The 139194-nt window shown below is 38.3% G+C and overlaps 15 protein-coding genes, 2 non-coding genes and 1 pseudogene across 26 annotated transcripts; 12 read left to right on the top strand and 6 right to left on the bottom strand.

Moving 5' to 3' along the window:
• The first annotated feature begins 2655 nt into the window (after nucleotides 1–2655).
• On the top strand, nucleotides 2656–5113 carry LOC137742758 (L-ascorbate oxidase homolog). The gene is made up of 3 exons (XM_068482706.1): nucleotides 2656–3013; nucleotides 3178–4287; nucleotides 4476–5113. The coding sequence occupies exons 1-3, from the start codon at nucleotides 2766–2768 to the stop codon at nucleotides 4774–4776; spliced, it is 1659 nt and encodes a 552-aa protein (XP_068338807.1). The 5' UTR covers nucleotides 2656–2765; the 3' UTR covers nucleotides 4777–5113.
• An 11930-nt stretch (nucleotides 5114–17043) lies between these two features.
• Nucleotides 17044–19079, top strand: LOC137742567 (L-ascorbate oxidase homolog). The gene is made up of 2 exons (XM_068482474.1): nucleotides 17044–18508; nucleotides 18629–19079. Exons 1-2 carry the CDS (start codon nucleotides 17151–17153, stop codon nucleotides 18927–18929), a joined length of 1659 nt encoding a protein of 552 aa, XP_068338575.1. The 5' UTR covers nucleotides 17044–17150; the 3' UTR covers nucleotides 18930–19079.
• A 17188-nt stretch (nucleotides 19080–36267) lies between these two features.
• Nucleotides 36268–43065, bottom strand: LOC137743523 (transcription factor Pur-alpha 1-like). 4 transcript variants are annotated; one of them, XM_068483433.1, is made up of 5 exons: nucleotides 42863–43065; nucleotides 42304–42723; nucleotides 37226–37366; nucleotides 36868–37110; nucleotides 36268–36733 (listed from the first exon to the last, which is right to left on the bottom strand). In XM_068483433.1, exons 2-5 carry the CDS (start codon nucleotides 42721–42723, stop codon nucleotides 36581–36583), a joined length of 957 nt encoding a protein of 318 aa, XP_068339534.1. In that variant the 5' UTR covers nucleotides 42863–43065; the 3' UTR covers nucleotides 36268–36580. The 4 variants fall into 4 exon arrangements, with proteins under 4 accessions (XP_068339534.1, XP_068339536.1, XP_068339537.1 ...); XM_068483435.1 differs by having other exon boundaries at nucleotides 42304–42351; nucleotides 42427–43063; XM_068483436.1 differs by having other exon boundaries at nucleotides 36868–37107; nucleotides 42304–42351; nucleotides 42427–43061.
• A 6916-nt stretch (nucleotides 43066–49981) lies between these two features.
• LOC137743522 (uncharacterized) lies at nucleotides 49982–53140 on the bottom strand. 2 transcript variants are annotated; one of them, XM_068483431.1, is made up of 9 exons: nucleotides 53005–53140; nucleotides 52534–52684; nucleotides 52306–52393; nucleotides 52112–52171; nucleotides 51629–51691; nucleotides 51334–51534; nucleotides 51126–51237; nucleotides 50780–50997; nucleotides 49982–50349 (listed from the first exon to the last, which is right to left on the bottom strand). In XM_068483431.1, exons 2-9 carry the CDS (start codon nucleotides 52647–52649, stop codon nucleotides 50257–50259), a joined length of 951 nt encoding a protein of 316 aa, XP_068339532.1. In that variant the 5' UTR covers nucleotides 52650–52684; nucleotides 53005–53140; the 3' UTR covers nucleotides 49982–50256. The 2 variants fall into 2 exon arrangements, with proteins under 2 accessions (XP_068339532.1, XP_068339533.1); XM_068483432.1 differs by having other exon boundaries at nucleotides 52534–52692; nucleotides 53006–53123.
• A 3669-nt stretch (nucleotides 53141–56809) lies between these two features.
• On the top strand, nucleotides 56810–58160 carry LOC137741544 (uncharacterized). Its single transcript, XM_068481239.1, has one exon. It carries the CDS (start codon nucleotides 56848–56850, stop codon nucleotides 57769–57771), a length of 924 nt encoding a protein of 307 aa, XP_068337340.1. The 5' UTR covers nucleotides 56810–56847; the 3' UTR covers nucleotides 57772–58160.
• A 3152-nt stretch (nucleotides 58161–61312) lies between these two features.
• LOC137742381 (expansin-A10-like) lies at nucleotides 61313–62497 on the top strand (annotated as a pseudogene).
• Nucleotides 62498–69208: 6711 nt separating this feature from the next.
• On the top strand, nucleotides 69209–87556 carry LOC137743925 (nuclear pore complex protein NUP214). 3 transcript variants are annotated; one of them, XM_068483856.1, is made up of 18 exons: nucleotides 69209–69580; nucleotides 69685–69893; nucleotides 70610–70778; nucleotides 71415–71561; nucleotides 71881–72005; nucleotides 72810–72922; nucleotides 73118–73257; nucleotides 73586–73748; nucleotides 73920–74928; nucleotides 75749–75901; nucleotides 76960–77017; nucleotides 77126–77259; nucleotides 77325–77449; nucleotides 78106–78433; nucleotides 84821–85019; nucleotides 85129–85860; nucleotides 85978–87075; nucleotides 87189–87556. In XM_068483856.1, the coding sequence occupies exons 1-18, from the start codon at nucleotides 69220–69222 to the stop codon at nucleotides 87299–87301; spliced, it is 5376 nt and encodes a 1791-aa protein (XP_068339957.1). In that variant the 5' UTR covers nucleotides 69209–69219; the 3' UTR covers nucleotides 87302–87556. The 3 variants fall into 3 exon arrangements, with proteins under 3 accessions (XP_068339957.1, XP_068339956.1, XP_068339955.1); XM_068483855.1 differs by having other exon boundaries at nucleotides 85132–87075; XM_068483854.1 differs by having other exon boundaries at nucleotides 85129–87075.
• LOC137743596 (uncharacterized) lies at nucleotides 79111–80700 on the top strand. The gene is made up of 2 exons (XM_068483522.1): nucleotides 79111–80307; nucleotides 80628–80700. Exons 1-2 carry the CDS (start codon nucleotides 79329–79331, stop codon nucleotides 80660–80662), a joined length of 1014 nt encoding a protein of 337 aa, XP_068339623.1. The 5' UTR covers nucleotides 79111–79328; the 3' UTR covers nucleotides 80663–80700.
• A 7-nt stretch (nucleotides 87557–87563) lies between the features above and the next one.
• LOC137743926 (RGS1-HXK1-interacting protein 1) lies at nucleotides 87564–89507 on the bottom strand. The gene is made up of 7 exons (XM_068483857.1): nucleotides 89151–89507; nucleotides 88856–88933; nucleotides 88657–88709; nucleotides 88421–88557; nucleotides 88264–88328; nucleotides 88042–88100; nucleotides 87564–87907 (listed from the first exon to the last, which is right to left on the bottom strand). The coding sequence occupies exons 1-7, from the start codon at nucleotides 89446–89448 to the stop codon at nucleotides 87818–87820; spliced, it is 780 nt and encodes a 259-aa protein (XP_068339958.1). The 5' UTR covers nucleotides 89449–89507; the 3' UTR covers nucleotides 87564–87817.
• Nucleotides 89508–97370: 7863 nt separating this feature from the next.
• On the top strand, nucleotides 97371–102313 carry LOC137742587 (uncharacterized). Its single transcript, XM_068482497.1, has 5 exons — nucleotides 97371–97823; nucleotides 97945–98138; nucleotides 98248–98557; nucleotides 100867–100956; nucleotides 101704–102313. Exons 1-5 carry the CDS (start codon nucleotides 97728–97730, stop codon nucleotides 101737–101739), a joined length of 726 nt encoding a protein of 241 aa, XP_068338598.1. The 5' UTR covers nucleotides 97371–97727; the 3' UTR covers nucleotides 101740–102313.
• Nucleotides 102314–104143: 1830 nt separating this feature from the next.
• LOC137743058 (E3 ubiquitin-protein ligase SIRP1-like) lies at nucleotides 104144–106442 on the top strand. 3 transcript variants are annotated; one of them, XM_068482976.1, is made up of 2 exons: nucleotides 104144–104307; nucleotides 104985–106442. In XM_068482976.1, exon 2 carries the CDS (start codon nucleotides 105014–105016, stop codon nucleotides 106151–106153), a length of 1140 nt encoding a protein of 379 aa, XP_068339077.1. In that variant the 5' UTR covers nucleotides 104144–104307; nucleotides 104985–105013; the 3' UTR covers nucleotides 106154–106442. The 3 variants fall into 3 exon arrangements, with proteins under 3 accessions (XP_068339077.1, XP_068339079.1, XP_068339078.1); XM_068482978.1 differs by having other exon boundaries at nucleotides 104293–104429; XM_068482977.1 differs by lacking the exon at nucleotides 104144–104307 and adding an exon at nucleotides 104471–104662.
• A 164-nt stretch (nucleotides 106443–106606) lies between these two features.
• LOC137743057 (pyruvate kinase, cytosolic isozyme) lies at nucleotides 106607–109878 on the bottom strand. Its single transcript, XM_068482975.1, has 3 exons — nucleotides 109218–109878; nucleotides 108116–108577; nucleotides 106607–107735 (listed from the first exon to the last, which is right to left on the bottom strand). The coding sequence occupies exons 1-3, from the start codon at nucleotides 109428–109430 to the stop codon at nucleotides 106923–106925; spliced, it is 1488 nt and encodes a 495-aa protein (XP_068339076.1). The 5' UTR covers nucleotides 109431–109878; the 3' UTR covers nucleotides 106607–106922.
• A 1758-nt stretch (nucleotides 109879–111636) lies between these two features.
• Nucleotides 111637–117674, bottom strand: LOC137742546 (glucosidase 2 subunit beta-like). 2 transcript variants are annotated; one of them, XM_068482447.1, is made up of 16 exons: nucleotides 117356–117672; nucleotides 117144–117260; nucleotides 116650–116745; nucleotides 116154–116393; nucleotides 115587–115819; nucleotides 115193–115285; nucleotides 114981–115061; nucleotides 114045–114336; nucleotides 113841–113945; nucleotides 113645–113746; nucleotides 113471–113528; nucleotides 113283–113351; nucleotides 112534–112621; nucleotides 112199–112260; nucleotides 112007–112058; nucleotides 111637–111931 (listed from the first exon to the last, which is right to left on the bottom strand). In XM_068482447.1, the coding sequence occupies exons 1-16, from the start codon at nucleotides 117504–117506 to the stop codon at nucleotides 111869–111871; spliced, it is 1902 nt and encodes a 633-aa protein (XP_068338548.1). In that variant the 5' UTR covers nucleotides 117507–117672; the 3' UTR covers nucleotides 111637–111868. The 2 variants fall into 2 exon arrangements, with proteins under 2 accessions (XP_068338548.1, XP_068338549.1); XM_068482448.1 differs by lacking the exon at nucleotides 115193–115285 and having other exon boundaries at nucleotides 117356–117674.
• Nucleotides 117675–118784: 1110 nt separating this feature from the next.
• Nucleotides 118785–121818, top strand: LOC137742353 (uncharacterized). Its single transcript, XM_068482203.1, has 7 exons — nucleotides 118785–119170; nucleotides 119369–119445; nucleotides 119548–119682; nucleotides 120015–120069; nucleotides 120227–120314; nucleotides 121270–121368; nucleotides 121455–121818. The coding sequence occupies exons 1-7, from the start codon at nucleotides 118866–118868 to the stop codon at nucleotides 121593–121595; spliced, it is 900 nt and encodes a 299-aa protein (XP_068338304.1). The 5' UTR covers nucleotides 118785–118865; the 3' UTR covers nucleotides 121596–121818.
• A 1128-nt stretch (nucleotides 121819–122946) lies between these two features.
• On the top strand, nucleotides 122947–123034 carry LOC137743960 (small nucleolar RNA R12). Its single transcript, XR_011069565.1, has one exon. It is a non-coding gene; the product is annotated as a small nucleolar RNA R12 (small nucleolar RNA).
• Nucleotides 123035–123138: 104 nt separating this feature from the next.
• On the top strand, nucleotides 123139–123227 carry LOC137743951 (small nucleolar RNA SNORD24). Its single transcript, XR_011069557.1, has one exon. It is a non-coding gene; the product is annotated as a small nucleolar RNA SNORD24 (small nucleolar RNA).
• A 3632-nt stretch (nucleotides 123228–126859) lies between these two features.
• Nucleotides 126860–130516, top strand: LOC137741747 (TATA-box-binding protein-like). Its single transcript, XM_068481469.1, has 10 exons — nucleotides 126860–127009; nucleotides 127638–127757; nucleotides 128230–128317; nucleotides 128658–128729; nucleotides 129097–129147; nucleotides 129387–129431; nucleotides 129531–129623; nucleotides 130014–130115; nucleotides 130217–130290; nucleotides 130399–130516. Coding segments are annotated over exons 2-10 (645 nt in total). The 5' UTR covers nucleotides 126860–127009; nucleotide 127638; the 3' UTR covers nucleotides 130400–130516.
• LOC137741746 (2-oxoisovalerate dehydrogenase subunit beta 1, mitochondrial-like) lies at nucleotides 130285–133680 on the bottom strand. Its single transcript, XM_068481468.1, has 13 exons — nucleotides 133342–133680; nucleotides 132785–132896; nucleotides 132632–132667; nucleotides 132440–132499; nucleotides 132285–132342; nucleotides 132094–132191; nucleotides 131877–131966; nucleotides 131702–131770; nucleotides 131484–131570; nucleotides 131215–131310; nucleotides 131051–131128; nucleotides 130862–130948; nucleotides 130285–130766 (listed from the first exon to the last, which is right to left on the bottom strand). The coding sequence occupies exons 1-13, from the start codon at nucleotides 133536–133538 to the stop codon at nucleotides 130731–130733; spliced, it is 1104 nt and encodes a 367-aa protein (XP_068337569.1). The 5' UTR covers nucleotides 133539–133680; the 3' UTR covers nucleotides 130285–130730.
• Between the last annotated feature and the right edge of the window lie 5514 nt (nucleotides 133681–139194).

The raw sequence follows: 139194 nt of genomic DNA, 5'->3' as shown, positions 1-139194 counted from the left end.
CTTGTTGGCACAATTTTGTATCTGGGACAATTTTTGACAATTTCTCAACATTCCCATTTGTTGAATGATTGTTGTGGTTCTTCAAATTGTAGAATGCTTGTGCTTATAATGTCTACAAAATGTGGGATAAGACAATATTATAAAATGCGGGTGTAACACAAATAAATAAATTAAAATATTGATGCGGGTAGAATACTGTAACATCCCACATCGCCCAAGAGAGTGGATCCTGTAAGCCTTATATGTATTCTCATCTCTACCTAGCACGAGGCTTTTGGAAGCTCACTAGCTTCGGGTTCCATCAGAACTCCGAAGTTAAGCAAGTTCGTGCGAGAGCATTCCCAAGATGGGTGACCCACTGGGAAGTTTTCGTGTGAGTTTCCAGAAAGAAAATCGTGAGGGTGTGGTAGGGGCCCACAGCAGACAATATCGTGCTACAGTGGAGTAGAGCCCAGGATGTGGTGGGGGTCTGGGCCTGGATGTGACAAATACATATAAATAAATAAAAATATTGTGACCTGATTCGCTAAACTTGTCCCACTACGCAAATTACTAGAAGCAATCGAGAGAGCGTTTTTTCCAACAAGTGAAAGATATGTTGAATTTTTCCAACACCCTTGAAGATCTTGACTACTTCTGGCGTCTTTTCCATGTATAACGCAAAATGCTTCCGTAATTCTACTCCACATTTCTCTCAACTCCATCTCATTGCCCATAATCGGGTCATAAGTGACTTGAAACCAGCATTCACACAACGTAACATATTTAATGAGCTTCCACGTAGCCATTTTTTTTCACACAAAAAGTATATGAAAGCTTTGGTAGAAAGTGTTGAAAATATTGAAATGTGGTGTAAGGTGGAATATGAGGGTTAGGTATTTATAGAAAAAAATATATTTTTTTTTTAAATTTTTTCTTTATTTTTTAACAATTTTTAATAATTTTTATTAAGTTTTATTTAGTTAATTAATCTGTACCGTTGGATTTGAAAAAGATTCAAATCCAATAGTCTATATGCTGACACGTGGCCAACAGTCATAATTCTGACTGTTGTGCCTTTTTTTAAAAAAATTTTGGGCAGAAACGTGGACCGTTGATCGCTGGATTAGACTGCCCGGATCACGCCATGTCACTAGCCATTGGATTTCAAATTCAAATTTATTTGATCATTGTAAATCTAACGGTAAAGAAAACTAGCTGTTGGAAATCCAACAACCAGAACGAGCCACGTGGCCTCCCTATAAGAGTCGTTAGTTTGCTTGCACATGCGGGCCCCGCCCGCATTTTCTTGTTGGGGAAGCGCGCTTGGCACAAAAAAAATTAAAAGGGCCTATGACGTCACACTGGCTTTAGCATGATGTCACATAGGCCGAGCCTTGACTCAGCACATTCTGGGTCGCCCTATGGGATGGCTTGGGCTGTCAGCAAGCCTATGGGTCTGGGCTAGAAGGGATTGGCTGGGTGCTGGGCCATTTTGGCTGCTGGGTGCCGGCCTAAATGTCCCTGGTGGACTTGCTCTAATAGTTTACCAAAAACTCAAATACTGATTTTTTTTGTTGAAATCAATTTTACGAAAAAAGTTTACCAAACACTCAATTGTGTTATTTTACAGTTATTTATTCTCACTATAAAAGGGAATTTTTTTTCTTTTCTTTTTAAAAAGAAAAGCAGAGTAATACCAACCTAACCTTGAAAGACCTGTTTGGTATTGCTTCTTTTACCATAAAACTTCTTCACTTTAAAGTTAAGCAATAAAAAGTGTTTGGTAAAACTAAAATATCCTGCCTATTTTAAAGTAATGGCCTCTAGGTAGCACCTTTTTAAAGACAACATGTAGGTGGCTTTTAAAAGTTTTCATATGACAATGAGTTGAGTTTTTAATGAACATTTTCAATTCTTGTAATACCTTCATTTTGTTTTTGAAATGACATTATTTATATTTCTACACACATTTTATTCCTTAGAGAACACCACCAAGATAGTTGCTACTACCATCACGATCATCACTATTAGTGTTGCCACCGTTGCCGTCACCACCACGATCACGACTTTCCTTCTTACCCGTGAGAGGAATCCACATTTCTTCCTCACATGAGACCATTTCACCGTACAAATATCTTAATTAATATAAATTGTTTATTTGGTTCATCGTCATCTACAAGTTATTCATTTTGAAGAACGTATAGCTTTTCATATTTTTCAAACAAATAAAAAAAGAAGACAATAAATTAGCAGTAAAGAAAACCTAAATTGTGTTAAGAGTTTTTTTAATAATATTGGGTGTCAGTACATTTGCCCTTAACTTTATAACGATGTGACAAACTTAAAATAAAAGTCAAGCAAATTCAGACAAAAACGAATCAAAGGAAATAAAATACATATTTGCTTTCCTCCAACTACCATCAACTTAGTTTTCATATTTCCCGTTGAAAAATTAATTAATTTTGTTAATGGTCTTGGGGAGAAAGGGTCGGAAGGGAAGGGAAGGGAAGGGAAGGGATGTGGAGACAAATGAGAGGAAGGGCGCATTGCAAGGAGCAAGAGAGAAGGGTAGGCTTGGAGACAATAACGGGGAGTTTGAATGGATAGGAAAATGTCAAAGGCAAGTATATAAGACGAAACAGATCTACTTGGGACAACAATAGCAAAAGAAGACAATCATCGTCTTCCAATTCACTACTAATACAAAATATATAGAAGAGAGAGACAGAGAAAGAGGCATCGATTTGTGCGTGTGGATGTGCATGTAATAAATTATAAAAAAGATGTCTGGGATGATGCTTATGCTGCTGCTATGCCTTTCAGTGGGGACAATGTCGGTAGTCCACTGTGGAGATCCTACCATTTTCTTCACATGGAATGTGACCTACGGAACCCTTTCACCCCTTGGAGTTCCCCAGCAAGTCATTCTCATAAATGGCCAATTTCCTGGACCCAACATCAACTCCACCACCAACAACAACGTTATCGTCAACGTCTTCAATAACCTTGACGAGCCATTCCTCATCACATGGTACGTACATTAACTTACTAGTTACTACTACTCGTGCAATTTCAGATTCGCAAATTTGCAATGCAATCCAGCCCTACGCCCTCACCCATTAATTACCAAGAAATTAATTAATAACCATCACATCCATCGACCCCAGTTATATATGTTTGATTGCATGCAAGCAGGGTGGGTGTCCAGCAGAGGAAGAATTCATGGCAAGATGGAGTTCTTGGAACCATGTGCCCCATCCCCCCCGGAACGAACTACACCTACAAATTCCAAGTCAAGGATCAGATTGGAAGCTTCATGTACTACCCTGTAACGGCCATGCATAGGGCAGCCGGTGCCTTTGGAGGCCTCCGCATCAACAGCCGTAATTTGATTCCCGTTCCTTACGCTGCTCCCGAGGATGATTACACTGTCATGATCGGTGACTGGTACTCCAAAAGCCATAGTCAACTCAAGAAATTCTTGGACAGCGGCCGCGCCATGGCCAGGCCTGACGGCGTCCTCATTAACGGAAAATCCGCAAAAGGAGATGGCAAGGACGAGCCACTCTTCACCATGAAGGCTGGCAAAACTTACAAGTACAGGATCTGCAACGTGGGGCTCAAGAACTCCCTCAACTTTAGGATCCAAGGCCACCAAATGAAGCTTGTTGAGACGGAGGGCTCCCACACCGTCCAAAACACCTACGATTCGCTTGATGTGCATATTGGCCAATGCTTTGCGGTGCTTGTCACAGCCGACAAGGAGCCCAAAGACTACTATATGGTGGCTTCCACCCGATTCTCCAAGAGTGTGCTCACCGGCAAAGGCATCATCCGCTACGAAAATGGTAAGGGACCCGCCTCCCCTGAAGTCCCAAAGGCTCCCGTAGGATGGGCCTGGTCTCTCAACCAGTTTCGTTCCTTCCGCTGGAACCTCACTGCCAGCGCTGCCAGGCCTAACCCTCAGGGCTCCTACCACTATGGAAAGATTAACATCACCCGCACCATCAAGCTCATCAACTCTGCTAGCAAGGCCGACGGGAAGCTTCGCTATGCCATCAACGGAATCTCCCACGTGGACCCTGAAACCCCACTCAAGTTGGCCGACTACTATGGAATCCGTGAGAAGGTCTTCAAGTTCGACACCATGAAGGTTGATCCCCAGTCGACACCTGCAGAAAAGATCACCATGGAACCCAATGTTCTTAATATAACAATCAAAGACTTCGTGGAGATCATCTTTGAGAACCCCGAGAAGAGCCTCCAGACATGGCATTTGAACGGATACGCCTTCTTCGCTGTCGCGTAAGTGCAGCTATGCATGCCTGCATTTTCTTTCTTTCTATCTCTCACATGCACGCGCTATACAAATATATATATGTGTGTGTGTGTGTGTGTGTGTGGATACTTCTCTTTTAAGTAAGAATAAATGTAGGGCATAAATATATATCATATTGTTAATGAATGCTTCTCTATCTCTAACTGATCGTCAGCGTGGAGCCCGGGAAGTGGACCCCAGAAAAGAGGAAGAACTACAACCTTCTCGACGCCGTGAGCAGGCACACCATCCAAGTGTTCCCCAAATCTTGGGCTGCCATCCTGCTGACATTCGACAACGCCGGAATGTGGAATCTTAGGTCAGAGCAGCCGGAGAGGCGCTACCTAGGACAACAGCTCTACGTGGGAGTTGAAAATATTAAACGCTCCCTCAGGAATGAGTACAATATGCCAGACAATGCCCTTGTCTGTGGCCTCGTCAAGGGCATGCCTAAGCCCCCGCCTTACAGCACGTAAGATATTTCACCGCCATGCTATGCCGCTTCACACTAGCTATATATGACATAGATACCAGCATGGATGGAGATGACAGCGGGGGATTCGAATAGTGTGCGCGTGTGAGACAGGAGAGATCATTACAATTTATGTATTTCTTCGCAGCTAATTTAAGCAAACAAAGTTAGGGAACGGTAAAGAATAAGGGCTGGAATGTATGCCATTAAATTTTCCTATCAGATAAAATAAAAGAGAAGAAATCCCATTAAATTTTTGTACGTTCATTTAATTTGGAATTTTTTTATCATCTCCCTTTTGTACAAGATTTTATCATTAATAGCCAAATTTTATGATTTATCCCATCATTTTTACATCATTTTTATATGTCAGTTTTCATAAAAACTTTTGAATGTAGCAGAAAACATATACGAATATACCGAAGTACCCTCAATGTTATAAACCAAAACCATAATGTCAATCTACCTTTTAGATGAGATATTCTCTTAATTTTGGTTAACCTTAAACCAAAAATGGAAGCCAACGAACAGGAAAACCAATTTGTTTCAGTTGAGAACTTGCGACATTTTGCAGTGAACAGCATAAGTAAACAATCATGACAATCTATTTGTCGCAAGAAGAAAGATTTGTTTTATTCTTAGATGGGATATTGACAATTTTCATTTACCTTGGATTAGTTTTTCAGTGAAGGTATATGGAATTGTTTATGTGTCCCACCATTACCATTGATATTGTTGTGTTTCAAAAAAATAAAAAAAATAAAAAAAATTGATATTGTTGGAAATTTTAATTAACCGCATAACTTTAAAGACCAACAAAAATTGTGTAATTAAATCGAAAGACATCAAGTTTCTATTGATTGTAAATTTGATGAAGTTCTGGTTTCATTCGTCTGGTTTTTTTGTTCCCCTGTTTTCGTCTTACTTTTTAGGACGACAGATCCTAATATTCCAATTTCATTATCCCCAAACAATTAGATTTATGTTATTACGAACTATAATGGTGATTTACCATTTTATAGATCTCTATTCAGAACATTAGTTTACAGATCACCAAGTTCGAGCATCAATCCACAAGATAATGTAATTAAACTTATGTTTTGAGGGTACTTGGGACTATTCAAAGTGACATTTTTTAAATGATGGGCTAAGTTTTGGCTATTAATGATAAAAACTCCTTTTTACATCTGGTTTATTTTGCCTATTTATTTATTTTCTTCTATCTATATATGCGGTCAATTTAGAGAGATCATCTTTATAAATCACATTTTGTAAATTACATAATATGATTGTTCACCGTTTGTCTTCTTTATTAAATCACAAAGTCTTACTTTATTGTCATGTCATGTGGTTTACAAAATATGATTTAAAAAATAAGGTCTACCTAGCATTTTCCGTACATATATAGAGACTAATGCTACACTTAACACAATTTTCATACTGTATTTGTATAACCTCTCTGATAGAGGTAGACACACAAACATATGTGGGTCTCATATGTATTAGAGAGGTGGTACAAATGTGGTTTGAAAAATGTGGTAAGAGTAACATTTCTTGATAAACTTATAGTCACAACGTGGTCCACCACCAACATCACTGATATTATTCCAACCTAACAACGTATTACTAGTAGTTGAGTTTTATCACAAAAGGCCGGGAGATATTAAAGGTGGAAACACTTATATATTAATTGTATATTATATTGTCAAATATGATCGATGTGGGATCCTATTCCACAACAAGCCCCCTCACAAGTGACCTCGCACAGGGTCACTCGGGAAACCAATCCTTACATCGAGAACCGGTCAAATCATTATACTTGTGCTAATGCACAATTTTTCGAGAACCCATTCGGTATTCAGTAATTCGTCACTAGAACCAACACACGACTTTTAGAAAACCTAGTTAGTTAACAATCAATCACTAGAGCCAACACAAGACTTTTCGAAGGCCAATTATCAGTCGGTATTATGAAGCAAGTTCAAACCCAGTAACTCGGGCCTAGAACGTGTCAATAGAATAACCTGTTTTGATTATGTTGCAGAACCACTCGCTAGTAGGGCATGACCAGTCACCCGACCCTACTGTTTATACTATGGATGATTGGTAGCTCAAATTTGTTGAAGTTTCAACTCCTTCCCCCCCCCCCCCCCCCCAACAAAAAAAATCATCTCTTCTAATACTTGCAAATGACCAATTTCCTAAGAATATTCATGCAAGATGTCCTACTACTTTAGCGACTCTCGCTCGCTCTTTGGCTTGTGAACTTCTTTGAAGGTCTTTTACAAACGCACGTATTTTTAACATGTTTTCCCACACCTGGTCCATGAAGAAAACATTTTTTTGTACAGGGTGAAGGTGCAGACACATCGTGATTGTTTGGGAGGGATCTTTATAGGGTTAAAGTGATTTGGTCGAGAAGAATATATGTGCACTCTCAATAAAAGTACCAATTGTTGGAACCAAATTCGTGCACCATCGTAGATGGTGGAGGCAAAAATCCAAATAACCTGTAAAAAAACAAACAACCTTGAGCAAGCCTAGGACCACAGTGTGTGCTGGCCAAATGCTTTCCAACAATCAAGTTAGTAAGCAAGTATAAGACTCTAACAATAGGCAAAAGAATCAGAGTGCGATGATTGCGTTACCAGAGACAAACCTTAGAATGGTGTATTTATACCAGTCAAGAGATAGACATTTTAAGGATAGAAAATCCTTATTCTAAGTCTAGATAATCCTAGAGGATTTATAGAAGTAGATATTGCATCCTCTTTATGAGTTTGATTACTTGCAATGCACGCTAATTCCTATATTGTAAAAACTCCAAAACTTATAGAGAATATGGCTGATTTTATACTCGATCAGTTCCCAGGTCTTACGAAACAAGCATGGTCATTCAAAGCGAAGTCTCTTGGACTTCGCCCACTACGCCGGAACAGGATAATGATGGCATCATTGCTATGTTATCCAACTCCGCTTGGAATTGTTGAGTCTATGACTAGACTTCTAAGGTAGCTGTATTCAATATGCCTTACTCCGACTCTGAAAAATCATGGTCCCACAACATTTCCTAAAGTTTTGACTTAAATTTCCACATTTTTGAACAAAATTCCATTATTTCCATCGAATGCAGCTGATACATATATTGATATATCCATCGATATTTTTATAAATTTGCATATCAATAGCCGCCAATAATAAAATTTTAAACACTAATCAAGGTATATTTAAAAAAAATGATGTATTTTCACTTAGTATTACAGGATATTTCTCTTCACTTTTAACTGAGATGTCCTAGGTTCGAATATTAAAAATGGCAGAGTTTGATACCAATATTTACCCACCTCATTTTTCATATTATAATGTATGGTTGTAAAAGAAAAAAATATGTATTCTTGATTTGAAAAATCTTTCAGGTTACATTCTAAAGACCATTTTGTTTGGCCTCTACTTACAAAGCCTATAACATTATTCAAACTAGTAAAGTAGTAATTGTTTTCACACTCGTTGCATGTACATGTAAGATAAAGGGCAGAGCTGACCCTGAGGGTGTGCAAAACGTGCCACCACACAGGGCCCCTCGATTTGGAAGGGCCCCCAAAATTTTATTACATGTACACATATGTATGTGATATATATTTAAATGTGTATGATAATATTAATTATGGTTTCAGTGCTAGTGGTATAGGACTTCTAACTTTTGGTGCCCAATCAAGCAAACTTATTTTTGGTGAGCCAACTTGCAATATTTCAATTTTATAGATAACAAAATTGAAAAATAATAAACAATAAAGAATATACAACATTAAAAGAAGGGTGAAGTGCCTATTTAGGCCATAAACTATCACCTTAGTGAAAATTAGGTCCCTGAATTATTTTTTCGGTAAAATAAGTCCCTAAATTCATAAAAATTGCTAATGTCATCCCTACTATTATATTGAAAGTTGTTTTATCCATTTTTTTTGTTAACTTAAGTCAACACACTTTAGAGTGTAATACCGTCATTTTCTCGCTTATAAGCCCTTAACATTTCATATAGGTTTCAAATTTAACGTCTAATTTACCCTCCAAAGTTAATTTCATACACTATTTATTTATGATAAAATTACCAATCTATCCTCCAATGTGTATCACATGCAAGTAATGTAACTTAAATTGATGGAAGATTGAATATAGTAACTTTGAATCTAATATTAGGGATGTAATTGGCAGATTTTTATAATTCAAAGACTGATTTTTTTGAAGAAAAAAAAATAGTCTAAGGACCTAATTTTCACTTAATTGATAATTCAGAAACTAAATTGACAATTCAACCTTAGAAGAATGAAGGGCCTCCATCTAATTTTTGCACAAAGCCCCTAAATACTCGAAGTGGGCCCTGATAAAGGAGTTCAAATTTTGTTTATAGGACAACATTCTAAAGTGCTCTAGTTCATGAATACTCGAATTCATACTTGTTTGTAATAACACAGACACTCATCCCTGATAAGCTATAGCCTATATATAACACAAACATGTAAGAATTCGTAATTTTAAGGTTCTTTTTTGTCAATTTCCAACACCACCATCTAACCCGCTCAAGTTACACTCTTACTTATTACTAATGATTAATAATAGGGTAAATTACATTTTACCCTCTTAAGTTTGAGTGTAATTGCAACTTCTTACAATATCTTTAAAACATTTCAATCTCATACACAAACTTATATTTTGTTGCAATTTCATATATTCATTAGTCAAACCGTTAATTTGATCGTTAAATCATGACGTAGCAAAAACATAACCCACATATTTTCATGATGTGGCATATAAAAAATAATTAATTATAAAAAAAACTTAAATACAAATTTAAATAAAAACAAAATAAAAGGGGCTCACCCCCTCTTCTCCCACATGGCACAGGGCTTCCATCTCCTCCAATATCCATAACCACTAGCGCACCCACCCTCCCAATCCTTAAACCCTCATTCTCTAGTTCTCCCAATTCTTCTGATTCTTCTTCTTCCCCAAATCTTCGCAAAAAATCTCTCTATTTTCGCTCTCAATCCGAAAAAAAAAAACCCAGAAATTTCATGGATTTCGAAATTTTATTTCCCAAAATTCCAAACCATCATCTTCTCCGCGTCAACCTACTTGCAAATCTGAAAAGAACCCTCCCAAGTTTCCTCCTATCTTGCTCCGCACTTACTTGAACCAGCACGATACCCACGCCGATCTGAATGTCTGCACCGAACACATAATTAAGCACAGACTCCCGATGGCCACAACTTCTTTTAGATCCGAGTTTCCAATGCCATCTCTTCCTGAATTGGGCATCACGGTGGGATATCTAATCCACACCCACCCCTTCCACCTGATGTAAACCTTCCCCTTCCCTCTGTTCCCTCCGATCTCGACGAGCTCCGCTGTTAAATGGTTAAGCAACTGATTGCGCCATAGTGACATCGCCGGAGCCAACGGTGGTGAGGCTTCTGAGGATGAGGAGGGCAGCATCCAAGGCTCTATTCGGACAGCGGGGGTGCTAAGGGGTTAGAATGGAGAAGAATGCAAATTACTTGCCGTTGAAGATTGAGGGTAACAATGGTGTGACGTCGCCAAAGCTGGTGAGAGGGGTCGAAGACGTCTGCGGACACGATCTACTCGCCGTTAAGTGAAAACCTGGTGACAATGACGGGTTAGGCGTGCTCGGCGTAAACGACGACGTCAAAAGGGGAGACATGGTGGTGTTGGAAGAACGATGACAGGACAACAGGAACAAATTTGGGTGGGGTCCACTTTATATTTGTCACGTCATTATTTAATGGTAAATTTAAACAGAGTAAGTAACAGTTCTATAAAATTGAAATGAAATAGTAGTAAATGTATGAGATTGAAATATTTTAAAGATGTTATAAGAAATTGCTTTTAAAGATGTTGTAAGAAATTGTAATTAACCTCAAAGCTAAAGAGATAAAATATAATTTACCCTTAATAATATTGTTAGGGCATTTTTGGCCATTGTTGGACTGTCGTAAAACGAAGGCCTTTTTGTTCTCAAGTAGAATCAGGCCATAGCATCCCTAGGGGAATACTTTATTGTTTTTCTTACATATATCTTGTATTTGTTCCTAGCAGGTTCAAATGAGTATTGGATCCTCTAATATTAATGGATAAAAGAAGGCGTTGGAATTACTTATTTTCCATTCGTAAAATAAGGGATCAACATCTTCTTAAGAGCAAGTCCATCGGCTCAAAGGAATAAGACCAGCACAAGTTACTTAATTTACAACAGCTCAACCAAGGGAAATAAGGCACAAATATTAAATTTAGAACGGATCAACGAAGCGGAAATGAAACAACATCGAAGCAACAAATCCCCATCACAATGGGTTAACGGCCCACCACTAGCCCTCATCATTTCATCACATCATGCCAATCAAACAAATTAAACCATATTTCAATATATATACGTCAAATCTCATTTCATAAACTTAAATCAAAGGCTAAGCATAAAAAAATAACAATTCAATAGGAAACATATTTATAACACCAAGTCATATCCACACAGGATAACAATTATGAAAACAAGGTAATCACCAATATCACATATATTAAAGTCACTCACCTGGAGCCCGCGCTAATGCACCCTAGCACGGGAGTCAAGGCATCACGTTCTATCACCGCATGTGGCCGAGTCCAATTTGGTCGGGAAGGCCCTCAAAGTGGCTCGCACTTGTCAAAACCCTAAGGTGGGTGTTCTTCAATTCGGTTTCCTTGGTGTTCCAACGCCCCAACCACCAGTTGGGTCTAGTTCCGAGGTCCAAGGGAAGTTGATTAAGGCTGATGGTGAATGGTGATACTCACCAGAATGACGAATCGCCGTCGAGAACCCCTGGGTTCTCCGGTGGAGTTCTACTCGAATTAGACCTTAAAAACCCTTGATTTTTGGTGGAGATGGAAGGAAGAAGATAGTTGAGCAAGTTACAGGTAAGGAGATAGGAAAATCAGCTGAATATGGAAGAATTGGCCTGAAATTGGCCGGTTTGAAAATGGGTTGGTGGAGCACACGAGTCACGAAATAGGGAGGGAAAAAAATGTTAGCTTCTCTCCTCCCTAATTGGTCCTTTATAACCCTCTAAAAATCTGATTAGTCCCCCTTTTTATTAAACTAACTTAACCTTTAACCCATATGCGGGAATGAAATAATTCCCACAATCTATAGTTCACAAATTCAAACGTCCGTAACTAAACCGTTATAATTTAGACTTGCAAACAGCTTTCACTTATGCGTTCGTGGGTTCAAGATCTATTCGAATATGTTACTTGTGACCTCGAAAGGTCAACGAATTTTAGATAATTACCTTCCAAACTTCAAACTTTGTAACTATTTTAATTAAGATCTAAATCCAAATAAATAAATATAAATTCTCGAAAAATAATATAAAATCTCAATAATATAAATACGTAGATTATAATAATGAAATTCTGGAATGGAATTTCACATCTGAGCTATTGGATTTCAATCTTTTTCAAATCCAATGGTCCCGATTAATTAAGTTAATAAAAATTAATAAAAAAAATTTAAAAAATTTATTAATTTTTTCTATAAATCCTTACACCACATTTCAATGTGAATGCTGGGTTCAAACAACTCATGACCCGATTACGGGTAATGAGATGGATAAGCGAGAAATGTGGAGTAAAATTACGGAAGCGTTTTGCAATGTACATGGAAAAGGCGCCAGAAGTAGTCAAGGTCTTCAAGGTCGTTGGAAAAAACTCAACGCATCATTTTCTTGTTGGGATAACGCTATCTCTCATACTTCTGGTAATCTGCATAGTGGGACAAGTTTAGTGGATCTTGTGACAATATTTTTATTTATTTATATGTATTCCACTCGCATCAATATTTTAATTTATTTTTTTGTGCTACACCCACATTTTATAATACTGTCTTATCCCACATTTATAGACACTACAAGCCCAAGCATTCTACAATGCAAAGAACCACAACAAATCATTCAGCAAATGGGAATGTTGGCAAATTGTCAAAGATTGCCCCAGATACAAAATTGTGGCAACCGGTCCAGAAGTTGTCATGCACGGCATGGGTTTACACAGTTCGCCAGAAGCAGACACGGTCGAATAAGAAAATGACACATTTGAAGAGATGGAAAGGACGCTTGAAGAAGTGCCGGAGACCCAGCCGACTCGTCAGTCTCTCAGGCCTCAAGGTAAAAAGGTATCAAAGAAAAAAGGCAGTTCTTCCAAAAATGACTACACTAAATATATGAACGAACTTGCTCGCCAAGGTGAACTGAACATGGCGCGGGAAGCGGCTAGAGATAAGGAAAAAGCTACTATTATGGCAGCAATATTAGCAGCCATTGAGAGACGTGATGCGACAACTAAGAGACAAAGAGAAATACTTAATCGAGAAAATGAGATGATTAAAGAAGCACTTAATCGAGAAAACTAGATGCTTAGAGAAGAAATGATGGCTCAAGCAGGTCATGACACTATGAACAAGCCTTTAGTAGGACAGTCTCCTAATTCAAAATATTTTTGGACATCGGAAAAAAGAGACGTGGTGCGAATGAGGCGTCCAAGAGATGCGGAAACAAGTCGATGGGGTTCTAGCTACACAGATCCTAGCAACGAAGATCCTAGCACCACATATCCTAGCTCCACATACTTTGTATAATTTTGTATTTATTTGTAGTACTTTATTTAATTTAATTTTTATTTTTAGTACTTTATGTAATTTCTTATTTATTTTTATTAATAGATTAAATTTCTTATTTATTTTTAGCACTTTATGTAATTTCGTATTTATTGGTAGTACCATATGTAATTTCTTATTTATTATTAGTACTTTGTGTAATTTCTTATTTATTATTAGTACTTTATGTAATTTCTTATTTATTTTTAAAACTTTATGTAATTTCAAATTTATTTTTTGTACTTTATTTAAACACATCAAATAAGATTATATAAACTCACCAAATAAAGTTAAAAAAAAAAACACGAAATAAAATTACATAACCTCACCAAATAAACTTAAAAAAAAAACACACACTAAATAAAATTACATAAACTTAAAAAAATACACTTTATTCTTCAACCTCAAGCTCATTTTAATTATCTTCACCTTGTTGCAATCCCCATTGATGCTCAATCAAGTCACTTTGGCGACTTATGTGCCAGTATGGCTCTTGCATTGAAATGTTCCGCTCAACGATTAATTGATTGTAACATTCATCACATTCCAACGGCTCGTGTTGCATGGGATCTTCGGCCTGGTCATAAGCATAGTAGATACGTGTTCTTGAGTTGTTCATCGTATCCAACTCGTATTCATCGACGACATCATAATCATACTCATCTTCCACAATCATGTTGTGGACAATAATACACGTCATCATAATGGATTGAAGAGCCTCGACATCAAACATTCCAGCAGTAGCCCTGACAATCGCTCAACTAGCTTGCAGGATACCAAAACAATGCTCCACATCCTTCCTACAGCCCTCTTGACACTTTGTGAAGTGTTTTTCTTTTTCACTCTATGGATGTGGCACTGTTTTGACAAACGTTGTCCACCTTGGGTAAATGTCGTTTGCAAGGTAGTATGCTCCGTCGTATTATGGCCATTAACCCAATATGTGCATCTTGGTGATTTTCCTTGCAAAAGTTCGTCGAACACTGGAGATTGGGCAAGGACATTTAGGTCATTCTGAGCTCCTACAACACCAAAAAAAGCATGCCAAATCCATGTATCAAATGAAGCCACCGCTTCCAAAATGATACTTTTGGCTCATTTTCTGTCGCCATAAGCTCTTTGTCACGCACTTGGATAGTTTTTCCAAGTCTAATGCATGCAGTCGATGTTTCCAATCATCCCAGGGAAGCCTCACATCTCACCCTTCCTTATAAGCCTTCACATGTCCCTTGGCGTAGGTTTCTGGAGGTACTCATTGGTGTAGAGGGGTTCAATTGCAAAGCAAAACCGTATCAGGGACTCCAGAACAGTTGTTTTTCCCATCCTCGCGATCTCATCCACTTGATCTGTAGATGCTCCATATGCAAGCATTCGCAAGACAGCCGTAATTTTTTGCTCAGGAATAAGACCTGGAACATGAAAGTATGGAACATGGTTGCAAATAGCACTCATGATTTTTTCGAACAAACTTCATTGCATTCTAAAACGACGTCTAAAAATATGATCAGGGAATATGCTGTTGGGAATAAAATAATCTTGCAAGAGATCTTTACCTCGCATTTCCTTTTTTCTATCGAAGTTTGCTATCTGACCCACAACTTCTATGACACGACGGGAATGTGAGGCCTTAAGTCTTCTATGTTCATCATCCTCATCCTTTTCCATTGCAAAAGCCTCATCTCCACCTTCCTCGAGATTGAACAATTCTTCTTGTTGTGCCAACACTTTTTTCTTTTGCTCATACAATCTCCTTGACAAAGACATTGTAAGAACTAAAGATTTAAAAACGATAAAGAAGGATTCAGAGCTAAAAAATAAGGATTGAGTTTGGTGTGTGAATGAAAATGGATGTAGGGATGCAAGGGATATGGACAAAAAAAAAAGGATGATGTTATGGACTATGCCACGTGGCACTACGTGATTGGTTGAAACTTTTATTGAAATCGTGGCTAAATTATTGTAAACAGATAGTGACACGTGGTGCTTCGGGATTGGTTGAAAATCTTATCGGAAATCTATCCATCAAATAGTACGTTCGGATAATGACTCATGGCGTGACAAGATTGGTTGAAAATCTTATCAAAATCTTGGCTAAATTATTGTAAATAGATAGTGACACGTGACACGTCGAGATTGGTTGAAAATCTTATCAAACATCTATCAACAAGATAGTACTTTCGGATCATGACCCGTGAAGTGACAATATTGGTTAAAAATCCTATCCGAAATTAAAACTACATTTTTTAATTTATTATTTTATAAAAAAACTAATAATATTTTAAATGGGCTGGGTGCCAACGCATTTTGTAGGGGTGTAGATCATTTGTGCCAGCGCATTTTTTAGGGGTGGAGATGCCTCTGGCCTATTACTGTTCATTGGGGTCTATCACTGTTCACTGAGTGAATTAAATGGGCTGGGTGCTGGAGCTTTTTTTTAGGGGTGGACTTGCTCTTATGTCTTATGTTTAAAAGCATAAGCTCACACCCACCGTTTTATTTTTACTTTTTTGCTTCTCTCTTAAATATCACCTTTATGTTTATTTTTATGGGGTTTTATTACTCTATTTTAAGATCACACCACATATATCTTTATTATGTACCTAAAAGGCTAAAACTCTCACCTTTTTTTAAAATGGCATTATTTAATGTTCAAATTAATTAGTTTATATAATATATAATAAATTATTTAAATCCGTTTTGTCCGTCTAGGTGTGTATATGAGCATTACTATCCTCTTCACTCTAGTATTTTTTCTAGTTGTAAGATGTTGTCTCTGTAATCCAACAATTCATTCATTTATTGATTGTAATAAGTAACATTGCAACAATAGAAAAGTGATTGGAATTCGATGTACTGGGTAGGGACTTCTCTTTCAGATACAATTAGTTGAAAAATTAGATTATGAAAACTTAACAAGTGCATTTGCATCTAAAAACGCGAGACGATTAATATTTGAGTAATATTTGTATATCTTTCTTCTTTTGATATTAATGTTTAATGATATTTGATGTAGAAATAGACATTTCATGTATTTAGTGATTTTTTTTTACACATATCAATGTACAAAGGGTCAGGAGTTAGAGAACTCTAGGGCTTCATTTTGAAGGCTCGCATAGGGCCCCCAAATTCTCAGGCCAGCCTTGATTAGAGTGTTAGTCTCTTAACTAAAAATTCGTGAATATTGATATATGAATTCGATGATGTAAAGTAATGGTCATTTCGACTAATTCCGTCATAACTTTTATAAAAAAAAGGTTTAAGGGTACAAAAATGGATAAAAATTCTAATGGAGTTAACAAAAAGACCATTATTCTATATTATAAAAAGTTCAGAACCAATACTTACAAGTATTTAATTCAAGCAATAAAACTAAAATTGAACTAGTGTTCAAGGGCTATTGCTACAATTTTTTCGGAAAAGAAAATGTAAGGGCGGGCGCAATGCAAGGGACAAGAAAGAAGGGCGAGCAGAGAGACGATTCCGGAAAGTTAAATTTTAGCGGTAGAAAAACTGTGAAACAAGTGTATAAAAAGGGCAAGGATTAGGAACGAGGAAGATCGTAGAAGAAGAAGCAACGGTCTTCTTCGAATAAAACCATAGATCGATAGGAATTTAATTAAATATTGATTGAGGAAAGGGTTGAAATTAATAGATCGATAGGAATAAGAAAGCTATAGATGGCTTCCGTGATGTATGCGCTGTTGCTGTGCCTCTCAGCCGGAGCACTTTCGGTGGTCCAGGGTGAAGACCCTTACCTGTTCTTCACATGGAATGTCACCTACGGAACCATCTCTCCCCTCGGAGTCCCCCAGCAAGCAATTCTCATCAATGGCCAGTTCCCAGGACCCAACATCAACTCCACCAGCAACAACAACATCGTCCTCAACGTCTTCAACAACCTCGATGAGCCATTCCTTTTGACATGGAATGGCGTCCAGCAGAGGAAGAATTCGTGGCAGGATGGAACCCTCGGAACCATGTGCCCCATCGCCCCTGGTACCAACTTCACCTACCGCTTCCAAGTCAAGGATCAGATCGGGAGCTACATGTACTATCCCGTCACTGCCATGCACAGGGCAGCAGGCGGCTTCGGTGGGCTCCGCATCAACAGTCGTCTGCTCATTCCCGTCCCATATGCTGATCCCGAGGATGAATACACCGTCATGATCGGCGACTGGTACACCAAAAGCCACACCGCTCTCAAGAAAATCTTGGACAGCGGCCGCTCCATGGGAAGACCCGTCGGCGTCCTAATCAACGGCAAGAACGCCAAGGGAGACGGCAAAGACGAGCCCCTGTTCACCATGAAGCCAGGGAAGACCTACAAGTACAGGGTCTGCAACGTGGGGCTCAAGAACTCCCTCAACTTCAGGATCCAAGGCCATCCCTTGAAGCTTGTCGAGATGGAGGGCTCCCACACCGTCCAGAACACCTACGAGTCCCTTGACGTGCACGTGGGGCAATGCTTCTCGTTGCTAGTCACTGCAGACAAAGAGCCCAAGGACTACTACATGGTGGCCTCCACCCGATTCACCAAGACCGTGCTCACCGGCAAAGGCATTATCCGCTACGAAAATGGTAACGGCCCTGCATCCCCCGAGCTCCCCGAGGCTCCCGTAGGATGGGCCTGGTCTCTTAACCAGTTCCGTTCCTTCCGCTGGAACCTCACTGCCAGCGCTGCCAGGCCTAACCCTCAGGGCTCCTACCACTACGGAAAGATCAACATCACCCGCACCATCAAGATCGTCAACTCCGCCTCCAGGGTGGATGGCAAGCTCCGGTATGCCGTCAACGGAGTCTCCCACGTGGAATCCGAAACCCCACTCAAGCTGGCTGAGTACTTTGGTGTGGCCGACAAGGTCTTCAAGTACGACACAATCGAGGATGAACCCCCAGCCACCGTGGAGGACAAGATCACCTTGGCACCCAACGTTGTCAACCAGACCTTCCGTGACTTTGTAGAGATCATCTTTGAGAACCACGAGAAGAGCATTCAGTCATGGCATTTGGATGGATACTCCTTCTTTGCCGTCGCGTAAGTCCATAGCTAGTGTCTCTCTTCTACGTAATATGTATATATGCATTTTTATACCTAGCTAATAGTACTTACTTACATATTCATATATTCAATCAATCCTACTCTTATTACGTGCAGCATTGAACCCGGGAGGTGGACCCCAGAAAAGAGAAAGAACTACAACCTTCTTGACGGAGTGAGCAGGCACACCATCCAAGTGTTCCCCAAATCCTGGGCTGCCGTCATGTTGACCTTCGACAACGCAGGAATGTGGAACGTGAGGTCTGAACAACCGGAGAGGCGCTACCTCGGACAACAGTTCTACGTGAGCGTCCTGTCCCCTGCACGCTCCCTCAGGGACGAGTACAACCTCCCAGAAACCGCCCAACTCTGTGGCATTGTCAAGGATTCGCCTAAGCCCCCTCCATACAGCTCTTAAACGATCACTTCGTCATCCACTAGTATATTATATATATGATTGCTAGTACTGTAACACCAAAAGGAATCGCCATCAAGCAGTGGGCTGGCTGATTGATCATGCATGTATCAACCCTTTCCAAAATGCAATAAATTTACAGTTCTAATATTACCGTATATCTATCTCTCCTGTTCCAGCCCACATTTACCATGTCGATGTTCGCTAGCTAGGCATGGATTATTAACAACATAAAGACTCAATACATACATAATATAAAAATTAAATCTGAAATATAAATATATACACACACACACACATGTGTGTTGTAGAATTAGTGGGTGAATGCCCACTCAAAGGAATAAAGACTTAGGAATATTGTTTAATACTTTCAAAAGTATCGTCCTTGTATTTGGATGGTTGTAGTTAGGGGAGTTACTCTATAAATAGAGCTCTTCGTGTGCTATCTAAATGTACACGGCAAAAAGAAAGAAAGCAAGAGAAATAATATCAGGATCTCTCACCTCCTCTACAATACTTTTGTGTTATAGTGTGATATTTTGCACATGCTTCGCTCCTATCCTTAGCAAAGGCTATCTCTCTAACTTTTGCCTATTTATAACACATTATCAGCACGACTCTCCAACCTTAACTAGTTTCCATCTCCTTTCACCGAAAAGAAAAAAAAAAAGCTTCCTCCAAGGATTTTCATGTTCTTCTTCTTCCTCTGCCTCACCTGCGTAGTGTACCTTCGCGAAGACTTGCTACCACTATGCCTGCTTCTCGTTCTAAATTTAACAATTACTTATATCTTTGATTTCTTGTTTGGTGTAGTTCCTGATTACTAACCCAATATGTATTTATGTTAATTTTACTGTAATCAAAGATGGTGTGGTACACTCGCCCATCTTGAACTACAAATTCAATTTCACTGTGATCAAAGATGGTGCGGTATAATCGCCTATCCTACTCTGCATATTTAAACTACTATGCATATTTAAATTTTCCTGCTGTTTTAAGTGGTGTGGAATAATCGCCCATTCTATGCTTGTTTCGATGAGAATGGTGCGGTACAATCACCCTTCCCATTAATTATGTAAATATCGAGCCTGAAGTTTCAAGTGCTTATCATTTTGGTCTGAAGATCAAAAATGAAAAATTTGTAAGAACCAAAAGTTCTAACACTATATTCCTCTAGGAATACATATTATTACAAGTTCTTACACATCTCATCTTTCTTTCAGAAAAGAAAATGGCAAACTTGGCAAAGCTTGATTTTGTTGCCCTGGACATTACTAGGAATAACTACCTTACCTGGGTAGTGGATACCAAGATCAATTTGGAGGCAGGGAATCTTGGAGAAACCCATTAGGGAGGAAAACAGTGCATCCTCTCAAGATTGGGCGAAGGCCATGATCTTTATCTATCGCCACCTTGATGAAGGACTAAAGAGCGAGTACTTAACGGTTGAAGATCCATTAGCTCTCTGGAAGGCATTGAGAAACAGATACAATCACCAGAAAACGATGATTCTTCCAAAGGCTCATTATGAGTAGACTCACCTAAGGATCCAAGATTTCAAGTCAGTGGTTGAGTACAATTATGCGATGTTCAGAAGTAGCTCCCAGATGAAGCTATGTGGGGGAAACCATCACTAAGAAGGATATATAGAAAAAGACTTTCAGCACCTTTCATGCCTCCAATGTTCTCCTGCAGCAGTAGTATAGAGAGCGACGCTTCACTGAATACAACCAGCTGATATCTGTGCTTCTGGCAGCCGAACAAAATAATGAGCGCCTAATAAAAAATCATCAGTCCCGACCTACTGGATTTGCATCATTCCAAGAAGTGACTGCTACTTCCCTCGAAGTGAACGCCATATCCTCTGGTGGCAATAATCATAAACGATGATGTGGCCACAAGCGAGGTCGGTGGAACGGGAAAGGCAATATTCATGGTGTCCAGTTTCACACCAGGTTCTAAGGCAAAATTCAGGCCCGAGCTTTAAAAATGTAAATCACCACAAAGGCAAAGCTCATGTGAACAATGCTCCTAGAAACTCTAAAGGAGCTTGCCATAGGTGTGGTGGCAATGGGCATTGGGCGTGTACCTGTCGTACCCCAAAATATCTGGTGGATATATATCAAGTCTCCCTCAAGGAGAAGGGTGTCGAGAATAATTTCCTGGACCAGGCTAGACTAATGGATATACTTGATCCAGTGCTCAACTTATCAGGGCAATTGAACACAACCCACCTAGATTCCTCAAAATTCATTGTGGAAAGAGGGAATGAAATGTATCGGTCCGACTGAATCATTTATGTTTGATGTACTTTTATTATTTTGAACTTGTAGTTTAAAACTCGCATTTCAATTAAATAAAAGTGGCATTTAAATTTCCTGTTAATAAGTTGTTATTAACTGTGATTCCATTTACTCAGAAAGCATGGATAAAAAATGTGGTTATTCTCAAAACATGAGAAATGGAGGAGATTTTTGTCTTGCAGATAGTGCAACTACACATACAATACTTGAAGATCGAAAGTATTTCTCAAGCTCGATACTTACAAAAGTAAGGTTAACAACAATATCAGGCCAATCAGATGTAATTGAAGGCTCAGGGAAAACCCATATTATGTTACTAAATGGAACAATATTGTCAATACAAAATGCATTGTATGCTACTCGATCTACTCGAAATTTGTTGAGTTTTAAAGACATATGTTTAAATGGATACCACATTGAAACGAAAAGTGCAGAAAATGTGGAGCATCTATGCATTAACTTCAATAATACCCAGAAGCGTATATTAGAGAAGTTGCGTGGTTTGACTAGTGGATTATATTATACATACATAAATACAGTTGAATCACATATGTCATGAACCAGAAGTTCATTGATTCAAAGATTTACATGTTTTGGCATGACCGGCTGGGTCATCCAGGATCTACCATGATGCGTAGGATCATTACCAACTTTAATTGACATCCATTATTGAGCAGACACATTGCTATCTCAAATGATAACCCTTGCAAAGCTTGTTCTCAAAGGAAGTTGGTAATTAGACCATCACAACTAAAGGTTGATGTTGAATCCCCATCATTTTGCAAAGAATTCAAGGGGATATTTATAGGCCTATTCAACCAACTTATGGACCATTTCGATATTTTATGGCTTTGGTTTATGCATCTACCCGATGGTCACATGTTTGTCTCTTGTCTACTCAAAATGTAGCTTTTGCGAGACTTCTTACTCAGATAATTAAGTTGTGACTACAGTTTCTAGATTACCCCATTAAGTCAATCCGACTTGATAACGCTGGTGAATTTACGTCCCAAACCTTTGATGATTATTGCATGACATTGGGCATTGATGTTGAACACCATATTCCTCATGTCCATACTCAAAATGGTTTAGCAAAAGTATTGATCAAACGGCTTCAGTTAATAGCTCGCACTCTGCTCATGAAAACAAAATTGCCAGTTTCTGCATAGGGACATGCCATTTTACATGCTGCATCATTGGTTCGATTGAGACCTATAGCCAACTACCAATACTCATAAATACAACTCGTGTTTGGGCATTAGCCAAATATTTCACATTTACGAGTTTTTAATTGTGTTGTTTATGTGCCTATTGCACCACCACAACGCACTAAAATAGGACCTCAGGATAGACTGAGAATTTATGTGGGTTTTGATTCACCATCTATCATTAGATATTTGGAACCCTTAACAGGTGATATGCTCGTTTTGCTGATTGTCACTTTAATGAGACAATCTTCCTGTTGTTAGGGGGAGAAAAGACTGTTCCAGAGGAACTGCAAGAGTTAGCATGGGTTGTACCCCCTTGTCTCATTTTGATCCACGTAGCACTCAATTTGAAAATGAAGTGAAAATGATCGTTCAACATCAAAGTATTGCCAATCAAATAACATATGCATTTAATGATGCTATGAAAGTCACAAACTCACATATGCCAGCTGCAAATGCACCTGCAAGAATTGATGTCCATGTTAGACAAAATAAAATGGTAGCGAATTAATCATCTGGTGCATGCCTGAAGCATGGCAGACCCCCAAGTTCAAAAGATTCAGCCCCTCGAAAAAGAAAGACAAAGGCACAACTGAATCCAAATGAAATCATTCAGGAAAAGAGAATGAATGACGAATCCACAATTCATGATTTTGTACTTCCAGAAAAAGAAAATGTCCTTGATGAGACACATGTCCCTAAAGAGACAAAAGTACATGAAAGCCAAGAAATCTCCATAAATTGTGCATGTACTAATGAATTGTGGGATCGGAATGAAATAATCATCGACGATATGTTCGCATTCGTAGTAGCCACTGAAATCATATTAAGTGATGATATTGAGCCCCGCTCTGTTGATGAATGCAAACAGAGACAAGATTGGCCTAAGTGGAAAGATGCAATCCAGGCAGAATTAAATTCCTTAGAAAGGCGAAGTGTTTTTGGAGCGGTAGTCCAAACTCCACTTGATGTAAATCTCATGGTTACAAATAGGTATTCACAAGAAAGTGCAATGAGAAAAATGAAATTGCAAGATATAAAGCATGACTCGTTGCATAATGCTTTTCACAAAGACTTGGAATTGATTATGAGGAGACATACTCTCCTGTAATGGACGCAATTACGTTCCGTTACTTAATAAGTTTAGTGGTTTCAGAAAAACTTAACATGCCACTTATGAATGTCATCACTGTGTATCTATATGGAGAATTAGATACTGACATATATATATATATATGAAGGTCCCGGAAGGACTTAAGTTACCTGAAATAGCTAACAAACTATGAGGTATGCTCTCAATCAAATTAAGGCGATCATTGTATAGGCTGAAACATTCTGGACGAATGTGGTCTAATCGTCTCACTGAGTATTTGATCAAAAAAAGATATATCAACAATGTCATTTGCTCTTGTGTGTTCATTAAGAAATTCAATTCTGGATTTGCTATTGCGGCAATATATGTCGATGATATGAACCTAGTTGGAACTTCTGAAGAGCTCAATAAAACTGCTGAATATCTAAAAAGCGAATTTGAAATGAAAGACCTTGGGAAAACAAAATATTGTCTTGGCCTGCAGATTGAGCATTGTGCTGGTGGAATTTTGGTCCACTAATCAGCTTATATTGAAAAAATCCTTAAGCGATTTGGCATGGACAAGGCTTATCCATTTAACACGCCAATGGTCGTTCGCTCTTTGGACATTAAGAAAGATTCATTCCGTCCAAAAGAAGATGATGAAATGGTCTTTAGTCCAGAAGTACCATATCTGAGTGGTGCTTTATTGTATTTAGCACAATGTACTAGACCAGATATAGCTTTTTCAGTTAACTTGCAAGCAAAGTATAGCCCTACTCCAACAATTCGTCATTGGAAATGAATCGAAGATGTTTTGCGATACTTTCATATGACAACAGACATGGGTTTCTTCTACTTAGAAAAATCCACAAATGACCAGATCCTTGCTGGATATGCAGATGCTGGTTTCCTCTTTGATCCGCATAAAGCCCGCTCACTAACTGGATATATGTTAACTAATGGAGATGCAGCAATCTCATGGCGCTTAACAAAGCAAACACTATTTGCTGCATCTTCCAATCACTTGGAAATACTTGCTTTACATGAAGCAAGTCATGAATGTTTTTGGTTAAGATCAGTGATCCATCATATCCAGAATTCATGTGGTCTAACTTCAAAGACAGACACTCCAACTATCATCCATGAAGATAATGTAAATATGTTCACCAAAGTTTTTCAATGCACATGAGCTTCAGAAGGTTAAAGTTATTAAAGTCAGACAAATTTATTCCAATGAAAATCTAGCAAATATGTTCACCAAATCTCTACCAAAGTGCACATTTCAGAAGTTAGTGCAGAGTATCGGATTACGTTGACTTACCAATCAACTAATCTGAAGAATGCCGAATGAGTAAAGACTTAGGAATAGTGTTTAATACTTTCAAAAGTATCATCATTGTATTTGGATGGTTGTAGTTACGGGAGTTACTCTATAAATAGAGCTCTCTGTGTGCTATCTAAATGTACACTGCGAAAAGAAAGAAAGCAAGAAAAATAATATCAGCATCTCTCACCTCCTCTACAATACTTTTGTGTTATAGTTATAGTGTGATATTTTGTACTTGCTTCACTCCTGTCCTTAGCAAAAGTTGTCTCTTTAACTTTTGCCTATTTATAACAATATGGATTCCAAGAATCTATATTTCAAATTAATTAACTTTTTGGTGGATACCCTTAATCAAATTTAAATCAAATTTCATATTAGCTATTAATCCAAGGAATATTCATAAGCTAGCTTGACCATATTTAAACTAAATAATATTGGATTCTAATTTCCTCAACGTTCAACTCCCAATCCTTTTGGAGATGCCCCAGCCGAGACATAAGGGCAACAATCTCATCCTGAGCACACTTGAATCTACTTCTATTCCAATTCATGAGTTTCCCTTTACATGAGGCTTGGTGCCGCAGCCATCTCTCCACCTTATCCTTCTTACTTCCTCCTCCCCTTCTACACCAACTCCGCTCAACCAACTCCCTGTAACCCTTTTCCTTATCCCAGAAAGCCTCAAAACAGAATATCTTTTTTCTTTTCTCTCGGTTAGGATCCGAGTTAACAGTAATTGGATCATAGCCCCTCACAATGCCATGGGTCACCATGGTATAGGGCCAGCGGGTCTGCCAACTTCCGTTCACAAGTCCATGATCGAGCCTCTCTTGGACAAGGCTATTGTTTCTCGTGCATCTCCACATGAATTTTGAGCCACAAAACCCAAGGTCAAGAAGTTCTATATTCGTCATAAACTCACGAAGAAACCAAGGCCCAGTGCGGAAATCATCACAACCCTTTTGCTTCTTAAATTCCCACAAAATATCATTCATATCCCCTTCACAGAACCAAGGCCCATCAATCGGATTTAATACAGATGACAACCAACTCTATAACTCTCTCTTTTTGGCTTGTACGGGGTGTCATATAGCCAGGACTCGTGGACCCATTCGCGCTCCCCTGCCTCCCATATCGCAAGATGAATTATGTTTTTTGCTGTAAAAAGAATTTGCACCTCGGTTGACTCGTACCACCATAAGCTCAACCTTCTCGTCAAACCAACTGCGGGGACGTTATACCCCCTATTATAGCCCAACCACTTCGAATATCATCCAATCTATGGCATTGCATTTGGTTTCCGATAAGAACACCACATAAGGTCTATGTTTCCTCATCAGCCCATTTAGGGCCCGAACTACCGTGTCAAACCCAAGACCACGTAGATCATGGCGATCTTGCAACTGTTTGAGGGTAGCCGCCACCACCCCGGGGTTGCTTTCCCACTCTTCTAGCCCTGAGCTCCTCCATTTCCATCCTTGCAGCCTCATCCAAGTAGTCCCAAATGTTGTCTTCCTCCATAACACGAACATCATGCAAATCATCCTTAGCTAGGATGGCTTTCTCTACTACAGACCACTGTTCTCTTAGAGGCATTCTATGAAACCTGTTTTTCTTCTTTCCCCCACGTGTCTCCAAGCCTTTCCTAGCTCGCGGCTTCTTTCCTAGTCTTTGTGTCCCATGTCATCCCCTACATCCGTAATACTCTTTTTCAGGCCCAACCCTTCGAAAAAGAAACCATCTTTCAAAGACTTCAGGCCCATTGTAGTTTGACTCCCTTGCACTGTTTCCATTTCTCCTCCAGTACCCGAAGGTAGAGGTAGTGGGATATCCATCTCGGCCTGGGTTAAGGTAATAGGGGTGGATGACCCATCCCTGTGTCCACTCCCCCATCTTGTTTCTAATATGGATCATGGGTCCTGATACTGGTCTACTTCCATCCAACTCTTTTAAAATTACCTCACCTCTCCTGGATCTATGACTGGGCCCCAGTTGTAAGAACTATATTTCCACGTGTCTTTCCCTTGCCACCCGAAATTGTTGAGCTCCCATTGGGATGATACCACCAAAAGTAACCTTTATGACTCTCTCTTGCTGTGAAGAGCCAGAACCGCCAGCAGAGGGTGTTCAGTCATTGAGATTCTTAGATTGTGTGCCCATTACCTCTATCATGCCTTATGTCAGAGATCTCCACCTTAAACGCACCACTCCCACGTGCCCCATCTTCCTCACCTTCTTGGAGTCCTCATAGCATCTGCCTATACCTTTGTTGTACCTTGTTTGCCTGTCTACGAGCACCCGATAAAGTTAGATTTCCCCGGCGAGCATCTTTAACTTCCCTTGGCTCCTAGCTGTGGTCCATTCTTTATACCTCGCAGCTCCACCCCTTGTTTGTAGGTATGAGCACTCCGTATTAACGTGCCTTATCCTTCCACACTTATAGCAAAATTCCTGTAGCCGCTCGTAACTAAAGTCAATCCATGAGCCGACATCACCTCGCCTGGGCAACCAGCATTCCGTGACCAGAGGCTTCGTCGACCTTAACCTTAACCCTAAGGAAACCCCTAGTATAATCAAGATTCTCCATCTCCATGAACATACCCATTTCCATTGACAATCTCCTAGCATTTGTCTCCGAGCACATGTTAATGGGAAGCCTTCTAATTTGCATCCAAAATGGTACCAACTCCATTTTAATTTCCTCAAATGCAAGGTTGTTAGGCCACCTCTTGATCGAGAAGTTTTTATTCATTACACCCTACGGCACCAGGTCAATGATCTGGTTAGCTACATCTTCATCCTTCACGATAATGACGAAGGTAGTATCTTTAACCCAGTTAACCTTCACTTCTCCAAACTCCCTCTAAGCACTTGTAAGGATGTTTCTAACCCCACCACTTATTGAGAGGCTAATCATTTAGGGCCGCACCAACAAGCTTCACACCGTGTTTCATACTCGAGATCTCCAATGAATCTTCCAAACGCACCATTAGCTCATCCACTCTCGACTGATCCATTTCCCAGTCCCAACATCTGAAAAATAAAGGGACCCGAATGCAGTTTGTCTAGCTCTGTGTTTTACTCTTGTACACACCCAAATGATGAGAATAACATTTGTACTCACTCAGAAAACACCTACACACACAACAAACAAGCCAAAATGCCCACTATTCTTGCCAAATAGTACCTCTGAACCCTTCTTCTTTCCTTAACATTAAATCTCTTACCTTCTGTAATAAATTTTAACCCTTTGGTTATTGTCCCTTTTCCCATCCACATCATCCAATTGATTCATTTATAGTACAAACCCTCATAACTCTCCATTAATACCCAACAGTGGGTTGTTGACAGTAATAAAGATAACTCAGCATAGGATATTTCCAAACCACAATCAGAACCAAATCGAACTAGCACATATACTTTGTTTCTAGAAAAGAGCACAGATACTTTAGCTGCCAACAAGATGAAAACAAAGACAGACCTCGGTGGGGAAACACTCACCATGGAGGAGCATGATGAATTATTCTGGCAGCAACGTTCTCGGATCAAATGGTTAAGGGAGGGGGATTCTAATTCGTGTTTTTTCCATCAAACCACTGTCCAAAGATGAAGATTCAATCGAATTGAGAAACTCCAAGATGGGCAGGGGCTTTGGAGGGAGGATACATTGGGTATTAATAGGGTGGTTCAAGACCACTTCATGTCGGGGGGGGCGAAGGGAGTGGGGTCAGGTTCTCAAGTGCATTCACCCTTCTATCTCAGAGAAGATCAACTCTCACCTCAGTCGACAGATTACTATACAGGAAGTGAATGATACTGCATATCAAATAGGTGGTTTAAGGGCACCTGACTCGGATGGATTTCAAAGGATATTTTACCATGAGTTTTGGGATATTATTGCATATGATGTGATGGGGATGGTGGAGTACTTTGCGGGTGGGAGACAGAATCCTCGGAAGTTAAACTCTACCCACATTGTGCTTATTCTAAAGATCACAAACCCGACATCGATGGGCCAATTCAGACTTATTAGCCTGTGCAACTACTCCTATAAAATTTTCTCTAAGCTATTAGCTAATAGACTAAAGCTATGGCTGCCTGCAATCATTTCCCCGGCCCAGAACCCTTTTGTGGAAGGCGCCATATCCAAGATAACATTCTAGTGGCCTATGAAGTGTTCCATTTCCTTAAGCTTCGGAAGGTAAAAACAAAATTTGAGCTTGCTATGAAAATTGACATGAACAAAGCTTATGATAGAATTGAATGGGACTTCTTGGAAGCGGTGATGGTTTGAATGAGTTTTAATAGTTGGTGGATTAATATGGTTATGGGTAGTGTTTCCATGGTGCAGTTTTCGGTCCTAATGAATGGCCAACCTGGGAAACGTTTCAAGCCCTTCCGCAGACTCCGACAGGGAGACCCTATTTCTCTTTACCTTTTCCTTGTCATCACGGATGTCTTGTTGAGATTAATTCATGATGTGGTGCATAATAGGTTCCTTGAAGGCATACGGTTGAGCATGCACGAGCCTACTGTTTCTCATCTCTTGTTTGCGGATGACACACTTATTTTCCTCCGGGCTTTTCCGATTAATTGCTAGAACATTATTCAAATTTTGAATGGCTATTGCACGGCCTCTGGTCAGGAGGTAAGCATGCAAAAAATCTTTAATTTTCTTTGGGGCAAATGCTACCGAATGGTTGCGAAATGAGTTAGCTGAGATCCTGGGCATGCCTCAGGTTATGGACCCGGGGAATTACTTAGGCCTTCCAATGATGTAAGGAAGGTTGAAAAGAGATGCTTTAACCTTAGTGAAAGATAGGGTTATGGAAAATATTCAAGGTTGGAAGCAAAGGTTCCTATCCCAAGCCCGTAGAGAGATGTTCATAAAAGCTATCATGCAGGCAATACCTACCTATCCAATGAATATTTTTTGCTTCCCCGAAAACATTTACAATGACATTGATGCAGCTATTGCCAATTTCTGGTGGGAACAAAAAGTGGGGGAGTGGAAAATTCATTAGGTGAGTAGGGAAACACTTGGGCTGCCGAAGCAAGATGAGGGCATGGTCTTCCGTAACCTGAAGAAGTTTAACCTTGCACTTCTAGCCAGGCAATGTTGGCGTCTCATTCACTCTCCAGACTCACTTTGGGACTAGGTTATCAATCAGCGGTGTTTTCCCGATTGTTATTTCTTTGAGGCTCAGAAGGGGGAAGGCTTCGTGGTGTGGGCTAGTCTTTTGGCAAGAAGGAATATCCTTACTAAGGGAGCTCATTGGCAGATTTTGAGTGGTGAACAAATGAGGATTTGGTCTGATTGATGGACCCCGTCTGTGACTGTGGGGCATCCATCGCCTGCCTCGAGGGTCACGGTGTATCCTGATTAATGTGTCTCGGGCCTTATTTTGCCAATCTTCAAGTGTTGGAATCATGAGGCTATCATCCAAAATGTGGTTGCAGAGGATCGTCAGGCTATCTTTGACACTCCCATTGGATGTGCCGAACGAGTAGACTAGCTGGTCTAACCTGTTAACAGACGGGGAAGATATACCGTGAAGTCAGGTTACCATTGAATCTATGCAGCAAACTAGATGGCCCAAAGCCATCGTTCATCTTCGTCAATGTCCATTGACTCAAAGGTATGGAAATGCATCTGGAATGTTATGGCTCATCCTATAGTTAAGAACTTCATGTGGCAAGCTCTGATGGTAGCAACAGCTGCCAATCAAAATTTATTTCGACGGCGGTGTGCGCCTTCTCCTATCTATCTCTTTTGTGGTGATCAGGAGGAATCGATTGAGCATGTTTTGATTTTTTGCCCTTGGGTGGATCAGGTGTGGTTTGGTGGAGCGTTGGGGTTTAGGGTGGAGAAAAGTGAGGTGACTACCCTACATGCTTGGCTGGATTCTGTTTGGTGTAGTTTGCCTGGAGGCGTGGTGGAGCGAATGAAAACAAAGTCGAATATTGCATTCTCGTGTTAGTCTATATAGAAAGCTAGGTGCGATAGAATCTGTAACTCGAGAATCTCATCCCCAACTCATACTGTGCAGGCCATTAAGAATGCTATCTCTGCTTTCCTGGAAGCTTATTCAAGGAAGTGGGCTCTACGGGTTTCAGAGGGGAATGATGTTCGGGTTTGGACCCCTCCCTCACTTGGGGTCATCAAGGTGAATGTGGACGCTAATTGGAAGAGGGTTGATGAGGGCTGCCATATTAGGATTGTTATGAGGGATTATGGGTCTCGCTGCTTGACGGTGAGGAGAATGAGGATCTGTGCCTCTTCTGCCCTTATGGCAGAGGCTCGGGAAATCTTGGAAGGATGCGTAATGGCTTGGCAACGGGGTTACTCTTGCATTGTGGTTAAATCAGATTCTAAGGCAATTATTACGTGGTTGAATGATTGTATCAAGGAAGGTTCATGGCATGTTTTTCGGTTTTGTGCGAGATCAATATAGAAGGGAACGCATTCTTTTCCTGGGCCTGGTCTTGGGTGCCTCGGGTAACCAATGAAGCGGAGGATTTTATTACGTCGCATGCTGGTGCGGAGATGTGCAACTTTGTCTGGGTCATAAGACCTTCATCTTCATTTGTACGTATTCTTAACAAAGATGGGTTCCCCTGCCCTCTGTTTTAGTATTTGTTTAGGTAGGATTAAGGGTGACATGGTGATGTTCTGTGTCTTGTTTTCTGTCCCTTGTTTCTACTTCTTGTTTACTGATGTTAGCCACCATGGCTTTCTGTTACCCTTTGGTTGCGGGCATGGTTAATGATATTTTCCAGTTCAACAAAAAAAAAAAATATTGGACAATAATGTTTGTGTCCACGATCCATGATAAGAATCGTAATTGTAACCAACATAAAAAAAAAATAAAAAAATAAAAAAAAATAAAACCTTTCACCTAAAATGGTCTTTGAGATTGACATAACTCTTCACATTGGTCCCTGAAATTTGAAATTGATAAAAGTGGTCTCTGAGTTTGTCATCAATCATTGTGGTCATTCCGTGAAAAATATCCCTTAAAGAAGGATAAAATGACAAAAATACCATCAATTTTTGTCAAATCATTTTGACTCATTGTATATCAAGTAAAGGGTATGTTTGTCATTGTGGTCCTAATGTAACAAACTCCGCTTGTGTAAGTTTATCTTATGTTATCGGTCTCAAACCCAGATAAAGGAGGAAGGGGAGAGTGTCAGGTAGTCGGCAGCCGGCCCTTTTATCTTACGTCGAATCCTTATGATAATGAATCATAAACGAAATTTTGCTAAAGCTAGATAGTCACCCATAAGTCGCGCGTTATGTGGCCCAAGCATAGTGATAAGTGAGCATTATCTCCATCGACGCCTAGATGCAATATTAAATGAGCAAGGGGGCCATAGAAACTTCTTTTTTAACAACTCCACTCAAAGTTGTTTGGAAGCATCTGCTACCATCAACTTTACTCAGGGTACACGAAAGAAGTACTTTGACCTTATTAGACAGGGGAGGGTGAAGAAGCTAGGACATGAGGGTAGAGGTCAAGAGAGTAGAATGCATTTAGGAACGTGGAATATAGGAACCTTAATGGGAAAATCTATGGAAGTAGTGGAAGTAATGGTAAAGAGAAGGATAAGTATTATGTGCCTCCAAGAAACTAAGTGGGTTGATCTTAAGACAAAGGATCTCGAAAACTCAGGTTTTAAAGTTTGGTATTCGGGCACAAATAGAACGAGAAATAGTGTTGGCATGATCATGAATAAGACCCTGACACAAGATGTTGTAGATGTCAAGAGGGTATGAGATAGAATTATGGCACTTAAGATTGCAATAGGACAAGAACTCATCAATGTGATTAGTGCATACGCACCTCAAGTAAGGTTGGATACAAGTTTGAAGAAGAAATTTTGGGAAGACCTTGGAGACTTGGTGCAAGGAATCGCTCAGACTGAAAAGGCATTTATAAAATAAGATTTAAATGGACGTGTAGGCAAGGAGATAGGCAACTATGGAGGTTTTCATGGTGGCCATGATTTTGGGGAGGGAAATGAGGATGTGAAGCCATCTTGAATTTTGCAATGGCATATGATCTCTTCTTAGCCAACACCTTCTTTAAGAAGAGAGAAGAACATGTAATCACCTACAAAAGTAGGTCTTCAAAAACACAAATAGATTTTCTTCTAATAATGAAATGGAATCGTATAACTTGTAAGGATTGCAAAGTTATACCGGACGATAGCTTGGCTAATCAACATCGCTTTTGTTGATGGATGTACATATCAAAAGAGAGAGAAAAAAGAACAAGATCTTAAAGTGCCCAAGGATTAGATGGTGGAATCTAAAAGGAGAAAACAAGTCATTTTCAAAGAGAAAGTAATCACCCAATATGTTTGGGATACAAAGGGGTAAGCTAGCCAAATGTGGGGTTTCATGGCTAGTTGTATCCAAAAGTAGCAAAAGGGGTTCTAGGAGAGTCCAAGGGTTTTGCTCCACACCAAAAGGAATCTTGGTGGTGGAAAGATGAGGTACAGACAAAGTTAAGGCTAAGAAGGAATGTTGTAAACCTTTATACAAGGATAAAACCGACGAACACGGTGAAAGCTATAGAATAGCAAAGAAAAAGGCAAAGAAAGTTGTGAGAGAAGCGAAGCTAACAGCTTTTTACGATATGTATAAGCAACTAGATACCAAATAAGGAGAATTGAATATCTATAAACTAGGTAGAGCAAGGAAAAAGAAGACAATAGACCTGAACCAAGTAAGGTGCATCAAGGATGAGAATGGAAAGGTTCTTGTTATAGAAAACGCAGTCAAATACAGATGGAGAGGTTATTTTCATAATCTTTTCAATGAAATACATGAAAGGAGTACTTCTTTGGGGGAGTTGAGTAACTCAGAAGAGTGTAGAAACTATTCCTTCTACCGCCGAATTAGGAAAGAAGAAGTGGTTGTAACTTTGGAAAAGATGCAACATAGAAAAGCAATGGGCCCAGATGATATATTGATCGAAGTGTGGAAAGTCTTGGGAGAGTCGGGTATAGCATGGCTCACAAACCTTTTCAATAAGATTTTGAAAACTAAGAAGATGCCAAATGAGTGGTGAAAGAGCACTTTGGTGCCTATCTACAAAAATAAGGGCGACGTACAAAATTGCATGAACTATAGGGGTATTAAGTTAATGAGTCATACAATGAAGCTCTGGGAGAAAGTAATTGAGCATAGATTGAGGCAAGAGACACAGGTCTCAGACAACCAATTTGGGTTCATGCCAGGGCACTCAACCATAGAGGCAATCTATCTCTTACCAAGATCGATGGAAAGATATAGAGATATGAAAAAAGATTTGCACATGGTCTTTATAGATTTGGAAAAAGCGTATAATAGGGTCCCAAGAGACATTGGTTGGAGGATTTTAGAGAAGAAATAAGTATAAGTAGCATCTATCCAAGCTATAAAAGATATGTATGATGGAGTAAGGACTGCCGAAAAATTCATGAAGAACAAACCAAAAGCTTCCCCATAACTATAGGGTTACATTAAGGCTCATCTTTAAGTCCTTACCTTTTTGCATTGGTAATGGATGAGTTAACGGGACATATTCAAGATGATATTCCTTGGTGTATGCTTTTTGCAGATGATATAGTGTTGATAGATGAAACTCAAGAAGGAGTAAACGTGAAGCTTAACCTTTAGAGAGAAGTGTTAAAATCTAAAGATCTTCACTTAAGTCGGTCAAAGACAGAGAGTATGGAGTGCAAGTTCAGTGCGAACGGAATCTCAAATGAGTTAGGGGTGAGAATTGGAGATCAAGAAGTACCAAAGAGCGACCGTTTTCGCTACTTAGGATATATCTTGCAAAAGAACAGAAAGTTGGATGGAGACCTTAACTATTGAATACAAGATGAATGGATGAAGTGGAAGAGTGCATTGAGTGTGTTGTGCGGTCGTCATATGCCACTAAAGCTCAAAGGAAATTTTTATAGGACAGTAATAAGGCCAGCAATGCTTTATAGCACGAAATGTTGGGCGATGAAGCATCAACACGTACATAAAATGAGGGCAACAAAAATGAGAATGCTTCGTTGGATGTGTGGGCACACGAGAAATGATAAGATTAGGAATGATGATACCCGAGGTAAAGTAGAAGTAGCTGAAATTGAAGGAAATATGAGAGAAAATCGATTATGGTGGTTTGGACATGTGAAACGAATGCCCATTAACGCTCCAGTTAGAAGATGCGATTACTAGACAGATGTTCAAGGCCAAAGGGGTAGAGGAAGACCTAAAAAGACTTTGGAAGAGACTATAAGAAAAGACTTTGAGTACTTGGATCTAACAAAAAACATGGCACAGACAAAACGGAGCGCAATGGCGTTCTAAGATTCATACAGCCGATCACACTTAATGGGAAAAGGCTTTCTTGTTATTGTTGTTAGTCATAATTTAACAAAAATTTTCAAAATGACCAAAATGATTGATAGTGGACTCATGAACCACTTTTATTGATTTTAAATCTCAGGACCAAAATGAAGAGTTATGCCAACCTCATATAGACCATTTTAGCTAAAACGCCCAAAAAAAAAACAGGGAATTGCTATGGAAAAATACACTCGTGAAAAGTGTAGAATGAGATTTATTTAGTGCTAATAACAGTTTCACACAAAAAAATAAAAATAAATAAATAAAAAAGGTCTAAATCGTCGAAAGCCGTCGCAATTTCCAATACATAAGCATCTCCAACACCATAATCGTTAACAGTGGGTTTATAGTTGGGGTGGGGTTCACGAGCTAATAGGATCGAGGTGTCGGGTCGATACTTCCTACGTATTGCGATCTATTTTACAGCGATGGGTAGGTATTTGCCGAGGGTATTTTAAATAAATTGGCGAGTCGTTTTTAAGGATATTTTACATGAATTCAAATTTTACAATGATTGGTAGGTAGATACTTAATAAGGCCATTTCTGTAAAGATGTTAAATGGAGGGCCTACGGGGTTTATTCACTAACTAGTAACTACGATGTCTTAGGCTAGCTCTGTTTCATTTCAAGCAGTTCCATGAAATAATAGGTCAATCTGTAAGGCAAAAGTGCATGCATGATGCCTCGCATAAAATTTACTTGGGAAATGAAGAATAACTAAATAAATATAAGCAGCACTAGCGGTGTAGATATAATGTGCAGCACAAGCGGTGTAGATATAATGTGCAGCACTAGCAGTGTAGATAAAAAATTTGCGCAAGCTAAATCATCTCTACAATCTGCCAGCAGAGTGACGACTAGTATAGCCCTCCTCAAAACCAAGTTTTTACCATCGTCGTAATTTTTAACATTCAAAGGAAGCATCACCAACCACAAGGTTACTACTAAAACAAGCGAAAACCTGCACCACAAGCTATAGTACTCAAAACAAATAAAGTAGATGCATTTGTGCTACTGAACAAAATAAAGCAGAGCTGGAATGGTCATTACTATTAATCTGGAAGGTTGACACACTATCAAACTCAAGTTACAAGTATCTTGTCTGTTTTTTGTGTTATTGATTGTTTAAATTAAGCTTGGCAATCATCTCCGAATTGTATGTTCAGCAAACAGAAAAACGGATATTATTTCAGACTTGAATGAGTGAACAGAAGAAGAGAAGAAAATAACAGAAACACAACTGTAAGGAGAATCCCACCCCTAATCAAACACCTACTTGTACCTCTAAAGCAATCTTGATATACTGGAATTATTGGTTTAATCACCAAACCCGAGGGGAGGGATTCATCTCTGGGGGGAATCCACTGTCCGAACATTTGCACCTGTCATTCCTTCAATTCGGTCTTTGGTTATCTCCACAAAGTGACCTACTATTTCATAGAACTGCTTGAGCCCTGACAGCGGAAGAATTATGGAGGACCGATCAGAACCTGCAACCTGTAAATTTAACATAATTCTAAAGATATTATGACTTCATTTACTGTCAGAAACCTAAAATTAAAAAGGTAAAACGAACAAGCAAATCCTTCTAGGGTCTCAAAGAAAACATTCTTTCACTTCCTGAAGCATACCTCGGATATTCTTAGGAAGTGACCCCTGTTATTATTCCCAAGATCAAAGAAGAATCTCTTTTGATCAGCTCTGATCACTTTAGATATCCCCATGTTACCAATTTCATCTTGTGCCGGCAACTCAGCGGATCTGTCATTCAGTTCAGAAGTTGGAGCAGTTTGACTACTGTGGCCAGATATGAAACCAGCGCCTACGTCATCTGAAAGCCCAACAAGACGCTCTGAAGGTTCAGAACTTTGCTGCTTTGACATGGAAACAACCAGGTGGAAATTCACAAGACTTGTGAGTCACTCCCAAAAGAGAAACTTAGATTACCTAGAAAGCAGGAAGGAGTTCATGTATGAAAAACAAGGACACCTGATTTGGCAGTATAAAAAGCCTTGATGCTTCATTGATCTCCGCCAAAATGTTTCTAAATGCTGCCCACCCTTCATCTCGGGTGCTTCCTGCAGGAACAATGATAGTACTGCGATTTCTACTCACAGAAGCTTCAGAAACCTGCACCAAACACGTCATCAGAGCAGTAAAAGGTGAACAAGAATGTGGAGTCTAGCCCTGGAATTGCCATCTCCTCAAAATGGTTACAACTCACACAAAGACAACAACAAAACTAACGCTAGCCCTGGAATTGTCTTCTATTTCAAATGGTTACAACTAGTGAAAAGACAATAATAAAAAAAAATAACACAAGATAGCTTCAAAGGTCGTTGCTTGACAAATAAAAGTTACCGTAGGCCATAAAAGACCCACATCTTCAGGGGCTGTCATCAATGGTAAGGTCTGACACCCTAATGTCAACCATATTAAAGATTCCTATAACTAAAAAGTCAGGGCAGGGGAAAGAAACCAGAGCTCCATGTCCAAACTATGGAGTTAAACCTAGAACCATCATTGTTTAATGATGGCGGTCAATTGATGTCTAAGAATAGGGGCTAGTGAGCACCTAAACATTTCAGCGTAATCCAGTAGCCCCAAAGTTAAGAAGTTAAATCAAGGTTGTAACATTTTAGGGGTTCAGGTGAGTGCACATTCTTTGTTAATATTTCAATCCAACATTGGAAAGCATGATAAGGTGGTAAATTCATGTAATGTAAGTGGAAATATGTGAGATATTAAATTATCAAAGAATAGAAAGTTGGGGGTGGAATAAGAGTAGATGTTGAAATGTGTTGCAACGGAAGGAGCATCAAACTCAGAACTCTTGTACAGAGAAATCTCTCGTCAGTACACACATTTAAGTCTGACTTGGTAAACTACCACATCATCGCGTTTTGAAAGGGGACTAAAGAGAGGTCTGAGTTAAGTAAGAGTTCTACCTGTACCAAAGGAAATCTATGCTTGTGGTTGTTCTTTTTCTTTTCTCCCAGACACAAAGTGGTCTTTAACAATTAATTTTTCAGAAACACAAGAAACAAAGAAGACAAACACTCGAAGGTCAGTACACAAGGTTCGTAACTTTGGAGAATGTGAAATGGTTTGTCTGAAAGGGCCATAATGTTTTGTTAAAAGTTCTTTACAAGAGTTTAACCTTTGACCGCTGATTGTGAAAATTTAAATTTTACTCAGTATGGAGCATGCCAGTAACTGGTTTCTCACTTGACATTTGATTGTAGTATGCCTCTCCAACTCAGGAACCACTTTGCTTCCATATCCGAAAGGTTAAATAGAAAATTCATTAAATTATTTAGGATACCACATCTTAAAGCATCTGGTTATAAATTTGAACAACAGTTTAAAGTATTGATACGATGAATACAAGAATAAGCACTAGATTCAGATGGTGTTCAAGAGGGGCAAAACAAACAACTCAAAATGAATAACTTAACCTAATTAGGATAAGTAGAAATAAAATTTAAATGCAACTGGGATCTAAGAAGGTCTTCAAACATAGATAAGTTCCTGTGGCAATTTGCAAATCAGGATAGACAAGAATACACGTGTTGCATTCATCGTTCATTGATACCCAAAATGAAAATGAAGAAGTACCATGCTATATAATACATGAATGCATGCTTGAGCACATAATGAAACTTATATATACAGTTATTTTCTAATACCTTAGAAAAGAGAATATTTTTAACCAAAAATCATATATGGACGACTGAGATTCCCTATGGTTGAGATCTCATCCATCCGCATCTAATATAACAGTTGAGTAACGTCTTTGTTATATTAGATATCTCTCTATGTGAAGGTGTGTACATACACAACAATGTTTTAAGCATTTGACGCCAAGTGCCATAATAGGATGTTAGCATTATACTATGCTCTAAGTTGTTGGGGAAAATAAAAATAAAAATCCAACAATTAGAATGTCTACGAGTTGGAGATCTTAAGCAAATGGTATGTTTCCTATTGATGTCAGATTTTCATCCACCGACTTAAGCATAGAATCTTTCCCCTTAAATTACTTGACATCAATTAATATGAGAAACAAATACCATTTAGTAAGTAATGTAGGGCTCCATGTTATATCGAGCCTACATAAATATTCAAATCATTCACAAGCTGCTCGCCCAACAGTGGACATGAGCTACTGAAGAGTAGAAGGGAGAGATTGCTATACTAATAGTTCTTCGACTGTTCAACAGTTGTGTCAGGCACAAGTAACTTTTACCTTGGTCGTAATAAGATTTGAGCAGTGACACAAAAATCTGGAAGTTGGTTTAAGATATTGATGGCATTTAAAATTTATAGAGTACCAATATGGAAATAAGGGGGTCATTTGATTTCTTCCTAAGGAGTACGGTGTTGATGAATTACACATAAAACCATATCAATATGATAAAATTTCCGAGATAAAGGTGAATTTTCTAGCAAATCCCCAATAAGTTGAACGTACGTAGGATGTATATATCTGAAACAAAGCTAGTTTACTGAGTTTAGCTTCATCTCCACTGGACATGAACTCACAAGTCACGACCATCAATCACAGGAAAAGCAATTAGTTGGGTTCCCAAAACTTCCCTGTCTTCTTAGCAAATGCAAACACAGAGGGGGTAAAATGACGATGGACAATGGTTTTTCACAACGCTAGCCCTAACCATGTCTTTGGGCAGATTGGAAAACCAAATATCCTACCTGCTTTAGACAAAAAACCTAAATGGCTTATGTTATGAGAAAATGAAAAGTGGAGAAAGTGAAAAGAAAAGCTAGAAGAATTACGAATTATTCATTCCCATGATCTAGGAATTTCAAGTTTTGGTTTCTCAAGTTCTATATTAAACATATAAATGGTCTGAAATTGTAATGATTTGGGATAAATGCGGATTAATGTTTATTTTTAGAAACATCTAAGTATTTTCCTTTTGGACATAAAATTGAGATTTCCTAAAGCTCCCTTCAGAATTTCCATGAATTTAATAAAATAGCCATTTTTAGGCAACTTTTACTTGTATTTCTACCGATCTTTCCATCTATATCCAAATTTTCAACCTTACCCTTGATACACTATTATGCTATCATATGTCATGAAAAGTAAGGGCGTGTCATCTGCCATTGGTCAAAGGCAGGTGAATAAAAACCCCCAAGACTAAAGATATTCCTCAATAGAAATAAAGAAAGGATAGTTTTATAAAAAATAATGAGATACAAACAAAGTACGTATAAGTACAAAGGTGACTCGAAAATCAATTAAAGACACTCGGGAAACATGGACAACACACATAAAATGTCTGCATTTGACATCACTACCTCCGATGGTTAGTCAACTACACTTCACATGAAACGGATCCCAAAGTGTTAACCAATCTCCATCTCTACCGTTATCTCAAATATCCTTTTAATTCTTCTTACCTCACAAAACCATCAGAGTTATTTGAAGGACCCATACATTCACCAACTACATCATCCTCCATCCAAACCTTGACTTAACAAGTGACCATTACCCCAAGTGTGTTGGAATCTTTAAGAGAAAATGCTCAAAAAGAAGTAGATGAACTACTTCAATATGAAATTTCGGGGATACACTTTCAAAACTTAGGAATTAGAAACATTTAGTGAGAGAAAATTTCAAGAGCAACATTAAACTAGAAAAATCATCCTCATTATCCATGAGAGAGGAGGAAAAAATACTTATGAATTTGGTGGTGGTGGAGAAAATGCTCAAAAAGAAGTACATGCCAAAACTACTTCAATATGAAATTTCAGGGATACACTTTCGAAACTTAGGATCTAGAAACATTTAGTGAGAGAAAAATTCAAGAGAACCGTTAAACTAGAAAAATCATCCTCATCATCCATGAGAGAGGAGGAAAAAATATTTATGAATTTGTTGGTGGTGGTGGTGGTGGTGGTGACTTCAATATGAAATATCAGGGATACACTTTCGAAACTTAAGAATTCGAAACATTTCGTGAGAGAAATTTTTGAAAGCAACATTAAACTAGAAAAATCATCCTCATTATCCATGAGAGAGGAGGAAAAAGTATAGCTTGAGTATTTACAACAAGCTATACATCTCTTTTGTCCCCCAACTAAAGAAGCCAACTTCTGAGGCATTTAGGGGACTCTTCATAGAATCAGGCTCTTGAGCTTGCATACAATGTGAAGAAAAACAGAATTCTAAAGCAATTCACTATGAAATCATATCCATTGACTAATCATCAGCATAGGTTTGTGTGCTTCTTCAGTTTAGATATCCTATCCCTATCAATTTCAATAGTTTTCTATGAACTCATCTCTTTTGTCCTCCAACTAAAGAAACCAGCTGTTGAGGCACTTTAGGGAACTCCTTATATTATCAGGCTCTTGGTCTTGCATAGAGTTTGAAGAAGGGGTGGTGCTATCAACACACCGAACACACCGATGATCGAATGAATTGAAGAAGACCAAAAGAACATAAATTAACAAGGAGTGTGTGGGATGTAAAAATGGGTGTGCGGATAGCACAACCCTTGAAGAAAAAGGGTTCTAAAACAATTCATTGTGAAATTAAAATAGTCCTTGACTATTCATCTGCATAGCTTTGTGTGCTTAATTTATCGACAGTTTCCCCAAAACAAGGATTAAGGATCTACATATCTATACCACGTAATCCAGAACATATGTAAACACCCATAAACATATGCATACAGATGGAAACGCAATTGTTTGCATACAAATCTTTAATTAGGAAAAAAAAATCCTGAATTCAGGGCCAGGTCAAGGTGATGAGGCAACCGCAGATGCAAGGCTAAATTGATGTGTGCCCAGTGCTTAGTCAAATATCATTATGCACAGGCCGGCAGATGCAAGTAAGTAAAACACCAAAAATTGATCCTAAGTAAGTAGAGTCTGTGAGTATTCAAGGATGTGGTTGGAAATTAGCAAGAAAATTTGATGGGATGGGATGCCTGTAAGATTTTGAAACAGACGATAGAATATATTTAAAATTAAAAAAATTTAAAAATTTAAAAAAAAAAAAAAAAGAGAAAGGGATAAGGGGATAAAGGGACCTTCAAGAAGCGGCCCCTGCGATTTTCGCCAATGTCAAAGTAGAAGACCTGAGGAGGAGAAATTAAGGTCAGCCAGAAAAAGAAAATAAAGAAGAAGAAAGCATGAGGAGGGAGGGAACTTGCCTTGGTGTCGAGCTGCAATTCCTTGCTGAAGACTTCCTGGTCATCGGAATTGACATAGTAATTGAAGAGGTCGAGAAACCAAGAGATGCCGGAGAAGGGAACGATGATGGTGGACCTGGTGGCCGACGTCTTCTCGGAAATTTTAAGATAGCGGCCGCGAGGGTTCTCTTTGAGATCGAAGTAGAAAAGCTTGTGCTCAACCTGCAGCGTCTTACACAGGAGCTCGACATCGTTACCACCACCTCCACCGCCTACTGCCGCTGCACAGCCTCCTACGCCCCCCGAATTCCCTTCCATCTCCAAATCCTTCTGTTTATGTTATTTCGTAATTTTAACCTAATCCAAATAAATAAGCACCAAATTTGCCACTCCACCACTAGTACTAGCTAGTTGTTTCGTTGAGAGTCAGTCGTGAGAGTTGAGAGTTGAGACATACCACCGACGCAAGCTATGGAGCTCTGGTTGGTTGGTAAATTGCTACTTGGTAGATGTCAGCCCCTAGATCTCACTTCTCAACTTGGAATTGCTCCTCGATTGCTAGTTATGCAAACTAGGGTTTTGGGCCCATGTGAGGGCGAAATTGAACCACTCATACTCTCAGCCTCCAGTTTCCACCCTCCACTTCCCATCCCCCTACATGCAAGTTTCTATTATATCATTTTCTTTTGTTTTAATTATTCATTTTATTTTGATTCATCAACTGTACCAAATTTGCATTTTCGTTCCTCGACGCCAAATTTGCCTATTTTCACACAAAATTTCCATTTGTTTTCCGCACAACTACTTTTTCTCGTTTTCATGAAGAAGGAATATGTAAAAATTAACAAATATGCATTTGTTTTCCGCACAACTACTAAACATTTAAATTAACAGTTAATGAGTGTTTAAAATGTGAGTCAAGTCTAAAAGCCACATGGCGTAACATGTAAAAATTGAAATTTCGTGGCACATTTTGCAAATGAACCACAAACCTTGTGATGTAAAGTACAGTTAACCCTATTTAGTTTAAAGTTTTATTAATTTTAATCAATTAATGCATATTTAATATTTTATTTTAATTGAAGACTAACGGAAGCGACCAAAATTGTTAACTTTTGACATCATAGTGATCATACTGACTAAATTGAACACAATGACTAAAAGAGATTTTGACCCAAAGTTCAGTAACCAAAAAAGTTTGTAACCCTTTATTGGGAGACTTTTAGGTTGAGGTGGACTTGGGCTTTAAGAACGTCATCTTGTCTCCTTTGGTGTGGATTCGTACCAAGTTCCAAGATATCTCAAAAGAGTTAGTTTGTCTTAGGAAATATCCCAGTAACATCAACGGCTCGAAGATAGCATAATTAATCAAAATAATGACTTCCTCAAGTGAAGCGTGGTGTGGAAGCTAGAAGATTATCGGTTTAACATAAGAGAGAAGGGATTTGCATGGTTGCATGGCATTCTTGACTGGATGATTAGGGTTTTCCTAGGGTGATAGTAAGGCTTCTAATGGTTGAGATGTTTAATGGAAGGTTGTGGGAGTTACTAAGGTTGCATGGATGATGATTGAGGCTTGGAGTATGCTTCTAGGCTAAGTGAAACTCTCTGGGTTTACTTCCTGGTGGTTCTCTCTTCCTGCATTTCTACTCTATCTCTTCCTGTTATCTCAATCCCCTACTCAAATGGTTTCTCCCTCCTTATGTAAGTGAAAGGTTCTTCTCTAGGCTTTTAAGGAATCTCATTTTGTGGCTTGGCCTTCCCCTTCCTCAATCCCTAGCCCTCCTACTATTTCCCTTTTGGTGTAAGGTAGTTGCACTATTGAAACATGCAATCTGCTTCTTCCCGAAGTGCATCTTTCCCAGGTCGGCCTTCCGCAGTCGCTACTTCTGGTAGCGCGCCTTATAGCTTTCACATGTTGGTTGTTTGTGCAAGCTGGGAATGGAAAGTTAGCATTAAATGCCTGACTTGCTGAGCTTAGCATGCATTTAATGCAGGAATCTAGGTTAGTCCTAACGAAGAGGGTTGGCTTGCTAAGGAAAAGGGTAAACTAGGTTAGTTCTCTCTCAATGTTGCCTGCATGAAATGCAAAGAGTATTAAGCTTGGATCTTTAGGCTCCCAAGCAACCCAGAGTCTTCCATAACCCCGATTCCACTTAGGCCCAATAACCTTCCGTAACCATCCACACCATAATCCACTTGACAAGCCCTTAATATGTGACTTGGGTGTAACATGAATACTGACCAGCATGAGGAAGCTTGGTGTGATTTATGTGAATATCCAGCTTAATTAACGTGGCATGGCATATTTGTAAATATATTCCTCATCAATCCTGCGCCTTGGCATATGTTTGGGCTTGAATGTAGGCTTTACATGACAACTGGGTCTTGAGACTTGATTGGATTGGTGTGTAACATTTTTGGGCCCCAACACCCTTAAAACCTTGATTGATAATGTAACTAGGTTAAAACAAGCGGAATAGTGAAAGTGTTTTTCTTTTATAATTGATAAATAAGAGAATGAAGGTTTTCCCTTTTCTTTTTTTTTTCTTTCTTTTTTTTTATTGTTGAGAAAACATAAAATTTTATTAAATAGGAAGCAGCCCAACAGATATTGGGGACAGCCACAATGCCCAATCAGCAATAAGACAAAAAAAAAAAGGAAAATCATAACCTAATCCTTATCAAACAAAATGCTACCACTGCTGCAACCTTTTCGTCAGAAGCTACAAGAGCAACCGCCCTCAGAAAAACCAACTCCTCGTTGAATTCAACGAAGGTATCGCAATGCAAAACCTTTAAACTTGCAACAATGAAGTATTCTCAACCAAATTTTGCCACCAAAATTGCCGCACCAAAGAAGATTCACCAGATCTGAATCACCATCACATGCCCCTGCAAGTAGAACCAAGAACCAAAACAAAAAGGAAGGAGATGGGGCTAAGGGGGCATTTAGAACATTGTCGGTTTGGGCAAAGCCGCAACATGCTTGCCCCGATTTTTTGGCATGTCGGTCGGGTGCGGAGCAGTAAAAGGATATAGATCTGAGAGCCAAAACAAGTGAAATGCAAGTGGCTTTAAGCAAAGAATGAGGAAGGGATGGAATGTGAGGAGGAGCAAATGAACAAAGTGGAAGAGAATGAGTGTTGGGAGTTGAAGGAGGATAGTTGTAGGATGGGGTTGTCAAAGGCAAAACAAATACCTAGAAACGACAAAAGACGCCGAGAATAAAAGTCGTCACCTCACAATTCGACATCTATAGGCAGTGAAAGAGCAAGTGGAAAAGCAAGAGAGTTGCTGCCAATCCCTACCAAAGGAAGAAGTAAGCCAGAAGAGCAGGGGAGTTTTGGTTTTCTCATTGATAATCAAAGAATGGAGGTAATTTCATTACACGGTGTAACGTGCAACAATTAGCTAAAAAGAATTATAACATTCATTTCTATTTTGCACACACATTTTCTCCTTCTGGATGTCCTTATTCTTTCTGTCTCTCAACTCTCGTTTGATTTATTCAATCCAATAATAAAAAATGAAGAACAAATCAAATAATCAGAAATGATGAAGGGTGGACATGAAGAGAAAATTTGCATGTGAAAATTACCTCCCTCGATATTTCAGATGCACAACCTCATTATAATGAGGTCTGTTAAAAAGTGGGAATGATTGAGATGGGAGAAATATTAAAGCGCAAGCCGTTTGAGTTGGGACAAGAAATGAATAATTGGCCCTTGTTGCAAAACGAATAAATTAGGGTAAATATCAGTTTACTATCCTCAAATTTCGTGGTTTTCAACATTTAGTACATGAAATTTTTTTCGTCCCAAAGTTATACCTAAAGTGTTAATTTTGGGACAGTTTCATATATCCGTTAGTCTGACTGTTAAATCTCCCGTTAGTTGATGACATGGCGCATATGTGGACAATGACTGGACATCACGTGTCATTAAGGGAATTAAAAATTCAAAAAAAAAAATTATTTAAAGGGAGAACAAACAAAAAAAAAAAAAAAAAAAAAAACCCAAATCCCCATCCGTGCTCACTCACCCATCTTCCACCTCTCTTCTTTCTTCCCTCTGTAACACCCTATTTGGCTCCCCCTTTTCTCTCCCCCATTTTTATCCCCCCTTCTCCACAACCACCTCCTCCTCCACCATTCCTCTCCTAACCCCACCCTCCTCTTCCTCCTCCTTATCTTGCATCCCAACCCAAACTCAGACCGAAACCCCCACCATCTTCCTCCTTATCCTGCACCCTAGCAACAGCACCACCACCAGCCACCGCTCGATACTTTATTCCTCAGTCCATGGCCCAACAACACCCATCACACTCTCACTCACTCCGAGCTCTGCACATCATCGGTTCCACCTACTTTTCTCAACAAACTCGTCGGATGACTCGACTTCGCAGTCGTCCTAATCTACTCACCAGCTGATTCACCCAGTTCATCCAGCTCTAAGACATTACCCGTATTGGCATCTCTGGTTTTGTGTTCCTCGGGTTTCGGATCTATCATCTTCCATTCGTCAAACGATCGACCGTCACGCGACTGCACAATTGTAGGTGCAGACGACGAGTATTTGGGGGGAGGTAGAAGATGGGTATTTGTTAACCACGCGCTCCGACTGCACGAGGATCGACTGCATTCTCCGAGCCAATGGTGGTGGTGTTGTTGCTGGGGTGCAGAATAAGGAAGAGGAGGAAGAAGAGGGTAGGGGTTAAGATGGATGTACAGAGGTTACGATCGATTTTTCAAGATTTGTCGTCAAATTTGCATGGAGAGTGAGTGATGAATAGTGGGGGGAAGGGGGGAATATGGGGGTTGAGGGAATGTGGTGGTTGCATAATGAGAAATGGGGTCGTCGAAGAGGATAAGGGTTGAGTGTGAAGTCAAAGAGGGAGGGGGAAGGATGGATGTGCAAAGGTTGGGTAAGTGCAGAGGAGAAGGGAGAAAGAAGGGAAGGGGGTCGAGGTGGGGAAGACGATAGGGTTTTGGGTTTTTTTTTTTTTTTTTTTTTTAATTATTATTTTTATTTAATTAATTATTTAATATTTTTAATGATGCGTGATGATAGGAGCATATTTATGCGCCTTAGTTTGCTTGTTTTCTTGCATTTATGTTGCTAGTACTTAGTAATTTTAGTACCTTAAGCTATTTTCGTGTGTTTGTAGGTCCAAAGGGCTAAAGGAGCAAAAAGATGCATTTTGGAGACTTTTGGAGCACTTTTGGGCTAAGGATGGATAGCTTATGGTTGGAGCCAAAGTGTTGGACGAAATTGAAGACCTAATTGAAGACCAAAGTGTTGGAACCTTGTTCCCTTTAGTTCTAGGACATTTAAACCTTTCCTATATCCTTAGCCGTGCATTCCATCAATTCCAGCACCTCCATTTCCACCATTGCCGTGCATAACATTCTAGCATTCCACTCCTTCATTTCAGCCACACTCCCACATGCATTCATCATCATTCACCCTAGCTTTAATTCACATGCTTTCCCAACAAATAAAACAGTCATTCCACATGCATTTGCAACCCACATGCACCCTTTAATCATTTAACCTAGCTGTCATTGCATATGCATTCCTTTAATCCACATGCATCTCCATAAATCATTCAACACATGCACCCATAATCATTCTTCCATCCTTGCCGTGCACATGCATTTCCTTCATCATTTCCAACCCACATGCACCCAGAAATCATCCTTGCCGTGCACATTCACTCACCACAAACAAGCCACATGCACTCTCACTCTTTAATCCATTTCAAAGCACATGCACATTCACCCTAATCACTCACATACACAACCTGCCATCATTCCAGAAAATCACCATCATTGCCGTGCATCCCATTCAACTTTGCACATGCATTCATCATCATAACCTAGCTGTCATTCCACTTTAATCCACATGCATTCCCTTCATAAATCAGCCACATGCACTCATAAGCATTCAACCAACTTTGCACATGCATTCATCATCATAACCTAGCTGTCATATTCCCTCTTTTTCACCTATAAATAAGCATCCATTGCAGCCACAAAACATACACTCTTCCATTTCAGAAAACCATCCCTTGGTGCCGTGCCTTAAGGCACCATTCCATCAATTCCCTACTAATCCAAACACCACCAGAAATCCATCCCTTGGCCGTGGCTTCCCATCCCTCCAAAACACTATCCTACCACCCCACTCCATTCTACATCATCCATAATCCCCAAAACTCACCTTAGACTTTGTGCTACAACAAAGAGGAAGAGAAGCGGGCCTAAACGTTCATACAATTCAAGTTTGAGTTGTTGGAATGTTTAGGTGTTTCTTTTCCTTTGAATTCAATGTTTAATTTCAATTCTCTTTGTTTTGTACGTATGAGGAACTAAACCCCCCTTGGCTAGGGGGGGGATTCGAAATATATGTTTATGCTTGCATTTTGATTTGATTACTTCTAATTGCGTTTCATAAGTTGTGAATTCAATTTGTTTAACTATTTGATTGATAACTTATTTATGTATGTTTATTGAGAGTGCACACTTAATTTTCATGCATGAGTATGACGCTAGAATATAAGTGAGTTTCACCTAATAGTTACGAACTTATATTCACAAGTAGTGGAGGTTGCTTATAAACAATCGCGTTAAACAAATTCTTGGCATAAGTTTCATGCATATTCCATAGTTATGAATGCCTAGTCGATGTTTATAATTTCCGTTGAACTTAATGATCTTTGTTGAATGTCTCTATCATGCGTATTCCATAGTTAGGGACTTTGATTAGGAATAATTTGGTTGTAATGCGTATTCCATTCAATCCAATGAATCTAGGGAAATCTGAAAGTTAATTTAAGCAGATCTAATTAACTTGTAGCATTGAGAATTCATGGTTTATTGACATACAATTGGAAATCATTTTATTTTGCAAGTGTAACATGTGTGGAGATGAACCCCTTGGCTAGCATCCATTCATTCCATTTCATCAATTTCATATTTACATTCTGTTTTAATTGCAATCTGTCCATTTAATTTAGTTTCGTCAAAACCTTAATCCCCCTTTACTTTAATGTCAAATTAATTAGAAATCAATTTAGTTTGTGTTCATAAGTGTTTTGATTCAATTTGTTACACGAATTCGTCCAAATTCACCAAAGTGCTCAAAACTGCCCAGAAAGTGTTTTTAAGGCAGTTTTGAGTGTTTTAGGTGATGTTTGAGTCTTTTAGTTTGTTTAAGTGTTTTAAAGTTTAGTTTTGCATTCTTTGAGTCTAGTATAGTGTTTTATATTGTGTTTTTACGTTTTTGAGTCAATTTCCAAGAGATTTTGCAATCCCTCCTAATCCCCGGTTAAGAATGATCCCTACTTATACTTATACTACAATTGTCAAAAAAGAGAGTTTAATTTGTGTGCGTATAACATTCGCATCACGTGACGTCCAATCATTGTCCACATGAGCGCCACATCATCAGTTAACGGAATACTTAACAGCTAAACTAACGGATGTATAAGACTGTCCCAAAATCAACACTTTAGGTATAACTCTGGGACGAAAAATACTTCATATACTAAATGTTGAAAACCACGAAACTTGAGGGTAGTAAACTGATAAGATTTTCTGTACTGTAATCAGTTACACAGCCAGACAATCGATAGAAAAAAAAAAGAAGCAAAATTATCATGAGGATACACATTCTAAAATAACCCTAAATCATTATTGCCAACATAACAGAACGCTCTTGAGAAAGTGAACAAATATTACAAAGGTAACATCCCACTGCAACTACATATAACAAGCAACAACTTTTGAGTTACCTAAGATCCAATTGCTAGCACCATAACAGATGACTGTTATCTCGCATGTACAAGTCAAGACTCTTGGGGCGTCTCAAATCTCGTTGGAGTGTCAATCCCCATCATACAGCAAATGCCCGATATTAAGATTATAAGCAAAACGATTCCCTGAATCATCACAATAAAAGACATCATCAGTATCGTGGATACTTGCATCTTAAGGAACTAGAAAAATATATAGGCCACACGTACTTGTCATTATAATAAATCCACACAATTACCATGTCTGAATAGGGATGTATGAGTATATTTGCATCTATGGGCCAAAGAGAAAAAGGAAACGGAAAACTTTGTGGAAGGAGCATTGGACATCCTGACGACAAGTAATAGTTACAAGAGTGTCCATATATGAATGGAGTGGGCAATTATACTTTTTAGCAGTAAAAAAGATGTAGAGGTGGGTATTAACTTAAGTTATTTTGTCTGAGAACTATCTGGGTACGATTTGGACCATAGGGAGATATCAAAATGTAGTGGCTACAAACTCTTATAGAAACCATAGTGTAGCAAAACAAAAGATGTGGACAAGGATACTTACAACTAGAAGTCCCTCTAGAAGAGATGATTTTAATAGACAAACTTCATCACAGGCCGTAGAATTGGCTGATGCATTTCCTGAACCACTTTCGGCCAGAAACCTTTCTAATTCTCGATGAGAAGGATATTGGATCGACTTACTGGGATCTGAAACATATAGAACTCCATACTTTGCCCCAGATTGATCCAAGGAATTAACAAGCTCAGAAAAAACTTTACCTGCAAAAATCGAATTGAAATATTTGAATGACCATCCATGTCCTAGAGCAGTGTGACTGAGTACACAACCAAAAAACTTATATGATTCATATATATCACAATATACTAACAGTTTTAACTTAACAGACCTTCAGAATGTGGTTGGTCAAGTTCTTTGGAAGATTCAGATCCTTTATGGCAGAACACAACCAAATCTACTTCCCCATTGGATCTCTTCTCCATCCTTGAAACAAGGTAATCCTGCCATATTTTTATTGGGGAAAGAAAGACATCAGATCTTTTTCATAGACCAAACATGTTTCTAAAGTAATATACACGATCGTCAAGTTAATTTACATGGAATGATTGCACATTTGTGAGCTTTTGAACATTTTCACCCTCAATAGAGCATGACCCCAATAAAGCAACATTACTGAGTCCTAAATCCTGTCCACAAGTCTCTGAAATCTCTGACACCAAAGAATTTTCCATAGAATCATCCTCCGGTGCAGCAACATAAGGGAAGGCCATGGAGAAATTGGATCCTGAGAAAGAGGTCTATTGAAGACCATGGAATGGCAGCTATTAAACCAAAATTTTCATCATTTATATCAACCAAAAGACCACAAGCAATTGGGCAAACTCTACCTACTTTCAGCAAGTCCACAAGAGCTGGATCTGCATGTCTGTTTGCAGGAATATCTGAAGATTGTAACTAAGAAAAGAAAGAAAGCTCAAGAAATAACAACGACAAAGGCTTTTCTCTGTATTGCAATGTCAATAATAAAGCTCATCAAAAGTGAAAGCTCTCTTTGGTTCTTAGAGAGTGATTCTTATACTCATTCAAAATCTTGGAAATTTAAATCCAAATTACATCCACGTTACTTCCCCGGCATTGTTATTTATGCAAAGCAAGCAACTGTTTTGATTCTAGAAAAACAGTTTACAATTTAATCCCCTAAAAGATAAAAACGTAAAGTAGCTAGACACCTAAGCAAATAAGAACAAATTGCCTCAGCACTGTATAACATCCTCGGCCACCACAAAGGTTCAAAGATGAAGTAGCTTTCATCTGAACTGGGAACATGTATATGGAAGTTACCCGATGAAAGGAAGACAACATCGAAATTCTTACCTCCTGACCCACAAAGACAAGAGCCAGCTCCAGAGGCTGATGAACGTTGTTTGCAGAGCACTATGGATTTGAAAACAAATACATAAATATAACTTGGAAAACACATCAATAGCACGAAAACCTAAAGGATAAAAAGAAAGAAAACCAAAGAGCACAATAAAAGAAGCGCAATAAACTATCGGAAAAGAAAATACCAGTACGTTGGACCAGCCACCTTCGGTAAGAAGAGACTTTGCTAAATCCTTGGGGGATATTGTCTGATAATTTACGGCTGCCTTGACTCTGTTTTCAGAGAGCATGTAATCAGTAAAAAATGATAAGAGTATCTGATGGTAAGTAATGACTAATGAGACTAAGAAACTTGAGTGGATTGGTAAAATAAGGTGTTAGGTGAAGGAAGGAAGGACGGAAGGAAGGAGTACATATGGTAATGAGGGGACCAGAGGAAAGCTGGCACTGTGGAAGCTGAAGTGGAAGGTGCTCCTGCAAGCGCAAGCAAACCCACCAAAACTAGCATCAGAGGCTGAGCTGCCTTCATCTTCTTTGCTTCGTTGCTTCTTTGGTTCTTTGCTTCTACACACAGCCAACCCACACAACACACAACAAACACATATGGATCAGATTCAGCAGCAAACCAAAACCACAGATCAAATTTTTGGGTTTTCCTTATTGAATTCGAATCTAAACAATCTAACTTTAAACAGATACATCATATATCACACATAGATAGACTAATTGAAACTGAGATCGATCGGTCGATTTAAAGAACAAAGTGCTGAAATAATCTAATCCAGTATGGGCGATGGTCGCGAAATGCAAATCCAAACGGAGAATACCCGAAAAAAGAAAGATTGGGAGATAGATCGATCGATATCGATCGATCGGGGACGAACCTGAGGGATGAAGGATGACGGATGAGGCTGAGGGATTTTGGTGGATTTGTCGGAAATTATAGAAATCAAAAGTGGAGAATCGATTAAGTTATGGCCGCCCTCTCTTCTCTTTGGGTACGGGTTGGGGAAGCACTTTGGATGTCAAACCAGGCCCTCGTATCCAGCCCACCTTTTATTCTCATCCAGCCTGCTCTTTTGTTTTTGGGTCAAATCCCGCCTGTTTTGAAACCGCCGGGCCCATCAAACTGTTATTTTTCCCTTTTAAATTTGGAATATAAATCATCTCCAATCGAGAGATTTTGTAATGTACCTGGAGTGGTGAGATACTTGTGTTAAAAAATTAACAACTTTAAAAATAAATTTTTTTATTACTTGTATAATGATACATGGTGTATCACCCATGTCCCGAGCACAATGAACAATTTCTCCATCGAGGCTTGCTCTGCTGCGCTTTTTTTTAAATAAATAAATAACAGTTGATATTTAACAAGAGCTTATTTAATTAAGAACAATATTTTGTTATTTAAGGATGAGTATGAACTTCCACTCGAAATTTTTTGTGTTCGAATCACGGAGATTTGTAATTATGATCATAACTGTTCAAATTATGAATCACTATATAAATATTATCTCTGCAAAAAATTTTAAAAAAAATAAAAAAGAATTAAAACTTTGTTGTAATCAATCTATTGTATCACATAACTAAATGTTTCGTAATGTTTTTACCAATTTCGTTCATTTGTTTTTATACAATTTGACGATTAAACGATCTTAGTTTTAGTTGATTTTTGCATAGGCGATATTTATAAACTAATTTATAATATGAGCGATTCTGATTATAAATACAAAGTATTATTCTTTAGTTAAATCTCATGACAATGTTGAATAGGAACTCTTACTCATCCTTTGAGTAGCCAAGTATTATTCCTTAGGAACTTAAAGAACAATACTTAGTTACTCAAAGATGAGTAGGAACTCCTACTCAAAATTTCTCAAAATTGTTCGTTGTCAATTTATAGAACTTCATGTTTATAATCAGAATCGTTCATATTATAAATTACCACATAAAGATCACATTTGCAAAAAATCAATTAATACTAAGGTCGTTTAGTCATTAAACTATTTAAAAACAAATGAACGGTATTGGTAAAAGTATTATGAACCGTCTATGTATTTGTTACAATAAATTGACTAAACGACCTTAGTTTTAATTTATTTTTTGCAGAGATAATCTTTACAATGTAATTCATAGTATGAACGGTTCTGCTCATAAGCATAAAATTCCGCGATTAAAACATTAAGACTTTTGAGTAAGAGTTCCTACATCTTTGAGTAGCCAAGTATTGTTTTTAGTTAAATCTCAACTATTCAATCCTGAATAAGAAAGTGTGAGAGAATTTACATAGCCTCGTCAACATTTTGTTTTTAGAGAATTTCCCGGTTGATTAAAAAATGGCATCCAATTTAATTTGCATAACCAATCATTCCAATCCAATTTTGACGATTTCAATAACTTTAAAATAATTGACTTGACCGCTAAATTCAAAATCCAACACCTCTAGTCTTTGAAAGATTTTACTGGACTTCCCGACCTAGATTCCCTAGGTTGGGTCTTGAGCACCAAGTTCCTTAGTCCGAGTCTCAACGTTTCATATCCGAGTCCTGGGTGCTAGATTCTCAAGTCATTAACAAGGCCCTTGGGTCCTCGATTTTGAGGCGCCAAGTCTTCTAGACCATATTCGGAGCGTCAGGTTCCTCAAGTCGATCTTGGGTGTTAGGGTCCTCATGTTAGGTAAGGGCTCATGGTCGTCGAGTTTGATCCAGGGATGCAAGTCTTCGACCATAGTCATGGACTCATGGGCATTATGTTTCGGCTCTAGGGATTTGCAAGTGGTAGACCTTTCTCACCAACCCACTAGTTCGAACTCTCCCCGCTCTCCTTTGTAGTTGAATATTGTAAATTATCCCTTGTGGTAAAAAAAAAATCAAAGTGAAAATAAAAGATGATTGGGATTTGAGTTAAGTGAGACAATAGAAATATGAGTTACGATAATTACGAATTAACTTGTCATTTAGGTAAGCAGAACATATACCTCTCACGTACAAGTGAATATAAATATCACTATATCATCAACATAGTACTAGTGTCAATTTTTTTTTTCACTAATTAACTTGCAAACAAAACTATAGAGTTGAATTCTTTAAATGAGTTTCATATGTGGGGCTGTGTTATTAAAAAAGAAAGCGAATATGCGTGTGAGTGTTGGGTGGGGGTTGTATGGATTTTGTGTATCTTGAAAATAAGACGTTGTGCACAAGATTTCCACCAGAAATTGAATGTAAAGGGGTCAAGCTTTGCTTTTATTTATCTCTTCACCTCCAGCAGGCATCTGATGAACGAAGCTCTTTGTCCTTGATGGATATGAATGGACGGATGGACGGATGGACGGAAGGACTCATCATCCTTTTTAATTAATTATTACCCCTGTTTAACAGGTTAGCTTGAGAGTGAGTGAATGATCGACCATCATATCCCTCAACCAATTCTGGTGAAAACCATCTTTAATATTATATTATTATCTATTCTATTCTATTAAGACCAACTCCAATGGTGGGCTAAAAGCCAAATTACCCCCCAAAATTTCCCTCCAAACGCACTCCAACCAAGGGAAAATTTTGAGCTAAATGCTAAATGCTAAACCAATGCCAAATTCCCCCCGAAATTTAGCCCTGAAATCGAGGTGGACTCTACCTAATATTTATCGGAATTTAAATTTTTTTAGATTAAAATGTTCATAAAATTAATTTATGATAGTCTACATATTTTTTTTAAAATTTAATTTAACAAAAAAAATAGCCTAAATTCATTCTTTAATAATCTCGGGCTAAAATTTTAGGGTAGAATGGTTGGAGTAGAAAAGCTGTTTTTGGGCTAAAAATTTAACTTTTACCCCAACCATTGGAGATGGTCTAAGAGAATAGCCCTTGTCAACTTTTTTTCCTTGTTTTTATCAATTTTGCTCTCACTTTTGAATACACAATATTGACATGAAGAGGGTAAAATAGTAATCTTGTACCTTTTGACTTACCCTTTTTTTTACAAAATGGCAATCATATTCTTATTTTTCCTATTTTACCCTCACTTTTGATACACAATATTTATATAAGGAGGATAAAAAACAGTAATTATGTAATATTAAGATAAAATATGCACTTATTAAGAGAAATTGTTCACACATACAAAATGTATGTTCTCTGCTAGTTATTATTATTATTATTATTATCATCAAAATGAATTTAAGAGAGAGTAAGTACGGTATGTATATTGCTCGATTGGCTAGTCGCTGGTGAATTGATTGATATTTGACGTAAATTTAGTAAAGTAAAAGCTTAATTTGCAGAGACCATGACCAGGAGGAGATGAGAGGGGACAAAACTTGTGAAGCCCCCCGCCCCCGCCCCCCACTCCTCTTCTTTTGTCATGTGAATGCTATTAAGGCTATCTCTATCTATCTATATATCTTAGCTCTAGCTGTAGCTAAACTTAAAATATCATCATCCACACCGCCCACCCCACAACATTCCCGTTCTGGTTCACGTTCTGTACTAGTATGTTTTTGTCTCCATCCAGCTCCTGATGATTTTTTCAGAACCGGATCGGATCCCCTGCACTAGCTCCATGGATCAACCTTGAATACTATCCACTACTTAATATATTAAGGAGCTAGCTTGCTTCAGGGTTTAGGGTTTCGGGTTGAAGCTCTCGATCTGATTCTGATATCAACCTTGCGCTCAATGAGAGACCTGTCCTTGTTTCTAATCAAGAACTCTCTTGGAGTCAAGATGAAGAAAGGGTTGAGAAACTTTTGCAACGATGATGGCTCAACCTCTACCCTCAACCAACATCACAAGACCACCTGCACCGATGCTGCTGCTGCTGCTACCTCCTCTAATCCTGCACCACTTCCGGTTGTTCGCTCTCCTACTACTGATGATAATTACTATTTGCAGGAAAATAATACCAGCAGTATTAATGATTCAGATCATGATCTTCATCAGCCGCCGACGTTGGAGGAGATGATACTGAGGTTAGATTTAGAAGAGGAGATTGCGAGATCATCAAAGTATTCAAAACCTACAGATTATAACAAGTACAAGTACTACAAGGGAAGAATGTCTTGCGTTAACAATTCTGATATTTTACGGTCCGCAAGGAATGCATTAAATCAGTACCCTCGCTTCTCGCTCGATGGCAAGGATGCCATGTATCGCTCCTCGTTCAGAAACAGCTTGGATCATGATTTTGAGCATGATCTTACAAATGCTTTTACAAGGACGGAACTGCAGTACTGTAGGCTGCCAGCAACTGTAGCAGGGGAGAGGGTGAAATGGTGCAAACCAGGAGTAGTAGCCAAGTTGATGGGGCTAGAGGCCATGCCAGAGCCTGTGATGAGTAGTACTGGTAGTAAATTAGACATTGCTAGCAGTAGGATCATCGATGTCATGAACATGAAGAAACGGAATCTCATGATCAGGAGGAGAGCTCATGATCATCAGAGACATGAACTGGGGAGAAGACTTGTTAGTAGTTATATGGATGTCAATGGCAACGGTAAGCAATGTGATCATAGAATTTTCAATAAGAAAGCTGCAGCAGCTGGCAAGAGGACTGCTGCTGCTTTCTCCTCATGCACCACTTCCAAAACTACGAGTGCAGGTTACAATAATAATTACGGTGTCATGAAGGCAGGTGTTGCCAACAGCTAGCTAGCAGAAGAGAGGCTGGTTTTTCCCGTCTAGTCCACCAAACTGCGTGCGTATGTCTTTTGTAATTCATTAGCTTCTCACTGCAGATCAGCTTCGGATTTCCATTCCATGCATCTGTCCAGTGATTAAGCTAGGTAGCGCTCCTTATTAACAATGACAGCCGCTTTTTTTTTAATATATAGGTCATATGTACTTGGCAGAGCAAGTCTCCCTGGTTTGTATAATGTTGCAACATTATTGTCACATTGCATGGCCCCTCAACCATGATCGTGAAGACTAATACTCTCATCTGTATATTTCTGTTTTGTACACCATAAACCAAAGTCCTTTTGTCATCTTAAAAGGCAAATATGTGAACACGCATGCTTAAGTAGACGTTCATCCGTGTGGTGTGGGTGTGTAAAGCTAGTTTTGTTTGGCAAATTTACCGACAACTGTAATTCCAATGATGATAGTGTGCTACAGGATCATCTTTTCATCATCCAAGTGCATGCCAACCCAAAAGTTATAATAAGCTTTAGAGATTAAGGTCGCTAAACATTAGTTAGAGTACCAATCATGTTCACTAGTGCTGTAGGCTCTTTTAAGCTGTAAAGTTTGGATATTAATTTGTATGCTATAATGTTACATTTAGCAGGGAATGGTACACTATGAGCTTATGACTTCACAGATTCACTTATAATTTAGATGAAATATCAGTAAAAAGAAAAAGAAAAATAATGGAGGCTAAGCTAATAATATTATTTACAGAAATAGTTTATTGTCATGAGCAAGTTGGGCAGGTGATTCTTATTGTTGCCAACTTGTGAACTAATTAATATATTATTACATTATATTCTTGATAGAGCAATTCCACTCCTAAAGATTTTGCGTCAGCACTCAGCGCATTTATCCACTCAGTGAACAGTGATAGACCACAATGAACAGTAATAGGCCAAGAGCATCTCCACCTCTAAAACTAAATAACCTAGTCAATTTTATTAAAATATGATTAATTTTTATTATAAAATAATAATTTGATTTATTAAAATATTATCAATTTTGTTAAACCCCATTTAATCCACCACTCCCACTCCCCCTCAAAACCTCACCATGTCGCACTGTTCCCCTGGAACCTTCCTCTGCATCTCTCTCTCTCTCTCTCTCTCTCTCTCTCTTTCTCTCTCCCCATTCAGATTTAAGGAACTCTTCTGGTCTTCCCCACAGAAAAATGAAACACCGCAGCTGTAGTAAGGTTCCTCGGCCCACCTTTTCCATCCTTAGCTGGTTTTTCCTAGAAAATCAACCAAACAGCCAACAAATCTCACAAAAACCAGTTCTTCCTCAAGGGTTCTATTGGAAGGTGGCCTTTTTCTATCCAAATTTTCAGAAAAATAATTTCTTGAGCTCGGTATTGCAAATTGTGATATGGGTTTTTCTTGGTTTGCCGGATTGCTTTCTGGGTTTGTTTATCGTTGTTCTGTTATGCTGCAGCTCGGAATCGAAGGTTGTCACGGTCGATGCCCCAGCTGACGTTAGATGGCCCAGCATTTGGGTTTGTCGATTTTGAGCTGGTCTCTTGCCTGGCTTGGGCTGAGTGCCAGCCTATTTGCTGAGTTGAAGGGAAAAGCCTGGGTACCGGATCATTTTTTTGGCTGGTTACCGACCTATCAGTTCCCTGGTGGAACTGCTCTTAGTAACACCGAGAGCCTAGAAGCGGACAAGGGCAAGCATATTGCTTTCAAGTTTCAAGAAAAAGAAATTATATTACTTGCCTGCCGGGCACCACGGCCAGAAGGAGGAGAAGAGACCAGTTTTAGGAATCAAAATAAATAATTTATATACAGATAATGAGGGAAAGATCGACTTCCCCTTTTACCATGCAACCTTTTAACTTGTCGAATAAATAAAGTCCTACTTTAACTATAAACTGTCATGCAGCGAATATAAAGCATATACATGGTTAGGTGCGAGTGTATGGCAGACTTTATTTGAGAATGTTTATGTAAGAATGACTTATCTCACTTAGTATTACGATTTAATGATATTCTTTTTTATTTGTAAATAAGAAGTTTTAGATTCGATTTTCGTTAAAGGTGAAGAACCACATTATTATGACAAGTCCATTGTAAGACTTAGCCCGCTCCCTCATCTCCTTAGTATAGATACTATCATTTGTCAAAAAAAAAAAAAAAAAAAAAATAGAAGCACTTACGTTTGTAAGTATTTATACTAGATGCGCTTTCATCTCAAGCTACCAAATAATATTTAAAACATTTTAATCATCTAGAAGCGTTTATGGTCATTTTAAAAGCATTTCCGATAAGCGAAATGCTGAGGAAACTCTCTCAAAGTGGGACTCTCTATGGACTTTCCGCCACTTCATTATTTTGAAGTGAGTAATACTAAAAATATGGGAGCATTTTTGCTCATCACTATAAACTATAATGTATGCTCATCATACACTTAATCATCCGTCACGTGATTTCACTTAGCTATCATTAAAAATTTTCAAAATTGAAAAAGTAACATTTAATATGAAAGTTAACTATAATAAGATGAAAGGACACGTAACAAGTGATTAGGTGTATAAAGAACATACATCATAATTATGATGGTGAGCAAAAATACTCTCTTAAAATATTCATCAATTACCACCACTGCTCTACTTGAGCTTTAGGGGTGTTCAGTTCACCACTCTCTTGCAAACATACGAAAAGAACTAAAGAAGGTCAAAAGGCCACTTGACTGCACTAACAGCCAGGCAAGGCATAAAATTGCCATTATAGTTATTTTTTACACTAGAAGAGAGCGAGAGTTCAGCAAAACTACACAGTGAACATCCTAATTTAATTATCAACCTATATAGTGTTAGTGGAAATGTGGAATAAATTAAGCATTATTCTATTAGTTTGAGACTTCCAGTGAGTTGTCGGCATCTTAGTTTTCTATATTCTACAACTTGGCCATTTACGTAAGTCCTTAATCTTCTCCCATCGGCCATCTCTGTATCCAGATCTATAGGTATCGTTTGGTATGCAGACGGGACGGGACGGAACGAAATGAGACGGGATGGGACGGGACAGGACGGAACGGAACGGAGCGGGAGCAAAGATGCCCTTGGATGGAAACAAGGAGGAAGAAGAAGGAGACGGAGAGGTTATAATTTTGTGTTCCACGGATGTGGAACGAGTCGTTCCAGGGGGTGAGGTGGAACGAAAATTCACCCAAAACTCGTCCCGTGGAACAGCTCGTTCCACCCGTTTTAGGCGCACCAAACGTGGGACGGAATGCCTTGTCCTACTCTGTTTCGTCCCATCCCACGTACCAAACGGTACCCATATGAACAATACATACATACATACATACATATATATATATATATGTTCCATCTTTCTCCGTCAAACTTCACCATCAGTTACGAAGGCTCCCAGTAAGCTTCTTAACTTAGTTTACTTCCCAATATCCATTTGTTTATCAAGATTTAAATTAATCCCTATCTCGTGTATTTCTCATCAAACCATGTTATTAATTTTCTTTTTTTCTCGCTTTCTGGCAGGATATGGAATTTCGATGTCAGTATATCATCGTAGCCCTACTTACGGTATCGATTTTGAAGACTGTCAAGGGTTTTGGAAATGGGTGGACAAATGCACATGCTGCCCTTTTACGGAGGCAGTGATGCCTCTGGGACAATGGGTACGTACCCACAATAACCTTTCTAATCTTTACTGTTCCCATCAAAATAGAAACTAATTAAACATGCATGGATATATATATTTTCTGCTGTAACTTGTAGAGGGTAGATATTTAGAATTATATACACGTGTGCTATCAATAAAATGAATGCACGTACGGTGGTTGTTCGGAAAAGTGAAATAATGTGAATTAATTGGGGGGGTGGTGGTGGGTGGTGGTGCAGCTGGTGCTTGTGGTTATGGGAATCTATATAGCCGGGGATATGAGACAAACACAGCTGCATTAAGCACTGCTTTGTTCAATAATGGATTGAGCTGTGGAGCCTGCTATGAGATTCACTGTGTGAATGACAAAATGTGGTGCTTACCCGGAGCCATTACAGTAACCGCAACCAACTTCTGCCCGCCAAACTTGGGTATTTCTAATGACGCCGGAGGCTGGTGCAATCCTCCACTGCGACACTTTGATCTTTCACAGCCCGTTTTCCAACACATTGCTCCCTACAAAGCCGGAGTTGTCCCTGGTCACTACAGAAGGTAACCAATTATATCCTCAATTGGCATATATTTAATACTAACTTTAACTAACTAATAGCACATGACATGATTGATCCTGTGGTCTAGCATCACTCAGTCTTTACTGTGTTAGACGAAGTCTTGAGTTCAAATTTTATGGCCACTGGACAACAGTTGATAAATGAAAATACTAATGTTAACTAACAAACCAATTAATATTGCAATGCAGGGTTGCTTGCAAGAAGAAGGGTGGAATCAGATTCACAATAAATGGGCACCCCTACTTCAATCTGGTGCTTATAACCAATGTTGGTGGAGCTGGTGATGTGGTGGGTGTGTCTATTAAGGGTTCGAAAACCAGTTGGCAGGCTATGTCCCGGAACTGGGGTCAGAATTGGCAAAGCAACTCCTACCTTAACAGTCAATCCCTTTCTTTCAAGGTCACAACTAGTGATGGCCGCACACTCATCTCCAACAATGTAACTCCTCCCAACTGGTCTTTCGGCCAAACCTACACTGGATCCCAGTTCTAATTAACTTACCAAGTATCAGTACTAATTAATTATAGTCTATAGAGAAAACATATGAATCATACATGAAGAATGTGAGACCCTTTTTTAAAATGGCCTCGCAACTCGCAGGCAGCGATTTGAGTCCAATACATTTTGTGTTGGGCTGGCTTTTCAGTGGCACTGTGAATATTTCACAAAGGGCCACTAGCTTAGCTTGCGTGTGTATTTTTGGTTTTCGTTTTGATGTATTGGCTGAGGTGAAGGGGATTTGTTTGTTTGTCACCCGCCAAGGCAAAGAATGCAAGTCAATTCTGCATTGTATCAGTTGTTAGCTGAGTTTATGTTCTTGGAATACATTTGCGAAATAAGTAGTTCCTTTCTAGTTCCATTTGTGTCACCATCAATGGTATGAAACTATACTAATAGGTGGTTTACTGACGTGTTGAAGAATAATTTGTAATGATTTCGTTCTCTTTGCAAAAACTCTTTCACCTGTAATGCAACATAATTAAAATCAAGGGTTAATCTTAGTTTACTACCTTGAAGTTTTGTGGTTTTCAACATTTAGTATATGAAGTTTTTTTCATCTCAGAGGCATACCTCAAGTCTTAATTGTGGGACAATCTCATACTTCCATTAGTCTTTGTGTCAAGAGCTCTGTTAAAACGTGACATGGCACTTTACTGAATGATGACTGTGCAAAAATGTTGCACTGTGGGCCCCACATAGACATATAAACCCAATTAAAAATTCAAAAATATTTTTTTTGCCTATCCCTTTCTCCAGCAAGGAGACTGAAAAAAAAATATTATTATAACCTCCATTCTTTATTGCCTACACCTTCTCCAACCACCCCCCATCTCCCCCTAACAACCCACTGCCAAAGCTTCCCAAGCCGCCATTTTTCACTCACCCACCACACCGAGAACTCACATGCTTCACTTTCCTCACTGCCTCCCTCTCATCCTTCACCTATCTCGCTGTCATAATTATCTCCTTCACCAACCCTCTCGCTGCCATAGCCGTTGATTACGGCGATCCAAATCCGTACACCTTCTGGAAGATTCCACGGTGTGTTGAACATGGGCATGATGGTGATCGACGGCTTGGATCTGGCTGCGACGGTGAATGAGTTGTCTACGATCGAGTACCCTGACCGGATTGGGACGAAACGACGGCTTCAGATCCTGGCTTTGTCCGTACGATTTTAGAAACAAATTCTTCGAACCAGGAGGAGTCCATGACCTTGGCGACGTCTTCAGATCTTGGTGGTAGACGCCATTGTTGTGGCAGAAATCGATAGTAGAGAAAGCTTCTGGAAATAGCTCACCGCCGCAGACCAGATCCATTGCAACATAGATCTTGGACTTGCTCGCCATGACCTTTTGGAGCTGGACGATGTTGGGTGCTTCACCATCCTCATCATAGAGGACGATGTTGGGGTTCATTTTTAGGTTTTAGGTTTTCAATTTTAATGTTTTTTTTTTAATGTTTTAATATTGTTATTTTTTAATTTTAATTTTTAAAAAATTTTGACACGTGTCATTCAATCATTATCCACGTATGCGTCACATCACCAGATAACGACTTAACGGATGTATGAGACTATCCCAAAATTAAGACTTGAGGAATGACTCTAGCATGAAAAAAACTTCATATACCAAATGTTGAAAACTACAAAACTTCAAGATAGTAAACTGAGACTAACTCTAAAATCAATCATCCAGTCACCCGGGAGAGTAGAGGAGTTCACTCCAAAAATTGGTTCATGGGTTTTTCATCAAATAGATTATAGGCACAATTTTCTTTACCAACATATCAACAACCACAAACGTTAGACATGATATGTTGAGTCTTTCTTGGAGGCGACAGATGGTTGTCCAAGCAGCACGGGCGAAAATCCACCAGAAGAAGATATGATGGGATTTGAACGATTTGTTTGCACCCAGAACCAGAAGAAGAAGGTGAATTTTATCTCTTAAAACCCGAATAGGTTGTGGTTGTTAAATCGGTATGCAGTTTTGGATGCCAAGATATGAATGATTAAAATCCAACCACTGATCACTCTCGTGTTCCTGAAGAGATTTTCTAGAGAACGGTACCCATATGTTATCATACAAGTTGAGGAAAATTTATTTTTTCAAGTGTTTATCTATTTGTATAATGACAAATGATGAATATGCTCGTGTTCCAGGCACATTGAAATATCTCTCATGGTCCTGGGATCACGCCTTCAATCGGTTTAGAAAGGCTCCAATTCTATCTCTGTCTATCTCCAACAAATCAAGGAAATTGCAGATTCATCACATGCTGTGGGTGCTTTTGTCTCCGATTGTGATCTCATTCCTGCCACTTTACATGGTTTACCTGATGAGTTTGAGTCCTTCATTGATTCTATCATGCTTCGCTTGTCTTCTATGTCTCTTGATGAACTCCACAGTCTTTTACTTACCAATGAACTTTCTATGACTCGAAGGAAGACAGTTGCCTCTGCAATGAAACCATTTTAGGCTTTCTCAATGCAATCTCAGCCTCATCTACTTCCTACTTCCCTCTATCTTTGCTGCTCAGTCTTCACCTCTTCAATTTGCCTCTCGATACAACTCCAATCGTGGTAAGCCTCCTCGGGGTCAATTTGTTTCTAATCGGGCCAATCGCAATCATCGTGGTAATTTCACTCCTCATCGTGGTAATCGGATCTATTAAGGCTTGCGAACTCACCAAGGTTCTTTTACCTTCAAAGTACCCTGTCAAATTTTTTATTTTACCAGTCATGAGCCTATAGACTGTTTCGATCGTATGAATCCCGAGATCTGTGGTCGTATTCCTCCAGCTAAACTTGCTGCCATGTGTGTGCATCATTCTGCTAAATCCTCTCAGCCTTGGTTAATTGATTCTGGCACTACATCCCACATCACCAATGATGTTGCTAATATTTCTTCTCCCACTCCCTACACTGGAGAGGACAAAGTGTATATTGGAAATGGTAAAGGTTTATCCATTCATAATGTTGGTTCTTCTACTATGCACACTCCTCATCATTCTTTTAAACTGTAGAATGTTCTTCATGTTCATTCCATGGCACATAATCTTTTATCTGCTTATCAATTTCTTAAGGATAATGATTGTTCATTGACTCTTGACCCTTATGGATCCACTGTCAAGAATCGTATTTCGGGGAGGATGCTTTTGCGGGGACCGGTTAGAGATGGTTTCTATCCATTGCAAAGTTCCAATAACTCTTATCCTGCTTTACATTCTGCTTTCTTCAATGTTAAAGCTCCTATCAAAGTGTGGCATCGGCGCTTAGGTCATCCTTCTTCTTTAATATTTCGCAGGGTTATGTCTACTAATAAGCTTCCAGTGCATGGCAAATCTACGGTTGACTTCTTCTGTTTAGACTGTGCTTTAGCTAAAAACCACAAGCTTTCTTTTGGAGTGGCTTCTTCAACTACAACTCGCAGTCTTCAACTGTTGCACTGTGACGTGTAGGGACCTGCTTCTGTTCAATCTAGTAGTGGTTTCCAATATTACTTACTTCTTGTTGATGATTTTAATAAATATAGCTGGTTTTTCCCTTTGAAGGCCAAATCTGATGTATTTTCTACATTTGTTGTCTTCAAAAACTATGTAGAAAATTTACTTGGAAATAAAATACAAGTACTGCGTTTAGATTCAGGGGGCGAGTTCACTGGTCATTCTTTTGCATCATTTCTTCGTATACATGGTATACTTCATCAATTTAGCTGTCCACATACTCCTAAACAAAATGGTTGTGCTGAGAGAACGCACATACATCTTGTTGAAACAGCTTAAACTTTACTTGTTACCTCTCATGTACCTCATGTGTTTTGGGTTGAAGCATTCTCTACTGCCATATACCTTATCAATCGTCTGCTAATCTCTGGTATTACACTGTCTCATTGGGAAATTCTCTTCCATCAGCATCCGGATTATTCCAAGCTCAAAGTATTTTGATGTCAATGCTTCCCATGGCTCAAACCTTATGTTCATAGTAAACTGGATGCTAAGAGCAAAAATTGTGTGTTTTTGGGCTATAGTCTTTAACACAAAGGCTATCGATGTTTTGATCCTATTGACAACCGAGTCTACATCTCCAGACATGTGATTTTTAATGAAGACACATATTCTTTTCAGTCCCTGCCACTTCATCAATCTCAATTTGACAGTGTTTCTCCAGTTTCCTCATCTTCAATGGATCTTTACTTTACCAAGTATACTCAACCTTTTATCCCTGATGTTGCATCTTTATCTTCCCCTAGGCTGAGTTCATCTCCACCTACAGGTGCTTCTCATCTTGACAACTCTATTGTGTCCCCATCTGTGCCAAGTCATCTTCCCATTTTTGTTAATGTTCATCCTATGGTTACCAGATCTAAGGTAGGAATTTACAAACCTAAGGCTTATGTAGCAACTAAACATCCATTCCCAGTTCCTCTTGATTTTGTTCCAAGCACCTATTTACAAGCCTCTAAGTATGCTCACTGGAGAGCTGCTATGCAAGATGAATATAATGCATTACTTTCTACAGGAACTTGGTCTTTAGTTCCTTCTCATTCTACTCAAAACGTAGTAGGCTGCAAGTGGGTGTTCCGTATCAAGACAAAAGCTGATGGTACTGTCGATCAATACAAAGCCCGGCTAGTAGCCAAGGGCTTCCATCAGCAAGAAGGAATTGATTTTCAAGAAACTTTTAGTCCGGTTGCTAAACTGGTTACTATTCGAATTCTGCTTACCCTTGCTGTTCAACACAATTGGTTTTTAAACCAATTAGATATTAGCAACGCCTTTCTTCATAGTGATTTAAAAGAGGATGTTTACATGCAGCAACCCCCTGGTTTCATTGATCATTTCTTTCCCAGTCATGTTTGCAAGCTCAGAAAATCCTTGTATGGATTAAAACAAATGCCTCGCGCTTGGTTTGATAAACTGTTTCAAGCATTGCATGCTCTTGGTTTCACCCAATCATCCTCTGATGCCTCTTTATTTGTACTGAATGGTTCTCAGTTGGTTATAGTTCTCGTGTATGTGGATGACATTCTCGTCACTGGGCCTAATTCTACTCTCTGTCATCAGTTTATTCAACAGCTTAGTGATAGATTTCCAGTGAAGGATCTTGGTCTTTTACACTACTTCTTAGGGTTGGAAGTTCAGAGGTCTACCAAAAGGATATTTCTTCATCAAACAAAATATTTGCTTGATCTTCTCCAGAGGACAAATATGGAGGGTGCAAAGCCTTGCTGCACACCTCTTAGCTCCCAAAAACTGGATCACAGTGGGTCTCTTCTCTCCAATCCGACTGAATATAGGTCTCTTGTTAAAAGACTTCAAACCTCACTTGGACTCGACTAGACCTTACTTTTGCTGTTAATCAATTATGTTAACTCATGCATGTTCCGCAAGACTAACATTTTCAAGCTGCTAAGAGAGTTCTTCGTTATCTCAAGGGTTTTGTTTCACAAGGTCTATGGTTTACCAAAAGTTCTGTTGATCTCTCAGCCTACTCCGATGCTGATTGGGCTGGCTGCACGTTTGATAGGCGATCCACTAGTGGCTATTATGTATTTCTTGGTTCAAATCTCATTAGCTGGAGTGCTAAGAAACAAAGCACAGTTGCAGAGTATAGGTCTCTGGCTCACACAATTGCAGAACTTACTTGGGTCTGCAAAATTCTTCGTGATCTTCACTGTTCTCTTCCTAAACTGCCTACACCATGGTGTGATAACATTTCCGCCATCTCATTAGCTTCCAATCCTGTCTTTCATGCTCGTACTAAGCATGTCGAAATTGACTACCACTACATTCGAGAACTGGTTTTAGCTCATCTGCTTAAAATGCAGTTTGTTTGCAGTGCAAATCAATTGGCTGATCTACACACCAAGTCCTTGTCTAAAACCAGGTTTCGCTACTTGTGTTCCAAGCTTCCTCTTGGCATCAATTTTGATTCCACATCTCGCTTGAAGGGGTGTATTAGGAAAGATGATACGTCATCCATTTCTGTTAATGAAAAATAGTTTGGAAAAACTAAATGTGGTTAGTTTTATTATTAGTTGTGGTTAGTTAGAATGGTAAAAGTTTAGTTAAGGAAGTTAAGAGTATAAATGTAACGAGCCCAGGGCTATAAATATACACATCCATGTAATTGTTTATTTACTGAATGAAATACAATCTTGTAGAAGAAACTTTGCTTTTCTTTAAGAAGTGGGTCGGGGAAGACATGGGTTTTAGGTTTTTTTTTAATTTTTTGTTTTTTTTAATTAATTATTTTAGGGTAAATTGTTATATTTTTAAATGCATAGAAATTTTTTTTTACCACGAGGCACAAAATTGACAGCCACGTCAACACAAATGTGGATTTCATATTTAACATGTCATAATTAACAAATTTTCTAATATATGTATAAAATTAAAATAAAATAATAAGTAAATATAGAAAATTAAAATGTTTTAAAGATATTGTATAAGGTTGTAATCGATCCCAAATTTTAAGAGAGTAAAATGTAATTTATCTAAAAGAAAAAGTGAAAAAAAGAAGAGGAAAAGAAAAAGCGGAAGATCAGCATCTTCCACGCACGCACACCATACATGATCAAGGGTAAAATAGTCGCTTCACTGTCCACTAACCTAAAAACCATTAATAAAATGAGGGACAAAACCGGCGACGCACTGTATTAATGATAGTGATCCACGGGCTTTTTTTTAGAAGGGTATAATTTCTTCAAATGAACAGTAGTCATCCACCAGCTTTTAGAAGAGTATCATTTCTGCAGACTCATTTCATTTGCGTTAGGGCAAAAGGTGAGGCGGTCAGTGTTCCCGCCCAAACTCATCATGCTCTAAGTGTTGCTGTTAGGGTTCCATCCAGAAGAAGAAGAGAAAGAATGTCAGATAGTGGGAAAGTGACTCGAGTGGAAGAAGAAGTTGAAGGAGAGCATGTGGAGTCGGCCGACTACATTTTCAAAAGGATCGGCGACCCCCTCCCAATCACGCCTCATGATTCCAGTTTCGATCCCCGAGGCAGCCCTTCCCGGCCTCTCGCCGTCTCCGAGAAACACGGCCTCGTCTTCGTCGCCCATTCCTCTGGTTAGCTTCTCGATTCGATTCCTAACTCCGAATTGATTGATTGCTTTCTGATTTCGACCAAACAAACATATAAATCAACTGTAATTGTTGTTGTTACTTGTCAGGGTTTTGCGTTGCGAGGACCAAAGATGTTATGGCTTCGGCCGCTGAGATGGAGGAAAAGGGAAGCTATTCTTCTGTACAGGAGCTGAGTATTGTGGATGTTCCTCTTCCCAACCTACACATTCTCGCACTCTCTACCGACAGTTCTACTCTCGCAGCTACTGTAGATGCAGACATTCACTTCTTCTCCGTCGAATCACTTCTCCATAAGGTGCTTTTGCTCGCTTTCACTTCATCTCCATTATGTTTGTTATTGCTCTATTTCTGTGGATTTTCGATGCTAACTTGGTCTCTGCAATTCTGTTGTTCTTGTGTCTATTAATTAGTATCACATCAAAGAGCATCGCCTCCTTCACTCGAGTTCGAATTCCGTCTTAGATTAGAAGAATTAGAATATGGAATTGTTCGGAAAAAGTAAAGTATTACATCAATTTTTTTATTCATTTTGGGTAAACCAGCATCACTTCAATTTTCCGTGTGTCATGTTCATTCTTTTTCCAACTTCAGCCTCTCACTTTTGAACCATGTGCATTTTATTTTCACGGCTCTGATCGTACTTGTTATATATTTACACTAACATACTAACTTTTCCCACCTGTAATCGTATTTCGTTGTCTGTGTGGTTTAAGCGTGCACACTTTCAAACTGTTTAGTTCTTAAGGATCACTAGCCATTTCAGCAACTTCCATCAGAGGCCATTTGAATTGAACCTAATCTTTTCTAGTGTAATCCTTGATAATTTTATCTTCTGTTTTTATCTTCTAACCCTTGGGCCTTGGCTGGGGTGTTATTTCTTATATGTTTTGAATAGGATTGGGGTAGGTCCTGGGATTTTCCTTATGACTTGAACATTTCTGGAACATCTGCTTTTACCACAAATACAGTTTTTGTTTATTCCGTGTTTGGTTTCTTCCCATTTTTATGCAGGGTCTCAAACCATCATTGTCTTGTTCGCTCAATGAATCCAAATCTATCAAGGATATGCAGTGGACAAGGAAACCTGAAAACCTTTATGTGGTCCTTTCGGATCTTGGGAAGTTATCTCATGGATCGGTTGGTGGCCTTATGGAAGATGTAATGGACAATGTTGATGCTGGTATTTCTTTTTTCACTTCTCTGATGCAATCTGTGAGGCACATCTTGTTGATTACATGAGTGTCCATATGCATGTCATGAACTGATGAACATGATCATCCTGCATACTTGCCGTGGAGTTCATTATATATTTACTGCATTGTCTTAATATGGTGCATGACAAATTTGTATTTACGGTTTACACACATGCACACACAACCGCGCACATATTGTGAGTTCATATGTGTGCATGACTGTATGTGCATGTGCATAAACAGTTCTTTTTCCTACTCCAGTAAACTTCACTTATCACAAATATTTATAACTTTTAGCCATTATGACTGAAACAGAAAAATTGTGATTGTGATGTATAGAAATGATATAAGGTAGCTGTGCAGGCTCAAGGTTTCAAGTATACGCTAGTGTCATTTAGTATCTAGAGAACCTGTTTATGTATTATAAATAATTATTTGAGCAAATCCTTTTATTTCTTATCATCCATGTGTTGCCCTTGTTTGAGGAATAGTTTCAGTTTAATCATGTTTTGTTTATGGGTATCTGCAACAATATGTGAAATGCATTCCAGAGCTACGCAATAATTTCCTACCCTTTTACATAGGTGCAACTAATGCTTGTTTTGACGTGTGTTTTGTCATAGTTGGATGGAGTTCTAAAGGAAACTTAATTGCCGTGGCAAGAAAGGATAATATCAGCATTCTATCATCTAACTTTGAGGAGAGGTCATCTATGTTAATTTATTTCAAGCCCTGGGATGAAGATTCTGATGAAAACTGCATTGTAAAAGGTATGTTGCTTTTCACTGTTACATTTCAGTATTATTTTTTATTTTGTTCAGCATTATTTCACTGTTCTTAAATTATTATTTTTAAACAAGAATTGTCTTCGCTGATATATCAGCTAGATTGTATATATTACCATTGCACAAGTACGTTTAATAGATAATATTCTATGAAGTCTTCCACCTGCATGCTATTAATTTTCTGTAATGTTTTATATCTGGACCTGATTTTGATTTCTCTTTTCTTGAAGAAAGGCTATTATATTACATTTAAAAGATTGATCGTTATAAACCTCTTAAACTAAAGTGTTTCCTTGATCATCAGTGGATTCTATCAGGTGGGTACGCCATGATAGCATCATTCTAGGATGCTTTCAACTGACTGCTCATGGCAATGAAAAAGGTTACCTTGTTCAAGTAATAAAAGTCAAGGATGGCAAATTTACTGATGTAAGTAATTTGTTTATGTATTTTATCTTCAACAATTTTTAATCTATTCTTGTATAATACTTGTATGGAATATATCCCCTCACTTTTGAGGATTGGCTTGGCTGGCCCTGTGGGTAACTAAAGTTGTCCGATCGGACCTGTTGGGGAAACCTTGACAACCCACCTGTTATACATAGTTGTGCAATAGATTACCGCTAAAGGCCACTATTAAACTAAATGAAATTGAGTAATTGATAATGTAAGTTAATTTTAAAATATTAAAACTCATAAATATATATATATATATATATTTTTTTTTAAACCTATGCCGAATAGGCTTTAAATATATGGTTGAAGTTGTTTAAGGAGATTGGTACAAGCTGGTTTTACCGAGGGATTGTTATTCTTTTATGATAGAAAAGCATAAATTACTAGGAAAGGGGAAGAAGGCGAAGGTCTTATGAAGTGGTATACAGTCAGTAGAAGGGAAGATCTATGGGATAAAGTTCGGTTATGGTCATCTCTATGGGCATCGGTTATTTCATAATTTAGAGGTTTTTCCTTTTCAGAAATGTGGCGTAATTGGAATGCTGATATTAGTTAGTTTTGTGACGTTTTTGTAGTTTCTAAGTGGCAGGGTGATGTTGCTATTTACCCTGTTTTTGTGTGTGCTTTGCGGACGTCTTGCCCACTCTTGTATTTTATTGTTTCTTTACAATAAAAATTTGTTTCTTCTTAAAAACCAATTTGGTTCATGCCTAGAGGCATGCCTTGGCCTCTTTTTTGAAAAGTAAATGTACACTTAACTTTTTGAGTTCTTTGTAGGATTCTTGCAAGCCAGTTGTGATATCTTTCTATGATTTGTTTTCAAATGTCATTGACGACATTCTGCCCTCTGCAAGTGGACCATACTTGTTATTGAGCTATCTGGAGCAATGGTATGCATTTTAATTTATATCACCCATTTTGAGAATTGATTTTATAGAATTTAGGCTGCTGCTCTCAACTTTCTTGCTAAGTGCATGTGGTTCTATAACTTTGTATGATTGTCTTTTGCATCTTTTCTATTATCTACTAAACTTTTATATTTCCTATAATGGCAATAACTAACTTATTCTTTTGGTAATTTTCAGTGAACTTGCAATTGTCACTAACAGGAAGAATGTGGACGAGCATATTGTGTATCTCAGTTGGTCGCTAGGAGAGGAGAAGAATGAAGTTGTAGTTGTTGATATTTTCCAAGATAGTTTGCTACCAAGGATTGAGCTTCAAGGTGTTTAATTTTGCTATCTAGACTTAACTTCTAATGGTTCAGCTGATTGTATCTTTTTCTTAATGTTTAGTATAACAGTGTCATTGCCCAGTTCATTGTGCTTTCTCAGCATATTGTTGTGGTTTCTTATAGACCTGTCTCATCCTTATTGATTCTCACTTACAATGTAACGTTTTAATGGCTGAAATTTGTATGGATTTTCAAACCTATAAGTGGTTTGCCATGTATGGATAAATAGTTCATTCATTTACCTTGTCTCACATGTTATCTTTTGTTGGTTGTAAGTTTGATTGAATTAATCTGTGCTTGCTTGTGTCCCTTGTTTCAGATAATGGTGATGATAATTTGATTCTGGGGCTCTCAGTAGATAAAGTTTCAATAAGTAAAAAGATTAGTGTACGGTTTGGAGAGGAACACAAAGAACTCTCACCATTTTGTGTTCTGATATGTCTTACGCTAGAGGGAAAACTGATTATGTTTCATGTTGCCAGGTACTTTCCTGCTCTCCTAATTTTCCAACCATTTTATAAGTGTTGAATGGTTTTTTGTTTGTGTGGTATAGCTATTTAAATTTTATCTTTAGTCGTGCTGCAGTGTAAGGATTATTTTCATGAAACGTATCTTATAGCTATCTATCTTAACAACTGATGAATTTTCTGTAGTGTCAGCGGCATTACAGCCTCACCTCCGGTTGTTTCCTCCCTTTCTGATGGTGAGGAGGATTCCACTGCATTGGTACCTGTAGAAAGTGGATCAACTAAACCTTCTTTCCAGCTGGGGAAGGAACAATTTGAAAAGGCTTCTATGGATGTTCCATTGGTTATTGAGGACAGAAAAGAACTTGACAGAAAATTAGGTCTTGATGTCCATGTCAAAGATGACTTGAAATCTCTTAACGCGAATGAGACAGTGATGCCTGGACTTCTTACTCAAATACTCAATAAAGAAATTACTAGTTACAAGGAAGTGGAGCCCCTGAAAAACACTCAATCATTTAAAGCTGAAGGGAAACAAGAAGTTATTGTCCCAAAGCGACATGAAGATGTAGATGGAAACCAAATACAGCTTCCTGGACTGGGAAACAGAAATACTGAGCAAGCATCTACCAACGCTTCTCTTCAAGAAGGGCCTAATTATGTGTTCAGTGACTTTAGCAAGACAGAGGCTCAAAATATTGAAGGACGAGGAACTGGGAGCGTATCTTTTGGTGGTAACGTTGCTGCTGATGCTGCTATAAAATCAAATTCAAATGATAAACGTAATAATTTTGGGATGGGGACAGAATCTCCCGGAAAAATGGAGTCAGCGGGTTTCCAAAGTGTTTCATCTCAGTCACGGTTTGGTGGAACAATCGTATCTTCAAAGGACACTGACGTGAAATCACCACTCATAACTTCAACTTCTATTCAAGGCAGCAGGTCTGGAAATGCTAGCCAAACAAAATCTATTAATATCAAGGATGTATCTGTTAAACCTACTTCAGTCAACTCTTCTGATAGGCTTGGGGAGATTGGCAAATGGAGACCATCAGCGGCAACTGGAAATATTGTGTCAGTGCCTTCCATTTCAAGCTCCCAAACCTTATCGCATGGAAGTTTTTCCTTTGCGAATTCTCCCAACCAGTCAAGGATGCCAAACTCCGAACCGAATTTATCAAAACAATTTGGCAATGTAATGTACCTGTCTGTGGATTTCCTTTTGGAATGCATTACTGCACACCTCTTTATTCCACGTTAGGATAGAATGTTTATGGTGAACTCCAAGTTGTCTTATCCATTATTGTTTAAATGCTAACATATTTCAACTTCAAATTAAACCATTGCCTGCTCACACCATTCGCAGTTTTTACCCTATTGTTTGTAATGTACCTGTTTTTTTGTTTACTTTTGATGATAGGGAAATCACTTTTGTTTTGGACAGGATTAGGTTTCTTGTTTTCTTTTGGATGTCTATGTATGAGCAGTTTAAAAATGTCCCTTTAGTGTTATTCATTGGTACTCTAGTTGTTCTTGTGTTTGTAGAAGGCTTTCCCTAGGTAGACTGTTTGTTCTTCTGCTTTTTTGTCATTATTTTTATTATGTTGTTTCCTGTGTAAAAAAAAGCTTTGGTTAGAAGATGTGATTATGAGACAAAGGCTCAGGGCCAAAAGGGGTAGAGGAAGACCGAGGAAGACTTGGAAAGAGACTCTAAGAAAAGACTTGGACTACTTGAATCTAACGGAAAACATGGCTCAAAACCGAGTAGTGGTGTTCTAGGATTCATATAGCCAACCCCACTTAGTGGGATAAGGCTTTGTTATTGTTGTTGTTGTCGTTGTCCTGTGTGAAAAATTATAGTCTGTCTATTTTTCTGTATGCTTTCTTTTGGTTATTATTGATTTTATACATGCGCACAGATTCATTTTGCTTCCCTATACGCTACTGGAGGAATGTTCTTGAGACTGAACTTGTTAATTTTCAGAGTTCTTAGTCTTTTTTTCTTTTTCGTCCAGATCAAAGAGATGACCAAGGAGTTGGATATGCTTCTGCAATCTATAGAGGGAGCAGGCGGTTTCAGGGATGCCTGCACCGTTAATCAGAAGGGGTCAGTTGAAGAATTGGAGAGAGACATAGAGACTCTGTCTGACAAGTGCCGACTTTGGAAGGTGATATTTCCTACTGCCACTCGGGCCAAGTTTAGGGGCTAACAAATCTAATAATTTTGTTGATGCCCAAAATGGGGTCCATATTGGACCAACTTAGATCCGACCGTAAAAGCACACAAACACAAGAACACATAAGATATATCGTGGTTCACCTGAGGTGGGGCTACGTTCACATTGGTGTAGATCCGTTTCCACTATGTAAATGTGAGTTATATTGTACAAGAGGCTTGTTGCCTTTGAAATAGTAAAGTGGCTAAGAATGAGCTCTCTCTAAAATGCGGGTGAGGGATCCCTTTTATAGTACTAGGGTTCCATTTCCTTTTCATAGCTCGTGTGCTAAACAAGAGGCCCAAATAGTGAGGCCAAACCATAGTACAACAAATTTAATTGGATGACCAAACTGAACCTAATAATCTAACTGATGCTGCACTTTACTCTTCTGTTTTGTGAAACAAAAGCTTCTTCCTGTCTTGTGCACCTAATAATCTAACTGATGCTGCACTTTACCCTTCTGTTTTGTGAGACAAAAGCTTCGTCCTGTCTTGTGCAAATTATGAGAAGTTAGCAATGCTGATTTCTTCTGTAGGATCTAAAATCTGCCAATTGCTTTTTTTCAGAAAGAGTGCACTTCTGTAACAGGTTGTTTCAAGTGTATTCAATCATCGTCCAGAAAAAGCAAATAAACCTTGCCTGTCATTATAGTTTCCTGTCCATATTTCTTATACCTAGTATGCCACCTATGCAAAAAGGGAAAAACAGTAAGAAGTTATGGGGGTTTATGATGGTATTGTTGACATAAGTGTTCGAGCTCTCAGGTGGAACTTGCGGGGACGCATGCTTAGACTTTTAATCAGTCTCAAAATATGCTATTTACTGTGCATTGAAAAAGTTTTCAGCACTTGGTAGTTAGAGAAAATCCCACAATCTGAGTTCTTAAATGATTGTGTGTTATTTTAATAGGATTGTGGATGTTTGTTATTTGGTGGTACTACTTGATTTTCTATTTGATTATTGTGTGTTATTAATGTTTGGAACTCAGTTGCCTTTGTACTCTACAGAGCATTATGGATGAACGACTTCGAGAAATACAACATCTGCTTGACACAACTGTACAAGGTACTTGTACTAAAAATTATTCATTTTGGTTGGAGAATTTTTCAGATTTACACATGGAGGAGAGTATATCATTCTTTTATTGAACTGATGATTGTCCAATCGGTTCAGTATTGGCAAGGAAAATATACATGGAGGGAATTGTGAAGCAAGCGTCTGATAGACGATACTGGGACTTCTGGAATTGCCAGAAATTGAGTTCAGAACTTGAGCTTAAGCGGCGACATATTTTAAAAATGAACCAGGTAGTTCAATGTTTGATTTGTTACCTTGACATAAGATAGTTCTTACATACTTTTTTCTCTTTCAGGATTTGACTGACCAATTAATTCAGTTAGAAAGGCATTTTAATGGCCTTGAACTCAATAAATTTGGTGAAAATGCTGTAGCTCGTGTCAGTGGAAGAGCCTTGCATAGTCGATTTGGGCCCCCAAGGTACATTGAACGTACTTTCTTAGCATATGTAAAAATAAGAGATTAAAGTCATTCCACAATTTCCTTAATTCTTTTTATTGAATGTAAATTAGATGAATAGATAAAATCGAAGGCACAATATGATATACAAGGTGAAAACGTCAAAAGGAAAACCTAAAGTCTAAGAAAGCTGGAAGGATGTCAATTGAATAAATGAATAAGCAAGTGTTTATCTCATTTATAGCTTTATAAGTACCATCAATGCTCTGGGTACAAACAAGCTGTGTCAAAGCTTTGTACTGTGCAGGCTCAGCCTGCTTGGTTTATAACCAACATTCATTCAAAATTCTTGCATATCTCAAACTTGAAAGCTCAGCTCCTTTACTTTCAACTATTTAGAAGTATATTCAGGATTATATTCTTATGACTTTAAAAACATAGATATCTTGTTCACAAAAGCATCTAAACCTACTAGCTTGTTTCCATCCCTAATCTTATGTAATATCTTCATGCCAATTCAGGGCTTTCCTTACAATATTCCAATACATTGTATGCTTCCATTATTGGAAGCTGAGATGCTAAAAGCCGATGCTAAAAGCCTGAGTAATGTTGTTGTTTTAGTTCTTTGAAAGCTGGACATTCAGATTTCCTAACTGTCCTGAGGTATTTCCGTGCAGACACATTCAGTCCTTGCATAGTTTACATAGCACAATGACGTCACAATTAGCTGCTGCTGATCAACTTTCTGAGTGCCTTTCAAAACAAATGGCAGCACTGAAGATAGAGTCACCTTCTGTAAAGAAGCAGAATGTAAAAAAAGAGTTGTTTGAAACAATAGGGATTCCTTATGATGCCTCTTTCAGTTCCCCTTCCCGTACTCCAAATGAAAAACTATCATTTTCTTTTGGTTCTGCTGCTTCTAAAGATCAGCCCAGGAGAAATGTTAATGCCATAAAAAATTATGAACCAGAAACTGCAAGGAGGAGGAGAGACTCACTGGATAGGGTAATGGCCTCTGAACTCCTATGTGTTATATTTTCTTCTTGCAACTTGGTAATTGGTATCCATTGTGACCAACGCTCAACTGCAGGAGGACAACTCATTTTTGTGTGCTTAGTTTAATGTTTGTCAAATTTATGCCAATCTTCCAAGGACCTGGCTCGTTCAGTTATTTGGCACATGAAGGTTTTTTATATTAACAAATATATATATATGTTAACTGAAGCAGCCAGCCATTGTAGACTTGTAGCAGCCAGCCATTGTAGACTTGTTAAACTAAATCAGCCATTGTTGACTAAAGAATTAGGAAATCAGACATGTTTTCCATTGTAATTAATAAAGTAGTTGTAAGCTGTAAAGTTAGGTATAGGCAGTAGTTTCACAGCAGTGTTTTTATGACTTCTTGTACTGGTTTCATACCTGATCATCATTGCTTGTATTCCTATATAAATCCTCCGATTGGGAGATGAATAGATCAAGAAATTAACTCTATTTTGGCATGGTATCAGAGCCATTCTGATCCAAAAGGAGTTTCTATTCTAATTAACCTACTGGCACTACTGCCATCTACCCCATAAGACCTGCAGAATAGCAGGTCTTCTACTTTCATACAAATCCAATCTCTCTTTGGCCATATCTGCCAACATCACTACCCATATTGAGCTTGTTAACCATATACATTCCGCTGCATCTCTACCCATCTTCTGTCCATTTGCAATATCTCCACGAACCCATACCCTATAAACCCAAAATTTTAAATACTACCCCATACCCTATAAACCATACCCGTTGGAATCACCCAACAAACCCGTGCCATTGCCTCTTCCTCCTTGCATTTTGTTCCTGCATCCCTCTCAGTGAGACTCTATTGTTTCAATAAAGAGAATTTGTTGCAGTAGTAATGGGTGACTCCAAGACCACTGTTTCAGCTGCTGTTACACAAAATGATATGTCTCTGCATATCACCCCAGACAAGTTGGATGGGTCCAACTATTCCTCGTGGTCCCAAAGTGTCCGCATCTACATCACTGGCAGAGGCAAATGGTCTTATGTCAGTGGAAAAAATAAGGCACCAGCAGAAGCCGATGCATTGTATGCTATATGGGAGGAAGAGAATGCCATGGTTCAATCTTGGCTTCTCAACTCCATGACTAGAGATTTGCGGGCCATTTTTCTCCGACTCTCTACTGCAAAAGATGTTTGGGATGCTGTTACCCAAACTTACTCAATTGAAAAAGATGCATCAAAATTATATGAACTTCGCCGTCAAGCACTGGCGACTCGCCAGAATGGTGAGCCTTTATCTGCATATTATGGTAAACTCCAGCAAACATGGCAAGAAATAGATTTCTTACGTCCTGGAAAATTGAAATGTGCTGATGATGTTGCTGCTCGAGAGACAGAAATTTCAGAAGAAAGATTGTATGATTTTCTGGCTGGCCTTGATCCTCATTTAGATCATGTTCGCAGTCAAGTTTTGACTCAAACACCTTTGCCATCTGTTCGTGCTACTTATGCTCTTGTGAATGCTGAAGCAAGTAGGCAAACCATTATGTTGGTTGGCCCACAAGTGGAAGGATCAGCCATGGTAGCTGCTCCGTCTCGATTTCCCCGTGGAGTCTCGAATTCTCGATCAGGGGGATCTAAAGTTACTGATACAAGGAAGTGTACTTATTGTGACAAGGATAAGCATACTAGAGACACTTGTTTTAAGTTGCATGGATATCCTGATTGGTGGGTTCAAAAGAAGGAGAATCAAAAGAAAAGCATTGTTGGATCACAAGCACACCTGTCTACACCAACGCCTTCCGTGCCTCGAGTAGATCAATCTGCTCACTCAGTTTCTCCTACTACTGCTTCCACTTCCTTAGTCGACGCAGGTAACTTTGGTTTTGCCTTGAACACCACATTTGGTGCTCCAAATAAACCTTGGATCATTGATTCGGGGGCTTCTGACCATATGACCAATAACTCTTCATGGTTTGCTTCTCACACTACTCCACCTTTAAATACCGTTAAAGTTGCTAATGGTATTTCCACTCCAGTGCTTGGAGCAGGCTCCATCTCATTAACACCATGCCTATCTCTCTCATCTGTTTTACATGTTCCTAATCTTTCTCACAATTTGCTTTCCATTGGTAAACTTACAAATCAACTAAACTGTCTTGCCATCTTTTCTCCTACTCATTGTTGGTTTCAGGATATTCGAACGAAAGCGTTGATTGGTCATGGTAGAGAGAGGGGAGGTCTATACTACTTGGACTTACCACCAGATTGTGAGAAGACAAGTTACAGTTGTCAAGTGGAAGCTAAACAAGTTGAAGCTTCTAAAACAATTTGGTTATGGCACAAAAGATTGGGACATCCTTCCTTTCAGTACCTGCAATATCTATTCCCTTCTTTATTTTCTAAAGTCAAGGTTTCTAATTTCCATTGTGAAACTTGCATCTTTTCTAAAAATCATCGTGTCTCATTTCCTTTAAGCTCCAATAAAAGTGATGTTCCTTTCTCTCTTATTCATTCTGATGTTTGGGGACCATTTCATATTCCTACTCATACTGGTGCTAAATACTTTGTCTCTTTCATTGATGACTGCACTCGAGTTTCTTGGGTATACTTACTAAAAAGTAAGAGTGAGGTTATGTCTGTTTTTCCAATATTTCATCAAATGATTCAAACCCAATTTAATGCTAAAATTCAAGTTGTTCGATCTGACAATGGGAAAGAGTATTTGAATTATGGACTTGGAACATTTTTTCAACAAGAAGGTATCATTCATCAAACATCTTGTCCACATACTCCTCAACAGAACGGTATAGCAGAACGTAAAAATCGTCACCTCTTGGATGTGGCTCGATCTTTATGTTTTGCTATGCATGTTCCTAAACGTTTTTGGGGTGATGCCATTCACACAGCTATTTTTCTTATCAATCGCATGCCATCACGTGTTCTCCAATTTCAAACACCTATCCAAACCCTTTCCCAGTATCATTCTCTTCCTTCACTCCTTCATATTCCTCCAAAAGTGTTTGGTTGTGTCTGCTATGTTCATGTCCACATGCAAAATCGTGATAAGTTGGATCCTCGAGCCATCAAATGTATGTTTATTGGCTATTCTGCTACTCAGAAAGGGTATCGATGTTACTATCCTCCCAATGGGAAAATTTTTGTCTCTATGGATGTTACCTTTCAGGAACAAGAGGCTTATTTTTCAGAGGGAGATTCGGTGATGGGGAGTAAGGAGGAAGAGCAGTGGCCACTTGACATTGGTGGTATGCATTCTTCGGATGAACACTTGTCTGATGCCGGTGATGGTCCAAACTTGCCTAATGATGAGGCAAAGAGTGAAAAAATATTGAAGGTATATGAGAGGACAAGAAAAAGGGGAGATAAAGGAAAAGAAAAAGAAAAAGGTGCTGATGAGATAGACCACCCACATATAGATCCCCTCATTGACCAACTCTCTGACCAATCAGCTGCTACTCATACGAATTATCTTGAGGTAACCACTCATTCTCCTTCTCTCCAGCCTACTATATTTGATGAGTCCAATCATGAGATTTCATTAAGTGCTGATCCAAATGAACCACATCATGAGTCTGTTTCTCGTTATCCTATTCGAGAAAATCGAGGGATACCCCCTGTTCGTTATGGTTATTCTTCTACAAAGGGTATTCAATATCCCATATCTAATTTTGTTTCATCTCATCGCTTGTCAGACTCTTATATAGCTTTTGCAAACCAATTGTCATCAGTCTCAATTCCTAATAAGTTACAGGATGCTCTTAAAAATCCAAAATGGAAAAAAGCTATGATTGAAGAGATGGAAGCTCTTCGAAAAAACTCCACTTGGGAACTGGTTAAACTTCCTGAAGGCAAGAAACCTGTTGGGTGTAGATGGGTGTTCACAGTAAAGCATAAAGCTGATGGTTCAGTGGAGAGGTACAAGGCCAGATTGGTAGCCAAAGGTTATACTCAAACCTATGGCATTGATTATCAAGAGACATTTGCGCCGGTAGCAAAGATCAACACTATTAGGGTTCTTATGTCATTGGCAGCAAATCTGGGGTGGCCTCTACGACAGTTTGATGTGAAAAATGCATTTCTACATGGAGACTTGGATGAAGAGGTATACATGGATCTTCCTCCTGGATTCACTACCACTTGTGATATTGGCAAAGTATGCAGGTTGAGAAAGTCCTTGTATGGATTGAAGCAATCACCAAGGGCATGGTTTGGCAGGTTCGCTCAATCCATGAGAAATTATGGGTTCAAGCAAACTCAGGCTGACCATACCTTATTTCTTAAGCATGATAAAGGTAAACTTACAGCCTTAATTGTTTATGTGGATGATATGGTGGTTACAGGTAATGACGTCGAGGGAATTCAAAAACTTCAAATGTATCTAGCCAAGGAATTTGAAATGAAGGACTTGGGTACTTTGAAATATTTCTTGGGTATTGAAGTTGCAAGATCAAAGCATGGCATTTTTCTTTCTCAAAAGAAATATGTTATAGACTTATTAACTGAGACTGGGATGTTAGCTTGTAAACCTGCAGACACACCAATTGAGCAAAACCATAGATTAGGAGACTATCCTGATCAAGTTTCGGCTAACAAGGAAAGATACCAAAGATTAGTTGGGAGGTTGATTTATTTGTCTCATACACGACCTGACATAGCCTATGCTGTAAGTGTGGTGAGTCAATTTATGCATAGGCCAAGTGAAGCCCACATGGATGCTGTACAACGCATTCTCAGGTATTTGAAGTCTGCTCCTGGAAAAGGCTTGATGTTTTCCAATCATGGACATCAAGAAGTTGAAGGATACACTGATGCAGATTGGGCTGGGTCAGTAACTGATCGCAGATCGACTTCTGGATACTTTACATTTGTTGGAGGAAATCTAGTTACTTGGCGCAGTAAGAAGCAACATGTAGTGGCTAGATCCAGTGCTGAAGCTGAATTTAGAGGTATGGCACATGGCGTGCAAGAATTGTTATGGCTCAAGATTTTGTTGAGAGAATTGGGTTTCAATTCTACAAAGCCATCAAATCTTTATTGTGATAACAAAGCCGCCATTAGCATTGCTCATAATCCAGTTCAACATGATCGTACTAAACATGTTGAAGTGGATAGGCACTTTATTAAGGAAAGGTTGGTTGATGGTACCATTAACTTGCCTTATGTGAAGAGTGATGATCAGCTAGCAGATATTTTAACAAAGGCAGTGTCAAGTAGGATTTTCCATCTTTCACTCAGCAAGTTGGGCATTCGAGATATTTATGCACCAACTTGAGGGGGAGTGTTAACTGAAGCAGCCAGCCATTGTAGACTTGTAGCAGCCAGCCATTGTAGACTTGTTAAACTAAATCAGCCATTGTTGACTAAAGAATTAGGAAATCAGACATGTTTTCCATTGTAATTAATAAAGTAGTTGTAAGCTGTAAAGTTAGGTATAGGCAGTAGTTTCACAGCAGTGTTTTTATGACTTCTTGTACTGGTTTCATACCTGATCATCATTGCTTGTCTTCCTATATAAATCCTCCGATTGGGAGATGAATAGATCAAGAAATTAACTCTATTTTGGCAATATATATATATATATATATCATTGTTATGCAAGAGTTTTTCTGCTCTCTCTCTTCTCCTTGTGGTGTATTATAGTCTGTCTTATCTGCCAGCTTGTAAATTATATGTTCATATAATGGATGAAAGTTCGATCTCTATGAGTAAGTGTGCAGTCCAATCTAATAGGTGACAGTCTCAGATTTAAGTTAAATGTTCATTTCCATGTACTTGAAAATAAATCCCTCAGGTTTGTTCTTACTTCACTCATCAATTCAAATTTGTGGTTTATGGTGGCTTAGGGTTTCCTTGTTTATGAATTATGATGAGATTTTTCTTGTTTATAATAAGAACTGTTGCAGTCATTTCTTCCACATTTTTCTTCACCTTCTTGAATTATGTAATTTATGAATTATGATGAGATTTTTCTTGTTTATAATAAGAACTGTTGCAGTCATTTCTTCCACATTTTTCTTCACCTTCTTGAATTATTTAATTTTACTCAAAGCACCTTCATTATATTATATTTTTTCTCCTTCACAATTTTTAACTACTGGTATCTGTTGGTATTTTGAAAGTTTCAGTAAACTCCTCTTCTCCCTTTACACACACACACACACACACACATATGGATATTAGTTCCTCTTGATTGGGAGACTTTTGACTTGATTATTTTTGTTTGATGCTGTACAAGTCATTTGATGCACTTTTTGTCCATTGTTCTTGGAACATTTCTTTCTTTTACAATAAGTTTTTGTTTCTTGTCAAGAAATACAAAAATTGCAAGACTCACGTGTGCATTTTATTTTTGTTGTCCTGATCAAGAGCTGGGAAAGTTATGAGCCTACAAAAGCAACTGTGAAAAGGTTTCTTTTGAAAGAGAGTGGCAAGGAAAGCGTTAATAGATCATCATTTCCCATTGATAAGCAACAGTTAAGTCCTCCCCCGCTGGAGGGATCAGCAGTTACTCGCCCAAGGGACCACACAAGCCCTACATCCTTCTTGCATCCATCCGTAAACAAATGTGAGCCATGAAAAAACGCAAACCAGAAAGTTTTCTGATTTTTTTTTCTTATCTTTGTTCATGGTGAGAAACACCCGCTGATTGTTGTTGCATGTAAATGTATTTTCAGCAGGTATTCAGGGTGCACAACCGAAACAGGCTTTTGAGAGCTCAGCAACGCCATTTGTTTGGGCTGACCTTCCAGGACCATTCCAACGTACTGGGCTGAAGTCTCTTATGCAAGAACACAAAATGTCACCAACATCCCAATTATTCCCTGCAGCCGGGCAAAATTTTACAAGGGAAACTAGCATGACAGCAGAAAGATGTGGCGATGGCATGGCATATATTGGGAAGTATGATTCAGTTCCTATGAAGGAAAAGCCTGTCTTACCATCAGACACCACTCAGAAACCATCATCTTCTAAGGTATCTACACAAACACTGTCTTTGCAGAAGAAACAGAATGATATGCTAAATTCATATGCTAAAGATACTGCACTTCCACCAAAAGAAAGTGTGAAGGATGGGCCTTTGACCACAAGAATGGCATCTACTGAAGCTGGGAAAAAACACGACTTTCCATTTTCTCCCTTATTTTCTGTTCCTATGATTGCTAGCGAGCCTGGAAAGTTTGCCCAGACCGATGCTGCAACAAATAAAAGCCAGACTGATAAAATGCCACCACCTACCACATTCTCAATGTCAGTTTCTGCACCTTCATCTCCAATAATTAGTTCATCATCAGCTCCTCTATCTTCGTCATCAATTCCGCAATCAGTTGCACCAACCTTTTCCTCAACGATGCCCTTAAACAAATCTTTGGCTAGTTCTATCACTGCTGCAGATGAAAGCAAACCTGGTAAACCTGCATCAACATCCTCATCATCTTTTTTCTCCCCATTTGTTTCTTCTTCTAGTTCTCTCTCTTTTAATGTTTCAAATTCACTGGTGTCTACATCTACCCTTTCACCTTTAGTGAGTTCAACATCAGAATCTCCAAAGACAGAGATCCAACCACCTTCAAAACCAGACATGAATGCTAATACTACATCACCACGCGTGGAATTTGGGCCTTCCACAGTTGAAGGTAATTTGGAGCTTAAACCTTCAGTGTCATCTCCACCCTCAATTGAGACTTCAACAGGACTTTCATCTGGAGATGAGCCGAGTCTTATCAAGGCTAGTCCTGCAGCAGTAGTGGCATCTGGGAGCCAGACTGGGATGAACGAAACTGCAGGCCCTAAACAGAATGTAACAGTCAATGCTCAACAAGATCAGCCATCTGCTGGGCATTCTCCATTTCCAAATCTACCTACAACGTTAGGGAGTGTTACTGGTGGGATCGATGGCTTGGATGTACAAAATGCTGAGGAGGATGACATGGATGAGGAGACTCTGGACACAAGTAGAGTAAGTGAACTTAGTTTGGGAAGCCTTGGTGGGTTTGGGCTTGGCTCTGCTCCTAAATCCAATCCATTTGGTGGATCATTTGGCAATGCACAAACTGCACAAACAAATGCGACTTCTCCTTTCTCCAGGCCTGTTCCTAGTGGAGAGTTATTTCAGCCTGCCTCCTTTAACTTCCAATCTATAGAGCCTTCCCAATCATCTCTGCCAGCAAATTCAGGTGCATTTGCTGGTGGCTTTGGCACCAGTACTACTGCCCAAGCTCCCATTCCGAGTGGGTTTGGCCAGCCAGCACAGGTTGGGCCAGGGCAGCAAGCATTAGGGTCAGTTCTTGGTGCTTTTGGACAGTCGAGACAGCTTGGTACTAGTCTACCAGGTACTGGTTTTGGATCACCCAGTGGTTTTGGTGGTGGCATTGCTGGCATTACTCCCACCGGTAACTTCACAAGTGCTGCTACTGGAGGATTTGCTGGTGCTGCTTCTGGTGGTGGTGGATTTGCTAGTTTGGCTTCAGGTGGCGGTGGTTCTGCTGCTGCGGCTTCAGGTGGTAGTGGTTTTGCTGCTGCAGCTTCAGGCGGTAGTGGATTTTCGGGTGCAGTTTCAGGCGGTGTGGGATTTGCTGGTGCAGCTTTTGGTGGAGGGGGCTTTGGTGGTACAGCTTCAGGCGGTCTGTTTTACTTGTCAATTTTTTTTTTCAATTTTTTCAGATGTTATATTCTTTTTATTTTTTATTTTTTAATAAAGATATTTAGCTAACATGTATTTTGGAAATATGTTCAGGTGGTGGATTTGGGGCATTTGGTGGCCAACAAGGATCTGGCAGTTTCTCTGCTTTTGGTGGTGTAGGAGGAACGGGAAAGCCACCGGAGTTGTTCACACAGATGAGGAAGTAACCATTGTCTCTTTCCAGATTTTGAGCAATCCATCATAATGCAATGGCCAATTGAACATACTGAAATCACTTGAAAGCTTTTTTAGTTTGTATACTACAAAAGAAGCTAGGTTACACATTCTTCTCCTTCCTCTCGTGTAGGTTTTTGTACTTTCTCATCACCATAGTTCTTTGTAATTGAAAAGAACATCAGAGATATCACAGGTAATTCGGTTATTCACAAATGTTGATGCAAGCGAAGGGAAAATTGATAGCCCCTCCTAGAGTTACAACCTTTTTATTATTTGATGCAAGCGAAGGGAAAGTTGATAGCCCCTGCTGGAATTACAACCTTTTTATTACAAAACAGAATTACACGGGTGCACTCTTAAAAACAGCATTACCGGGCGAGATTACAAAATATTAGTACTGGTTGTATGCCAACAGAGTCGCCGAAACAAAAATGGGGCGTATATTGCACCCTCTATTTCAGATATCAAAGTTCCCAGATAAATAGCCTTTCAGTCTCTTGTGGTGGTCACACTGGGAGTCCTAATTCTGAAATCTTCATTATGTGTTTGTCCAGCACAGACCTCTGACGTTTCAAGATCGATGTCATTGATGCAACCTAATAAACATGAAACAAAAAGACAGAAGGGCAATCTTACGTAAACATACAAATAAATGCGCAAAGAGAAAGAGAAAGAAAAAAAAAAAAAAAAAAAAAAAGCTACTGAAGGAGATATTTTGTTTTGAACTTGCCTCTGCTCTAAGCTTCAAAGCCTCCCTATTAGGAATTTCCCGCAGCCCATCCATTAAATCTACACAAAAACGTAATAAAAATGAGGGCATGATTCTAGTGTAATGACATCCAAGGCTCAAGGGAAACATAAGAACCCGCAAAACCAGTTTAAATTTTAAAGTCTTTCATTTAACCACATAGCTATAACAAAATGAAATAGGGAAGAATTCATGACCACAAACCTGAAGCTTGAGATTCAACCTTATGAACAGATTTAGATAGGTGTTGGATTTGTCTTCCGACATCCCTGCATGAATTACTTGGATTAATCAAGACACCGACAGACAGCCAACGAAAACATCTATAAGAGAAGCAAAGACTAGTTGAATGAGAGAGTACATGAGATCATTATGGCCATATGTCATATCCTTTTCAGCAAGTAGTGCCCTTTCAAGAAGTTTCTTGCTCTCCTTCTTCATCAAATCAACTGAAAGGTTCAACTCCTTTACACTCTTTTCAGCGCTAAGAAATTGTGCCTGCACATATATTAGTTGTAATTAATATCGGAAGATACGGAAACTAGAGGTAAAGGTTTGGAGATTCTGAGTTTGAAAGGGTATATAGTATATACAGACCTCCTCGCTCTGAAGTCGACGAAATGTCTGGCGAAACAGGAACCTTCTTGGACCTGCACAGTTGTCTTGTTAGTTATTCGGAATGCAAGTAGAAAAATACATCGACTGCAAAGTGGAAATCCCACGTTGAATACCAAATTGTAGGGTTTATCGGACAAAAACCATGACATGTCACTATCTCAGCAAAGTAAAGGAGGACCTGGCAAAACAAGGAAGGCGGCAGTGAGACCAATTCCAAGCGTTGGTGCTGGGTTTTCTATTGCACTCGTCAACCCTTCTGCAATGATTCAATTACAAAATACAAAATATACACACTCACATCAATACATCAATATATGAAATGATTGATGATCAATTTTGGGTACCTATTTACAATTCAATTCAAATAAATTCATGATTCCTGAACAATTCATGAGCATTTAGGCTCTGATGTAAGAATAATCTGATAAATTAGATAAGAAACGAAAGAGTGAATGTATGAATTTTGAGCATACCTTTGATCTTGGTGAAGAAAGCATGCTCGTAGATCCTGTAATTGTCGACGGCTTTGCCGATATACTGGGGCAAGTGATGTTGGATATACCGAGCTGAGCAGACGGCGGAGTCCGTGGATTCCATCACCGTACGCTGCAGATCCTCCGCCATCGTTGCTGCCAATGCCATGTTGGCATTGGAATTGGACGATGCTGATGCTCCCGCCCCCTGTTGGCTATCTTTCTGGTCATTATCAACATTCGTATTCACCTGCTCCCCTTGCTCCGACGGTGACGGCGTCGGCATCGTCTCTGCCATTTCCTTCTTTCTTTTCTAAATGCTTTTCTCAACTTGTGCAAATTTGCTGCGCTTTGCGCCTTTGTCGAATAAGAGGCATTTCGGCTTTTGCTTTGGGCTTTCATTCTCACTCCTCCCGTCATCCACGACGACGCATATGGGCCAAAGCCCAACTTACCAATCAACCTATTTTCACCGGATTCAAGATATTAATGCACCGTTCAAATCAATATAACAACATTCTTTTGACAACCAAAAAGAAAAACTTATTCGAGGAGAAAATGAGAGATATTTTGTTCCACCACATAGAATTATTTTATTTTTTCATTTAAAAGAATTTACATGATACATCAGAACAATCATTTTTAAGATTTAACGATTCCTAAGAGTGAATTTATCCTTTATGGGATTTAATGATTCGAAAGAGAGAATTCATCATTTTACGGTCATTTGATTTGGTATTGGTAGTAGTAATAAAAAAAAAATAACGAATAGAAAGAAATGAACAGTTTGAATTTGTATCAATGACCATTTTTCGTTAGAAGAGAAGGTTCCATGAGAACAGTTATTTATTTCTATTTTCAAGGTACTTCATTTCATTTTTTTTAAGAAAAAAAAAAAGAAGAAAAAAAGTGTGGGGAGAAATGACAATAAAAAATTTCAAAGAGTTAGATTTCATAAATACTAATATTTTTATTCTTTCAAAACTTTGGTTTATGCTTGTTTTGATAAAAGGACAAAACAAAGGTTTATTTGGTTTGGATTTTTAGTCATTATATCTATTCATTGAATAAGTGATGATCCAATGGTTCTTAATTAGGGAATTTTGGGACTTAGACTTAGTTTGAGAGGGTTTTATTGAATGATCGTGATTTTAGTATGGATCTGAGCTTTTAATCAATTCATAGGGTCTTTGGGACTATGACTCCTAATATTTAATATCTTCTAATACTTTATATTGGAATTGAATAAACAAAACACTACAAAGAAAATAAATGGGCCAAACAATTATTTCAGGAAAAAAGATTTTTTAGATCTCTTCCCTTTTTTTCTTTTTCAATTCCCTAGTATCATATCGTAATCTTTTTTACTACAGATCAAATATACCTTTATTTATCCCTTATTTATATTCCCTAAGTGGATTACCTTGAATCACGCATACATTACGTCAGGCTAAGACTATGTAACTAGTCAATGATGACCTTCCATGGATTCGCCTATATAAGCCGCATCTAAGGTTGCAAAAATAGGAGCTTGAATTCTGCTTGTAAATAATCCAAGGAGCATGACAGGTACATGAACTACTTAAGGTACTAAAGAAACAAGAACAACAACTACTAATCCATTAGCTAAAATATTTCCGAAAAGTCAAAAACTAAGCGATAAGGGTTTCGTGGAATCTTCTAAGATGTTAATTGTCACATCCCGGCCTGGGACGGACCACTTCCCGGGCCCGCTCCACTACCGTAGCATAATATTGTCCGCTTTGGGCTTACCATTCTCTCATGGTTTTGTTTTTGGGAACTCACGAGCAACTTCCTAGTGGATCACCCATCATGAGATTGCTCTAGCCCCCTTCTCGCTTAACTTCGGAGTTCCTACGGAACCCGAAGCCAGTGAGCTCCCAAAAGGCCTCGTGCTAAGTAGAGATGTGAATATACATATAAGGATCACTCCCCTGGGCGATGTGGGATGTCACAGTCCACCCCCTTAGGGGCCCGACGTCCTCGTCGGCACATTTCTGGCCAGGGATTGGCTCTGATACCAAATTGTCACATCCCGACCTGGGACGGACCACTTCTTGGGCCCGCCCCCACGATATTGTCCGCTTTGAGCTTACCATTCCCTCACGGTTTTGTTTTTGGGAACTCATGAGCAACTTCCCAGTGGGTCACCCATCATGGGATTGCTCTAGCCCCCTTCTCGCTTAACTTCGGAGTTCCTACGGAACCCGAAGCCAGTGAGCTCCCAAAAGGCCTCGTGCTAAGTAGAGATGTGAATATACATATAAGGATCACTCCCCTGAGCGATGTGGGATGTCACAATCCACCCCCCTTAGGGGCCCGACGTCCTCGTCGGCACATTTCCGGCCAGGGATTGGCTCTGATACCAAATTGTCACATCCCGGCCTGGGACGGACCACTTCCCGGGCCCGCTCCACCACCGTAGCACGATATTGTCCGCTTTGGGCTTACCATTCCCTCACGGTTTTGTTTTTGGGAACTCACGAGCAACTTCCCAGTGGGTCACCCATCATGGGATTGTTTTAGCCCCCTTCTCGCTTAACTTCAGAGTTCCTACGGAACCCGAAGCCAGTGAGCTCCCAAAAGACCTCGTGCTAAGTAGAGATGTGAATATACATATAAGGATCACTCCCCTGGGCAATGTGGGATGTCACATTAATGGGTAAAATGATTGGAGTTGGTTGAATGTATTTACCCAAAGTTCATTGATATCTTTATAAAACAATCGACTTCGATTCTTGAATAATCCACGTCACTTCTACTTTTATTGTAACAAAAGATTCCTTCTTTTTTTTTTATGTGGAAAAGGCATGTATCAATAATTATGATTTTACGTATGGTCCAACGAATTGTTTATCAATGAATGAAGAATATGAACTTTCTACTTATGATCGTTGCGAATTGAATTATAATCAAATTACTTTGGGTCGTTTACCAATGTCAATAATTGACAATTATATAATCCGAACAATTTTGTATACACCTCAAATAAAACAATAAATCTCTTGATTAACGAATAATTTAGAATTACTTTACTAATAACTTCTTCCCCAAAAAATAAAAACTTTACTAGTAACTAATACTAATTAAGGTTCAATTTTGATCTAATAGGGGTTTATCGGGATCAATGTTGCAAGCTTCCAGAATAAAATGGGATCTTCAAAAGGTTGATCATTATGAATGTTACAAAGAATCTGGTTGGGAAGTATAGTGGCAAAAAAAAAAGAGATTCAATAGATGTCTTTCACATCCAACCGAAAAACCTATTATAACTTTTTAATGGCAGTTCCAAAAAAGTGCACCTCAATTAAAAAAAAAAACAAAAAAAAAACGTATTTGTAAAAATATTTGGAAAAGGAAGGGATATTGGGAAGCATTGAAAGATTTTCGTTAGCGAAATCTCTTTCTATGGGAGTTCTAAAAGTTTTTTTGGTGTAACAAATAAATAATCTGAATCGTTCTGATAACTAACAAAGTAATATAATTGTGTTTATAATTCATCTATAAGATTTATAAGTTATAAAAATGATAAATAATATTTATCAATTATAATTAATATTAACATCATAATATTAAAATTAATATAACATCATTATAGCAAAAGAATAAATATTAATATATAATTTAAAAAAAAAAATATATGTATATATATAAGATAAATTACAATATAAACAATATACATTAAAAATAAATAAAAATGAATTAGTCTCATAATGTTTTAATTTAAACAAATAATAAATTGAATTTGAAGCCAAAATTTTTTTTTGTTTCTGATATAGATAAGAATTTTATTGTCTACTAAATTGAATCTTTTGGGTCTTGCAATATCAATAGTTTGATTGTTTCGCTCCTATATCTTCCAAAAGGAAAAAAGATTTATGAGAGTTGTTTCCTGGATCCGAAAGTGAGCAATAACTAAAAAGTGTATCATGCCTGAATCTAACTGGGGTTTGCAATGGTGGAGGAACTGGATCGGAAAAAGAGGGATTCTAGAGTAATGATGAATCGAAGAACACCATGCATTAATGGGTGGTGGGGGCCCACATTGACTACTGTAAGATCCCACATCACCTAGGGGAGTGATCCTTATATGTATATTCCTATCTCTACCTAACACGAGGCCTTTTGGGAGCTCATTGGCTTCGGGTTCCGTTAGAACTCCGAAGTTAAGCGAGTAGTGTGCGAGAGCACTCCCATGATAGGTAACCCACTAGAAAGTTTTCGTGTGAGTTCCCAGAAACAAAACCGTGGAGTTGGGCTCGGGAAGTGATCCCGCCCGAGCCGGGATGTGATAACTATCGTAAGGTCTTTCTTGTAGGTGGTATATTCATAGGTTTTTACTCGATTCATCTTTCATGAATTCCTTAAAACGAAAAAGATTCATTAAAATTCAAGATCTAATATATCAAATAATTCAAAATGCCTTTATAAAATTAATGAGTTTTCGACTCCTGAATATCCAACCTATGAATTAATGTTTTAAAACAGATACTATTTTTCTTTGAATACCAATCAGTATAACTATCATTCTTCTGACACAACAATGCAATTTCACAATCAATATCAAAATGAAGCGTTAGATAATTTCTTTCTTCTTTTATTGTTGCTTGTCGATGTAGAATTTTGTACCATTTAACATAAAATTCCTCAAAATCTTGTAGTATAAGGATTTTCTTCTGTAGAAGCTGAAGATCCAAGTAAAATGTGAATTTGATAGGTTGATTTCCAATAATTTATGAAGGAGATTCTCATATTCTTACAATTCAATTAGACATTACATCTAAAAACATACGTTTTGTGGTTGTATAAGATGTATTTTGTTGGAATCTTTTTTTGTTAGGAATTGGTTGGCCACCTAATAACAAGTAATGACAGTAGATATTATTCAATGAAAGAAAGAGGAACAACGAATAAATAAAAAACAATACAATAAATATTTGTGATGCACACATTATTGTTTAGTCCCCCAAGGGGGTCCTTCGTGACCTAATTACAAAGATTGGTCTTTGTAATATGGAAAGATAAAATGTAAAATCCAGTTTCAATTGATCTTATCGTGCGATACTTTTTTCTTTTCAATTGCAAGATTATGTGAATGAACTACTATTGAGTTCGCTTTAAAGTAAAAAAAAAAAATGCAGAGAAGTGTCGTCCTAAATCTTTTGGGTTGCTTTTTCCAATAAACATTGGTTACATTTCCTTATGTTATTTGTACCAGTAACCGGTTTATGGATGAGTGCTCTTGGAGTGGTAGGTCTGGCCTTGAACCTATGTGTCTATGATTTTGTTTCTTAGGAAATCCATACAATAGAAGATCCTGAATTTGAGACTTTCTACACCAAAAATATTCTCTTAAATGAAGGTATACATGCTTGGATGGTGGCTCAAGATCAGCCTCATGAAAACCTTATATTCCTTGATGAGGTTTTACCCTGTGGAAACGCTTTTTAATGGAACTTTAGTTTTAGCCAGTCATGACCAATAAACCACCGGTTTCCGTACCAACTCAAGATATGATTATTGGGCTCCATGTATTAACGAGGGGAAATAGTCGAGGTATTTGTGTAAATAGGTATAATCTATGTAATCGCAAATATTATCAAAATAAAAGAATTGATGATAATAACTATAAGTATACCAAATAAACTTTTTTTTTTTTTTTTTTTTGTAATTCTTATGATGCAATTGGAGCTTATCAACAGAAAATAATCAATTTAAATAGCCCATTGTGGCTTTGGTGGCGACTAGTTAAACGCGTTATTACTGCAAGAGAAACTCCCATCGAAGTTCACTATGAATCTTTGGGTACCTATCATGAGATTTATGGGCACTATCTAATAGTAAGAAGTATAAAAAAAAAGAAATTGTATATATGTACGAACCACAGTTGGTCATATTTCTCTTTATCGAGAAATCGAAGAAGCTATCTATGGGTTTTGCCGAGCTTACTCATATGTTACCTAATCATATGATATCTAAACTAAGTAATGCTATGACACTCGTGTCATTTTGGGTTTCTCCAGTTCATCTAGGACCATAGCTCCTGAATTTCTATGTGAATCAAGATCGGGAAAAGGAAGTTCTCCAATCATTGACTCAAATCCATTGTCAAACCCCACTCAGCTGAATAGGGAGGTACTTATGGTAGAACGGGTCAATTTGGTCTTTCACAATAAAGTGATAGATGAAACTGCTATTAAACGACTTATTGGTAGATTAATAGACCACTTTGGAATGACATGTACATCACACATCCTAGATCAAGTAAAAACTATGGGGTTCCGACAAGCCACTGCTACATCCATGTCATTAGGAATTGATGATCTTTTAACAATACCTTCTAAGGAGTGGCTAGTCCAAGATGCTGAACAACAAAGTTATATTTTGGAAAAACGCCATTATTATGGAAATGTACACACGGTAGAAAAATTACACCAATCTATTGAGATATGGTATGCTACAGGTGAATAGAGCCATATGGCATGTATCCACACATTGGAAAAGAATTAATAGAAAAAAAAATCGAAATTGATCGATATATTTCTTGAAACAAACAAAAAGGAAACGAAAGATGAAACATAAACCCTGGATCAACTAAGCCCTCTTGGGAACTTGTTTAAGAATAAGAAAGAGGAATCTCATGTAAATACCACGGAATAAGGTTTGTCCTATTCATGGGGAATTCGTAAAAATTTAATTCCAAAAATAGAAAGTTCGAAAGAATTGAGATTTTTTGGAGATTTGATACAGTTACTAATTCATGATCTAGCATGTACAGAATGAAAACTTCATTCTCGATTCTACGAGATTTTTTATGAAAGCCTTTCATTTGCTTCTTTTTTATGGAAGTTTTATTCCTTCCTTTCAAGGAAAGGGTTGTAATGGATTGAGTAGATTTCTTAATTTTGTTTTATTCATTATTTAGGTCGATAAACTAAATCAAACAGTTATGTGAGTGAAAGAAAACAACTTATATATAAATTCGTAGTAAAAAGACTGATTCTCATTTTCTATGTATAAGAGTTAGAGAGTTAAGCGGAAATAAACACAAATAGAAGACATTGGTTCCCCCAAGATTGGTTGATTAGTCATCCTGATTTGAAACGGGTTTAAAAGATCAACCGTGTTGAGTTTCACTATCATTTTTATGTATTAGCATAACAGGGGATTGAGCAAAAACGAGTGGATGGTCAGAAACACAACATATGTAAAGGATTAGTAATGGAGAAAAATGACATTTTTACATAATATACAAACAAAGAATACTAATTGGGGCTTTAGGTTGGTAGAAATGATCGGGCAATACTCTTAATGACACGACTCCAATCCAGAATATACTTATATCCACCGATTTAATAAATAATTATTTGAAACGAATTAATCATTTACTTTATTTTGAAAACCCTTTTTCTCAAAAATAGAAAGAAGAATAGGAAATGAAGAAAAGGATATACTTTTGTTAAGGAAGATATCTCGGGATAATTCGTCAATATTGTAAATTGATTCTTAGTTATTTGATTTCCTATTTAGTTCATAATTAGCGTTGTTCGTAAGCAATAGAATAGGGATCCTGATGTATAGCCTTTGTATAAAGCTGTAACTCTAGCTTGATGAATATACAAGAAAACATTTCACAATCCTACCTTTCGTATGAACTTTATTTATTCTTTGTTACTTTTATTTTTTCCCATATACATATTAATAGATATATAATTTGTGTCATAATTAATTAATTAATATAGAATTTTTTTTCGTCCACGAAATCAATGGATTATTGATATTTTTACAAGAAGTATTTTATTGAACTGTTAAGTTATTACTGAACAAAAAGAATTGAAATTATTATTGATTCTTCAAATCTAAATCAGGATGTAGCAGCCTTTTATTGGTAGTAGAAGGGAGGAGAAAAAGAGATAAGGGAGGACAAAGGAGAGTGTGGAAGTCAGGGTGATCGGCTGATATCGATTCATATTTGTTTTAATTTATTTTTATTTTTATTTTTTCACATTACTTAGGAGCAAAATGGATAGTTTAGGAGGAAAAAAATTTAAGTCGGGTGTATACATCACTCTAAATAAAGTTTCCCTAACCTAATGGTCAAATGACAACAAAAAAAAAAATTGGTAAAATTAGGTACCTGCCTACTTGTAGAGGAGAGTGAAAGGGGTAAAAAGGCCAATTAGCTAAGTGGGAAAAAAAGAAAGCAGAAAGAAGTGAAAGGGGGAAGAAAGAAAGAAACAGAAACGAAACTGAGTTGAGAGAGAAAATTAGCAGAAGTTAGTGACGAGGAGGAGGAAGACGAAAACGAAGAGATGAGTTGGCCTCAAACTGCCTGGCAAATGAGAAATTAGACCGACCCTTAAAGGCCCCTACATCAATTCACGTAATGCTCATTTGTTTACGACAGGCTTTGTGAATCATAACCAGAAGAAGAGTGAAAGAAAGAAAGAAAGAAAGAAGGAAGAAGAAGATTAGCGAGAGAGAGAGAGAGAGAGAGAGAGAGAGAGAGAGGCGGAGGGTGGAACCGGGGCAGAGGATAGGAGGTAGGAGGTGTTTATGATGCTTTGCGATTCATTGCGTGATCGAATACAGCCATGGCTTCGTGATTACGACAGGCTTCAGTCATTGGCCGTCATTCTCCTCTACATTCAGGTTCTTCCTTTCCTTTCACTTCGTCTTCGTTTCAATTACAAAACCAAATCAATACGAATGAATGATTGATTCATATAACAATATTAAAGATCCATCCTTTGATGCATGCATGTATGTATAGATTGGGTGCGCATTGGTGGGTTCGCTGGGTGCACTGTACAATGGGGTTTTGCTGATAAATCTGGCCATTGCATTGTTCGCCCTTGTCGCAATCGAGAGCAGCAGTCAGAGCCTCGGCCGCACATACGCCGTCCTTCTCGTCTGCGCCATCTTCCTCGATGTTTTCTGGTTCATTCTCTTCACCCACGAAATCTGGTAATTCACTCTTCCCCCAACATTTTCCCTTTTGCATTTTGATGTATGTATATGTACACATGTATGCTTGATTCTGGTGCTTTTGTGTTTGTAACTATGTGTTGTGCAGGAACCTTTCTCGCCGGAGTGGGAGTAATACAACTTTGTACATCTTCTCCGTAAAGCTCACTCTGGCCATGCAAATTATCGGCTTTTCCATCAGGTTATCCTCCTCCTTGTTATGGATTCAGATCTACAGGTTGGGCCTTTCCTATGTAGACACTAGTGCAACTCCTAGAGAAGCCGATTTTGATTTAAGAAATAGTTTCTTGAGTCCTAGTACTCCCGTTGTACCGCGACAAACTTCAGATTCTAGTGATGCTATAGGAGGCGCTATCTATGATCCTGCGTATTACTCCTCACTCTTTGAAGATGGTCAGGTCAGTCCTCTCTCTCTCTCTCTCTCTCTCTCTCTCTCTCATTACATGCCTACTCAAATTTTCATTTCTCATTGTTCTTCTCTTGCATCTACAATTGGAATATGTCATCACCTCACTTTATTAGCATCTGTAGTTTAACAAACTTACTATGGAGCATCTTCATCTTATTTTGTATTTCTATTTACAAACTGTATAGTTTCACCCACTATATCTGTTTAAAATCTCGTATAATCCATGCTTCCTTAAAGGTGGCTCATTCAAAGAAACGCGTGTTGTTACCTCATCCAGTGTATATGTTCATCTAAAACCTCATTTTAGTTTACTTTGGAATTGGTGGAAACTTTGTTTAGCAGCGAGTATCATTGCAAACCTAACCGAAGTTTTCCACCACCGATCTTCATGGATGTTAACCTCAGCAGATAGGAAAAGTGAGGATTCCGTAATTTTTTGTTTTCATATAAGAACCAAGAAGTTGGAGTATACAATTGTAGGACAAAATATAGTGAGGCTAGTGACGTACAAGATTCTATGAATATCTACCTACAAGACAACAGTAAAGTTCTTTTTGAAGATTAACGAGTCTCACTCTTCCAAGGAAACTATAACAATCAAGTCTAGTATAGCTTCAAAATGGTGTGATGGAGAAGGTAGCTGGAGCACTAAGATTTCAATGGTTGCAATGTATCATGTACGTACCTTGGTCTGTGAAATATAGATGGCCATCAAAGTCCACTTGGAGGCAAGAATATTCATAAGGGGACATGAAGATTGCATACCATGAACAGTGCTATCCTTGACATTCATGATTTATAAATTTTGCTTCCCACTTGGTTAAGGAACGAAATTCTAATTGGGCTTCCTTGAAAAGAGATGTAATGTGTCTGTTCTGGACGTATGTTCACTGTGGGAAAGTTTTCTGCTCTGTTAACATTTGCATTCTGGCAGAGGGCTGAAAGGTTTGACATCAATTGCTGTAAGTGGGTCTGGATTCTAGACAACCATGCATGTTGGTCTTCGATTTTCCAGGGGAATTAATGCCACTGGTGGCCCAAAACATTTTCTTTAAATAAGTAAAGGTCCTGTGCATCAAAGGAATCATGCCGGATTTTGGATGATGGGCTAGGCAAGAGTTAAGAGTTGATGATCTCACCGTGCTACCCCATAAACCCTTGCTAAAATTGGCTTCGATAATTGAGTCACTGTGGTGACCACAAGAAGGGTCTTTTGTGACTGTTTGTGTGGCAATTGAAGAAGAGGGGTTCTATGCAATTTGTTCTCTCCTCCACTTTGATCTGAGTTCATCATGGCGGTGTGCAATCACAAAAATGTAGACTTGCTCATATAATAGTGAAAGATTCAAGAAATCAAAGACAAACTCTGCAAATACTTTTGTGTCTATCCATCCAATGAATGAACATGTTCTTAACACAAGTTTTGTTGTAGTCTAATGTTTGTTGACTTGGCTTTGTGCATCATGATTTAAGCATAGGACATATTGATTAGAAATACACTGATGCATTTGACGATGTAAGAAGGCTTTTATTCAGATCCTTGTTTGGGATGTGAGAATGTTTTCCTCCACTTCTGATTTTTATTTGTTTATTTGTTTTGTTGGGGTTGGGGCATCATTACTGTCACTTCTTCTTCCAGCTAGATTCTCGTTTACGTATAGTTATAACAAAATAAACAATAATGGTCATAATAATCTAAAAGGAAGGAGGTTGTCAAAAACCACCTAACACGAGATTGTGCAAATATGTACATGGAAGAAGACAAGAAAGAAAACCCGTATGTAAAGTTAGAGGAACAACATTTATGGTGTGTACCAAGAACTCTGTGGCAGTAAAGCCTTTAGGTAGATTCAGAAATCATAATATGGAAAGGTAATTGGGAAAGGAGTAAAGGATTTAATTTTTCTATTAACGTCATTGAGGGTTAACTCAAAGGAATGAGTATGTTAAGGTGTCTTCGGCTTAGGTGTCTATGAAGTCGCATGATAATAAAAAGAAAAAAGAATGCTAATGTTTTCATATTGCATCTTGTTATGGTTCTGTGCGTGATGGTTTTTACAGTAATCAACCTGGGGAAAGAATGAAAGGAATATATGGTGTACTTTTGCAACACCTAGTTTGGAGAATTACATTTTGCTATGATGTGAACTACTGAGATTTATGTTGGTGTTTGAAATTTGGAACTGCTGATATGTTCTGTTTCCTTAGATATTCATAATACTGTTCTTTTCTGTTAGAAGGTAGCAACGAATGTTCGTCATCCGTTACTAAATTGAAACCTCTGTTATTTGTCTCTAGGGAAAATATTGCAGTGGCAACGGATCCACTTCTGCTGTCGAAGCTTCTAAGACAAAACCATCCGTAGTCCGATCGTTTCAGTTCGTAGATGTAAGTATCCATGAATATGTTTCTGACCAGTTATATGAAATTTGGTAACATGTCTGGTGACGCGGGTGTGATCCCCACTATTATACCATTTGGTTAGTTTATTTGATATAGAAGATCTCATGGTTTCTTTCTCACCCTTCTGTTATCTCCCAGCAACACCAACTGGCCAAATATTCAATCCACATGTTTATCTACGTTGAGTACTTGGTTGGGTGGCGTTTTGAGGTTGTTTTCTTGGTTTTGACAGACAGATTTCTCAATTGGAAATTTGGATAATTCATTTGTGCACCTTCCTACACAAGATTTGATTGTATGATGGTTTGTGGTTGTAATATAACATTACCCATACTCGTATCATGTGCAAGCACCATAAATCTTGTGTAAAATGATTTTAGTCACCCAGCTGACAAGGCCTTTTTATTACCTCATTAGTAGTTATGCTCCTCTGCTGCTTTCTTATTCCTTTTCAACAAGACATTCCAAAATTTTCGTGGCTCATGCATTCTTTCGGCCACCACATTTTGCTACATATGCCATTTAACTATTAGTCATGTACAGGGCAGATTGTCATCAGGTAGCTCTGTGCATAGTAGAAGAATATATTAGACTGTCCATATCGGGGCTGTGACTGTTACCCGCTTTTGGTTAATAGGATTTTGTTTTAATTATAAAAATCTGTTATGGTTATTATTTCATCCAGATGAAATGTCATCTTTGCTTCTTCTAACTCGATTTGAAACCGCGCAGGAGGAGAAGGCAGCAAGCCAGCCTAGTTCAGTTTAATTTTGAGTGTGCCATCTCTGTCTTCTTTACGGATCAACTCCCCTAGCTAGTTGTCTAGAGGACCTTTCAAATGATGTAGTCGCTGCGGCGAGATTGTGTTCGGGAGTGGGCCTTGTACAGTCGGATCACATATAATTGCATTTTCATTTTGCCCGGATGAGGATGGGAAGCTGTTGATCAGATGAACGTGTTAAAAGGAGAAGCACGTGGTCCATGTGGTTTGGTTTGGTATGCCAAAAGCTTTGGATCAAGATCCAAGTCCAGTGGTACATGCGTATGAACATTGTCGGATATGGAGTCGTGTTAGCGTGTTGGCTTGACCACGCAGCAATCGGACATGTGGGTGTTAGTTGAGTTGACAATAGGAACCATGAGAAGGCAATTGCCTATTGTTCCCCTAATAGCATTTGTTCCCCCTATCAATGGAGCTTTGTTTTTCTGTTGGATTTTACACCCCCTTACAATGTCATTCGCTACATAATTGCAAGAGGTTTTTTTTGTCCCCAAGTACGTACGCATGTAGAAAATTTATGACACAAAAATTTTGGATAGTTCGCGGATGGAAGGGAGTAGTGTCTTGGGGACTTGGACTTGTTTGTTCTTGCTAAGGAAAAAGGGGTTTCGAAATTCCATCGCCCCTTCCTTTTTTTTTTTTTTTTTTTTGTTGGTATAATATAATTGATGCTTTTCGAATCATGGACATGGGAGGAATATATTGACGTTTTAAATAGTGGGTTGAAAAAGCGAGTGAGCATTCTCCTTCATTTACATTGTTTTGTTAGCGTGGGACAAATTGAAAGCCGGCATACCAGCCAGCATTATAGATTCCTTTTTTTTAATGGCTAACTTTGGATTTATAAGAGGCACAGTCTTAGCTAACTAATTTCGTTACGTGTTCAGATTTGTTGCTACGTGTTAGCTTCCTTCGCTCAGAGCTCAGCACCATGCTAAAAGATTCACTCACGAATATGTGCTTTTGCTTCTTGAGACAAAAGATTCGCCAACGATGTGTGCTTTTGCTTCCTCAGACTTGAGACTTGAGACTTGAGACTTGAGACTTGAGAGATAGTGGAAAGTAACGAAGTAGGAATGAGACGTCAAAAGGGGCAGCGGGCAGGGGAGGGGGCCATGAGGCAGAAGCTTTAATTGTTTATGAGAAGACGTGTCGGCCATTTGAATGGATTGTCATTAGTCAACGTTCCCATAATAATCTATTCTATTCAATTCAATTATAAGGAATTAATTATATGACCAAATTGGATCAATGAATTAAAAGTATGTACACTTTTGATATAATGGAGAGTATGGGTTAATTTCATTTGAGATGCACGGTGGTCATATATAGAATCGGATCTGCTCCAGACGTTAGTGTGTGGAGTTTAAGGATCAATTAATCTATATTGTACAAATTGAATTCAACGGTCTTCATTAACTTATTTTTCTGGTATACCACACACGCTCTGATTTTTTTTTACACATCAATTAACGGTTTAGATGGATTGATTCTTAGGTTCCGGACACTAAGCTCCAATTCCGTCATATATTACAAAACATAATTTTATATTATAATATAATCGTATGCTTACAAGGTGTACTGTTTAGACAAAAATACTGATGAAAATTGGTTAAAATAATTGACGCTTCACATTAAATCTAATTAGGATACCAAATTTATCATATTCTTAATTTAAAAATCAAAGCTCCCGTGTGATTACAATTTAATGGCTATTTCTGTTTGCTGCCAATTTCAATCTAAATGCAAATGCGTAATTAGCTCATTATATTTTTGTTTTGTGTCAAAAACTATATTTGCTGCATATATTCATATACAATAATCAACTTCTTTTTCCACCAAAAAGAAAAGCACTGTTATTTAATTTTGGTAGACTAAAATTGGATATGAAGGGTTCTTAATATAGGAAAAGAAAAATAAAATAAGAAGCGAAAAGAAATCAAACGATTGGCTTCGGATTGGAATGGGATTTTTGGGACTGGGAGTCTTCAAAAACAATGAATGACAGACTGCCACCAACAACACAACACGTTTAAGGAATATTTTATTTTTTCCGACAGATAAAATGAAAAAATAAAAATGTATTTTATTTTTTATTTTAAATCACAAAAAGAATTATTATTAACACTTAAAAAATCTTATTTGACATTTTAGAATTTTCATAATTAGAAAAAAAAATACATTTATGAGAATTGTAAAATAAAAATTTTGAAGTGCTAATAACAATTTCCATCACAAATATCCAATTCCAATTCATGGGAACAAACAAAAACAAAGAAAAAAAAAGAAAATAAACGAACGGTGGACCAGTAATTTATATTGCAATTTTTTTAAAATAAAGCAGTAGAATAAAAATAATGGAAGGAAATTAGCAAGTTGGAAACTTGGAAAGGGAATGGGATAGAGAAAGTGGGGAGGGGGAGAGAGAGAGAAGGAGAGGGACAGAGAGAGGGGAAGGGTTGGTGGAATCTTCTTCTTTCCCTCAGTTTTCTCTCTTTTGCAGCTCCAAAACGAAGGAGGAAGGAGACGTAAAATTCTGTTTGCTGAGCATTTGGGTACAATTCTTCGATTTCTATCTTTCTTTCTGAATTATCATTCATATATTTATTTCTTTTAAAAAAAAAATTTAATTTGACCTCCCGCTGCTGCTGCGGTAACAGATAGGAGGAGGAGGAGGGTAAGTAATTAGCAAATTAATTACTTTCAGTTTGCGTGTCGAATATCATCTTCTTCTTCTTCTCCTTGAATTTTGATTATTATTATTAATTATTGTTGGTAAATACTAGATATATAGCTGGGTCTTGAAATATTTATAAACGGACACACACGATTTGATTTCTCAAGCTCTGCGCTTTTGCTCTTGCTCTTGTTCCTCGCTCGTCTTCTCCCCTCCAATTTTGTTTACTTTTGGTAAGAATGAAGGTTCAATTCTCCTCAGTCTCCGTCTCCGTCTGCGTACCTTTTTTTTTTTTTTTTTTTTTTTTTCCTGTTTTTATTTTTACCCCACCTTTCCAGAAGATTTCTTTTGTGTGGTTCATCGGAGATGCTCTGCATATTTTCTGCTTCGTGGACCTGTCAAATTCTGAATTTTATTGTATAATTATTCCTGAAAATTAAATTGTGTGTGTGTGTTGGGGGGTTGAAGGGCAATATTGTTATGATGGCTTAGATCTGAAGTCAGGCTAAAATCTTGATCTTTTTGGTAATTGATTTTGATATGGTATTGTGACAGTGACTGAAGAAATAAACAAAGAAGGAGAGATGGAGGACGCAATTGCAGCAAGGTATTGGTGCCACATGTGTTCTCAAATGGTGAATCCCATCATGGAAATAGAAATGAAATGCCCCTTTTGCCAAAGCGGATTTATTGAGGAAATGAATGGCACTACGAGGGATAATCAAGAGGCTGACTCTGATTTTGGATCCGATCGAGCACTCTCCCTCTGGGCTCCGATCTTGCTTGGCATGATGAACAATCCCCGTCGTCGTAGAAGATTAAGACGACTAGACTTTGATGAAGATGATGATGATGACAATGACAATGATGAAGGTGAGACTCGCCAGGGCAGAGACACTGAATTGGACAGAGAACTTGAATCAATCATCCGAAGGAGGAGGAGAAGCTCAGCTTCTTTTCTACAGCTGCTTCAAGGCATTCGAGCTGGCTTGGCATCTGAATCTGAGAATTCTGAGGGTGATAGGGATAGGGATAGAGGGAGAGAAAGAGAACGGGAGAGGGAGCGTGTAATTCTTATCAATCCTTTCAATCAAACCATCATTGTTCAGGGATCTTACGATTCGAATCAGGGTCAAATCAACAATCACACCCCTATCAGTTCATTAGGCGATTATTTCATTGGGCCTGGTTTGGATTTGTTGCTGCAACATTTGGCAGAGAATGATCCTAATAGGTATGGGACTCCGCCAGCACAAAAGGAGGCAGTGGAAGCGCTGCCCGCTGTGACAATCAAGGAGAATATGCAGTGTTCAGTGTGCTTGGATGATTTTGAGGTTGGTGTAGAAGCCAAAGAGATGCCATGTAAGCATAAGTTTCATAGCGGGTGTATTCTGCCATGGTTGGACCTTCATAGTTCCTGTCCGGTTTGCAGGTTCCAGTTGCCTACTGATGAATCAAAGCGTGATTCAGATATTTCCAGGACCAGCAGTAACTCGAGGGAGAGTGAAGAGATTGGCGATGTTGGTGGTGGTGGTGGTGGGGAAGAGGGAGATGGGGATGGGGATGGGAGAAATGGAAACGGGAGAAGGTTTTCAATTCCGTGGCCTTTCAGTAGTCTGTTTTCTCACTCAGGATCTCAGTCGGGTGGCAGTGGGGGAAATTCATCGTCAGCAGCAGCGAATGCAACTGGAAGTGGAAGTGCTTCTCAAACAGAAGAGAATTGAGTATATTTTTCAATTATTTCAGTTGGTGTATGATGTTCTTGTCCGTTACGTGGCTTCAATCGTTTTCTACGCTGCTGGTGTACATAGTATCTTACTTGAATGTGAATCATGGAATGTTCGAATTGTGTTTTTTGTTTTGTTAGAAGGATGGTCATTTGTAGATGTTTTGGCCTCCTACCCAGTACGACAAGAACTACTCATGTTGCTATATATACATGATATGTGAGTGAATTGCTTTCTCAACTTATGTTGCTATATTTACGTGATATGCGAGCGAATTGCTTTCTCATTTTTTTGCTGTTGCACTTAGTGTCATTGTCTCGTATAGATGCCATGAAACCTTGAATTGGTATTGAATCGTACGCAGGCAGAACTCAGAAGCCAAGCCATTGAGAACCGAACTGAATTTGTATCATATGCGTAGTTCAAACTCTGCATCTTGTCGTACCAGTATTAAGTACAAGTGGTGGAATAAATAACATCAATATATGACATACATAACATGCATAACTCAATAATAAGGAACCATGTTCAGCAAAAGATCCTATTAGTAAACGTATTGCATAAAGTCCCATATCGCAACATCGGCAAATTGTGTAGCTATCAAAGCCTGCTCATCACATACACTGATGACGGCGGTAGATGTAGATGTTTTTTGCATCCAAAAACACATATTAAACGAGGCAAGTCAAAATCATAAGCATTGTCATTGGCTAATTTTGAGAACGCCAAAAAGGAAAGGATGACATAACAAATCATCGGATGAACATCACTTCACGGTCAAGATCTTGATCACTGATGCAGTTCCATCACGGTGCAGAGCCACAACAGCATCTCCGTTCTTGCAGAGCCCCTTTGTCTTGGCATGTTGAAGGGCAAAGTCCAGTGCCGCTTCGGTTGTCTCTGCATGAGAGGCCCTAGAAGATCCCGCGCTTAGAACTGGAACCAACCCACGGAAAATCAGACTATGCCTTGCTGGAGCTTCATCACTGCATGACCAGTCAAATGAATCTGTCTTGATCTCGGGGACAACAACAGACAGTATAGGCATGCCAGGTCTGTACTTGGCCACCAGCTTTGCGGTACTTCCTCCTCTGGTTAGGACCAATATAAGAGCTGCTTTGGATGAGTTGGCTGTTTTAACGGCCGAAGAAGCCAGACTCTCTAGCGGGCTCATAGGCACGGGGGAGTGTTCCATAATCCTTTTGAAGACATCTCCATAATGAAGGGTGCTTTCTGCTTCTACGCAGATTTTTGCCATGGTCCGCACTGCAAGTTCAGGGTATGCCCCTGCAGCAGTCTCGCCACTTAGCATCACACAATCTGTGCCATCTAGAACGGCATTGGCAACATCAGTAGCTTCAGCCCTAGTTGGACGGGGAGATTTGATCATTGACTCCAACATCTGTGTTGCCGTGACCACAGGTTTTCCTTGGATGTTGCACTTGTAGATCATCACTTTCTGTGCAAGGAAGATCTTTTCAATTGGAATTTCCATTCCAAGATCACCTCGTGCCACCATGAATGCATCTGATTGTGCAAGGATGTCATCAAAGTTTGCCACCCCTTCCTGATTCTCAACCTACCAATCAAATTTTCAAGTAAGAACCAAAGGAAGGAAACAAAAGGTGAAATTCAACTGTTAATAGTATCTATATAAGAGGGTAGATACATTGCTAACAGTTGCATAGTTTTATGAAACCCTAAAAAAACCATCCACATAATGCCACTGCCAGTAAACCTTTTTTATAGACATGATTTTAAGCTAAAAATAAATCGGTTCATAATACTTTGCATACCAAATGGCACCAAGAAGAAGTAGTCCCAGTTGCAAAATTGCAATCACTGATTAATCCAGGCAAGACAAACTTGTACTAGGTTCTCTCTATAGTCAAAAGCAGTAAAAAGAAGCAGAAAATCCAAAATGGCTCAGTTTATCTTGTCTTTAATAAGGGAGCTTACCTTTGACATGAGAAGGATATTCTTAGAATGCTTTCCAAGGAGCTTCCTGACCTCCACAAGATCAGAACCTTTCCGGACAAAAGACAGTGCAATCATGTCAATCTTATTTGGAACACCCCACTTGAGAATATCTTCTTTGTCTTTCTCTGTTAAGGTTGGGAGATCCACAACGACCCCAGGAAGATTAACGTTCTTCCTCTCACCAAGAACTGCAGAGTTCTCACAGCGGCATTGAACCAAACCCTTTTGCTTGTCACAAGACAAAACCATAAAGGAGATGGTGCCATCAGCACATAGAATCATGCTCCCTGGCTTGACATCCTTAGCCAGCTTTTTGTAACTCATACAAATCATATTTGCATCACCCTTGAGGGTATAGTCAGTGGAGATGGTGATCTCTTGGCCCTGTTTGAGCTGGACAGGTTTCTCATCTTTGAGAAACCCCGTTCGAATCTCTGGACCCTGTGGTGGTGAATTTGAGAAACAAACAAACAATCAATCAGGAATTAGTCAAAGCTTCCATAATCTAATCCATTTGTGTAAAAGTGGGCACTAGTATGTGCTATTAGCAATTTAGCATTAGTGAATCTAGAGTGGACAGTGATCTATTTATCATTCTACTATTCTAGTCATCGTTTGCTGGCTAGGATTGTACTGGATTATATAACTCTGCTAGATTCAAAGCAGGTTGAAGGAGCAAATGGAGGCCAATCCAATCAAATCCAATCCAATCCAATCCAATCCAATCCAATCCAATCCCATCCTAGGCAGAAAAGTTTCCAAAAATGTGCGTCCCAAGGCCTAACCTACAAACTAAGGGAGGGAAGAAATTCATTGCACACCCATTAACAGAGAGAGGGAAGGAAGGGGGAATGTGTAAGTGTCTGCAAATTTTCTAAAAATGAAAAAAAATCAAACACAAATTATTAAAACTGTGAACCCTAAACACAAAGAGAGCAAACAAAACAGAGATACAAACAGAAAAGTAGCAAATAAGCAGCAGCAATGCATGTTGTATTGTATGCTTGAGAATCCGAGAAATTCGGATCAGATGGGATCGGAAGGATGAAAGGAGGGATGAAAGGAGAGAAGAAAGGCAGACCTTGGTGTCGAGCATGACGGCGCAGAGGATGCCGGTGGATTCCATGGCGGCCCTGAGATTGTTGAGGGTCTCCTGATGGTACTCGTGGGACCCATGGGAGAAGTTGAAGCGGGCGACGTTCATGCCGGCCCTCAGCAGCTTCTCCACCATCGGAACCGACCGCGATGCGGGTCCAAGGGTGCACACGATTTTGGTCTTGGGCCTCTGATCCATTTTTTCCCTGAATTTCTTCTGCTTCTCTCTCTGTTGGTATTTTGGAGGAGGAGTTGAAAGAGAGTTGGTTGTATTGTGGGAAAATATGCCAACGGCGATGTACTTGTCAATGACTCCGGATCGACTCCGACTCTCTATCTCTCTTGAATAAAATGATGTATTATATAAAATATAATAATAGGAAAAAATAAAGTGGCCCTTTGATTTGCGAATACCGAATACCGATTACCGATGGTGGGAATGGAAGGGAGCAAGTAGACCGAGAAACAAGCGTGAAGCGTGAAGCGTGAAGCGTGTTCGCCGATGCCTCTCGGTGTTTTTCCTTTTCTTTCTTCTCTCTTTTTAATTATTATTATTTACTTTTTATAAGAATTTAATAATGAGAACGGTAAACAAGCATAAGGAAGCATATTCTTCCTGCTGCTTGGGCAACAAGCTGGCCTATTCTATCAGCCCAAGGAAAGGCCAATTAAAATTTAAATATACGAACCAACAAATAAAGTCATTTATTTGGGGCCTTGGCCTTGAGATATGAGAATCTTATGCTATTTTAATTCGGTTTCTGATACTTATACAGGTCAATTTACACTAATAATTCTTGTAGTTTATTCGAGTTTGAGCTCTTGTTTGTCTACTTTTTCTTTTCACGCTTTATAATTTTGATTTGTTTTCACTTTTAGTCAAATTCGTCAGCTAAGTTTGTATTCTCTTTTTTTTTTTTTCATGTATTTTTGTCACATCTTTTCATTTGTAAACCCCTAATTGAAAGAAAATTTTGCCTAAATTGAAAAAAAATGTGCTAATAATAAAATGAAACCATAAATACGAGTATAGATAAATACAAATAAAAAAAACTAGAACGACGAAAGTGAAAATCCAAGTAACCTAAATAAGTTATTCTATTGTTTGTCCACCAATCTGGAATGTTGAACATCATGATTTAGGCTTCTTGTTGTATTGTTTCTAATATTTCTAATCTATAGGAGCAAAAATGCACCAATTAAAACTTTTTATGCGTATTATTTTAGTTTATAATTATAGGTATCCCAGCCCAGCTCAGCCTTTCTATGAGGACCGACGAAGAAAGGGAATGCTTCTATTTCTAATTTTCAATTACTACGAACGTCGCACTCATGCCAAGTCAACAATGGCGTCAATACAATCGAATACCAATGGGCATCAATATTACCCAATCTCTGCTCTCAGTGACATTTGTCTGTTCCTTTCTTTTGCAGACACAAACAAAAACTCCATTTGTTTTCTAGTCATGTATTAGAATAGTTAGGAAATTGGAAGTTAGGTAGGCAGGCAGGCAGGCAGATCTTGGCATTGTTCGTAGTTGAGAGTATGTAAAACTACCGTCTCTTCAAAGCTGACCCACTTGTGCTCGGTTTGGCACACCCTTGTATTCGTTAAAACTTTTCACAGAAAGAGAAACTTACACACACCTGTAATACAGACACAATAACATCTCTAGTCATCCTTGTGTGTTGAGTGTATGTATTAGCTGTTAGTTTCTGACCGTAGCACTTATCATGTGACTGACATGTTTATATGGAAGGAGGTCAAAGCTTTTCTGCGTGCGTTGAAGAGCAGAGTGCATTGCAGAAATACAAGTGGAAATGTGTTAGGAGGCTTACATCTCGTCTCCCGCCTCGTGCGGTGCTTATTTCAGCACACCTCCATTTGGTTCGATTGTGACTCCTAACCGCTGAGTCACGAGTCGCAAATAAGCCCTATTAATTATCAAGCTTTCAAGATCTGGTTTTGTCTCCGAAACCAAACCCAGCAAAGTCCTCCATTCTAATTCCTATGGGCACAATTGGGCAATTGGGCAATTGGGCAGGCAGCTATGCGCCGTGCCGTGGTATGTAATGTATGGGGTCCTAATTTTCGACACCAATTGCCTTTCTCAATTCTCAACGTCCCTCTAGTCCTAACCACCAGCACAGCACATAGACATAAATTCTCGGGTTGTTTGGTGACCAAAAGAACTAGACGCTTACCTTCAAAAATAGCCATGTTAGGTTATTGAGACACCGCCCCCTTTTTTTATTGTCATGTCAACATTATGATCCACTTTTATCTGGCTTCATACTCAGTTGTAAATAAAATCACAGGGACTCGTCAAAATACAGAAATTTAGATCATACAACTACAATTATATATATATATATATATATATATATGTTATATAATCATATGATTTTGGAATTACTACTACTCTTAAGCTCATTTCAAAATTGTATCAGAGGATCAATCATTTCATATCACTTCGTGCTACTAAGTCAGACTTTCCTGTTAAGGGCTCCTCATCAAAGCATCCATCCACAACCCCTATAAATAAATTTCAGGGGACACTACTGGAAATTTGCTTGAAATCCTTCAAATCACTTTGCGTAAAAGGCCACGTTGCAGGGTAAATCCGTCACGACCATTTAAAGTTCATCGTGGCCTTGTGGTTCTTCTTTGTTCAATACGACTAATTTGTGTTGCAGTTCCTGTCACATTTTAATCCCATTAGACATTTCAATGCTAGAGAGCAACAGTAAACAACACTCTTAACGGAACAATACCTTAAGTTTTTCCTCTAAGCAAAGCGCTGGTGTAGAAAACAACGCTACGTACCTGTCGCAGGAAGCTGAAAAGTTAGACCCAGGTAATACCACTACATATCCACAATGAGAAATGAGAAACTGTGTGTGTGTGTGTGAGAGAGAGAGAGAGAGAGAGAGAGAGAGAGAGAGAGAGAGCTGAGTGTGACTTACTCGCAACGACTTGGTTCATCAACATCAGCAACCTCATTTTTCAATCCACATCTAAGTCTGACCTGAAGATAAAATAAGACGTGTAAGACTGCAATCAGGATAAAAATTAAACCAATAGTTATGTGACGTTTGTCTAATTTTCAGTCAAAATATTAATGGGCAGTAATACTGGTTGTTTATGGTGTCTATTAAAATCATAACCCACCATTGTCTTACAAATTAGAATTTACCATTCAATAATCTCATTTCTAGTTCTTCATGGAGACTATAAATGTGTGTTTCATAAATGACAAAATCACAGCATAATATATATATAGAAACGTGATGATAACTACCTTCAAACTTCTATCAGGCCCATTCCAGCACTTATCACCATTTGCAAAGACCATGACTTTGTACGAGTCCTCAAATTTGTCCCAGCTCCTATTTTTCCAAAGATTATATATAAAAAAAAAAAAAGTAAGAAAATTGAAATGCAAGAAACATATGCTCTCTCAGTCTCTCTCCCTCTCTCACACACACACACAGAGGTACCTGTGATGGTGACATCATCAGTGTCAGATGCTTGAGTATTTCCTAAGAGAATGCCAACTTAATCTATAATGTTTGCGCCATTATCTACATCAAGCTGCTGCTCCACACCGGGACGCAGCAAGACATGTTCAATTAGTTGGACTTAAAATCCAATGATCTAACCTTTTCCAAAATGACTTGCCAATTGAAGGCAAGGCCGACAATCTAGAAACTAATTGCAAAGTGGACAATGGACAGCTAAGATGTGGTGCTTGACCTATGGCAAGGATCTCTTAGGAGTTAGGTGGAAGAAGAATAAAAGGTGCTCCACACCCAGAAAAAAGAAACATCTAACCCCCAAATGTTTCATCATTCCATGATTAGTGATAACATGAACGCAAAGCCGTATTCCAATTTCAAACCAAAATCAACCCCTTGACAACTTGAGCAAACCCCTAACCCTAAAAGCTAAGAAAATGGTAGATGCATAACTTGATCTTTGTTTCCGTCCACCAAAACAACACCTCCTTTTCTTGTATGACATACATAGGAAGAAAAAGTGGACACCTACCCTAAACGGGTTGTAGAGTGGCCCTCCACCTGGGAAGCTTGTTTATATGGGCATACTTTGTAAACATACCTGAACAGAGAATTTTGCGTGCCCACAGGTCAGATACATCAAACATGAAATTTCCTCCAAAATCAAAACTACAACACCAAGACATTTGAATGCTAAAAAAGTAAGGCAAAGTTCGTAACTTATTCTGCTTGCTTTCAAAACAACGATCATAGAATGAGTAGAACTCCTTATCTGGTCCTGTAATATCAAATAAGAGCTCAGTTTAAGAATGCCTAGCAGATAACCAACTATGCCATAAAAAAATTAAAAAAAAAAAAAAACGTACATAGAGATGCAGCTCAATAGATACTAACCAAAATCATGTTTTAGCTTTTTTGTCAAGCTTGATATTCTTGAACTTATCTTAGACAACTTGGCACTGGATTCGTCATACTCCTTGCGTATACTAGCAGCCTCTGAAAAACAGATAAGTACAAAGATCTGAAACATTCATATGTTCTTATTTCTGTAATCAAGCACTTAATAACATCCAATTTTTTTACTGACTACCTGATTGGTTCACTGGAGTTTGGAATAAATTAACAGCCTGTAGAAGGTTCCGCACAGTTTTTTGTATCTTCTCCAACCAAGATGGAGTACTTGAAGTTGTTACATCTGAAAACAGTTATGTAATACATATAAGGAGCATAATAATCCAATGAAACAGCTTGGGTTGTAAAGTGATGAACACAAGTCCACCGAGCTGCTGCATACCTGAAAAGTCTGAATCAGTGTCTGACTCGTATTTGTAAGAAGAATCAGAATCGCCGTGATCCTCCTCTCCAAAATCATTATCTGCTGCCTCCTCCACATCTTCGTCGTCATATTTTTGGTTGTCATCATCAGTTTCTGAAGCATAGCCATCATACTCCTCATGAGTGTCCTCTTTTACAGCATCAACTTCTTCTCCTTCCTTTGTGGTATCTTCACCAGTCCAACGAGAAGCAACACGGCGGCCTAACTCTTCCCTGGACAATGACTCGGTCTTTTCAGATTCATCCTCGCCCTGCAGAATGATAATCAAGCAAATGAAAAAACCTATTGGCTCCTAATAAAAGATACCAGCGGGAATTATAAGAAACACTTGGAAGTTTTTGGCTAGTCATGATTTAGTTTCACAAGTGAAGAACCCAAAATACAATATCAGATAAACTTTAACGCTTCTCACGTTTAGATACTACTACAAGCAAAACATAAGATAAAATCCTTGAAGTCCCTTTAAAATATGTATTGTTTTGATGAATATCAACAACTTCAATCTTGTAATGCAAGTATTTCTGCTTGACTTCATTTTTCTTATATATAAAAGTGTTAACGGAATAGAAGAAGGCCATTTGGTGGCACATGCAAGAAAGAAGTTTCTAATTATTTAGTATTGATACAACACACTTTACACCTTGGAAGTTTGGAACTGCCAAAATGTGTGCCATACCATCACCAGTCTAAACCTTGATGGACTACCTACATGTCTTCATGATAGACCTTTTCCCTTTAAAGAACTTAATAGACGAAGGGGTGTTCATAATTTCGCATAGATCAGGTCACCACACTATGTGAACTCAATAGGTGAAAAGAACTAGTGAAGGATACCTTTCAGCAGACAAATCAATTAATAAGGCAATCAAAGAGTGTGCAGCTATAAGCTATTACCTCATCAGGAGGCACCTTGCTTCCAGAATCAAATTCATTTTCAGATATAGCAACAGGCTCTTCTTTCTGCTTTTCTTCATGCTACATTGAGACAAAAGCAACTTTTATGTCCCAACAAGATATCGTAATCTAACATGTAATGCAAGAACTGAAAGCTTCAACTGAATAGATTTGTCTTTGTCGAAGAATATTATTTCAAAGTCTTGGTTTACCTGTTCTACACTCTCAACCAATGATCCTTTATGTTCAGGAGTATAACTATGATCATCTTTAGCAGCTAAGTCATCATGGTTCTCTGCTGTATCCTATGACAATGCTGTCAATGTGAGAACTAGAAGAAAATAAACCATTTCAACTACCAGTGAGCTGTGGTTATGGTCAAAGACTAATTTCAAGTAACAGAACTTATACTTATTCATAATTTTTGTACATGTACATGCATGATTTCAGTTAAATGAATTCAATTGGCAGAAATCCATTTTTAATGCAGATGAAGAATATGTATCTTAGTTTAAGAAACCTATAACCTACATATTTATTTGCAAATTTCTCCAAATAGCACTATAAGAAGAGAACAAAACAGCCCGTGTAAGCAATTAAACTAACCTGAGATAAGTGAGAACCCTCCAAAATCCCAATTTTCTCTTCATACGTACTTTCTGTACGTCTGACTTCACCATCAGAGTTTTCCAAATCCTCACTACTGTCCTGCTTAGCTTCCTCTTCAATTTTTCTTTTCCCTTGGTTAGCTTTCTCTTCGGCTTCTTTTCTCTCCTGCTCTTCTTTTTCTTTCTGTAACCGTTCCTTCTCTTCTGTCTTCTCTATTTGTTCTTTTTGTTCTACACAACAGGTGAGGAGAAAACAAAAACTGTTATGACATTTAACCATTGTATTACCAGATAATAGGAGAGATTTTAAGTTATTTACATTGATCAACCTCAGCATCGACACAACAGTCAACGACTCAACATGCCTAGAAATTTAGAAAATGCATAGAGAGGAGAGAAGGGAGAAAAAAAAAATCTTACATCCATTATTCAAAAGCGAAAAGCCTTTTCTTTTTAAGAATTTGCCAAAATTATTAAATTCCCACAACAGAAAATATATTGTCTTAGAAGAAGAAGAAATAAGAATAACTTTGTAAGAATAAGACATGACAAAACAGAAGTATACCTTTTAGATGGTCAACAAGCTTTTTCAGAATTTTCTCCTCACTTTGCAACTTTGATAGTTCTGCTTCATCTTTGGCCATAGCTATTTTGGCTTGTTCAACTTCCTGCTTTCGTATAGCGACCCCCTCTTGGTAAGTAGAAATCTTCTTTTTGAGCTTATCTCTAGCCACTTTCCCAGCCTCCCAACATGTATTTGGGCACTTTACTTGACCATCATATTCATCACTCCCATCACAGCAGTCTGCAGATTGCAGACAGGGAACAATGCATAACAGATTAAATAAATCAGCCGGGTAAAATAATTGTATGATTTTTATGTTAAGGAATGGAGAACTGGTTTTCTTAAGAGGCAACATATCAATATAATGAGGCTTTTTTCTAAACCTCTCTTTCCCCTTGCCGACTCGCCTTGCAAAAATGAAACGCAAAAATGCTGTCTGTGATGGTGCTCTTAACAAATAACTTGTGCGGCTATTTGTATTGGCACAAACACTTACCGCAAATTCCATCATTCACTCTAGACGAAAATATCAGGAAAGGAGCGTGTCCCACATTCCGACAATAAAATTTTCCAGCTGGGCATGCAGATGTACCTGCAACCCACCAAATCCAAGTTCAACCATGAGCGAAACAGTATATCAAGTCAAGAAACACGTAAAACCACACCGAATTCTAGCAAGAAGTTAATAGAAAGTTGATCGCTCTGAAACAATATATACATTGAGAGAGAGTCCCATTTGGCTAAAACATTGTATTAAAGTAAGGAACAACCAAATCTACAAGTAAAAATGCGAACAAAAGACCATTTGTTATTAGAATTTGCAATAGCTAGGTAATGGCAACTGATAGAAATTATAGCAATATCAAATGGAAACCTGTACAAATTACAGCAATGGAAAATGGTGGCAAGCAGCTCAAAAATTCAAAAAAAAAAAAAATTATATTCAGAAAAAATTTAAGAGAAAGGGAAAGAGGAAGGAATGAGTAGTACCAGGCTCGTCGGTGCCGTCAGGGCAATCGCAGAAGTCGTCGTTGAGCTGAGCCCTGCTGAATTTCTTGGATCCATCTTTGCATTTGATCACTTCCGAAGATTTGTAGTATTTCTCATCTGGGAATTCCAAACCCAAACTCGGATTTTAAAATTTGTTGTTTATACATAAAATGAAATAATAATAATAATAAATTGAGAAGGAGTTGGATGACCTTGGGGGGAGATTCCGAGAAATTGATTCGTGGTGGGAGAAGAAGATGCTGATCCAACAATTGATATTGATATTGATTCGAGGGAGAGTGAGAGGACACACAGAACGCACAGCGCCGCCGCAATGAAGCTCCGCTTCACCTTCATCTTCATCTTCTTCCTCAGTCCTCGGTCCTCAGAAGGAAAAGACGATCAGAGAGAAGAACGAGAGAGAGAGTGGTCTTTTCGCTCTCGATTGTCGATTCGATTCAACCAAACCACCACCAAGTTAACGGGAGTTCTTAAGTTTTACCAAGAGTTAAAAACTCTTCATATCGTATGTTAGGGGCAGTCAGGGTACTTTAGGCTATGTTTTCTAGTAAAAGAATTCAAGCCCCAATGAATGCTGATCAAGCTATCAAGAAATAAACTTAATGAGAATAAAATATTATGCAAAAGAAATTTTGTTAAGAATGAATTTTACATTAATAGACTGAAGTACGGCCTTAAAACATATAAACAAATTGAAAGTGTGTCAGCAGAAAACTTTTATTTTTCTTTGTCAATGAAAGAAAATTTTCATTTGAAAGTTCTTTTTGAGTAATGTTTGTTACAATGCATTTGTAAAATTCTTCTTTTTTTTTAATGAACAAAGCATTTGTATTATTCTTAATAGCAGCTTTGTAGGCTGTAGTCTTTGAGTAAGTTTACAGGTAGATTTATGATTTAGCCACCAAATCCTAATGGTCCTTAGACTTGGTTAAATCAAGTATCATTAGCAAACAACAAAATCGCACCTAAACTCATATGCAGTTTTAGCTCCTATTACAGCGTTGGATTACAATTTACAATGCTACATAGGTACTGATTTTATGCAAGATTTAACCATTATAAAGATTCATTAGACTTTTTTCTAAACCACTTAGTGGTATGTATTGTGAAAGAGTGTGCGGCAGCAAAAAGAAAGGGAGAAAGTTGAGTAATTTATGTGATAATTTTTTCATTATTTGTGTCTTTTTTTTTTTTTTTTAAAGGACAACTTATGGTAAGTCTTGGTTATCCACTCCTTTTGGGGGCTGAGAAGATTTACATATGCATTTTAGCCTCTCCATGGCAAAGTCTGGCTTCCATACCAGTAGCGGGGTTTGAAGGAGACCTTGCAGCCCGCCTTTTACCACTGGACCACCAACTCGTGGTTCATTATTTGTGTCTTTACTTAACAGTATTGCAAGTACTACAAAAACTAAAAGAGTAAGATCTTTTAAATGAATCTGGATCCTCGCCGGATGCTCTTTCTTTGCTACCAAGAAAATATCTCATCTCATGTTACCCTTTTTTTTTTACCTTTTTTTTTTTTTGGGTAAACTCATGTTTCCTCTTTTTGTTGGTAAAAAGTTTTTAACTTCAAAGAGTCAAAAGACTAAAACCCCTCCTCGCAAAATGGCTGAGGCCCCAGGGAAGATACTTTGGTATACGCTGTAAAGGGAGAGGCAGTCACGTTATCTAAAATCTCCCACAGCCTGAGCCTCAACAATGGAGGGAAGCTTGCTTCTCAGTCTCGGCTGCTCCTCTTGTTCTCCCCATTTAAAACCTCATTTCTCTTTCTCCTCCTCTTCTTCCTTGCTCTTCGGAAAATCCCACCTTCTGGGTTTAATCCCCAGACCCTTACTCGCCCACAGCACCCTATCACTCCCCTCCCCTCGAACCGCCCTCCGTACTTCGTCCTTCCCTCTCGACCAAGCTCTCGAAAAGCCCAGCAATGGCTCAGCAGATACGTTGCCCAAGATTGATAAGAGTGGCAGATTTTGCAGCCCCAGAGCCGCCAGAGAGCTCGCTCTGTATGTCTCTCTGTCTTATCCTATCTTTTTAATTACTTATTTATCTTCCTCAGTTACTGCAAACTAAACTAAACCCATGTTTGTTTATTGGAGAAATAGTGAAGGTAAACGAATGATATTCAAACAAAAAGTAGTAATTTTGGGAATTGTTTCATTTCCAGCCTTAACCAAGTTTGTTTTGGCGGGATTTAAACGCAGGTCGATTGTTTATGCTTCTTGTTTAGAGGGTTCTGACCCAATACGTTTATTTGAAAAGCGAATAAATGTCCGTCGAGGTAACTACCCCCTTGTTATAGTCTTAACGTTTGTATATGAAGCATTGAAACGTTCAATATGCTTGTGTTCTGAATTACTCATCACACCTTTTCTATTCCCAGAACCCGGGTATGAATTTGACAGGGCATCATTACTTGAATATAATCCCATGAGCTTCGGAGGACCCCCTGTCACAGTTGAAACCGTTGAGGAAGCAGATGAGCTCCTGCGCAAAGATGAAAAGGAATCTGCAATAGGTATACATGTGACAATGTACTAATGTGGTTTATATGCAATCATGTTAGTTGTTTGGCTCACACAGTTTGTCCTAGAACTTGTGATGACTGATTCTATAACTTAACGGGGTCTTTCTCCCACTTGTTGGGTCTCATGAGCTCCAACTCCCCCTCTAATCAAAATTATTGTGCAACTTCAATGCTATAATGACCTTTTCTGTAATTTACATGTCCTGTTATTCATAACTTCATCAAAATTTAGTTGATAGTGCCTTTACATTTTGCTCAGTTTTCCACTTTATATGCAACCCCTATTTCCAGAGTAATAGTCTGTGTAATTTTTCTCTTCTCAGAAGCAGAAGTTCTTGCAGCTCCTCCAAAATTGGTATACAGCAAACTGATTTTACGGTAAACCATCTACTCTATTGATCAAAATTTTACTTTGTAACTATTTGATGTAGCAAGTGAAGCATATCATTTTTCTGTTTTTCTTCCAACATTGTTTATTGAGGGTGACGGGAAGTTGTGGAGAGACCAACTAATTTTGTCTTTCTTTTTGTTACAGATTTACAAGGAAACTTTTGGTTGCAGTCATGGATAAATGGGGCAGTCATGTGCTCGTTATTGACAACGTTGCCCCTCCAAATTGGAAGGTTGGGTACACCAATAAGCTTAATACATTTTGTTTGCACATTATCTTTGTTGAGTTTTGTAGCTCCTGAAGTGTATTACTGGTTCGTGCTTCTTGTAATACACTGGGGAGAGAGGGGGGGGAGGGGCTTAGGTTGTGCGTTACTTTTTTGTGCATTGACTATCCAGGTTTTATATGCTTTTACTTTTCTGGGTCTTTGTTCTTTCTTTTGGCCTGCTTACATGTGGTCGTTTCCATAATTGATGTGTACACTAATTCTTAATCGGCTCAAGGTATAAACGCAATATAGGCATTGGTGAATAGTTGGTTTCCCCGTCTTTTGGAAAGGACAATTAGTATCTTTATGCAGCCAAAATGAAGCAGGAGTTTTGTTCTTTGAAATGAAAAGAAACAAGGAGGTTGATGCACTATGATTGTCCAACCAAGTTATACTATTCAACAGTCTTTCACATGATGGCTTTTGGTCATGGTGCTACTGGTTGTGGGGTGTGTCTGATGTTTGCTCATCGGCTGTTTACCTCAATTCCCCATTTAGGATTTACTTATTGTCTATTCTGCTTTCCAACGTCAGGCAAAAATATGGAGGATGATACCAGGCAGATGTCCATTAAAGGCTTTAGTTACCTAGAGCCGCATCTTATTTTCACGTAGGTATAAATGAACTTATATCTAGTTCCAGATAAGGTGGGAATATAACACATGCTTTTTGGAGATCGGGGGTTTCTTAATTCAGTCTATGTATGTTTTCATAGCACATGTTTTGTACTTGGGTAGCATTACACCATTAGAAAAAATATCTGTTTCATAAATTGCTCGTCTTCTAAACGAGGCACCAAATCCAGTTCATTGTTTTATATTTGGGTGAAAAAGGGTATTATTACAGAGGTATTGATATTTTACTCCCATTTTTCTACTAAGTACAAATGTTTTACACCATGTTCATCCGTAATCTTCAGGATGAGCCAGCAGGCAGAATATTGGAGCTTTGCATCCTCCACTTGGCAATGTCAGAAATAACAGTGCTCGAAACAAGACACCCGATTGTCATTAACGAGGTATGATGTTGTTTACTTTCATAACTTGTAAGTATATTTGTTTTGCCATAGTTGCTTGGTTTGATTGAATATGGCATTTTGTGAAGGCCGTAGATCTTGCTAAACGGTTCTGTGATGGATCAGCACCCCGTATTATCAATGGTTGTCTTAGAACATTTGTCAAACAAATTGAAGAAGCTGGTGGTTTAACTCGGGCTTTGGGGTATAAACAGAATGTGGTCACTTGATGAATGAACTTGTCTTGTTTGCACGTTTTCGGACAGTTGTTGGTAGGCTGAAGAAGAGTGTCAGTTTAGGAGTAATGCATTAGTTTGTAGGTGGTGGAAACATTGTAGGGGAACGGAGGCCATCGAGAGAGGCGGGCAAACCAATGTTTTATAAATGATGTACCTGAAAATGTAAGAATTATTCATATCAAGTATATGATAAATGCTGTAATATTTGTATTCAGATATTATGTATAGGTTTTTTTTAGCCAAAATAGTCTCTGAGATTGGCATAACTCCTCACTTTGGTTTTTGAAATTTGAAATTTGAAATTAATAGAAGTAGTTTCTGAATTTGTCTATCATCAATCATTTTGGTCTTTCCTTGAAAAATTATCTTAAATAAGAACCAAAAATGACAAAAATATCCTCAATTTAATAAATAAACTCAAGAATCGCTTCTATCGATTTTTAATATGAGGACCAAAGTAAAGAGTTATATCACTCTCAATAACTATTTTGGCTAAAAATCCTTATGTATACGATAATGTCAGTAGTAGACTACTTAAAGTTAAAACGTTTTGTCAAGACACCCTGAGCACCCTTCTGCGCTCCGACGGCGATGAGACCCCCTTTTGCGCTCCCATCTAATTTCAAAGATTGGGAAGAATTGCATAATTGAAGAGCTTCATAATTTCAAAATCCCAAACAGTAATTCAGAAATTAAAGTCAATAAGCCCCAATACTAACACAAAGTATTTAAGAACAAAGGAGTTATATGAACTTGATTTTTTTTTTCTTTTTTTTTTGAACAATATGAACTTGAAAGTTAAAAGAAACTAACAAGTATAACGATGTGCGGAAAATAAGATCTAGCTAAATCTCAATTGCTCACTCATAAAAAAATGTTGGAGTACAGAGAATCTGCTTATACAAGCACGGCATCTGGAGGCCCAATACTTGCATTTAAGGGCCGAATTAATGTGGGCTGGGATGAGTTGTCCATTGGGTTTTCGCGAGAAATTAGAGACAAGTGGGATGAATAGAGAGGACCGCCGCCTCCCCTATCTCGTTTTGTAGTCGTCTAGGGTTTTAGTTGTACCAGCCCTATAAAAGGAGAAGGAAAGCTCCATTCACTTCCAAATAACAGACCCGACTGGTTGCTCTTGCTGGAGGCTGTACCCGCCTTATGCCTCCTACTCCTCTGATTTTCCATGTTTCTTTCCCTTATGCCTCCCGCTCCTCCGATTTTCCTTGTTTCTTTATTATTTCTCTTTCGGGCTTTTATTTTTCTTTAATTTCAAAATTATATATTTTTTTGTTTCTGCAAATAAATTGTTTGTTTTTGGAGGGAGTATTGATGGATTGAAGGATGTAGAATGATGAAAAAAATTGGACGGATTCCCAATGATAACATTCATTCGTGTCTGTATGATATTAAACCAGCTACTTCTGACTACATCATTCAATCAATTCCCTCCATTTCCTCTTTTTGTGTTTTTAAAGATTTGATCTGAGTGTTACTGTTGTTTTTGTAGAATTATTAGGAAGAAATCGTAGGGGAAGGCCGGTGATGTAGATAGGTATTTGCTACTCTTGATGGGAAGGGATCCTTCCCATCTGATGAATCTTATCCACCAAGATCTCTGAGGCCTTTCTTCTCTCTCTGTCTGTCATTGATTTCATGTTGAATCAGTTGAAACAAACAATTCTAAAGGTGTCGGAGCAAAGTTGATTATCCTGGATTGGATTTTGTTTCCGGAATGATTATTAGTTATAGTTGTGAATGTGTGATACAGACAGAGGGTCAAAGTAAATTTGGAACAGAGAGTAGGACGACGAGAATAATTTTGACAAACGCTTCTCCCATTAGTTACAAAATCCTAAATAAACTACTCAAAATAGATGGAACTTAAATTTGAATCCAATCAAGAAAAGTAAAAATGTCGAGTTAGAATGTGGAAGTTCGTGCCAACCAGTAAAAATGTTGTTGAATCTAGTTTAAGTTTTGAGTTCAACAATCTCGCATACCTTCTCTAATCCAATACTGTCAATTTGGATTTAAGAGAGTTTTAATGAATTTTTTTTAGTGATAGATTTCAAAGGAAATAGACTTTATATTTCTTGATGGATTTTAGGAGATTTATATGGATTTTCATTATGATTTTTGTGGATTTGTATGGATTTATTCCGTGGATTTCTTAGGAATTTGAAAAAATTAAAAATCACACGCAGAGCCGACGGATCATTTTTAATGAAATCATGTGGCTGTGACGCAAACAACTCCAATGCTCCAATGTGTGTTCAGTTATGGGTCTCCTCCGTCTAACCTTCATTCAGTCTAGTAGACCGACCACAAGCCGTAAGCTGTAAGCATATTCACCATGGTACTTCCATTCCCTTTCAATCCCATGCTCACCAGTTTCCTAAACTTCAATGCACACTCTAGCTTCCTGCCCTCCCAACACCCACCAAGCATAACATTAGAAACCACATTTCATTAATTTCCGGCAAGCTCCACTTCCCCACAACGACAATACATATGAATCAACAAGTTCTGCACATGCAGCACAGAGTTCACCCCAAAACTAGAATGTATAGCTATTGGGAACAAAGCTCGGAACAACGCCTAACTCACTGAGCTTGTGCAAGTTATATGGGTTTGGGGTAATGGAGATTGGATAATTTTTGGCGATTTGAGGCGATTTTCCATTGAAAATTGGTTTCTTGCGAGGAGAACATGGGAGAAAAAAACTGATTGCAGCAATATGTTAAAAAATATTGAACCATCGGATCTCAGGTAGGGCAAAAAATGGAGGAAGATTGTTCCTCTTCTGAGGAAAGAGAGAACTTGCCAGAACCCAATAGTTGTTTAAGAGTAGAATTTGAAAAAAAAGATCCATGATAGATGAGAATGAAGACGATGAATTCGAAGTCGAAGAGGACGATGGGATGTTTTCCGAAGGGGAAGGTATAGATGAAGATGAAGGGGTTGGGAGGTTCATTTTTGTTTGAGGGCGTGAAAAGAAATCAGATGGGGGATGGTAGGATTCCTGATAGCATTTGGTATGTATACCCTCCACTTTCAAATTCATCAAAATCCCTCTCTCATTCAAATCCTATCAAATCTTTTGGATTCTTACTGACTTTGGATTTAGATGTATTGTTTAAAATCCTCTTAAATCCTATTTTGACTATACCATGATTTCTAAATCGTTTAAAATCCTCTTTTAAAATTGTAATGGACTACACCCTAATTTTAAAATCTATTAAAATCCTATCAAATCCTATTTTGACTACATCCCTAAAACTCAAATTTTGTAATATTCGTCTGAGGGTATAACCAGCCCATCGAAATTTGCCTTTACATCGAGATTTTAGTCCAATCCCACCAAAAGAAATGTTATTTAATGAATAAAAATAAAATTTGAGTTTTTAGTATAATAATCTTCAATGCACATCCTAGACATAACAATTAATCTTAAAGTTGTGAGTTAAACTATTTCCAATCCACAAACCTCAAAATTGAATTCAATCTTTTCTTTTCCAAAACAAATACTCAAATTTTAAAACTCAAAATGTTTAAAACTCATCTGACCTTTTCAGCAAAAGTGAGATCGAGATATTTTAGACTTTTTTTAATTGATTTGTATATGTATACTGTCACCACTAATTCGTGTAGATTGTATAGATTGGCCTAGTAAATCTCTGTATAAATAAACAGTAAGACTAGGTAAATTAATTTTGTAAACAAAATGATGTGTCACTTATAAAAATAATCTCCTTAGTCAATATTTAAGTAAAGATAAGGGTAATGCTAGAGCGATCAAAATTTTAAACCAAATTTGCAAACCAAATGATGTGTCACCAAAGCCACTTAGTACTACGGTCTAGTGGTATTCATTAGTACTACGGTTTGGTGGTATTCCTCTTCACTTGTAAGTGAGAGGTCATAAGTTCGATTCTCACCAAATGCGAAGTTGAACCATATTATTGCTAACACATTGTAAGACAAAACTCACCTCCTCTCCCTTAGCATAGATAATATATTTGTTAAAAAAAAATGATGTGTCACTAATAAAAAATAAGCACGTTAATTGACACTTAATTAGTAATCCAATCATCAACAACCACATCATTTGGTTTACACAATGTTGGTTAAAATTTTGGTCTTCCTAACATTATCCCTTAATTAATAATCAAATTATCAATTTCTTTGTCATTTAGTTTATAAAATTTAGTCTATACATTAGTCTCCCTAGCATTACCCATAAATAAATGATAGTTTTATTGGAACCCCACATATTATTGAATCCACCACACATACTAAAATATTGTACATTTATTTTTTAAATTAAAAATGACCTTAGTGTCATTTAGTACTAGAGTCTAGTGATATTCTTCTTCACTAGTAAGTAAGAGGTCTTAGGTTCAATTCTCGTCAAAGACAAATTTGAACCAAATTATTGATAACCAATTGTGAGGCTAAGCCCATCGTCTTCCCCTTAATGTAAATAATATCATTTGTTCAAAAAATGATCTTAGTACCCTCACACCCCACACACACAAACACTCCACACCAAACAACTTCATTCTGGTGGTGGTATTATTTTGCGTGATATGGAATCCAATGGATTATCGTGTGCTTCATATCATATTTGATAGCTTTATGGTTTATGCTCACCTGGTGTTTCTGATACTCATTCATACACCATCTTACTTTAATTCTGGCAATGCCTGAAGATACATGGAAGCTGCTAGAATAACAATGACATTCAAAGAGTGTTACTAGACTAGACATGCTTTTAGAAGCCGAAAAAGAGTTCAAAACTAGGTGGGGCTGATGATAATGGGGAAGCTGCTCGAGCTTTAAACACGCGTTCTAGGTATAACACTAACTGGGTTTTGACATTTTCTTAGTGGATGAAAATTTAGATTGTATTTCCAGCATCTTGAAATTCTGAGTTTGGTAGTATGGAGTCATCGTTGTTGTGGAATCCGAAGCAGAAACCGAAGCGTAATATGGCAGTGAATTTGCACGCATCGGTCGGTCGGTCAGTCAGCCAAAGGAAACAAAAACAGAAAAGGAACGTGGCAGATTTCTATAAGAGAAAGGACCATGTCACGGATGCAATGCCAGATTAGATTCCAATAATGGCCCTCGTAACTGGTTGAAAAAAGCGGGTAGGCAAGAGGGCATTACGGGGAACTACATTATACAGTATTAGGGTAAGATGCATTCCAGACCCACACCAACACAAGACGCTGTCCTCCTCTCTTTTTTTAAGCTTCGGAATACAAAATTCTTGTATAAAAGGGAACCCCCATTCAAAGTGTTACCGCTCCTCCTCCTCTTCCTAAGTTCTAACCCAACTCCTCCTCCTCGATTTCTCGATTTATCGATTGATCTCGCGGTCGGATCTCTGCAACCAAAAGGTCCGATTTTTTTATTCAAACTTCAAACTTTGGACAAAACTATCCTCCTGATATGATTTCTTTTTCCCCGTACTTAAATCTTGAAGATGATCCGTCCTTTTCATGTTCCTAAACGATAATTAAGAAGAATATTTGCCCCAACTTTAAAAAATTAAAACAAAATAAAAGATACTTAAGAATCATACCCGAAATCCCAGAAACAACTCATCTGATTTTCTCAGGGATGGTGAAAGATTTGTTTACCCATTAACAAAGAACACAAAATCCTATCTTTTTATTTATTTATTATATATATTTATGTTGTGTGTGTGGGTATTTTTGTTTGATCTTCCCCTTTTGTCTCCATGAAAAGGAAAAAGAGAAGATTAACCTTTTTTGTTAATAAGAAAATTGATGTTTGGGTATTATTGGGATGAGAAAATTGATTTTCCCTTGGTTTGTTTTGATCGGGGTCTCATATGGGATCCATATGAGTATTATCAGAGTATGTATGTATGTATGTATGTATGCATGTATGTGTGATGGATGGATGGATGGCTGGATGGTTGGATATATGTATCAAACTGGCTTGGTTGGCTTGTATAATTTAGTTTGTATGATTGTGTGATGGATGGTGTATAATATGTAGAATGGAGGCACAAGGTCTCAATCAGTACCAAGTCGATAAAACAAAGGGAATGGCAGAAGAAGGAAGCCATCCAGTAGTAGATCTGAGCAAGCACCCTTCTGGGATTGTCCCTACTCTCCAGTGAGTTGTTTCTTTCCACCTCATCAAACTCTCATAATTCAATTTACACAAGCCATTTGCTTTCACTTGCAATCAGTTATTGTAACTTGTCATGTAGTCAAGCCACCAGTTTGTGCTGCGTCCTCATCCAGTAATATGTTGAATTATTATGTTGGCTGTTGTTGGTCGTTTCTCTGTTTAACTCATCTTTCTCCATCTCCACACTTGCTTGTACCTTTGTTTCATGTTAGCATGTTTTATGTGATCACCTGTGCTGTCCATGTGGATATTCATCCGTGGAACCATTGAATTCAAGTTACATGATTGGGCTTGCTGTATGCCAATTATTAATGATAGATTTGTTGATACTGATGCAAATATTTATTAATCTAGACATGGCAAAAATTTATCTGTAGTTATATATTTTCTGAAACTCTGAGCGCTTTTCTTGATTTACTTCATGCGCTTAACAAGGTTTTGTCTGTGCTCTCAGGAATATTGTCTCCACAGTCAATCTGGATTGCAAATTGGATCTTAAAGCCATTGCATTGAAAGCTCGTAATTCTGAATACAACCCAAAGGCATGTGATGTTTCGAGCATAGCTTCCCCCGCTCTCTTCTCCTCTATTTTTTTTTACCTTTCTTTTGTTCAAGAGCTATAATATTTTTTATACAATGGATCCCTTTTGTGGAAGCCTTTGTTTAACAAGTACATTAACGTTTGGGTAGTTTGTTGTTCCCTAGGTCTGTGTAGAAACAGATTTTACTGTTTAGATGGAGCGCAATTCGGTTCCAATTTTATATATTTAGATGCTAGAGTTGCTACGATATCTATTTATATATGTATACAAAATCGGTTTTCCTTGTTCAAACTTCAAAGTCATCTTTATATTGCACACTAATTCTGTTGTACCCTTGCAGCGTTTTGCAGCTGTGATCATGAGAATAAGAGAGCCGAAGACCACTGCCTTGATATTTGCATCCGGTAAAATGGTAAGTCTCAATTTCCAAGGATCTTGTTCCCTCCCTTTTTCTGTTTTTCATTGACTTCTATAGATTTCTGCATCTTATGCTTTGATTTCTAATCATTTCAAATGATTAATAGATGAGGGTTTGTTTTATTTATGGTCTCCCTCTCCCTCTCCCTCTCTACCCTTTTGTAATAGGTAAAAATTCTGTAATGATTTCAAATATACCAAAAACCTCTCGTCTGTTTCTTATATCCTTAGCTGTGGCAGCATTGGTAGTTGATAAATTTTATGCCTCTTTGCGATTTTATGCATCTCTCTTCCCTTTTCAAATCATGCTAATTAGTCCTTCACACTCATGTTAATGCTGGCGCATTATTGTTGTGGTATAGGTTTGTACGGGAGCTAAGAGTGAAGAACAATCGAGATTGGCAGCACGAAAGGTATTCTTATTCCTTTCCACAGTTACCAAGTACATTTATATATGGGGGTAGTTTTGGATGTCCCATTGTCCATATTCTGGCTTCTGTTTGAAGTTTTATCCAAAAAAGGAAGAAGCCATTTTGGTGTTTTTGTTTAAACCATGCAGCTCTAACACATGCAAATAGCCCTTCGGTAGATTTTAAATATGGTGTAACATGTCGTATTTACACAATCTTACATGACCCTCTTTGTTCTTCAGTATGCTCGAGTCATCCAGAAACTCGGTTTTCCAGCTAAGTTCAAAGTACTCTCTCTCTCTTTCTCGTCTCTCAAACACGCACATGCTTTATGCTTTGCACTATCACTTATTAAGTTTTTAATCTGGCTTCAATTTGTGGTGCAGGATTTCAAAATCCAAAATATAGTTGGTTCTTGTGATGTAAAATTCCCCGTAAGACTTGAAGCCTTGGTAGTATCCCATTGTGCTTTCTCCAGCGTGAGTTTTCTGGCTTCACCTTTGCGTCTGTTTTAGCAATCATATTAAAACTGAATATCTTTGAACAAGGTTTCTTATTGTTGAGGGTCCAAAGTTTCAGGAAAGGGTTTGTGCTGGAAACCGGATAAAAACTAAATTTACTGGACGTAACGTTAATAGTTTACTTCAGCCTGTACACCTCTCGCATTTGGTAACTAATGACATGCATCTTAAGTTTGTCAAACACAGTTTCTACTTTCTACTTTTCATCATTCTACCTATTGTTGTTTGAGCATGAGGAAGCTGGTAGATTAATCTAGTAGGAAATTTCTTCTGGAAACAAATTTTTGTGCTGCTAATCCGGAAAAATTCCAGTTAATCATCTGAAAGCGTTTCTGTTGTGGTGGCCAGTATGAACCAGAAATTTTTCCAGGCTTGATATATCGAATGAAACAACCGAAGATTGTGCTTCTCATCTTTGTGTCTGGAAAAATTGTCCTGACAGGAGCGAAGGTGATAGTTTCACAATGCTTGTTTTGATGTATGAGTTTTCGGTTTTATACTTTATTATGTTTGTACATTATCTGGAGACCATTGTCATTTCGATGATTCAGGCAAGAACCGAGACGTATGAAGCCTTTGAGAACATTTACCCAGTTCTTACAGGATTCAGGAAAAATCAACATTGGTATGAAGTTTAATTATTTAATTATGTTAAAATTCCAATCAAATTTCCGGTACAAACACCAATTATGCTTTTATAACTAATGTCGTTTCATCTTCAAATTGACGGCAGACTGTTTCTGGGTAAGCACAAATCATATTCTTGGGGCTGAATGCTGCGGAAATTGGGCAACTTGCCTGGGTTGAATTGTTGATAAGAAGATTGTGCATTGTTGGAGTAGCCAATGAATATAAATTTTGACTCTTGGTTCTGTCTTTTGTTTAGTTGAGTGATGTGATGTTACCTTTAACAAAATGCAAGTAAACAAGTAGTTTTTGACACAAATCTCTCTCTCTCTCTGTGCTGGTTTCTTTTACACACTGATACTGGTTTAGATTGAGGAAGAACTGAAACGTTTATTTCCTCCATCATGTGCAAGACTAGATGATAATGGGCTCATTACACTAGAAATTTACGGTTGATTTGATTGCATCCAATATCTGCATCCAAGGAAGAAAAAGAGGGAGAAGTTTACATAAGCACAGAGCCAGTATCAAAAGCAAAAGCCATTTTGGAAACATCTCGAATGACTAACCTTGTTTTTGGTGGGCATATAAAAGGGCTCGAAGATGAGAGGGAAGGGGGTATCCAAACCGCATACTCTTGCAACAGGTGCTTCTAACTACACAACAGTTCAAAGATAAAGTTATCAGCTCCCTCCACAACCTTAGCAAAAGTTAACCACCGAAACATCTAAACAGAAAACATAAAGGCGCGAGAGTACCCTTAGGAAGCAGCGTTCAATAATTGAAGCGGATATTTCAGCACCAAATCCTCCAGTAACTGGCGCTTCATGACTTATCTACAAAAAAGGGCATTCGATTCGTCACCAAGAGTGCACCAACCGATTTTCATCAAGTGTCCCCTGTAAACAGATACCATACTTACAAGAAGCCTTCCTGTCTTTCTGACAGAGGCCTCCACTGTATCCTTGTCCCACGGTAAAAGAGTTCGCAGGTCTATCAGTTCGCAAGAAATTCCATCCTGAAAATTCTCACTAGTCATTTAGCATTCATTTTGACTATAAGGATGAGATAATTGTAACCTTGACAATTACATGAACCTTCGCCGCATAAAATAGACAACACCAAATCAAATGTAGTGATTATACAGAGCAGAAAGGGAATAATATTTTCTAGCAGTCGGAAAAAACATACTTTTTCGGCTTCTTTACAGGCCTGTTCCATTACAGATAATTGAGCTCCCCAACCAACAAGCGTTATATCAGTGCCCTCTCGAATTACCTGCGTATCGCAGTTCCAATTTTCAAGTATGAAGTTCCATCAATTATATCAAAAACATGACCGCAAGTCTCATTCTTTTTTTCAAACATTAGAAACTTGGACTACAATGCAACTAGGCGGGTAGTGTGTACCTCTGCCTCTGATAAAGGCAACATGTAATCATGCTCAGGAACCTCTTCTACTGATAATCTGTATAACCACTGAAGCCCAGGTTGTTTTTGTAAAATTTCATATCAAAATTTTTTGTCAAAATAATTTTATTTGCTAATGGAAAATTAATTTATTCTGTAACCAAAACTAACCTACCTTTGGTTCAAAAAACACAACAGGATTTGGATCACGTATGCACGACAGCAATAAGCCTTTTGCTTGGAGTGGACTTCGAGGGATGACCACCTATACGAATTTTTAGTACTCTTTAGATATCAAGTTTGTAGTACTCGTTCAAAGAAAGGATCGCAAAAATGCAGCAAGGGTTTGTGGGGGCAAAAATCACAAAGTGATTGAATGGAAGAAAACATACTTTGAGACCAGGGGCATGACAGAAGAAAGCTTCAGGAGATTGTGAGTGATAATGTCCACCGTGGCCGACAGCTCCATAGGGGGCTCTTATTGTTAAACCTAGTGAGTAATAAAAAAAACCTCATAATGCGCAAATAACATGTGGGAAGAAAAAAGTACGGTTCCCAAACGATCAAGAAAAGGAAGTTTCACCTCCACAATTAAATTGATTTCCACTTCGGTATCTGAACTTTGCAGCTTCGTTGACAATCTACAAAGTGAGATTCACGCAATTAATTATCATTTTTCATTTGTGAGGCTATGAGGCTATGACTGAACTCATCACTGAAGGGAATTGGGATGCATGCCTGATCAAAAGCTGGAAAAATATAATCTGCGAATTGGATTTCTGCTACAGCTCGATTACCCTATCAAGTCAGATGAAAACAAGGGTAGTGAGGCTCGTGCCTATAAGATAAGATAAAGAACTGAAGGTAAAATTTGAATGGAGGTACGTATGATTGTAAAGGTCACGTGTAAGACTAAACCTTCAAACTTACCATAGCTGCTAGACCAATGCCAAATCCTACAATGCCCTGGGTGTAAAGACAAAAAGGGAGGTTATCAAGTTGACAGAAGACATATTTAACATAGTGGAAGGGAGGGATACATGGTAAATTGGTACAACGGAAGACATAAAGCCCGCCGGGTACCTGTTCACAAAGAGGGGTATTAAAAACCCTTTGATTACCGAAGCGATCAGCTAAGCCTGTTGTGCAGCGGAAGACCCCACCAAAGCTCACATCTTCTCCAAATACATAAGAACTGAGAGTGAAACGAAAAAATGAGTTAAGTGATTAACCCATATGCTAGGCTAGGCGGCGCATAAGAACAATGAGGTAACTGATCAATCCAAAATCACACTGGTGGGTGCATCGAAATCTGGCATGAACATCTGTAAAATTCAAGCTGTAAATTTTACCGAATTTGATATTTTTCAGCAAAGTCAGTCGAAGTTGCAAAACTCGTGGATGATGATATATATAATTGTTTACAGTGGAGTCGATAGACCGAAAGCAAGATTACCATCTGATCTAAGAGATAAGATCACATCACAATCACCTACGATTCAATTAACGAGAATAGTTGAATGAATGCAGAGCAAACCCAATTCAGAAAACGATTAAAAACACCGCAGATCGAATTCAGTCCAAATTATGAAGCAAGCAAGCAGATACAACAGGTAGAATTGAAGAAAGAAAGTGCTGACCGAGGATCAGTTTCCAAGGCGATGTGGAGCGCTTGGTTGATGGCAGAGTAGAGGTTCAATGATTTGCTACCCGTGCCACGAACAATCGTTCCATCACCGGCGGCGGTGGAGGAGGAAGAGGAAGTGGAGGTTGCAAATGGCCTTCTCCTGACAACTCCAAGCCCTTTAACCAATCCTCCAAATCTGCTCAGCCCCATTTAATCACTGAAAACAGAGAGCAAGCGAGCTCAATCTCTTCGAATGGAAGACTCAGACGAAAAACTAAAACTTGATGATGATCTTATCTCATTCTCTTCACTATCACTAATCACGCTATTGCATTTTTTGGTAGCTAAGATTTCATTTGGTATTATTATTTTATTTATTTTTACTGATAAATTGGAGTGAATCCATCCACAGTACACGTGTTCAGTCAGTCTTTCATAGTACAGTCTGAACTTTCAAGTCAACCTCTTCTATACCAACTTAAATTTTGAAGGTAAAATGTCTTTTATGCCGTATTTCATAACCACCATAAAAGTGATCTTCCTAGCATTTTTCTTGCTATGTTATGTGACAAAACATAACTATAAGTGTGCTGCAATTTTTAATTTTGTAGTTTTAATGATTTATTTTTATATATTTGCTCAATCATGAATTTCAAAAATTAGAAAGGAAATGATAGATGCTATCATGAGGATGACGGTTACTGCAGTGGTGAAAAGCATTCATATCTAATATACATTCTGGTGCGGGTTCAATCCTCACCAATCGATTTCCCTCCTCTCTAAAAATTAACTAATTATTTAACACACTAGCACTACTCAAAAGAAAGGAAATGATTGATACAAAAACCAATATTAGAGGTGCATGTAAGAACGTGAAATCATTAGGCAAGAGATGCCAATGTGATCATCCAAGTGAAACAGTACATTCCAGACATGCTAGAAGTTAAGTGGTCAATTCTGAATTAATCTCTCAAACTTTTAAGAATGTAAGTTACAAACTTAACCATCGAATGTGTTGGATTTATTTAATGCAATTATTAATTAAAAGTCATCCACCCAAATGTGGAGATGGATTATGCTAATATCTCTTGGTAATACCTTTTATTGTTATTAATAGATATTCTCTTATGGAATATGCTTGGCATAGTAGGCTAGGGTTCGCCTCCTAGTTTTCACTCTAACCCTAGCTAAATAGTGGTCTTAGGGAGAGGGTTTAAGCAGTCTGTACAGCAGCCATTCCATACCCTCATAGCCAAAATTCCTAGAGAAATTTCTCCCACACACCCTTCACACAAATCTCTCCCCTATAGTTTGGTTCTACAAAACTAGGTTTGATCCTTGCGTTAGAGCACATGGTACGTAGGCAATCTAGCCGGGCTAACAAAGAAGTCTAGTAAGAACGAGATGGTGGTCAGAAATTCGTCAATTCCGCTAGGTATAACCTAAACGAATTCTATATATTATTGCACATATTTCCAACAGAATGAATTTTGAGGTTTTTAGCCCAGGAGTCTGAACTTACGTTTATATATTTTGATCTCTTTACTTTGCCGTGCTTTCTCCTATATCTATAAACAACTGCCAGATGACAGCACCTATGGTGTTAAAAGACTATTGGCTACAATTGGATCAGAGAAGGCGCGGTGGTTGGCAAACCAATTACAAGATGGAAATAGGAAAGATCCAAATCCCGCTCGATTAGCCTTCAATTACAAGTGAAGATTACATACGCTATAAGAATACTAAAGCGACAAGGACTAGTAACACACTCCTAACCCTAGGAGGGATTGGATCCCAAAAGAGGATTATGTATACCACCATATGGAACCCGGCCTATGTCTATCGAAGTACTACTCCTCCACACTCATATGAACTTATTATGGAAAGACATAGATATCTCATGACAAAGCGTTCATGGTCTGATCTTCGCATTGAACTCTTAAGCCTAGTGGCTCAACGTCTCTCCTTTTTTGACCTGGTTCGCTTCGGTGTGGTATGTAAGAGTTGGCGGCAAGCTGTTCTAGATGGGGTTCTCAGTCGACCTGTAAATGATATGCCATGGTGCATGAACTATGCTTGGTTTGAGCATGAAAGAAAAATCATAAGCATACTGGAGCTCTCTGATTTAATGGCAAAACAAACCTACTCCGTCGGACAAATCATAAGAGAAGAAGCGAGAGAATTGTTCGTTGGTGCGAAAGTTTGTGCTTCGAAAAAGGGTTGGTTGCTTCTCTCTAAGAAATGTACAGGGCATTCATGTATCTTCTTTTTCTATAGTCCTTTCTGTAATAAGATTATAGAACTGCCACCATTGGAGTCGAAATGTGGGATCTATGAACATGCTGCCACATTCACGAAGGTTCCAACTTCTCCTGACGGTTGTCATGTTTATGTCGTATTCGGATGCGATGACAGCATAAGATCATGCAACCTCAGGAATCGAACATGGAGTACTATCTCCTTACCTAATAATCTCTGTCACAGACGAATATATGATCTGGTATATTTTGATGGAATCTTACTTTGTAATTTTCGATCAAGTTATTTGGGTGCGTTCACTACCGAGCTTCAAGTCTGGGAGACGATGGACTTGTTCCCCTTCCTAAAGACGCCGTCGCTGCAAAGACAAGAGTGGGACTCACCCTCTAAATCTTACTTGGTTGAAGAGTCCGACGGGAAACTCTACTGGTTAGTATGTGTATATTGGTGGCATGCTCTTCAATTTGATCGGTCAAACAATAAGTGGGCTAGGGTCAGCTATGGAGAAGTGTTTAAAAAACGAACGGTGTTTTACGGGTGCCCATTGTCAATTTCAACAGGTCCCCTTGTGGGGGAAGCAAGTGATGAATTTGCAGGCAAGACTTTCTATAAAACGGAGATTGACATCCTAGGTGAGAGATGTATAAAGTTCCAAAACAAATCCCAAGCGAAATGGGATTTTGAACTCTTGTGGAAGGAAAAGGAAAATTTGCTAAGGGCGGCTATGATTCAACTTCCGGATTCCATTGATTACAACAAATGAAGGTTCAACAAATTATTATTTTTTTGGTGGTATAGCAATATTCTAAATTACTTTCATCGAAATGAAGATTCAAACTTTTATGCAAAAGAATATGTATAAAACGAATATCTCACATTTTCTTTATAATGCAAGCAATATGTGACTATAAATGTAATATATCCGTTTCATGCTAACATAAACTTTTTCTCGACTAAGTTAATAAACTTCCTAGTGTGTATTGTGTTTGATTATGTGTGTGACTTCAAAGTTCAATGGACAAAGGGAGAGAATATCTGAGACACAAGTTAGCATAGAAACTAGAAAGGAAAAGGGGTGCTTGGGAATGTTTAGAGGTATGGGATATGAGAACAAAGGAGGGGGACAAAAGTGAGGGTCTTCACTCTTCTGTCGTGATTTGAAGTCTAAAGTGAAAAAGCAATCTGAGTATGTCTGACCATGTCCACACTTATTGTTCGGGATTTGAAATTTTTCTTGAACTTCTTCTTTTCCGTACGTTCGATTTTTCTGTGTTTTGTGCACGTAAATTTTCCCAACATATTATCTTGTATTTGGGCAGTTTACATTCTTGCCAACTCCACGCGTGAGGTGTGCATTAGTCAATACAACATGCATCTGTCACAGTTTGGACACAAGCTTAGGTCAATAAGGCCTCGTTTGGCACACCGTATAAAGCACCGGATAGTACTAATTATATGAGTACGGTGTTTGGTGTCCGTTCGTATTAAATAGTCATCGGATTAAATAATCCGACCCACCTATATTATCCGGTGAATACCCGCTTCCTTATACTCTCCAAAACCACGGGACAATTTAGTCGGGGCTCTCTCCCTCCCTCTGTTCTTCTTCTTCGTTTCCCCTCTCTCTCTTCTTCTTCCCAGCCGCTCTCTCTGCTTACAAAAACCAACCACACTCCCTCTATTTTCCCAATCAAAACTCTCCAAAATTCCAAGTAGCTTCCAAGAAACCAAAGAATGTCACAAATCCTAAAACCCAATTCCTCCGCCAGCCACCATGAACCATCACCACCAGCAAGTTCCATCCAACCACCCAGAACAAGACTTTTCTTTCCCTGCATCTTCTTCTGGCTACCGCAAGATCTCCCTCCTTCTTCTCTGCCGCTGCATCTTTCTCCGCCGTTGCATCTCTCTCTACTTCCTCCACCGCAGACTCTTCGGTTCTCTTCCTGCATCTTCTTATGTCTACTATAGGAGTTCCCTCCCTCTTTTCCGCCGCTGCATCTCTCTCTGTTTCCTCCACCGCAGACTCTTCGACGCTCCGTCTCGGATCTCAACAAACAAAGAAACAAAGATTTGTCATTTTTTTTTCTTCCCCTTTCTTATCCGTTTAATACCAAACACAGTATAAATAATACAGTTATTAGTCCGATACTGCACCAAACGCCCGATTAATTTAGTCAGTACTATCCGGTGGCTATTTATCTTATCCGACAGAAATAGTCAGTACAGTCCGAGCTGCCAAACGAGGCAAGTTGGTTGTCACGTAAACCTAATCCTTCCAAGCATATCCACAAATTTCAACAAACTGTCTTTGACCCATTTGTTTCTTGCATGTTATGTTTGGTAGGAGTAGGATAGAGAGAGATTGAGAAAAGATAAATCCCACAACAAAAAAAATTGATATAATATATTACTACTTGTAAATTATTAGTTATGAACTGTCGGCCGACTCTGAAATCTTAACACAGTATCGGTGAGATTACTTGCATGTCTTAAGTGACAGGCCCAATATGGTCCATTACCAACATTACTATTATTGTCCTAACGGCGAATTTGATACCAAATTAGGCTGCTCATTGTGTGACTGAGCCGAACTCCCACTTCCCATAGTGTAAAAATATCAATGTACTAAAAAAAAAAAAAACTACCTATTGCTAGGTGTTAGGTTGTATCATAAAAGGCATCGGTGATGTTAGTGGTGGAATCTCTAACTGTATATATTTCTGTCATATGTCCGACGTGGGATTCTATTCTCCAACACGCCCCTTCACGAGTGGCCTTACATGGGGTCACAAGGGAAACCAATTCCCACATCGAACATCTATCAAGTCTTTATACCAAAACATTGTTTAAACATTTCTCCGTTGCGTTGTGGCAAAGGAAAAAAAATTTGAATGCACCGGGCTTTGAAATGCACCGAACTCAAGGTGTTATATTCACACGCCCATAAACCAGAAACCTCATGGGCCTCCACTGCTTCTAATGCGCTTTAGGCCTTCCTGATGGCATGAGTTTAGGCTTGGTCGTGAGTTTCGGCTGCATCTCTCTGCGCCTAAACCATTAATTTTATGTTTTATAATTTTTTTTTGTTAATTTTTTTTTTCCATCCCACAACACCAAACTATCATCTTCATGTTCTATAAATTGATTTTCGGTGAAAATTTTCTAATAATTCATGTCAAAAAATTTGAAAATAAGGATATAAATCTAAATCTAAATGTATGTAACCTAGGAAGAAAAAAATTTCAAAGAAAGAAGGAAAAAAAAAAAAAGGAGGGAAAAAAATAGAAAAGGATACGATCGGTATGATGATAGCGACTTTATCCACAAAAGGTCGATATTAATATAGCGACTTTTGACCATAAAAGTCGCTTCTGATATAGCGACTTTATGCACAAACGGTCGATATTAATATAGCGACTTTTGACCATAAAAGTCGCTTTGATCATACCGACCCCCCTTTTTTCAAATTTTTTTTCTATTTCAGTTTTTTTTTTTTTTTTTGGTTTATGTTTCTTTAATTTTTCTTACCATAACAACAAACTATCGTATTCATATTCTTCAAAATATTTTTTTTTCGTGCAAAATCTATTATAATTCATATTTA

The sequence above is a fragment of the Pyrus communis genome, chromosome 8 (genome assembly GCF_963583255.1).
Source record: "Pyrus communis chromosome 8, drPyrComm1.1, whole genome shotgun sequence".
NCBI lineage: Eukaryota > Viridiplantae > Streptophyta > Magnoliopsida > Rosales > Rosaceae > Pyrus > Pyrus communis.
The sequence above is the reverse complement of the archived record's forward strand: the minus strand, read 5'-3'. Positions and strand labels throughout refer to the sequence as shown.

Excerpts from the sequence above, each read along its gene's own strand:
- LOC137742758 (XM_068482706.1), top strand. The coding sequence starts at position 2,766 with ATGTCTGGGATGATGCTTATGCTGCTGCTATGCCTTTCAGTGGGGACA. Across the intron at positions 3,014-3,177 it reads GAGCCATTCCTCATCACATG|GGTGGGTGTCCAGCAGAGGA; the intron begins GTACGTACATTA and ends GCATGCAAGCAG. Across the intron at positions 4,288-4,475 it reads TACGCCTTCTTCGCTGTCGC|CGTGGAGCCCGGGAAGTGGA; the intron begins GTAAGTGCAGCT and ends ACTGATCGTCAG.
- LOC137742567 (XM_068482474.1), top strand. The coding sequence starts at position 17,151 with ATGGCTTCCGTGATGTATGCGCTGTTGCTGTGCCTCTCAGCCGGAGCA. Across the intron at positions 18,509-18,628 it reads TACTCCTTCTTTGCCGTCGC|CATTGAACCCGGGAGGTGGA; the intron begins GTAAGTCCATAG and ends TATTACGTGCAG.
- LOC137743523 (XM_068483433.1), bottom strand. The coding sequence starts at position 42,723 with ATGGAAGGGAATTCGGGGGGCGTAGGAGGCTGTGCAGCGGCAGTAGGC. Across the intron at positions 37,367-42,303 it reads GCAGGGGCCGCTTCTTGAAG|GTTTCTGAAGCTTCTGTGAG; the intron begins GTCCCTTTATCC and ends TGTTTGGTGCAG. Across the intron at positions 37,111-37,225 it reads TTTTTATACTGCCAAATCAG|CAGCAAAGTTCTGAACCTTC; the intron begins GTGTCCTTGTTT and ends TCCATGTCAAAG.
- LOC137743522 (XM_068483431.1), bottom strand. The coding sequence starts at position 52,649 with ATGAAGGCAGCTCAGCCTCTGATGCTAGTTTTGGTGGGTTTGCTTGCG. Across the intron at positions 52,394-52,533 it reads TGGTCCCCTCATTACCATAT|AGTCAAGGCAGCCGTAAATT; the intron begins GTACTCCTTCCT and ends CTCTGAAAACAG. Across the intron at positions 50,998-51,125 it reads TGACCAACCACATTCTGAAG|GTAAAGTTTTTTCTGAGCTT; the intron begins GTCTGTTAAGTT and ends CGATTTTTGCAG.
- LOC137741544 (XM_068481239.1), top strand. The coding sequence starts at position 56,848 with ATGAAGAAAGGGTTGAGAAACTTTTGCAACGATGATGGCTCAACCTCT.
- LOC137743925 (XM_068483854.1), top strand. The coding sequence starts at position 69,220 with ATGAACAGTAGTCATCCACCAGCTTTTAGAAGAGTATCATTTCTGCAG. Across the intron at positions 77,260-77,324 it reads ATATTTTAAAAATGAACCAG|GATTTGACTGACCAATTAAT; the intron begins GTAGTTCAATGT and ends TTTCTCTTTCAG. Across the intron at positions 85,020-85,128 it reads GCATCCATCCGTAAACAAAT|CAGGTATTCAGGGTGCACAA; the intron begins GTGAGCCATGAA and ends ATGTATTTTCAG.
- LOC137743596 (XM_068483522.1), top strand. The coding sequence starts at position 79,329 with ATGGGTGACTCCAAGACCACTGTTTCAGCTGCTGTTACACAAAATGAT. Across the intron at positions 80,308-80,627 it reads CACTTCCTTAGTCGACGCAG|GATATTCGAACGAAAGCGTT; the intron begins GTAACTTTGGTT and ends TGTTGGTTTCAG.
- LOC137743926 (XM_068483857.1), bottom strand. The coding sequence starts at position 89,448 with ATGGCAGAGACGATGCCGACGCCGTCACCGTCGGAGCAAGGGGAGCAG. Across the intron at positions 88,329-88,420 it reads TATGGCCATAATGATCTCAT|GGATGTCGGAAGACAAATCC; the intron begins GTACTCTCTCAT and ends TAATTCATGCAG. Across the intron at positions 87,908-88,041 it reads CTTTGAAGCTTAGAGCAGAG|GTTGCATCAATGACATCGAT; the intron begins GCAAGTTCAAAA and ends CATGTTTATTAG.
- LOC137742587 (XM_068482497.1), top strand. The coding sequence starts at position 97,728 with ATGATGCTTTGCGATTCATTGCGTGATCGAATACAGCCATGGCTTCGT. Across the intron at positions 97,824-97,944 it reads TCATTCTCCTCTACATTCAG|ATTGGGTGCGCATTGGTGGG; the intron begins GTTCTTCCTTTC and ends ATGTATGTATAG. Across the intron at positions 100,957-101,703 it reads GATCGTTTCAGTTCGTAGAT|GAGGAGAAGGCAGCAAGCCA; the intron begins GTAAGTATCCAT and ends GAAACCGCGCAG.
- LOC137743058 (XM_068482976.1), top strand. The coding sequence starts at position 105,014 with ATGGAGGACGCAATTGCAGCAAGGTATTGGTGCCACATGTGTTCTCAA.
- LOC137743057 (XM_068482975.1), bottom strand. The coding sequence starts at position 109,430 with ATGGATCAGAGGCCCAAGACCAAAATCGTGTGCACCCTTGGACCCGCA. Across the intron at positions 108,578-109,217 it reads CCGTCATGCTCGACACCAAG|GGTCCAGAGATTCGAACGGG; the intron begins GTCTGCCTTTCT and ends TCACCACCACAG. Across the intron at positions 107,736-108,115 it reads ATATCCTTCTCATGTCAAAG|GTTGAGAATCAGGAAGGGGT; the intron begins GTAAGCTCCCTT and ends TTTGATTGGTAG.
- LOC137742546 (XM_068482447.1), bottom strand. The coding sequence starts at position 117,506 with ATGAAGATGAAGGTGAAGCGGAGCTTCATTGCGGCGGCGCTGTGCGTT. Across the intron at positions 116,394-116,649 it reads AGTGAATGATGGAATTTGCG|ACTGCTGTGATGGGAGTGAT; the intron begins GTAAGTGTTTGT and ends TGCAATCTGCAG. Across the intron at positions 113,747-113,840 it reads AACTCCAGTGAACCAATCAG|AGGCTGCTAGTATACGCAAG; the intron begins GTAGTCAGTAAA and ends TCTGTTTTTCAG.
- LOC137742353 (XM_068482203.1), top strand. The coding sequence starts at position 118,866 with ATGGAGGGAAGCTTGCTTCTCAGTCTCGGCTGCTCCTCTTGTTCTCCC. Across the intron at positions 119,446-119,547 it reads GCGAATAAATGTCCGTCGAG|AACCCGGGTATGAATTTGAC; the intron begins GTAACTACCCCC and ends TTCTATTCCCAG. Across the intron at positions 120,315-121,269 it reads TTGCCCCTCCAAATTGGAAG|GATGAGCCAGCAGGCAGAAT; the intron begins GTTGGGTACACC and ends CGTAATCTTCAG.
- LOC137741747 (XM_068481469.1), top strand. The coding sequence starts at position 127,639 with ATGGAGGCACAAGGTCTCAATCAGTACCAAGTCGATAAAACAAAGGGA. Across the intron at positions 129,432-129,530 it reads GTTTTCCAGCTAAGTTCAAA|GATTTCAAAATCCAAAATAT; the intron begins GTACTCTCTCTC and ends TTTGTGGTGCAG. Across the intron at positions 130,116-130,216 it reads TTGTCCTGACAGGAGCGAAG|GCAAGAACCGAGACGTATGA; the intron begins GTGATAGTTTCA and ends TCGATGATTCAG.
- LOC137741746 (XM_068481468.1), bottom strand. The coding sequence starts at position 133,538 with ATGGGGCTGAGCAGATTTGGAGGATTGGTTAAAGGGCTTGGAGTTGTC. Across the intron at positions 132,668-132,784 it reads ATACCCCTCTTTGTGAACAG|GGCATTGTAGGATTTGGCAT; the intron begins GTACCCGGCGGG and ends CTTTACACCCAG. Across the intron at positions 132,343-132,439 it reads TTTTTCCAGCTTTTGATCAG|ATTGTCAACGAAGCTGCAAA; the intron begins GCATGCATCCCA and ends CTCACTTTGTAG.